Source organism: Oncorhynchus nerka, linkage group LG19, assembly GCF_034236695.1.
Source record: "Oncorhynchus nerka isolate Pitt River linkage group LG19, Oner_Uvic_2.0, whole genome shotgun sequence".
Classification (NCBI taxonomy): Eukaryota; Metazoa; Chordata; class Actinopteri; order Salmoniformes; family Salmonidae; genus Oncorhynchus; species Oncorhynchus nerka.
In genome coordinates this window covers 33,174,480-33,318,658 of record NC_088414.1, presented here as the reverse complement: position 1 = coordinate 33,318,658, position 144,179 = coordinate 33,174,480, and the positions used below count along the sequence as shown (strand labels likewise).

At 46.3% G+C, this 144,179-nt stretch overlaps 2 protein-coding genes and 1 pseudogene across 3 annotated transcripts; all 3 read left to right on the top strand.

The window, feature by feature from the left end:
* Positions 1-2,486: 2,486 nt before the first annotated feature.
* On the top strand, positions 2,487-11,834 carry LOC115118782 (transcriptional activator protein Pur-alpha-like). Its single transcript, XM_029647486.2, has 2 exons — positions 2,487-2,651; positions 8,777-11,834. Exon 2 carries the CDS (start codon positions 8,846-8,848, stop codon positions 9,701-9,703), a length of 858 nt encoding a protein of 285 aa, XP_029503346.1. The 5' UTR covers positions 2,487-2,651; positions 8,777-8,845; the 3' UTR covers positions 9,704-11,834.
* Positions 11,835-54,264: 42,430 nt separating this feature from the next.
* On the top strand, positions 54,265-112,853 carry LOC115125639 (mucin-2-like). Of its 2 annotated transcripts, none has more exons than XM_065004890.1 (8): positions 54,265-54,665; positions 55,516-55,805; positions 61,635-61,785; positions 61,950-62,067; positions 68,394-68,432; positions 68,511-68,552; positions 84,542-85,706; positions 109,826-112,853. In XM_065004890.1, exons 2-8 carry the CDS (start codon positions 55,640-55,642, stop codon positions 110,050-110,052), a joined length of 1,908 nt encoding a protein of 635 aa, XP_064860962.1. In that variant the 5' UTR covers positions 54,265-54,665; positions 55,516-55,639; the 3' UTR covers positions 110,053-112,853. The 2 variants fall into 2 exon arrangements, with proteins under 2 accessions (XP_064860962.1, XP_064860961.1); XM_065004889.1 differs by having other exon boundaries at positions 55,373-55,805.
* Positions 110,094-112,853, top strand: LOC115147060 (foot protein 1 variant 1-like; annotated as a pseudogene).
* Positions 112,854-144,179: the final 31,326 nt, after the last annotated feature.

Here is a 144,179-nt window from a genome sequence, read left to right as displayed (position 1 = left end):
TTCGTGGATTCTTCCCTTCAGAAGATGCCATATGCTGCCATAGAAGCCTATCCGCAAGACGACGCCAGTCTATCTTTGCCCAGAAATTGCAGTGGTCTGGTGGGCGCCTTGCTCAGCAGTGATGGTTTTCTGTATAATTTGCCACAGAGAAAATACGCCAAATGCTGCAGTCAACAATTAGTTTTGTAGTCCACTTGCAAAAAAATGCATACGATTCATCCCTCTAAATATTCTGTGTTTTGCTCCACGGGTAATAAACCGCCTTCTCCCACATCCCGTCTCTCTCCGCCTCCCCCACGTACCAGAGACGGAGAGAACATATGCTGATTGCCAAAGGCTCTACCACAAAAAAATAGACTTAAGATTGGAGCACTATGATATAGCCGAAGCCGATACAACCGCTTTCGGTCACCACACTCCCCCCAAAAGCCAACAAATGACTATCCCTTCATGCTCTTCCCCATCACCAAATGGTTTCACGTTCAAATGAAATCATGAAATAAATACTGAAATGCATCACGCGTCCGTTTTTAAAATAGCTTATTAGAGTAGACATATCCCTCCAAAGGAAAAAGGTAAAAGATCGATTGAAAAAGCAGCCGTAATCAGTGCACTAGATATACGGTGTTTCAGCTGAGATGACGCTGCGAAAGCAATTCAAAGCCTTGGATTCTTCATCAGACTGTTTTGAATGAGTTTTGCGTCTCATTCCATTATGAAGTCCTGCCCTGCATTCAGATCACATTCGCTGCTCTGCCTCTGAAAAAAACACTGATGCTGAGGCGCTGCATCAAATCCATACAAGTAAAACAGCTGCGAATGGGCTTTTAAAGACAGGAGAAAACCATATCTTTCAAAATATAACAATGCATGGACAGACACTTGGTGCATATTGTTTGATGTGTGTGGGCTGTCAATGAGACATGCGTAATGGCATGGAGAGAACATACAAATTGACATTTAATATAGGCCTATTACAACACATTCAGAAGCACACATCCTTCTTGTTTTTGTATAGTGAATTAGCTAAATAAGGCTATAATTTGAATTCGGAGAAAGTCACTGGATGTGAAGCTGAAAGCATTTACGAAGGGCGACATCTGCTGACCAACAAACACTTCCCAGAGCAGGTGAGGAACGTACGTCAGATTCTGAAATGCTCGCCTCGAATATGACGATTAGCAACATAGCATACTCAACCCCAAGGAAGCCTACATAGCAAGGTCAGACAAAGACAGACAGACCGACAGGAAGAAATTACATTGGCAACACTGAGCCTAAAACACGAAGGCTGACTAACAACGTAGAAGGAGAACTTATCCAGTCTTGTTACTATTTTGGCCCACTTTATCACATAAGATAGCGTGTATTGCCTCTTTGGTAACATAAGAAAGCTGACCCGCCCATTAACAAAATATGAAGACCGTATTTAAATATAGAAGTTAATGTATTAATATCCCCCCACCTCTCCACCAAACTTACTAAGAAACGCTCATGAACAGTACGCACAAAGTTTGTCATACGAAGAGATTCTCCAACAAATAGGCCTACCTACTAACGAAAGACTTTAGATGAGTATGTGAAATGGCCCAAGAGACGCAGCAGTGCTATCTCGCCCACTCCATGATCTTCCCATGGAACGCACGAGATCGGAGAGCTGTCCATGGTGCTAACCCCGTCACGCCCAACTGGAGAAGCAACTTGCGCCTTCTCTCGTGCGGCTATTTCAAGTGGTCTACTCAACTGTTGTATTATATTCTGTAAGTGCTTATAAAATTCTGTATATCCATGAGAAGACATTTGTTACTGAAATTTCAATTTAGCCACCAACCACAATAGGTCTAGATTAAACCGCACATTTAGGCTAATTAGCTCGTCATTTGATACATATTTTGGGGATAAGGACTATAATACGTCTCTGGCTTTCAGGATAAACAGGTTGGCCATATATAACGACCAAATAAAGAGAGAACCTACATACAACCTCACCTACGTTATATGACTAGGCCTGCCGCCTACTGTACAGGATTGGGCTATGCGGAATTAATATTTTATTTTACCCCAGAAGAGCAAATTTCAGATCTACTAGAAAGGGTTTTCAATAAATAAAAAATGTGTTCAATTAATTAAAAAGGTGTGCTCATTGAATTAAGACATTGCAACGGACGCATAGGTTAGTTACCCCTCGGCTGAACATTGAGACAGTGCACGTATCAAATAAGTATTCAATTCTCCGAATAAATTAAAGTAAGACAAGATGCCTCAATAGATTGAAGTAGAGGGATAGATTTAGTAAGAAGCAACAGCACAGGTTTTGGTTCTCTTCAAACAAAATATCCAGAAAGTACTAGTGGGTTGAGAAATCCTCCTCAAGCTGCAATTTCTAAAGAGCAACAGTGCGAGGCGCACGCGTTTTGCAGTTCACCCAGTAACTGAGCGTGCTGACATCAGAGGACACGCGCGCGGCGTTGAACTTGTAGGCTACGTGCGTCCCTCTCCATGCCACGACTCGCTGTTTCGTTCCATCTTGTGAAGCGGCGAATCACTGACAGTAGGCCTACAAGGAGTTATTCACCTTTGTCTTTTTAGTGTCTGTCTGCGACGAGACTACACCGAGGCTGTTCAGGCGCTCTGCCTGTAAACTAAGCGGGGTAAGATATGCCTATCCTTGTTGTAATAGGTCTGTGACTTTGGGAAGAGGACGACGGGTTTATTTACATGTCATTGGGTTAATCACTGCAAACCTCTTTCTCACTTAATCGGCGCTCTGGTATGCAAACGATTTCACTCAGTAGTGGACAGTAGGCAGACAGCCTTAACGTGATAGACGAGATTTCCGGTAATATCGAAAGTAGTTGCCAGTCAAGCAATGTTAACAACTGGCACTGCAGTGAATCGACAGGAGCCATATAAGACATGCCTGCAAAAGCCTATGGAGACAGCCTGCATCGCGCCCTCTGGTTTTATTCATAGCATACCTCAACACAAATCGTAGGCGTTTGTAAGTCAAGAAATATACCTTTCACACAATGACAATGTTGTCACATGCATTCACAGCCCAATCGGTGTTTTTCTGTTTTGCATCCTCCTTTGTCAACCACTTTACTGACATGACACCTCTTGAAGTCATTTATGAGATTGCTGGATATCTTGAGTGTTTGACCTTTGCTTTTAATGACTTTCACATTGCAGTGTTTTGGACCAAGCATCCTGGGCCAAAAGATCAAATAACGTCTATTATAACGTATAATATTGACCTATGATCCAAGACGAACACACAAAATACAAATCCAGCAGACAGCTCTGAAAATGCAACTGTAACTCCAGAGGAAGGTGGGACAAACGTGCATTTTCGAGATTTTACATAATTAAACGGTCATGTATATAGCATACAGACTTAATTAGCGTAATATTTGCAACTGAGTGAAAACATACCGAATATCCCCCCATTTTCAGAGGTGGATTAGTTTTCTTTGTATTATTCTGCTTCTTTGACCCTTGTGCCATGAAGATAAGTCGACCTGTTGTGGGGATAAGTCGACCTGTTGTGGGGATAAGTCGACCTGTTGTGGGGATAAGTCGACCTGTTGTGGGGATGATCAAAAGTATGAATCCAAATAATGACATCAAGGGACCATTGAACCAATGTTCTTATCCATTACAGTTCCCAATTCTTGGACTCATGAAGAAGACGAGAACATTATTATGATTAAATGGAAGCGAACACCAGCCTATACAACTGATAAATGGCCACATCTGCGCTCTGAGAACTTCTATAACACTAATATTTCAATAAGTGTGTGTGTGTGTGTGTGTGTGTGTGGGGGGGGGGGTTATTAAAAGCTGCCATGCCAAAGCAGGGTGCACAAAATAGTCACTTAAGGGGAAATTAAATAAGCGTTCTTAAACCTTTTTTTACTCTGACTGTACAAAATCAGCTATACAATTGTGAAAATGTATCTTACCTTACAATATAGTCTGATGTGTGAATCCAAAACGATGCAGTGAGATATTTTAGTGAGATATATAATCTTAATCAAAAGATATATAATCACATACGCTACAAGACAACATACATTTTGAGGCCTCTGCACTGATGGACGAGACGGAAAGACAAGCTAAATACTATCATATATCCATCAAATTCTATTGTCGTTGTTAAATCAAATGATTGCCTATAGGTAAATCTGTTGTCTGACGTTTTATGGGTCTCGTTCTTAGTTGCGAGTGAGACTGAAACAATATCATTGTTTTTCAGCAACATCATAACAGTTTCCTCTTCGATAAAAGTTTTCCTTCGGTCTATTTCTGAAACATTGACTTATACAATATCTCATTTGACTTACAGGTTGATTCTTAGTCTATTTGTAGCGTAACCTTGCAGTTTATTCTTAGTGAGGGTCTATTTTCGATATTTCCATGTTGATTAAAGACATTTGTAAACAATTTGTAGGCGATGAGAACGTTTTGTAAAATATGTTTCAACAAATGTCCCGTCATTCACTATTACTTTGCTCGAGAACTGCGAAATATATTTTTTATTTATTAGGCCCTTATATACGCCGCCCTTTTCCACCTTGAGGGATCGAGAAATGTCTTTTTTATTTATTAGGCCCTTATATACGCCGCCCTTTTCCACCTTGAGGGATCGAGAAATGTCTTTTTTATTTATTAGGCCCTTATATACGCCGCCCTTTTCCACCTTGAGGGATCGAGAAATGTCTTTTTTATTTATTAGGCCCTTATATACGCCGCCCTTTTCCACCTTGAGGGATCGAGAAATGTCTTTTTTATTTATTAGGCCCTTATATACGCCACCCTTTTCCACCTTGAGGGATCGAGAAATGTATTTTTTATTTATTAGGCCCTTATATACGCCGCCCTTTTCCACCTTGAGGGATCGAGAAATGTCTTTTTTATTTATTAGGCCCTTATATACGCCGCCCTTTTCCACCTTGAGGGATCGAGAAATGTCTTTTTTATTTATTAGGCCCTTATATACGCCGCCCTTTTCCACCTTGAGGGATCGAGAAATGTCTTTTTTATTTATTAGGCCCTTATATACGCCGCCCTTTTCCACCTTGAGGGATCGAAAATGTCTTTTTATTTATTAGGCCCTTATATACGCCGCCCTTTTCCACCTTGAGGGATCGAGAAATGTCTTTTTTATTTATTAGGCCCTTATATACGCCGCCCTTTTCCACCTTGAGGGATCGAGAAATGTCTTTTTTATTTATTAGGCCCTTATATACGCCGCCCTTTTCCACCTTGAGGGATCGAGAAATGTCTTTTTTATTTATTAGGCCCTTATATACGCCGCCCTTTTCCACCTTGAGGGATCGAGAAATGTCTTTTTTCAAAAGTATTATTGTCATAAAGAAATTAGAAGTTACACACAATGTGACCAGCGATGTGGAAATAAGCAACATTTGCTAGTTGAGATGTAATGAAGCCAAATGAAAAACACTTAAAACAAAGTCTATTCAGCAATAATATTAATTTAGCTGTGATAAGACCAGATACATAAAAATCAACTGCAATCATTTTCGCTATATAAACAAATACAAATATGATAGATATAGGTGCATCTGCCGCTGGTGTCAACGTCACTTTCAAAATTAAAATAAATACAATAGTTTATTTCATTAAGTTGACAATATGCCTGCAAAGCACAGGCACCCACGTTTCAGTGTCAGAGTAGGCTACAGGTCAACAAAGTCCCATTGGCATTCAGGTATACATAGCCTAAATGAATATTTCCAGAACGAAACAATGTATATCATTCGATGGCGTGCATGTGGGCTAGACTAGAGAATGGAAGTAATGCATCTGTTTTGTTTATTGATAGATATTAGTTCTTAGTCCTGAAAGAATTAATAAGCCAGCGCATGATGCACCATATTCGCAATTTCTTCCTTCCTCAAGAGAACATCAACATCATGCATATCAAACGAAGATGTTTGTGTCATACATCATACGATATATCATATATTAGCTTATTCAAGTACATCTGAATAACAAGGAACTTAATCAAATCAGCATCTAATAATCTAAATATTAGATGCATTTCATTTGGTCTACTTGTTTTTGTAACACAAGTATACACTTATTTGTATAGTTACATGCGTGTTCTTCTCTTCTAATAAAAAATCGAATGTCTTTTTTATTGCAACGCTTAAATCGTTGCTACTTTAGCATTTTCGATCAAATACACAGTTTCTAACACGTCCTTTACATCCTGATAATGGCAATAGCCTGTGCTATTTTTCACCAATGTTAAATCAATTAAAAAGGAACGTAAAATGACTTAAATGAAGTTTAAATACCATTTGTTTAAAGAAATTTCAGCAAATATAAATACGTAAGATAAATGCGTTATAGTCGATTACACACGAGATATAATGTTTTATTGAACAAAAGTTACAATTCTATTTCACAGGCTAACGATGGACTATAGCCTGCATCTCAGTACTAGAGGCGTCACTACAGACCCAGGTTCGTTTCCAGGCTGTATCACAACCGGCTGTGATTGGGAGTCCTTTATGGCAGCGCAAAATTGGCCCAGCCTCGTCCGGATTAGGGTTTGGCTGGGGTAGGCCGTCATTGTAAATAAGAATTTGTTCTTAACTGACTTGCCTTGTTAAATAAAGGTTAAATAAAATACCCAAATAATTGCTACTTCTTTAATTCACACAAGCCATAAGACAATAGTAATAGAAGCACTGTTTAGATAACATACCGTACGAAACATAATTCTGAAAGCTATCCAGTCGGGCGGATGGACTATGATAAAACGGAATTGTATGACTCATTAATAGACTATACATATCTAGTTCTTGGCTTACAGTTGAACATCTTCTATTTCAAATTAAACAATGTGTTAGTTATGTCAATTATCATATTTTAAATATGTAAAATTTAAGTTTAAAATGTTGTGCATTTGTCTTGAGGTTATTTGCGCAGTTTGTAACTCGTGAGAACAGGTTGCATATGACTGTATCACTAGGCCTACTATTTTCAGATTCAAATCAAAAGACTTGGCTTTCATAAAAATAAAAATAAACATCCGATCAACGTAGGCCTAAAATCTGAGAAACGAGTAGGTATCACAAAAGTGCAATTATGAAATGTTTGCCTACGGTCTATTCTAGTAGGCCTAACCATACTCTATTCTAGTAGGCCTAACCATACTCTATTCTAGTAGGCCTAACCATACTCTATTTGGTAGGCCTAACCATACTCTATTTGGTAGGCCTAAGGCTACTCTCTTTTTGGTAGGCCTAACCATACTCTATTTGGTAGGCCTAACCATACTCTATTCTAGTAGGCCTAACAATACTCTATTCTAGTAGGCCTAAGGCTACTCTCTTTTTGGTAGGCCTAACCATACTCTATTTGGTAGGCCTAACCATACTCTATTCTAGTAGGCCTAACCATACTCTATTTGGTAGGCCTAAGGCTACTCTCTTTTTGGTAGGCCTAACCATACTCTATTCTAGTAGGCCTAACCATACTCTATTTGGTAGGCCTAAGGCTACTCTCTTTTTGGTAGGCCTAACCATACTCTATTTGGTAGGCCTAACCATACTCTATTCTAGTAGGCCTAACCATACTCTATTTGGTAGGCCTAAGGCTACTCTCTTTTTGGTAGGCCTAACCATACTCTATTCTAGTAGGCCTAACCATACTCTATTTGGTAGGCCTAAGGCTACTCTCTTTTTGGTAGGCCTAACAAAACGAATGGTAACGGTTCTTTTAAGTAGACCACATTGACAGGGGATTGAAAAAAATCATGGTGAAAGGGTGAGTATTTTTGTCTGTCTGGGCCTAAATTGTGTCATATCATCCCAAGGTCGAAACAGGGAAGGTTGGTTCAGCAACTGTATGTAAACGACAAAAAAATAAGCCAAACAGAGACACTTAAATCAACAGACTTTCTTATTAAACCTGGTAGCAGACCTTCCAGTTGTTTCCGAATAGGGGTGTCACTTACAATACTTAATATAGAGACAGAACAGTTTCCAAATGTCACGAATCAAGGCTTTCAGATTGATTTGGTAACAGTGGCGGTTAATTGGTAGGCCTACATTGGATAGACTAACAGTGTATAAATAGATATGCGTAAAATGCACCTTTTGGCCTAGATATCCATTTGGGTTTAATACTTAGCCTACTACCAAAGTAGTAATAGATGGTAGGCCTGCATAGTATTTTCACGCAAGGGCAACCCTAACGTATGTAGCCTAATGTCACATGTTTCCTTGAAGGTGATGCTCTGCAATGTTTTGCGGCCACCGAAAGCTGTCGCTCATTCTATGCATGGCTTATTGGAAACATGGAGTTCTTCATTTTTATTTCACCTCTTTTCCCATTGCATTATTTATCATCATTAAAACATACACACAACAAATTCGCAAACATAACAGACAATAACCAACAGTGCAATAACCTAGTAATAACCCCCGTTAGAGGAATTAAGCCCTTTTTAGGCATAGACCTACGATTTTACGAACTTTATACACGATCCAAGTAAAATGCCACGATTATTGCACTTCAGAATTGCTCGTAGTCCAATTTGACAGTCAAAATAATAACTTCAATTTAAGCTTTGAAGTGGTACGATTGAATCAGAATAACCTGATAATTTAGACGCCGAGGAAAAACGGCAATTGATGTATGAATACGCAACGATTGTATGTAGGCCTAAATTATATTATAGAATTTCCACTTTGAGGCCCCCTCAATAGATGTTCTTCTTGTATTTCCCTCTGTGTAGATCTCGCGAGAGTGGTGGCGTGGCTGGCTGTGTGGTTGCAGTAGACAGAGGGAGAAGGCAGGCAGCATCATGGCGGACAGAGACAGTGGAAGTGAGCAGGGAGGAGCAGCCACGGGCCCGGGCGTCGGTTCCATGCACCCAGTGACAGGAGGGGCGGGCTCGGCTTCCGGGCTGCAACACGAGACGCAAGAGCTGGCGTCGAAACGAGTTGACATTCAAAATAAACGTTTCTATCTGGACGTGAAGCAGAACGCAAAAGGCCGCTTCTTAAAGATAGCTGAAGTCGGGGCCGGGGGTAACAAGAGCCGCCTCACTCTCTCCATGTCAGTGGCAGTCGAGTTCCGTGACTACTTAGGGGACTTCATCGAACATTATGCCCAATTAGGTCCTAGCAATCCGGACATCGCACAGGATGAGCCGAGGCGAGCACTTAAAAGCGAATTCTTGGTCCGGGAGAATCGGAAGTACTACATGGATCTGAAAGAGAACCAGAGAGGCCGGTTTCTGAGGATTCGACAGACCGTGAACCGGGGGCCCGGTTTGGGATCCACGCAAGGCCAGACAATTGCTCTGCCTGCACAGGGACTTATTGAGTTTCGTGACGCTTTGGCAAAACTCATTGACGACTACGGAGTAGATGACGAACCTGCCGAGTTGCCAGAGGGGACCTCCTTGACAGTGGACAACAAACGCTTTTTCTTCGACGTGGGCTCCAATAAGTACGGAGTGTTCATGCGGGTAAGCGAGGTGAAGCCAACATACCGCAACTCTATCACGGTGCCCTACAAAGTGTGGTCCAAATTTGGAAATACGTTCTGTAAATACGCGGAGGAGATGAAGAAGATCCAGGAGAAACAGCGGGAGAAAAGGGCATGTGAAATGCAGCAACAAGAGGAGATGCATGCTGATGATGCAGACGAGGATTGATATATAGAGCAAAAAACATGCAAGAAAATAATCGAAATAACAAAAAGAGAAATTATAATAACTTTACTGTAAAAAGAAAGAAATCTAAAGATTTAACTGTAACTGTTTAACTCCAAGGGAGCACCACCCACAAAAAAATAAACCTCCACAAACTGACAGTTATGACATGTCACCCGTCGCTGGATGTTACCCACTTACCCACCATTAATACAGTAAGCGGCTGCTAAACAAAGTAATAACATTATATATGAACCGTGTTTCCTACTTGATGATAAAGAACTGAGTGTTTATTTCTCTTATTAACCAATAACTTTTGTACACGTTAAAGATATTATTAGTGTTTGCAATGTTCAAATGGAATTATTGCCGAGTTATGAGAAACAAGTCCTTTTCATTTGACTTCAGCACAAAATCAGATATTTTAGTTTTTTTAACCAAAATTTAAAACCTTTTTAAGAGGTTGACATAGTGTAGGTCTACTTGCCACCCTATTTACTTGTACCTGTGAGTAGAGATTTGTTTACACATAAATCATATGAGGGCTAGGCCTGCTTTGGAATTTTGTTTAGATGTCATGCATTCTGTACTTTCAATGTCATGCAACGAAATACGTGCTCTCTCTCTCTCTCTCTCTCTCTCTCTCTCTCTCTCTCGTGCAATATGCATTGCATTGAACTCGGAACACATTGAACTGGTCAATGGAACTCGACATGAAAACTTTCAAAAGGAATATTACTCTTGTAACTTCTGTTTCAATTGAAAGTGTCGTCATGCAGATCGTTATACTATAGACTATCTTTGTGTCTCGTCATGCAATGTGTTAAAAAAAAAAAAGGTACCGTCTTAGATTAAGGAAGTGCAGTGACAACATGCAGCAAATGACATGAGAAGTGGTTGAGAACAGCATATTTGTCGTATAGACCACTCAACCCTGCTAGCACCACCTAATTGGCATCATGGTCTATTGATAGTGCTGATTTTTAAAAAATCAAAAAAAGTAAAGCATGGTTTTGAGAATCTGAAATGTATGTCAACATCAGCGCTTATGAATAAGAGGTTTTCTGTTGGACAATTTGACACACAAAGGACCAGGAAATATCATCCAACCAATAAGATGCCAATGTACCAATGAGTGCTGTTGCTGCATGTTTACCTGTACAAAGCCTGATATTGGTTTTCACACATTGTGGCTCAAGGACACCTCTCCAAGCTGCTTGTCATCCCTGTAAACAGTGTAAATGCTCAACTGATCTTTAGATTGAATGCTGGTCTGAATATCTGTTGTTTCCAAAGAAGCTGGAAACAATCAGATCATGTCAGATTTGTCCCAGTATTTAGTGAAAAGATGGCCTGGCATATTGGATGGAATATAAAGCAGCAGGCCTAACTGTCCTTGAGCCCCTCTGGTTAAAGCCACTGGTGTAAATGGTACACGGATGGGAGCGTCCTCGGCATATAAACAACATGGTGCCTTAAACACTCCGCATGATTACATGTTGGCCTGATGCTTTGGATCACAGTTTGGCTTTTTGGGTTTCCCCGTATTGCTTTTCCGTTTGCCGCAGCACAACTTGTGGTGCCAAGGGGTTCTTTAAGAACCCTTCCGAAAAGAAAAGGGGGCAGATTACAAAGCTTTTTCTGCCCCCTTTCCCAATCTCACTCTCATCCCCAAGCCATCCAGGTATCGGCCTACATGTAAATGTGGAAAGGGGTGGTCACCGAGAAGACAATGCATAGGAGGCTGCTCTTCACAGGCCCAGCCTGGCGAGGTGGAGCAGAGAGCAGTTGCTGACTGGGAACATCACTGTGGACTGGATTGAGGCTTGTTGGAGGCCCCCTTGTGACGCTCTCTGTGTGTAGTTCTATGGCTTGGGCAGTAATGTGTCATTTGTAAGTTGCTAAAGAACTCAATTAGGGGGAGTAGTAAGCATGTCTTATTTTGATTTGTGTTTAGTTTTTTAGTTTGAACTTTTCAGCGTTATTCCACATCGTTTGTCATTTTGAATGTTGTTTTTTTTTGCTCACAAAGGATGTTTTCTTTTCAGTGCAACATTTCATTACTGTGTGCAATATCCTATGTGCCGATTCATGGCAATATGTATATCAATTAAATATATGATTAATATTTGAACGCATGTGGCTGAATTCCATGTTTATTTCTCTTCAAGGTTTTAAATGCCTTTATCGGCACTTAAACAAGTCCAACCAGGGAGACAGTCAATCTAACAAAGCAAGCTTCATCCTTCCTGATGAGGACACACCCAACACCCTAACATTCACAATAACTAACATGCTGAGGATTAGTGTCGTCTGTTCCCTAGGCCTCTATTACCTCTCCCTATGGCTTGGGAAGTCTGTCTCCTAGGCCTCTATTACCTCTCCCTATGGCTTGGGAAGTCTGTCTCCTAGGCCTCTATTACCTCTCCCTATGGCTTGGGAAGTCTGTCTCCTAGGCCTCTATTACCTCTCCCTATGGCTTGGGAAGTCTGTCTCCTAGGCCTCTATTACCTCTCCCTATGGCTTGGGAAGTCGGTCTCCTAGGCCTCTATTACCTCTCCCTATGGCTTGGGAAGTCTGTCTCCTAGGCCTCTATTACCTCTCCCTATGGCTTGGGAAGTCTGTCTCCTAGGCCTCTATTACATCTCCCTATGGCTTGGGAAGTCTGTCTCCTAGGCCTCTATCTCTCCCTATGGCTTGGGAAGTCTGTCTCCTAGGCCTCTATTACCTCTCCCTATGGCTTGGGAAGTCTGTCTCCTAGGCCTCTATTACCTCCCCCTATGGCTTGGGAAGTCTGTCTCCTAGGCCTCTATTACCTCTCCCTATGGCTTGGGAAGTCTGTCTCCTAGGCCTCTATTACCTCTCCCTATGGCTTGGGAAGTCTGTCTCCTAGGCCTCTATTACCTCTCCCTATGGCTTGGGAAGTCTGTCTCCTAGGCCTCTACCTCTCCCTATGGCTTGGGAAGTCTGTCTCCTAGGCCTCTATCTCTCCCTATGGCTTGGGAAGTCTGTCTCCTAGGCCTCTATCTCTCCCTATGGCTTGGGAAGTCTGTCTCCTAGGCCTCTATCTCTCCCTATGGCTTGGGAAGTCTGTCTCCTAGGCCTCTATCTCTCCCTATGGCTTGGGAAGTCTGTCTCCTAGGCCTCTATCTCTCCCTATGGCTTGGGAAGTCTGTCTCCTAGGCCTCTATCTCTCCCTATGGCTTGGGAAGTCTGTCTCCTAGGCCTCTATCTCTCCCTATGGCTTGGGAAGAGTAAAGGGATTGGATGATTGTAGGGAATGAACATATGTTGAGTTTTGCTGCAAAGGAAAAGCAGGTTACAGCCTTGTTTCTTTATTTGGTACGATATTTATTAAGGTGTATGTTGTTCTCCTTCCTGTCTTCAGTGGTTTATGTTTGTAGCACATTGCTTTCCCAGGTGGATGAAATGTCAGACCAATAATAGTTTGAAATGATCTCAACCAGGAATGTATTTTTTCTCTCTTATGTTGCGACCCTTTACAAAGAGGATAATGGATTAACTCATTCGGTGTTGATGCATCGAATATAATTTATGTGCATTTTACAAATTGTAAAGAAAATAAATGTAATTTACCCACATCTGACATAAATGAATCTTCACTATGTATGTGCTTTTTTCTCTCTTCTGTAAGAAATGGCCATGTGAGATCGCCAAACTGGGTAGGGTTTCTGCTCCGTGTCTATTTTCGCTTATGAATATTGCTATGCTACAGAAACACTTCAGCTAATCTATCAGATACTAGAGCATCATGTCGCCCATTACATGTTTGTGATTGCTTTATTTTACTATGTTATAATGGATATGGTTTGCAGTGATTTGTGATATGCGCTTTGTATTTTTCTCCAGAAACTTGTAAACTAAACACTCACAGCTCAATGTTCTACCACCATCATGTGTAGCAGCTAATTGGTTCTAGGTTCCATACCACTGATTTACATTTGTTCACCTCCACATATGTGCAAATCCTCAAATGAAATCTGCACAACTTGTGTGTGCAGATCTCCCATTGACATCAATGGGCCATTCTTAAGTCAGGAGGGGGGACATATTTGGTGTGCTGGAATCTATAGATGTTAGAATATTATTGTCACTGCAGGACTACTAGAGAACCAGCAGCTGCACTGCCAGTAGAGACTAAAACATGATTTGTAGGGTTAACAGGAGCTTTAGGACGGACAGTGATATGTATTATAAAAACAATACCTCTGAAGAAGAGGCATCACATAGTCATGATGACTCTTTTACAATCTCCAGTGTTAAAGACTGCTGTTCAAGACCTTCACTGCTTGTGTAGATTCACATTTGTCCTAGGCTACCCATGGACACCCACGTGTGAAGGTCAAGCAAATTCCTGTCTGGCTGGTGTTAGAATGAGACCTGCTGTTTGTGACGTGAAGGCTATGTAAACATTGAAAAGAAATGTAAAAGGTATGTATTTATATATCCTGCCCCGTATATGTTTAGCCAAATGTATTATTCATGCACCCAAAATGGCCACGTGGGCAAACTCAGTACTGCTACGGTGGCAATATTTATCATTCTCATGATCACACCGGTCATGATATATGTAATGTTCACATTAACGTAAACATTCATTCAAGTCTGCTGCTGTATGCTACAGTGACGCATGTTTCATGTTGTGCTGGCACTAGTCATCTTATGCTTTTATCTAACCAATCCACAATCTTCATAGTAACATGGATGTCTGGTGACTCACTTTTAAGTGGGACGGCGTGCAAGGAGACCATGGAAAGTGTCAAAATAGAATCCCTTTTTATTTGTCACATACGCCGAATACAACGGGTGTAGATTTAAATGTGAAATTCTTCCTTATGAGCCTTTCTCAATGATGCAGAGTAAAAGTGACATCGGGATAGATAATAATCTGATGAATAAAGGAGAGTAGCAGCTGCATATGATGAGTTTAAAAGTGTGTGTGTGTACAGTGCATTCAGAAAGTATTCAGACTTTTACCACATTTTGTTATGCTACAGCCTTATACAAAAATGTACCCTTTTTATCAATCTACACACTATAGCCTGTAATGACTAAGCATTTTTGAATTTTATGCTAATTATATCAACAACAAAAAAACAACATTTACATAAGTATTCAGACCCTTTACTCATTACTTTGTTGAAGCACCTTTGGCAGCAATTACAGCCTGGAGTCTTCTTGGGTATGATGCTACAAGCTTGGCACAACTGTATTTGGGGAGTTTCTGGGCCCCTCAAGAACATTCAGAGAATTGTCCCGAAGCCACTCCTGCGTTGTCTTGGCTGTGTGCTTAGAGTCGTTGTCCTGTTGGAAGGTGAACCTTTGCACCAGTCTGAGGTCGTGAGCACTCTGGAGCAGGTTTTCATCAAGGATCTCTCTGTACTTTGCTACATTCATCTTTCCCTCGATCCTAACTAGTTTCCCAGTCCCTGCAGCTGAAAAACATCCCCACAGCATGATGCTGCTACCACCATGCTTCACCGTAGGGATGGTGCCAGGTTTCCTCCAGATGTGACGGTTGGCATTCAGGCCAAAGAGTTCAATCTTGGTTTCATCAGAGCAGAGAATCTTGTTTCTCATGGTCTGAGAGTCTTTAGGTGCCTTTTGACAAACTCTAAGCGGGCTGTCATGTGCCTTTTTCTGAGGAGTGTCTTCCGGCTGGCCTGATTGGTGGAGTGCTGCAGAGATGTTTGTCCTTCTGAAAGGTTCCCCCATCTCCACAGTGGAGTTCTGTCAGAGTGACCATCGAGTTCTTGGTCACCTCCCTGACCAATGCCCTTCTCGCCCGATTGCTCAGTTTGGCCGGGCAGCCAGGTCTAGGACGAGTTTTGGTGGTTCCAACTTCTTCCATTTAAGAATGATGGAGGCCACTGTGTTCTTGGGGACCTTCAATGCTGCAGAAATGTTTTGGTACTCTTCCCCAGATCTGTGCCTCAACACAATCCTGTCTCGGCGCACTACAGACAATTCCCTCGACCTCATGGCTTGGCTCTGACATGCACTGTCATCTGTGGGACGTTATATAGACAGGTGTGTGTCTTTCCAAATGATGTCCAATCAATTGAATTTACCACAGGTGGACTCCAATCAAGTTGGAGAAACAAGCAAAGGGTCTGAATACTTATGTAAATAAGGTATTTCTGTTTTCAATTGTTAATACATTTGCTAAAATGTTCTCTTCATCATTATGGGATATTGTGTGTAGATTGCGGAGGATTTTTTTAAATTTAGTGCAATTTAAAATAAGCCTGTAATGTATCAAAATGTGAGAGAAGTCTAGGGGTCTTAATAATTTACAAAGGCAAGTATTCAGACCAGTCAAATGCTTGGACACCTAATAATTCAAGGGTTTTTCTTTATTGTTACTATGTTCTACATTGTAGAATAATAGTGAAGACATACACAATGAAATGACATGTATGGAATCATTTAGTATCCAAAAAAGTGTTTAACAAATATATTTGAGATTCTTCAAAGCAGCCACTCTTTGCCTTGATGACAGCTTTTGCACCATCTTGGCATTCTCTCAACCAGCTTCATGAGGTAGTCACATGGAATGCTTTTTCAACAGTCTTAAATGAGTTCCCACATATGCTGAACACTTGTTGGCTGCTTTTTCTTCACTCTGCGGTCCAACTCATCCCAATCCATCTCAATTGGATTGAGGTCAGGGGATTGTGGAGGCCAGGTCATCTGAGGCAGCACTTCATCACTCTCCTTCTTGGTCAAATAGCCCTTACACAGCCTGGAGGTGTGTTGGGTCATTGTCCTGCTGAAAAACAAATGATAGTCCCACTAAACGCCAACCATGGTAGCCATGCTGGTTAAGTGTGCCCTGAATTCTAAATAAATCACTGACCGAGTCACCAGCAAAGCACCATCACACCACCTCCTCCATGCTTCACGGTGGGAACCACACATGCAGAGATCATCCGTTCTCCTACTCTGCGTCTCACAAAGACACAGCGGTTGGAACCAAAAATCTTAAATTTGGACTCATCAGACCAAAGGACAGATTTCCACCGGTCTAATGTCGATTACTCGTGCTTCTTGGCCCAAGCAAGTCTCTTCTTATTGGTGTCCTTTAGTAGTGGTTTCTTTGTAGCAATTTGACCTTGAAGGCCTGATTCACACAGTCTCCTCTGAACAGTTGATGTTGAGATGTGTCTGTTACTTGAACTCTGTGAAGCATTTATTTGGGCTGCAATTTCTGAGTCTGTTAACTCTAATGAAGTTATCCTCTGCAGCAGAGGTAACTCTGGGTCTTCCTTTCCTGTGGCGGTCCCCATGAGAGCCAGTTTCATCATAGCGCTTGATGGTTTTTGTGACTGCACTTGAAGAAACGTTCAAAGTTCTTAATGTTCTGTATTGACTGACCTTCATGTCTTAAAGTAATGATGGACTGTCATTTCTCTTTGCTTTTTGAGCTGTTCTTGCCATAATATGGACTTGGTGTTTTACCAAATAGGGCTATCTTCTTTATACCACCCCTACATTGTCACAACTGCTCAAATGCATTAAAGAAGGAAAGAAATTCCACAAATTAACTTTTTAAGAAGGCACACCTGTTAATTGAAAACATATGCTGGTTGCATCAACTGCTCGACCTCCGAACACAAGACACTACAGAGGGTAGTGCTTACGGCCCAGTACATCACTGGGGCCAAGCTTCCTGCCATCCAGGACCTCTATACCAGGCAGTGTCAGAGGAAGGCCCTAAAAATAGTCAGACTCCAGCCACCTTAGTCTCTGCTACCGCAAGCGGAACCGGAGCGCCAAGTGTAGGTCCAAGAGGCTTCTAAACAGATTCTCCCCCCAAGCTATAAGACTCCTGAACATCTAATCAAATGGCTACCCAGACTATTTACATTGCCCCCCTCCCCCTCTTTTACACCGCTGCTACTCTGTTATTTCATAGTCACTTTAACTCTACATGTACATATTACCTCAATTACCTCGACTAACCGGTGTCCTCGCACATTGACTCTGTACCGGTACCCCCTGTATATAGCCTCCACATTGACTCTGTACCGGTACCCCCTGTATATAGCCTCCACATTGACTCTGTACCGGTACCCCCTGTATATAGCCTCCACATTGACTCTGTACCGGTACCCCCTGTATATAGCCTCCACATTGACTCTGTACCGGTACACCCTGTATATAGCCTCCACATTGACTCTGTACCGGTACCCCCTGTATATAGCCTCCACATTGACTCTTTACCGGTACCCCCTGTATATAGCCTCCACATTGACTCTGTACCGGTACCCCCTGTATATAGCCTCCACATTGACCCTGTACCGGTACCCCCTGTATATAGCCTCCACATTGACTCTGTACCGGTACCCCCTGTATATAGCCTCCGCATTGACTCTGTACCGGTACCCCCTGTATATAGCCTCCGCATTGACTCTGTACCGGTACCCCCTGTATATAGCCTCCAGATTGACTCTGTACCGGTACCCCCTGTATATAGCCTCCACATTGACTCTGTACCGGTACCCCCTGTATATAGCCTCCACATTTACTCTATACCGGTACCCCCTGTATATAGCCTCCACATTGACTCTGTACCGGTACCCCCTGTATATAGCCTCCACATTTACTCTATACCGGTACCCCCTGTATATAGCCTCCACATTGACTCTGTACCGGTACCCCTGTATATAGCCTCCACATTGACTCTGTGCAGGTACCCCCTGTATATAGCCTCCACATTGACTCTGTACCGGTACCCCCTGTATATAGCCTCCACATTTACTCTATACCGGTACCCCCTGTATATAGCCTCCACATTGACTCTGTGCCGGTACCCCCTGTATATAGCCTCCACATTGACTCTGTACCGGTACCCCCTGTATATAGCCTCCACATTGACTCTGTACCGGTACCCCCTGTATATAGCCTCCACATTGACTCTGTACCGGTACCCCCTGTATATAGCCTCCACATTGACTCTGTACCGGTACCCCCTGTATATAGCCTCCACATTGACTCTGTACCGGTACCCCCTGTATATAGCCTCCACATTGACTCTGTACCGGTACCCCCTGTATATAGCCTCCACATTGACTCTGTACCGGTACCCCCTGTATATAGCCTCCGCATTGACTCTGTACTGTACCCCCTGTATATAGCCTCCACATTGACTCTGTGCCGGTACCCCCTGTATATAGCCTCCACATTGACTCTGTACCGGTACCCCCTGTATATAGCCTCCACATTGACTCTGTGCCGGTACCCCCTGTATATAGCCTCCACATTGACTCTGTACCGGTACCCCTGTATATAGCCTCCACATTTACTCTATACCGGTACCCCCTGTATATAGCCTCCACATTGACTCTGTGCGGTACCCCCTGTATATAGCCTCCACATTGACTCTGTACCGGTACCCCCTGTATATAGCCTCCACATTGACTCTGTACCGGTACCCCCTGTATATAGCCTCCACATTGACTCTGTACCGGTACCCCCTGTATATAGCCTCCACATTTACTCTATACCGGTACCCCCTGTATATAGTCTCCACATTGACTCTGTACCGGTACCCCCTGTATATAGTCTCCACATTGACTCTGTACCGGTACCCCCTGTATATAGCCTCCACATTGACTCTGTACCGGTACCCCTGTATATAGCCTCCACATTTACTCTGTACCGTAACTCCTGTATATAGTCTCCACATTGACTCTGTGCAGTACCCCCTGTATATAGCCTCCACATTGACTCTGTGCACGGTACCCCCTGTATATAGCCTCCACATTGACTCTGTACCGGTACCCCCTGTATATAGCCTCCACATTGACTCTGTACCGGTACCCCCTGTATATAGTCTCCACATTGACTCTGTACTGTAACACCCTGTATATAGCCTCCACATTGACTCTGTACCGGTACCCCCTGTATATAGCCTCCACATTGACTCTGTACCGGTACCCCCTGTATATAGCCTCCACATTGACTCTGTACCGGTACCCCCTGTATATAGCCTCCACATTGACTCTGTACCGGTACCCCCTGTATATAGCCTCCACATTGACTCTGTACCGGTACCCCCTGTATATAGCCTCCACATTGACTCTGTACAGTACCCCCTGTATATAGCCTCCACATTGACTCTGTACCGGTACCCCCTGTATATAGCCTCCACATTGACTCTGTACCGGTACCCCCTGTATATAGTCTCCACATTGACTCTGTACCGTAACACCCTGTATATAGCCTCCACATTGACTCTGTACCGTACCCCCTGTATATAGCCTCCACATTGACTCTGTACCGGTACCCCCTGTATATAGTCTCCACATTGACTCTGTACCGTAACACCCTGTATATAGCCTCATTGACTCTGTACCGGTACCCCCTGTATATAGCCTCCACATTGACTCTGTACCGTACCCCTGTATATAGCCTCCACATTGACTCTGTACCGGTACCCCTGTATATAGTCTCCACATTGACTCTGTACCGGTACCCCCTGTATATAGCCTCCACATTGACTCTGTGCCGGTACCCCCTGTATATAGCCTCCACATTGACTCTGTACCGGTACCCCCTGTATATAGCCTCCACATTGACTCTGTACCGGTACCCCCTGTATATAGTCTCCACATTGACTCTGTACCGTAACACCCTGTATATAGCCTCCACATTGACTCTGTACCGGTACCCCCTGTATATAGCCTCCACATTGACTCTGTACCGGTACCCCTGTATATAGCCTCCACATTTACTCTGTACCGGTACCCCCTGTATATAGCCTCCACATTGACTCTGTACCGGTACCCCCTGTATATAGCCTCCACATTGACTCTGTACCGGTACCCCCTGTATATAGCCTCCACATTGACTCTGTACCGGTACCCCCTGTATATAGCCTCCACATTGACTCTGTACCGGTACCCCCTGTATATAGCCTCCACATTGACTCTGTACTGGTACCCCCTGTATATAGTCTCCACATTGACTCTGTACCGTAACACCCTGTATATAGCCTCCACATTGACTCTGTACCGGTACCCCTGTATATAGCCTCCACATTGACTCTGTGCAGGTACCCCCTGTATATAGTCTCCACATTGACTCTGTACCGTAACACCCTGTATATAGCCTCCACATTGACTCTGTACTGGTACCCCCTGTATATAGCCTCCACATTGACTCTGTACCGGTACCCCCTGTATATAGTCTCCACATTGACTCTGTACCGTAACACCCTGTATATAGCCTCCACATTGACTCTGTACTGGTACCCCCTGTATATAGCCTCCACATTGACTCTGTACCGGTACCCCCTGTATATAGCCTCCACATTGACTCTGTACTGGTACCCCCTGTATATAGCCTCCACATTGACTCTGTGGTACCCCCTGTATATAGCCTCCACATTGACTCTGTACCGTACCCCCTGTATATAGCCTCCACATTGACTCTGTACTGGTACCCCCTGTATATAGCCTCCACATTGACTCTGTACCGGTACCCCCTGTATATAGCCTCCACATTGACTCTGTACCGTACCCCCTGTATATAGCCTCCACATTGACTCTGTACTGGTACCCCCTGTATATAGCCTCCACATTGACTCTGTACCGGTACCCCCTGTATATAGCCTCCACATTGACTCTGTACCGGTACCCCCTGTATATAGCCTCCACATTGACTCTGTACCGGTACCCCCTGTATATAGCCTCCACATTGACTCTGTACCGGTACCCCTGTATATAGCCTCCACATTGACTCTGTACTGGTACCCCCTGTATATAGCCTCCACATTGACTCTGTACCGGTACCCCCTGTATATAGCCTCCACATTGACTCTTTACCGGTACCCCCTGTATATAGCCTCCACATTGTCTCTGTACTGTTACCCCCTGTATATAGCCTCCACATTGACCCTGTACCGGTTCCCCTGTATATAGCCTTAACATTGACTCTGTACCGGTACCCCCTGTATATAGCCTCCACATTGACTCTGTACTGGTACCCCCTGTATATAGCCTCCACATTGACTCTGTACCGTACCCCCTGTATATAGCCTCCACATTGACTCTGTACCGTAACACCCTGTATATAGCCTCCACATTGACTCTGTACCGGTACCCCCTGTATATAGCCTCCACATTGACTCTGTACTGGTACCCCCTGTATATAGCCTCCACATTGACTCTGTACCGGTACCCCCTGTATATAGCCTCCACATTGACTCTGTACCGGTACCTCCTGTATATAGCCTCCACATTGACTCTGTACCGGTACCCCCTGTATATAGCCTCCACATTGACTCTGTACCGGTACCCCCTGTATATAGCCTCCACATTGACTCTGTACCGGTACCCCCTGTATATAGCCTCCACATTGACTCTGTACCGGTACCTCCTGTATATAGCCTCCACATTGACTCTGTACCGGTACCCCCTGTATATAGCCTCCACATTGACTCTGTACCGGTACCCCCTGTATATAGTCTCCACATTGACTCTGTACCGGTACCCCCTGTATATAGCCTCCACATTGACTCTGTACCGGTACCCCCTGTATATAGCCTCCACATTGACTCTGTACCGGTACCCCCTGTATATAGCCTCCACATTGACTCTGTACCGGTACCCCCTGTATATAGCCTCCACATTGACTCTGTACTGGTACCCCCTGTATATAGCCTCCACATTGACTCTGTACCGGTACCCCCTGTATATAGCCTCCACATTGACTCTGTACTGGTACCCCCTGTATATAGCCTCCACATTGACTCTGTGCCGGTACCCCCTGTATATAGCCTCCACATTGACTCTGTACTGGTACCCCCTGTATATAGCCTCCACATTGACTCTGTACCGGTACCCCCTGTATATAGCCTCCACATTGACTCTGTACCGGTACCCCCTGTATATAGCCTCCACATTGACTCTGTACCGGTACCCCTGTATATAGCCTCCACATTGACTCTGTACCGGTACCCCTGTATATAGCCTCCACATTGACTCTGTACCGGTACCCCCTGTATATAGCCTCCACATTGACTCTGTACTGGTACCCCCTGTATATAGCCTCCACATTGACTCTGTACCGGTACCCCCTGTATATAGCCTCCACATTGACTCTGTACTGTACCCCCTGTATATAGCCTCCACATTGACTCTGTACCGGTACCCCCTGTATATAGCCTCCACATTGACTCTGTACCGGTACCCCCTGTATATAGCCTCCACATTGACTCTGTACTGGTACCCCCTGTATATAGCCTCCACATTGACTCTGTACCGGTACCCCTGTATATAGCCTCCACATTGACTCTGTACCGGTACCCCCTGTATATAGCCTCCACATTGACTCTGTACTGGTACCCCCTGTATATAGCCTCCACATTGACCCTGTACCGGTACCCCCTGTATATAGCCTCCACATTGACTCTGTACCGGTACCCCCTGTATATAGCCTCCACATTGACTCTGTACTGGTACCCCCTGTATATAGCCTCCACATTGACTCTGTACCGGTACCCCCTGTATATAGCCTCCACATTGACTCTGTACCGTAACACCCTGTATATAGCCTCCACATTGACTCTGTACCGGTACCCCTGTATATAGCCTCCACATTGACTCTGTACTGGTACCCCCTGTATATAGCCTCCACATTGACTCTGTACCGGTACCCCCTGTATATAGCCTCCACATTGACTCTGTACCGGTACCTCCTGTATATAGCCTCCACATTGACTCTGTACCGGTACCCCCTGTATATAGCCTCCACATTGACTCTGTACCCGGTACCCCCTGTATATAGCCTCCACATTGACTCTGTGCCGGTACCCCCTGTATATAGCCTCCACATTGACTCTGTACCGGTACCTCCTGTATATAGCCTCCACATTGACTCTGTACCGGTACCCCCTGTATATAGCCTCCACATTGACTCTGTACCGGTACCCCCTGTATATAGTCTCCACATTGACTCTGTACCGGTACCCCCTGTATATAGCCTCCACATTGACTCTGTACCGGTACCCCCTGTATATAGCCTCCACATTGACTCTGTACCGGTACCCCTGTATATAGCCTCCACATTGACTCTGTACCGGTACCCCCTGTATATAGCCTCCACATTGACTCTGTACTGGTACCCCTGTATATAGCCTCCACATTGACTCTGTGCAGTGCCCCCTGTATATAGCCTCCACATTGACTCTGTACTGGTACCCCCTGTATATAGCCTCCACATTGACTCTGTACCGGTACCCCTGTATATAGCCTCCACATTGACTCTGTACTGGTACCCCCTGTATATAGCCTCCACATTGACTCTGTACCGGTACCCCCTGTATATAGCCTCCACATTGACTCTGTACCGGTACCCCCTGTATATAGCCTCCACATTGACTCTGTACCGGTACCCCTGTATATAGCCTCCACATTGACTCTGTACCGGTACCCCCTGTATATAGCCTCCACATTGACTCTGTACTGGTACCCCCTGTATATAGCCTCCACATTGACTCTGTACCGGTACCCCTGTATATAGCCTCCACATTGACTCTGTACCGGTACCCCCTGTATATAGCCTCCACATTGACTCTGTACTGGTACACCCTGTATATAGCCTCCACATTGACTCTGTACAGTACCCCCTGTATATAGCCTCCACATTGACTCTGTACTGGTACCCCCTGTATATAGTCTCCACATTGACTCTGTACTGGTACCCCTGTATATAGCCTCCGCATTGACTCTGTACCGGTACCCCCTGTATATAGCCTCCACATTGACTCTGTACTGGTACCCCTGTATATAGCCTCCACATTGACTCTGTACTGGTACCCCCTGTATATAGTCTCCACATTGACTCTGTACCGGTACCCCCTGTATATAGTCTCCACATTGACTCTGTACCGGTACCCCCTGTATATAGTCTCCACATTGACTCTGTACCGGTACCCCCTGTATATAGCCTCCACATTGACTCTGTACCGGTACCCCCTGTATATAGCCTCCACATTGACTCTGTACCGGTACCCCCTGTATATAGCCTCCACATTGACTCTGTACTGGTACCCCCTGTATATAGCCTCCACATTGACTCTGTACTGGTACCCCCTGTATATAGCCTCCACATTGACTCTGTACCGGTACCCCCTGTATATAGCCTCCACATTGACTCTGTACCGGTACCCCCTGTATATAGCCTCCACATTGACTCTGTACTGGTACCCCCTGTATATAGCCTCCACATTGACTCTGTACCGGTACCCCTGTATATAGCCTCCACATTGACTCTGTGCCGGTACCCCCTGTATATAGCCTCCACATTGACTCTGTACTGGTACCCCCTGTATATAGCCTCCGCATTGACTCTGTGCCGGTACCCCCTGTATATAGCCTCCGCATTGACTCTGTGCCGGTACCCCCTGTATATAGCCTCCACATTGACTCTGTACCGGTACCCCCTGTATATAGCCTCCACATTGACTCTGTGCCGGTACCCCCTGTATATAGTAGCCTCCACATTGACTCTGTACCGGTACCCCCTGTATATAGTCTCCACATTGACTCTGTGCCAGGTACCCCCTGTGTATAGCCTCCACATTGACTCTGTGCCGTAACACCCTGTATATAGCCTCCACATTGACTCTGTACCGGTACCCCTGTATATAGCCTCCACATTGACTCTGTACCGGTACCCCCTGTATATAGTCTCCACATTGACTCTGTACCGGTACCCCCTGTATATAGTCTCCACATTGACTCTGTACTGGTACCCCCTGTATATAGTCTCCACATTGACTCTGTACCGGTACCCCCTGTATATAGTCTCCACATTGACTCTGTACCAGGTACCCCCTGTATATAGCCTCCACATTGACTCTGTACCGGTACCCCCTGTATATAGCCTCCACATTGACTCTGTACCGGTACCCCCTGTATATAGCCTCCACATTGACTCTGTACCGGTACCCCCTGTATATAGCCTCCACATTGACTCTGTACTGGTACCCCTGTATATAGCCTCCACATTGACTCTGTACCGGTACCCCCTGTATATAGCCTCCACATTGACTCTGTACTGGTACCCCCTGTATATAGCCTCCACATTGACTCTGTACCGGTACCCCCTGTATATAGCCTCCACATTGACTCTGTACTGGTACCCCCTGTATATAGCCTCCACATTGACTCTGTACCGGTACCCCCTGTATATAGCCTCCACATTGACTCTGTACTGGTACCCCCTGTATATAGCCTCCACATTGACTCTGTACCGGTACCCCCTGTATATAGCCTCCACATTGACTCTGTACTGGTACCCCTGTATATAGCCTCCACATTGACTCTGTACCGGTACCCCCTGTATATAGCCTCCACATTGACTCTGTACCGGTACCCCCTGTATATAGCCTCCACATTGACTCTGTACCGGTACCCCCTGTATATAGCCTCCACATTGACTCTGTACTGGTACACCCTGTATATAGCCTCCACATTGACTCTGTACCGGTACCCCCTGTATATAGCCTCCACATTGACTCTGTACTGGTACCCCCTGTATATAGTCTCCACATTGACTCTGTACTGGTACCCCCTGTATATAGCCTCCGCATTGACTCTGTACCGGTACCCCCTGTATATAGCCTCCACATTGACTCTGTACCGGTACCCCCTGTATATAGCCTCCACATTGACTCTGTACTGGTACCCCCTGTATATAGTCTCCACATTGACTCTGTACCGGTACCCCCTGTATATAGTCTCCACATTGACTCTGTACCGGTACCCCCTGTATATAGTCTCCACATTGACTCTGTACCGGTACCCCCTGTATATAGCCTCCACATTGACTCTGTACCGGTACCCCCTGTATATAGCCTCCACATTGACTCTGTACCGGTACCCCCTGTATATAGCCTCCACATTGACTCTGTACTGGTACCCCCTGTATATAGCCTCCACATTGACTCTGTACTGGTACCCCTGTATATAGCCTCCACATTGACTCTGTACCGGTACCCCCTGTATATAGCCTCCGCATTGACTCTGTACCGGTACCCCCTGTATATAGCCTCCACATTGACTCTGTACTGGTACCCCTGTATATAGCCTCCACATTGACTCTGTACCGGTACCCCCTGTATATAGCCTCCACATTGACTCTGTACCGGTACCCCCTGTATATAGCCTCCACATTGACTCTGTACTGGTACCCCCTGTATATAGCCTCCGCATTGACTCTGTACCGGTACCCCCTGTATATAGCCTCCGCATTGACTCTGTACCGGTACCCCCTGTATATAGCCTCCACATTGACTCTGTACCGGTACCCCCTGTATATAGCCTCCACATTGACTCTGTACCGGTACCCCCTGTATATAGCCTCCACATTGACTCTGTACCGGTACCCCCTGTATATAGTCTCCACATTGACTCTGTACCGGTACCCCCTGTGTATAGCCTCCACATTGACTCTGTACCGTAACACCCTGTATATAGCCTCCACATTGACTCTGTACCGGTACCCCCTGTATATAGCCTCCACATTGACTCTGTACCGGTACCCCCTGTATATAGTCTCCACATTGACTCTGTACCGGTACCCCCTGTATATAGTCTCCACATTGACTCTGTACCGGTACCCCCTGTATATAGTCTCCACATTGACTCTGTACCGGTACCCCCTGTATATAGTCTCCACATTGACTCTGTACCAGGTACCCCCTGTATATAGTCTCCACATTGACTCTGTACCGGTACCCCCTGTATATAGTCTCCACATTGACTCTGTACCAGGTACCCCCTGTATATAGTCTCCACATTGACTCTGTACCAGGTACCCCCTGTATATAGTCTCCACATTGACTCTGTACCGGTACCCCCTGTATATAGTCTCCACATTGACTCTGTACCAGGTACCCCTGTATATAGTCTCCACATTGACTCTGTACCGGTACCCCTGTATATAGTCTCCACATTGACTCTGTACCAGGTACCCCCTGTATATAGTCTCCACATTGACTCTGTACCAGGTACCCCCTGTATATAGTCTCCACATTGACTCTGTACTGGTACCCCCTGTATATAGCCTCCACATTGACTCTGTACTGGTACCCCCTGTATATAGCCTCCACATTGACTCTGTACCGGTACCCCCTGTATATAGCCTCCACATTGACTCTGTACCGGTACCCCCTGTATATAGCCTCCACATTGACTCTGTACCGGTACCCCTGTATATAGCCTCCACATTGACTCTGTACCGGTACCCCTGTATATAGCCTCCACATTGACTCTGTACCGGTACCCCTGTATATAGCCTCCACATTGACTCTGTACTGGTACCCCTGTATATAGTCTCCACATTGACTCTGTACCAGGTACCCCCTGTATATAGCCTCCACATTGACTCTGTACCAGGTACCCCTGTATATAGTCTCCACATTGACTCTGTACCAGGTACCCCCTGTATATAGCCTCCACATTGACTCTGTACTTTGTAAGTACCCCTGTATATAGTCTCCACATTGACTCTGTACTGGTACCCCTGTATATAGCCTCCACATTGACTCTGTACTGGTACCCCCTGTATATAGTCTCCACATTGACTCTGTACCGGTACCCCCTGTATATAGTCTCCACATTGACTCTGTACCAGGTACCCCTGTATATAGCCTCCACATTGACTCTGTACCAGGTACCCCTGTATATAGTCTCCACATTGACTCTGTACCAGGTACCCCTGTATATAGCCTCCACATTGACTCTGTACCGGTACCCCCTGTATATAGTCTCCACATTGACTCTGTACTGGTACCCCTGTATATAGCCTCCACATTGACTCTGTACTGGTACCCCCTGTATATAGTCTCCACATTGACTCTGTACTGGTACCCCTGTATATAGCCTCCACATTGACTCTGTACTGGTACCCCTGTATATAGCCTCCACATTGACTCTGTACCAGGTACCCCCTGTATATAGTCTCCACATTGACTCTGTACCAGGTACCCCTGTATATAGCCTCCACATTGACTCTGTACCGGTACCCCTGTATATAGTCTCCACATTGACTCTGTACTGGTACCCCTGTATATAGCCTCCACATTGACTCTGTACTGGTACCCCCTGTATATAGTCTCCACATTGACTCTGTACCGGTACCCCCTGTATATAGTCTCCACATTGACTCTGTACCAGGTACCCCCTGTATATAGCCTCCACATTGACTCTGTACCAGGTACCCCCTGTATATAGTCTCCACATTGACTCTGTACCAGGTACCCCCTGTATATAGCCTCCACATTGACTCTGTACCGGTACCCCTGTATATAGTCTCCACATTGACTCTGTACTGGTACCCCCTGTATATAGCCTCCACATTGACTCTGTACTGGTACCCCCTGTATATAGTCTCCACATTGACTCTGTACTGGTACCCCCTGTATATAGCCTCCACATTGACTCTGTACTGGTACCCCCTGTATATAGCCTCCACATTGACTCTGTACCAGGTACCCCCTGTATATAGTCTCCACATTGACTCTGTACCAGGTACCCCCTGTATATAGCCTCCACATTGACTCTGTACCGGTACCCCCTGTATATAGTCTCCACATTGACTCTGTACTGGTACCCCCTGTATATAGCCTCCACATTGACTCTGTACTGGTACCCCCTGTATATAGTCTCCACATTGACTCTGTACCGGTACCCCCTGTATATAGTCTCCACATTGACTCTGTACCAGGTACCCCCTGTATATAGCCTCCACATTGACTCTGTACCAGGTACCCCCTGTATATAGTCTCCACATTGACTCTGTACCAGGTACCCCCTGTATATAGCCTCCACATTGACTCTGTACCGGTACCCCCTGTATATAGTCTCCACATTGACTCTGTACTGGTACCCCTGTATATAGCCTCCACATTGACTCTGTACTGGTACCCCTGTATATAGTCTCCACATTGACTCTGTACCGGTACCCCTGTATATAGTCTCCACATTGACTCTGTACCAGGTACCCCTGTATATAGCCTCCACATTGACTCTGTACCAGGTACCCCTGTATATAGTCTCCACATTGACTCTGTACCAGGTACCCCCTGTATATAGCCTCCACATTGACTCTGTACCGGTACCCCCTGTATATAGTCTCCACATTGACTCTGTACTGGTACCCCCTGTATATAGCCTCCACATTGACTCTGTACTGGTACCCCCTGTATATAGTCTCCACATTGACTCTGTACCGGTACCCCCTGTATATAGTCTCCACATTGACTCTGTACCAGGTACCCCCTGTATATAGCCTCCACATTGACTCTGTACCAGGTACCCCCTGTATATAGTCTCCACATTGACTCTGTACCAGGTACCCCCTGTATATAGCCTCCACATTGACTCTGTACCGGTACCCCCTGTATATAGTCTCCACATTGACTCTGTACTGGTACCCCCTGTATATAGCCTCCACATTGACTCTGTACTGGTACCCCCTGTATATAGTCTCCACATTGACTCTGTACCGGTACCCCCTGTATATAGTCTCCACATTGACTCTGTACCAGGTACCCCTGTATATAGCCTCCACATTGACTCTGTACCAGGTACCCCCTGTATATAGTCTCCACATTGACTCTGTACCAGGTACCCCTGTATATAGCCTCCACATTGACTCTGTACCGGTACCCCTGTATATAGTCTCCACATTGACTCTGTACTGGTACCCCTGTATATAGCCTCCACATTGACTCTGTACTGGTACCCCTGTATATAGTCTCCACATTGACTCTGTACTGGTACCCCCTGTATATAGCCTCCACATTGACTCTGTACTGGTACCCCTGTATATAGCCTCCACATTGACTCTGTACCAGGTACCCCTGTATATAGTCTCCACATTGACTCTGTACCAGGTACCCCTGTATATAGCCTCCACATTGACTCTGTACCGGTACCCCTGTATATAGTCTCCACATTGACTCTGTACTGGTACCCCCTGTATATAGCCTCCACATTGACTCTGTACTGGTACCCCTGTATATAGTCTCCACATTGACTCTGTACCGGTACCCCCTGTATATAGTCTCCACATTGACTCTGTACCAGGTACCCCTGTATATAGCCTCCACATTGACTCTGTACCAGGTACCCCTGTATATAGTCTCCACATTGACTCTGTACCAGGTACCCCTGTATATAGCCTCCACATTGACTCTGTACCGTACCCCTGTATATAGTCTCCACATTGACTCTGTACTGGTACCCCTGTATATAGCCTCCACATTGACTCTGTACTGGTACCCCCTGTATATAGTCTCCACATTGACTCTGTACTGGTACCCCCTGTATATAGCCTCCACATTGACTCTGTACTGGTACCCCTGTATATAGCCTCCACATTGACTCTGTACCAGGTACCCCTGTATATAGTCTCCACATTGACTCTGTACCAGGTACCCCCTGTATATAGCCTCCACATTGACTCTGTACCGGTACCCCTGTATATAGCCTCCACATTGACTCTGTACCGGTACCCCCTGTATATAGCCTCCACATTGACTCTGTACCAGGTACCCCTGTATATAGTCTCCACATTGACTCTGTACCAGGTACCCCTGTATATAGCCTCCACATTGACTCTGTACCAGGTACCCCTGTATATAGTCTCCACATTGACTCTGTACTGGTACCCCCTGTATATAGCCTCCACATTGACTCTGTACCGGTACCCCTGTATATAGCCTCCACATTGACTCTGTACCAGGTACCCCCTGTATATAGTCTCCACATTGACTCTGTACCAGGTACCCCCTGTATATAGCCTCCACATTGACTCTGTACCAGGTACCCCCTGTATATAGTCTCCACATTGACTCTGTACTGGTACCCCTGTATATAGCCTCCACATTGACTCTGTACCGGTACCCCCTGTATATAGTCTCCACATTGACTCTGTACCGGTACCCCCTGTATATAGTCTCCACATTGACTCTGTACTGGTACCCCCTGTATATAGCCTCCACATTGACTCTGTACCGGTACCCCCTGTATATAGCCTCCACATTGACTCTGTACTGGTACCCCCTGTATATAGCCTCCACATTGACTCTGTACCGGTACCCCCTGTATATAGCCTCCACATTGACTCTGTACCGGTACCCCCTGTATATAACCTCCACATTGACTCTGTACCGGTACCCTCTGTATATAGCCTCCACATTGACTCTGTACCGGTACCCCCTGTATATAGTCTCCACATTGACTCTGTACTGGTACCCCCTGTATATAGCCTCCACATTGACTCTGTACCAGGTACCCCCTGTATATAGCCTCCACATTGACTCTGTACCGGTACCCCCTGTATATAGCCTCCACATTGACTCTGTACCGGTACCCCCTGTATATAACCTCCACATTGACTCTGTACCGGTACCCTCTGTATATAGCCTCCACATTGACTCTGTACCGGTACCCCCTGTATATAGTCTCCACATTGACTCTGTACTGGTACCCCCTGTATATAGCCTCCACATTGACTCTGTACCAGGTACCCCCTGTATATAGCCTCCACATTGACTCTGTACCGGTACCCCCTGTATATAGCCTCCACATTGACTCTGTACTGGTACCCCCTGTATATAGCCTCCACATTGACTCTGTACCGGTACCCCCTGTATATAGCCTCCACATTGACTCTGTACTGGTACCCCCTGTATATAGTCTCCACATTGACTCTGTACCGGTACCCCCTGTATATAGTCTCGTTATTGTTATTTTACTGCTGCTGTTTAATTACTTGTTCCTTTTATTTATTATTCATATTTTTTTAACTGCATTGTTGGTTAGGGACTTGTAAGTAAGCATTTCACTAAGGTCTACAGCTGTTGTATTCAGGACACATGACGAATAACATCAAACCGGCAGGGTAGCCTAGTGGTTAGAGCGTTGGACTAGTAACCGAAAGGTTGCAAGTTCGAATCCCTGAGCTGACAAGGTACAAATCTGTCATTCTGCCCCTGAACAGGCAGTTAACCCACTGTTCCAAGGCTGTCATTGAAAATAAGAATTTGTTCTTAACTGACTTGCCTAGGAAAATAAAGGTTAAAAAAAATAAAAATCAAAACAAATGTATTTGTCGCATACACATGGTTAGCAGAGGTTAATGCAAGCGTCGCCAAATGCTTGTGCTTCTAGTTCCGACAATAACCAACGAGTAATCTAACCTAACAATTCCAAAAATACTACCTTATACACACAAGTGTAAAGGGATAAAGAATATGTACATAATGATATATGAATAAATTAATGGTACATTTGATATATGAATAAATAAATGGTACATTTGATTTGAATTGAAATGCTTGAGTTGGGTTCCTGGGGTCTTTCTGTACAGCACGAGGGACTTGTAGGGACACTTCTGATGGAAGGGGAGAGTAGCAACCTCTGTACAACAGAGACCTCTCGGTGTAATGGTTAATTGTTGGACTGATAGTCACAGGCAGGGGTCATTGCACCCCAAAAATCTGAGGGGGCACAAAGTGCGCGAGGATGGCTGTGGGGTGGATCAGAAGTTCCCCGTCCAGAAGTTGGAGAATTTAGCATTTTTCAAACACCTGAAACAGTTTTTCTCTGAAATCTAGAGCAATAATAATTATGCCTAATTCTATGTCAAAAATAAATAAATGTAAAAGTACATTTTTATGCAAATCTAAGCGTACCTCTTGAGGTGTCTGTATCCTCCTGACTGACTGGTAATTCTTTTTTTTAAAGAAACTAAATATGCTTCTCTGCGTCTCTACAAAAATCTGGGTAAAAGACAAAGGAATTAGAATCTTATTCAGTTCATTTAGTTGTTGCTTGCTTTCCTAAAGACTAACAACCTTGCCAGCAGGCATGTCAGCTACGATAGTTAGACAAGCTAGCTATCTCTAACTTGATTGATAGCCTGAAATGGCTTCTTCATAGCTAGTTATGAGGTTAGGTACCTATCTGGGCTAGCTAAAGCAACTTCATGAAATTGCTAGTTGGCTAGTAGTGTAGTATTTCGGAGAAACAATACCAAAAAAATAAATATATATATATTTCTTTTAAATTTTGGTGGTGTTTCTCTGAAATACTGTGTGTGTGTATATATATATATATATATATATATATATTTAACAGGTAAAAATCTGAGGGGGCACGCTCCCCTTATGGGCATGACGCAATTCCCAATAGGGCTACCTCTACATTTGCTACAATATCATAAGGACAAATAGAAAGGGAATGGAAAGGGGGATACCTAGTCAGTTGTACAACTGAATGCATTAAACTGAAATGTGTCTTCCACATTTAACCCAACTGATAGATGCATTGCAAAACCAAACTCATAAAATAACTGACTTTGGGCAAATTTGAGTAGCTTTTACCTATGGATAAACTGAAGAGACTTAAATGAAAAGGTTTCCAAGGTTTGAATATGTCCTAACCTGATTAAATTGTGACGGAAGGAAATGACTAGGCTGCATTCACACAGGCAGCCCAATTCAAATATTTTTTTCCACTAATTGGTCTTTTGACCATTCACATCAGATCTGATCTGATGCTGATCTGATTGGTCAAAAGACCAATTAGTGAAAAAAAATCAGAATCAGAATTTGGCTGCCTGTCTAAAGCAGCCATGTGACCATGCCACAACCTAAGTGATAGCCTACTGCAGGTGCATATCTCTCACTTTAATGACACCAGAAGATAAACAGTAAGCAGTTGCAATACCTTTATAAAAAGCTTCCATACCTGTAGACCTACCGGAGTTGCAGAACTTGCTATTTGTAAAGGACAGCATGGCTCTGGCTTTGGAATGCATCTTACTTCCTATTTGTAAAGGACAGCATGGCTCTGGCTTTGGAACGCATCTTACTTCCTATTTGTAAAGGACAGCATGGCTCTGGCTTTGGAACGCATCTTTCTTCCTATTTGTAAAGGACAGCATGGCTCTGGCTTTGGAATGCATCTTACTTCCTATTTGTAAAGGACAGCATGGCTCTGGCTTTGGAATGCATCTTTCTTCCTATTTGTAAAGGACAGCATGGCTCTGGCTTTGGAATGCATCTTTCTTCCTATTTGTAAAGGACAGCATGGCTCTGGCTTTGGAATGCATCTTACTTCCTATTTGTAAAGGACAGCATGGCTCTGGCTTTGGAATGCATCTTACTTCCTTTTTACCTGACAACCCCGCTTGTTGAAAGTAAATTAAACACTGATTCTAACCATAGATATCCTATTAAATTACTATCTATTCTAATTCTTAATTATATGATTCTAACAGCAGGCTTGGTAACAAAATAAACCAAGTTACCAAGATGCCCTGACCTACCCTGCTCCCACAAAGCATAGTTGGCTGAGTTATGACATTTGCAGCGCCATTGTCAAATAGACTAAGCTTAAACTTCTTAGATGCCTGATATTGTAACCTTTTGCAATTCTTTTAAATAGGCGTATATGGTAAATATATTTTATTGGAGTCATTTAGCAGACACTCTTATCCAGAGCGTCTTACAGTTAGTGCATTCATCCTTTGGAAATATATGCCACCTAGAAGTAATTATATCACCGTTACTTGTGAGAAATGTGATTGCTGCTGCTGCTGTGGATTTTATAACTGGCTGGCAACCAACTTTAAGGTGCATTACCGCCACCTACTGGACTGGAGTGTGGACCAGAGACATGGAATTCATTATTTTTGTCTTCTTAAGGAAACAAAATACATCATTAAATACTACATCCCCTGAAGATTTCTCCTGCAGTTAACTTATGCTTGGCTCCTCAATTACTCCATATATCTGATAATAATCTCTCCCTTTATCTCCCATATTCCTCACTGAATGACAGTGACCACACCTCCCAGTCAGATGTTTTCCTACCAATTTCAATGTACTGTTGAGCCTTGTGTGTCTAAGCCTTGTAATTTTTACTTTTTTTTTTACCCTTTTCTCCCCAATTTCGTGGTATCCAATTTGTAATTACAGTCTTGTCTCATTGCTGCAACTCCCGTACGGACTCAGGAGAGGCGAAGGTTGAGAGCCGTGCGTCCTCCGAAACACAACACAACACAACACAACCCAACCAAGCTGCGCTGCTTCTTGACACAAGGCCCACTTAACCCGAAAGCCAGCCGCACCAATGTGTTGGAGGAAACACCGTACACCTGGCAACCGTGTCAGCATGCACTGCGCCCGGCCCGCCACAGGAGTCGCTAGTGCGCGATGGGATGAGGACATGCCTGCCGGCCAAACCCTCCCCTAACCCGGACAACGCTGTGCAAATTGTGCGCCGCCCCGTGGGTCTCCCGGTTGTGGCCGGCTGCGACAGAGCCTGGGCTCGAACTCAGAATCTCTATTGGCCTTAGACCACTGCGCCACTCGGGAGGCCCTCAGCCTTGTAATCACACTTTCCTCCCTTCTCTCTCGACCTGATAACCTCCCTGCCCCCACTTTTTCCTGGATCTTATACAGGTGTCTTCCCTTTCCCTCCCTGTTGCACAACTGTTGCTATTTGTTTTTAAGCACAGTTTTTATCAACCTCTTGGCTTCTGCTTTTCTGATTGACATTTCCATTTCAACATTAGGATGTTTAAGAAACTGCTTGGCGATAACATCCGCCTCCTCATTCCCCTCTACTCCCACATGAGCTGGTACACAGAGGAACATCACAAATACCCCCATCTGTCTCACCCTACAAGCATTGCAAAATCTCATACAAAATGTCATGTCCGCTCCGATACACAAATGAATTTAAGCTCATCAGTACTGCACAGGAGTCAGAGCAGATGTCTGGCCTCACATCCTCCACCTACTCTGCAGCCAATAGTAAGGCCAGCAACTCCATTTTGTAAACAGATAAATGATCCGTGGCTCTTGTTGTCACTGCCACCTTAAACTCAGGAACACTAAAAGCTGCACCTGTCCTCCCTGTTTTAGGGTTCTTGGATCCATCAGTGAATATATTCCAGACAGCATAGTACTGAGTTCTTTAAATGTTTACTTACAATATTTACTGTATCTACTCCTTCTTCACCAGCTCTTACCCTGTCAAGCATGCAGCGTTGCCACTGGGAAGGTCCTGACTGTTCGACTACATATTCTTAGAGCTTGAGCCTGTATTACATCTAGCTTTTTAAAAAGATGTCGGAGCTGCTGATCCATATGCTACACTTCCATAGTCCAGTGATGACCTTGATAGCGCTATATAACGCTTTTAATGGCATTCTTCCCGCCACTCCATTCTTCCCGCCACTCCATTCTCCCCGCCACTCCATTCTCCCCGCCACTCCATTCTCCCCGCCACTCCATTCTCCCCGCCACTCCATTCTCCTCGCCACTCCATTCTCCTCGCCACTCCATTCTCCCCGCCACTCCATTCTCCCCGCCACTCCATTCTCCCCGCCACTCCATTCTCCTCGCCACTCCATTCTCCCCGCCACTCCATTCTCCTCGCCACTCCATTCTCCCCGCCACTCCATTCCTGACAGGCAATGCATTACATTCAATATGTTCTGTCCTTTGATAACTACTTTGTTAATATGTTCTGTCTATGTAATTTGATTGTCAAATCAGACCCCCCAGAACCTAAACACTCACACCCTCTCCAGATTCCTCCCCGTACAGCTTCAGGCATATTTCCTCCCCAAACCTACCTTTTAGTAAAAAACTTCTCTGGTCACTTCTTGAACTCTGCCGGCTGTATGGGGAATATTTCTATTGCTCTCTTTCACAGCGCCCCTTCATCCAAAAACAATGACCTCCCAATATCTGGTCAGTCATAATAGAGAATAACAAAGGCCTAATTACACTTCCCTGGAGGGTACCATTCTCTACCTCGTAGCGTTTTGACATGGAGCTCCTCACCCTCACTTGTATTTATTGTCCAAAAAGTCCTTCATCCAGTTAAAAAAAAACTTCCTCCAACCCCCATGCTTTCCAGTTTGATATGCAGGCCCTCTTTCCACATATCATAGGCCTTCTCTACATCAAAGAAAATGGCTACCACCACCTCCTTATTTGCCTGTGCCTCCCATATAACTGACTAGAGTACAGGATCTGTCGTTTCCCTGCCCAGGATCTGTCGTTTCCCTGCCCAGGAGCTGTCGTTCCCCTGCCCAGGATCTATCGTTCCTGAACCCATTTGATTTGGTGACATTAGGCCTCTGCTCTCCAGGAAGTATGTCAGCCTTTCTGTTATCATCCTTTCCATAAGTTTACAGACATGAGGTGTCAATGCTATTCGCTTATAACTTGATGGATTAGTAGGATTTTTCCCAGGTTTCCGTTTCGGCACCCCTACTGCATGCTTCCAACTGTCAGACAGCTTCCCTTCCTGCAACACCCTATTGTAAAAGCCTAATACTTTTGTCATTGCGGTGTCACTGAGATGAGCCATCATGATGTAACACATCTAATCCTTTCCAGTAAATGTTACCCCAGCTTTAGCTATCACTTTCTTTATCTGATCCAATGTAAAAGGGGCATTGAATGCATCCTCCACCACCTCTCTCTGAACCAGAATCCCTGGACGCTCCCCTCTCCCCTCTCTTGTGCACGCTGTCACTCTGTCAGATTATTTGAGCTGTCCATCTTCACAAATGCCTGGGGTAACGTCTTTGCCTTCTCCATGTCTCTCACTGCAACAGTCTCCGCACTTTTCAGCACAGGGATGGATATCCCAATCTCTTCTGACCCCACTCATCCTCTCAATCATCCCCCATACCTCTCCCACAAGAGTAATCCTGCCTGTTTCCACAGAATCGACACCAATACTCCCTCTTAGCTGTCCTAATGGTTCTCCTTAATTCTACTTGAGCTTTTTTATACTGTATCATTTGCTGGTAGCTATGGGACCTTTTCAACATCTTGAAAGCCCTGTTCCTACTCTTCACAGCTTCTCTGCACTTCAGTCCACTAGGGAACTGCCTTCCTACTCCTCCCCCTGTACCCATGGGTATCACCTGCCTTCCTCCTTCTCCCCCCTGTACCCATGGGTATCATCTTGCAGCCTTGCAGCCCCTACTATCGCTTCTTATTGCATCATTCACTGTTTCTATATCTGCACTGAGATCCACCTGCAGTAGCTCCTGTTCACTCAACTCCTGAAACTGACCCCATTCCGCTTTCCGTTTTCCCTTTATTAAGGTGAAAACTTCAAACTTCAAACAATAAACCAACAACGAAAACGTGACATCAGTGGTGCAACAAACAGAATATCCCACAAAGCAGGTGAGAGAAAGGGCTTCCTAAATATGATCCCCAATTAGAGGCAGCGATTACCAGCTGCCTCTAATTGGGAACCATACAACCCAGCCACATAGAAAATCAATGACTAGAACACCCCCTAGTCACGCTCTGACCTAAACACCATAGAGAGCCGAGGGCTATGGTCAGGGCGTGACAACATGATTGGTTAGTGATCCCTACCAGTAAATTCCTCCCAACTACAGTGCCTTGCAAAAGTATTAATCTCCCTTGGCGTTTTTCTTATTTTGTTGCATTACAACCTGTAATATAAATGGATTTTTATATGGATTTCATGTAATGGACATACACAAAATAGTCCAAATTGGTGAAGTTAAATGAAAAAATAAATCTTGTTTAAAAAAAAAATAATAATATAAAACGGAAAAGTGGTGCGTGGACAGTCCGGAAACCTCCTACGACGGTCCACAGTCCGGAAACCTCCTACGACGGTCCACAGTCCGGAAACCTCCTACGACGGTCCACAGTCCGGACACCTCCTACGACGGTCCACAGTCCGGAACCTCCTACGACGGTCCACAGTCCGGAAACCTCCTACGACGGTCCACAGTCCGGAACCTCCTACGACGGTCCACAGTCCGAAACCTCCTGACGACGGTCCACAGTCCGAACCTCCTACGACGGTCCACAGTCCGGAACCTCCTACGACGGTCCACAGTCCGAACCTCCTGACGGTCCACAGTCCGGAACCTCCTGAACCTCCCGACGGTCCACAGTCCTGAACCTCCTGACGGTCCACAGTCCGGAACCTCCTCCGGAACCTCTGACGGTCCACAGTCCGGAACCTCCTACGACGGTCCACAGTCCGGAACCTCCTACGACGGTCCACAGTCCGGAAACCTCCTACGACGGTCCACAGTCCGGAACCTCCTACGACGGTCCACAGTCCGGAACCTCCTACGACGGTCCACAGTCCGGAACCTCCTACGACGGTCCACAGTCCGGAAACCTCCTACGAAGGTCCACAGTCCGGAACCTCCTACGACGGTCCACAGTCCGGAAACCTCCTACGACGGTCCACAGTCCGAAACCTCCTCCGAACCTCCTACGACGGTCCACAGTCCGAAACCTCCTGGTCCACAGGTCCACAGTCCGGAACCTCCTACGACGGTCCACAGTCCGGAACCTCCTACGACGGTCCACGGTCCGGAACCTCCTGAGACGGTCCACGGTCCGGAACCTCCTGAGACGGTCCACGGTCCGGAACCTCCTGAGACGGTCCACGGTCCGGAACTTCCTGAGACTGTCCACGGTCCGGAACCTCCTGAGACGGTCCACGGTCCGGAACCTCCTGAGACGGTCCACGGTCCGGAACCACCAGCGACGGTCCACGGTCCGGAACCACCAGCGACGGTCCACGGTCCGGAACCACCAGCGACGGTCCACGGTCCGGAACCACCAGCGACGGTCCACGGTCCGGAACCACCAGCGACGGTCCACGGTCCGGAACCACCAGCGACGGTCCACGGTCCGGAACCACCAGCGACGGTCCACGGTCCGGAACCACCAGCGACGGTCCACGGTCCGGAACCACCAGCGACGGTCCACGGTCCGGAACCACCAGCGACGGTCGGCGGTCCGGAACCACCAGCGACGGTCGGCGGTCCGGAGCCTCCAGCGACGGTCTGCGGTCCAGAGCCTTCGGGGGGGGGGGGGAGTTCCCAGTCCAGAGCCTTCAGGGGGAAGTTCCCAGTCCAGAGCCTCTGGTGACGATCTACGGCCCGGGTCCTCCGGTGTTGATCCACGGTCCGGAGCCTCCGGCGACAATCCACGGTCCAGTGCCTCCGGCGACGATCCACGGTCTGGAGTCCCCAGCGACGATCTACGATCCGGTTCCTCCGGCAATGACCCAAGGTCCAGTTCCTCCGGCGACGATCCACGGTCCGGTTCCTCCGGCGACGAGCCACGGTCCGGAGCTTCCGGAGACGATCCCCGCACCAGAGCCGCCATGGACGTTGATGTATCTGCGAGCGGAGTGGGTACTTCGCCCCGCACCAGAGCTGCCCCCGACAGTAGATGCCCACCCGGACCCTCCTCTATTGAGTCAGGTTTTGCCGTCGGAGTCCGCACCTTTGGGGGGGTACTGTCACGCCCTGACTATAGAGAGCTTATTTTATTCTCTATGTTTGTTGGGGTGTGAAAGTGACGAGGGTGTGTTATCTAGGTGATTAATGATCTATGTTGGCCTGATATGGTTCCCAATCAGAGGCAGCTGTTTATCGTTGTCTCTGATTGGGGATCATATTTAGACAGCCATTTCCCCATTGTGCTTTGTGGGATCTTAACTATGTATAGTTGCCTGTGAGCACTATAGCAGCTTCACGTTTTGTTTTGCATTTATTGTTTTCAATGAGTTTCACTTCAAGATAAAGAGGATGGAATCACACCACGCTGCATCTTGGTCCACTCATTATAAAGATCGTTACAAAAGGTAACACTGCTCCCACTGCCACCCTATCTCTACGGACTGCAACGTAACCTTGTAATACAAAATCTAGAGTATGTTTAAGCCATGTGTCCTGGAGACATATCACATCAGGTTTAGCTGGTAAATCCTCAAGAAACTGTGTATTGTTTCTTTCAACAATGACAAGCCACCAGGGTCTGACAACTTGGATGAAAAAATTACTGAAGATAATAGTGGACAATATTGCTACTCCTATTTGCCATATCTTCAATCTAAGCCTACTAGAAAGTGTGTGCACTCAGACTTGGAAGGAAGCTAAAGTAATTCCGCTACCCAATGGTAGTACAGCCCCCTTTACAGGCTCAAATATCCAGCCTGTTACCAACCCTTAGTAAACTTTTGGAAAAAATGGTGTTTGACCAGATACATGCTATTTTACTGTAAACAAATTGACAACAGACTTTCAGCACGCTTATAAGGACAATTCAACAAGCACATCACTTACACAAATAACTGATGATTGTCGAGAAAATTATGATAAAAAGATTGTGGGAGCTGTTTCGTTAGATTTCAGTCCTGCTTTTTACATTATTTTGGGAAAAACGTATGTGTTATGGCTTTACGTCCCCTGCTATATTGCAGATAAAGCGTTACCTGTCTAACAGAACACATGGGGTGCTCTTAAATGAAAGCCTTTCCAAAAACAACTCCAGGTAGAATCAGGAATTCCCCCAGGCAGCTGTCTAGGCCCCTTACTTTCATCCATCCTTACTAATGACATGCCACTGACCTTGAGTAAAGCCAGTGTGGCTATGTATGCAGATAACTCAACACTATACACATCAGCTAGTGAAATCACTGCAACACTGAACAAAGAGCTGCAGTTAGTTTAAGAATGGGTGGCAAGGAATAAGTTAGTCCAAAAACATTTCAGAAACCCAAAGCATTGTATTTGGGACAAATCATTCACTAAACCATAAACCTCAACTAAAACTTGTAATCAATAATGTGGAAATTGAGCAAGTTGAGGTTACTAAAATGCTTGGAGTAACTATTGTTCAGTCGTGTGGTCAGCTGCCACAAAAAGGACCTCTGAAAATTACAACTGGCTCAGAAGAGGGCAGCACGGCTGGCCCTTAAATGTACACCGAGAGGTAACGTTAATCATATGTACATACATTTGTGGATCAAAGTGGAGGAGAGATTGACTTTATCATGAATTGTTTTTGTTAGAAGTGTTGACAAGCTGAATGTACCGAGGTGTCTGTTCAAACATGTAACTCTATTCCACATAAGGTAACTGATGCAAGCAGTGGAATCGGAATTTAAAAAACATATATAAAAATACACCTTCTGGAACAGCAGGGACTGTGAAGAGACACCCACAGGCACAGACACACATGCAAATGATAAGACACATACTCTACACACACGTACACATGGATGTTGTATTGTAAATATGTGGTGGTGGAGTGGTGGTCTGAGGGAACACACTGAATGTGCTGGATAAGGTGTTGTGGCATGTAATGCAAGTAGTATTTTAAACTGTATTTAACTGTCTTATGTTGCTGGACCCCGGGAAGAGTAGCTGTTGACAGTGTCGCGGTAGGGGATTTTGCTATAGGACCGTTAAGGTACTCCCGTCGAGAGTGATACTCAAGTTCTTATGTCACCCGGCTAACAGGTGACTCACAGGCCCGCCGGACTGGCCTGGTTATGTATCCTGCCCTTTTATTTGGAGATTAGCCTTATGTGGTGCCGTTAGGCGTGTTTCGGGATCTTAGATAATATCAATCAGACTTAGACTACCTCTTCCCTGTGGTACCTTTACCAGGCATCTTTAGTTCCCAAAGAGTAGGCTCTTTATCTCGCCGTTGCTCTTATAGGGTTCCCAAAGAGTAGGCTCTTTAACTCGCCGTTGCTCTATAGGGTTCCCAAAGAGTAGACTCTTTAACTCGCCGTTGCTCTATAGGGTTCCCAAAGAGTAGACTCTTTAACTCGCCGTTGCTCTTATAGGGTTCCCAAAGAGTAGGCTCTTTAACTCGCCGTTGCTCTTATAGGGTTCCCAAAGAGTAGGCTCTTTAACTCGCCGTTGCTCTATAGGGTTCCCAAAGAGTAGGCTCTTTAACTCGCCGTTGCTCTATAGGGTTCCCAAAGAGTAGGCTCTTTAACTCGCCGTTGCTCTATAGGGTTCCCAAAGAGTAGGCTCTTTAACTCACCGTTGCTCTATAGGGTTCCCAAAGAGTAGGCTCTTTAACTCACCGTTGCTCTATAGGGTTCCCAAAGAGTAGGCTCTTTAACTCGCCGTTGCTCTATAGGGTTCCCAAAGAGTAGGCTCTTTAACTCGCCGTTGCTCTTATAGGGTTCCCAAAGAGTAGGCTCTTTAACTCGCCGTTGCTCTTGTAGGGTTCCCAAAGAGTAGGCTCTTTAACTCGCCGTTGCTCTTATAGGGTTCCCAAAGAGTAGGCTCTTTAACTCGCCGTTGCTCTTGTAGGGTTCCCAAAGTGTAGGCTCTTTATCTCGCCTTTGCTCTTATAGGGTTCCCAATCACTCTAGTATCTAGACAAACGATTTACGATTTAATGCCTAAACCCGTCGGTTAGTACTGCTTGAATATTAATACAGAGTAACTTTGCTTTTTACAATATAAATGAGTTGGCTGTCCAATCCTTTAAATTGTCTTTTGTGTAGAAACTAGACTTGTTCCCCTAGAACGGGAGCATCAGAGGCGTTCTCTCCCCTAGGGTTTTGGGTCTAGTTTCTACTTTTTATTCAATGTTTGCAAGTCACACAGTTGTACATGTTATTACAGTTTTTCTTTGTCCCTAATCTATAACATCAACAATCATCAAAACAATTACTACTATTAATGTATTACAACAAGCGGTTAATTACCTTAGCGCAGGTTGACCTGGTTGGTCCCCAAAGAGTATGTTCTTCCACTCACAATTTCTCCAGAGGCTTATCCAATCACTTAGTATCTGTTTCTCCTACTAGAAGTTTGTACTATGATTTACTGATTAGTGAAGAGAACTGTTCTAGACAACAACAAAAAACTTATAACACCACTGTTGCTATTCATCCACTTTGGATAGGAGGTTGATTTATTCAGCACGAGGAGTGTGGAGGGTATTTGTCTCAGTATGTCTCGTTCAGAAATCAGAAGTCAAGAGATACAATTGTTCTAGAGCATGAAAGTCAGATATGACCTTTTAGGTTGATGATAGTTGCAGTATCACGAGCTGCTTGAGTTTGAGAGCCTTCTCATGCTGTTTAGCAGCATCACCACCACCAAACTTCCATCACGAAAACTCTTGGCAGACACAACTTCTCCTGCTTTACTCTTCAAATCACAAGCCAATGTCATCAGATTTACCGCTGTGACTCCACCATTGTCCTTAAACTTCACCAACACCTTGAACTCCACGTCTCTCCATACAATACTGTGAACCAAACCTCCCTGAACACTACTCTCCCCTCATCACTACTCTCCCTCATCACTACTCTCCCTAATCACTACTCTCCCCTCATCACTACTCTCCCCTCATCACTACTCTCCCCTCATCACTACTCTCCCCTCATCACTACTCTCCCCTCATCACTACTCTCCCCTGAACACTACTCTCCCCTCATCACTACTCTCCCCTCATCACTACTCTCCCCTCATCACTACTCTCCCCTCATCACTACTCTCCCCTGAACACTACTCTCCCCTCATCACTACTCTCCCCTCATCACTACTCTCCCCTCATCACTACTCTCCCTGAACACTACTCCCCTCATCACTACTCTCCCCTCATCACTACTCTCCCTCATCCCCTCATCACTACTCTCCCCTCATCACTACTCTCCCCTCATCACTACTCTCCCTCATCACTACTCTCCCCTCATCACTACTCTCCCCTCATCACTACTCTCCCCTCAACACTACTCTCCCCTCATCACTACTCTCCCTCATCACTACTCTCCCCTCATCACTACTCTCCCCTCATCACTACTCTCCCTCATCACTACTCTCCCTCATCACTACTCTCCCCTCATCACTACTCTCCCTCATCACTACTCTCCCTCATCACTACTCTCCTCATCACTACTCTCCCCCTCATCACTACTCTCCCATCACTACTCTCCTCATCACTACTCTCCTCATCACTACTCTCCCTCATCACTACTCTCCCCTCATCACTACTCTCCCCTCATCACTCTCTCCCCTCATCACTACTCTCCCCTCATCACTACTCTCCCTCATCACTACTCTCCCTCATCACTACTCTCCCCATCTACTCTGAACACTACTCTCCCCTCATCACTACTCTCCCCTCATCACTACTCTCCTCATCACTACTCTCCCTCATCACTACTCTCCCTCATCACTACTCTCCCTGAACACACTACTCTCCCCTCACTACTCTCCCCTCATCACTACTCTCCCCCTCATCACTACTCTCCCCTCATCACTACTCTCCCCTCATCACTACTCTCCCCTCATCACTACTCTCCCCTGAACAAAATATCCTCGGTCTTCCTCTTCTTCATATCTACTTGCCCTACTCTTCCTCCACCTTTTTCCCCTCCACTGCTACACTCCATCCAATCCTCCTCAACCCCTAACCCCTCCTAACTTTCCATCCATCTCTGCTACACTCCATCCAATTCTCCTCAACCCCTAACCCCTCCTAACTTTCCATCCATCTCTGCTACACTCCATCCAATTCTCCTCAACCCCTAACCCCTCCTAACTTTCCATCCATCTCTGCTACAGTCACAGCTCGGTGTTACTCAACCGGGTCAACATTTTAAAAACCTGTGGTTTTCCAATCCGAATCAGACACTGTTGATTCACAAACCTGACACCAATGTGATTTGTTGATTGCTTGCTTGCTAATAATCTTGTAGACCAGACACTTCCGGCCATGCAATTAGGGGAGAAGGGTGCAATTGCAGCCCGCAATTCGGGGCACGCCTGCATTCCGGCATCTGCAAGAACCTCTCTTTAAACTTCTATTGGTCGGGCCTCCTGGGTGGCGCTGTGGTTAAGGGCGCTGTACTGCAGCGCCAGCTGTGCCACCAGAGACTCTGGGTTCGCGACCGGGAGGTCTGTGGGGCGACGCACAATTGGCCTAGCGTCGTCTGGGTTGGGGAGGGTTTGGCCGGTAGGGATATCCTTGTCTCATCGCGCACCAGCGACTCCTGTAGCGGGCCGGGCACAGTGCACGCCAACCAAGGTTGCCAGGTGCACAGTGTTGCTTCTGTCTACTGTGTACCAGAGTAGCTAGCCGGAGGCGGTGGTGACTGGTAGACCGTGTCCTTCGCCCCCGCCTGTCGGGCACTGTTTTCCCGCAGTTCTGTTAACAGGTGAGAATGGCGCTGGAATGTATAGCGGATGTTTTAAGGGCATCTGACTAATTCAGCTATTTTGTGTATTTTTGTCCACCTTTCTGCCATCCTTTCCTATGACCAAAAATTGTTTTTGGACATCAGAGCATCACTAACCTCGATTTGGATGAAGATTTCTACTTCAATGAGTTGGCGGGACAGGACATACTCTCACCCCGGACCAGGCCTTATTCCCTGACACACGGAAGAGAAAGAGATGGTGATATAGAAGCCGACGTGAGGGTACCCTGATGAAACTACGGAGGCAAGTAAATAATTTGCCTCCACCCTATTCTATTGGCGAATGTACAATTACAGGAGAACAAACTGAATGAGCTCCTTTTGAGAATGTCCTATCAACGGGACCTGAAGAACCACAATATCCTGAACAAGGACATGGATATTATTCTAGCTGGTTTTTCTATGCATCAGAAAGACTGAACGGCAGCGTCAAGTAAGCTCAAGGGTGAAGGTGTGTGTCTCTTTGGAACAGCTGGAAGGTAGTATATGGGGCTTTGGTGACAAAACAGTGGCACAATTTCCTGTCTTAGGTCAGTTAGGGTCACCGCTTTATTTTAAGAATGTGAAATAATACTAGTAGAGAGTGATTTTATTTCAGCTTTTATTTCTTTCATCACATTCACAGTAGGTCAGAAGTTTACATACACTCAATTAGTATTTGGTAGCATTGCCTTTAAATTGGTTAACTTGGGTCAAACGTTTTGGGTAGTCTTCCACAAGCTTCCCATATTAAGTTGGGTGAATTTTGGCCCATTCCTCCTGACAAAGCTGGTGTAACCGAGTCAGGTTTGTAGGCCTCCTTGCTCGCACACTCTGTTTCAGTTCTGCCCACAAATTTTCTATAGGTTTGAGGTCACGGCTTTGTGATGGCCACTCCAATACCTTGACTTTGTTGTCCTTAAGCCATTTTGCCACAACTTTGGAAGTATGCTTGGGGTCATTGTCCATTTGGAAGACCCATTTGTGACCAAGCTTTAACTTCCTGACTGATGTCTTGGGATGTTGCTTCAATATATCCACATAATTGTCCACCCTCATGATGCCATCTATTTTCTGAAGTGCACCAGTCCCTCCTGCAGCAAAGCACCCCCACAACAAGATGCTGCCACCCCTGTGGTTCACGGTTGGGATGGTGTTCTTCGGCTTGCAAGCGTCCCCCTTTTTCATCCAAACATAACAATGGTCATTTTGGCCTAACAGTTCTATTTTTGTTCCAAAAAGTACGATCTTTGTCCCCATGTGCAGTTACAAACCGTAGTCTGGCTTTTTTATGTCGGTTTTGGAGCACTGGCTTCTTCCTTGCTGAGCGGCCTTTCAGGTTATGTCGATATTGGACTCGTTTTACTGTGGATATAGATCATTTTGTACCTGTTTCCTCCAGCATCTTCACAAGGTCATTTGCTGTTGTCCTGGGATTGATTTGCACTTTTCGCACCAAAGTACGTTCATCTCTAGGAAACAGAACACATCTCCTTCCTGAGCGGTGTGACGGCTGCGTGGTCCCAAGCTTCCAAAGCCATGACATCATTTTATAGAATTTTCCAAGTTTTTTAAAGGCACAGTCAACTTAGTGTATGTCAACTTCTGACCCACTGGAATTGTGATACAGTAAATTATAAGTGAAATAATCCATCTGTAAACAATTGTTGGAAAAATGTACTGGTCATGCACAAAGTAGATGTCCTAACCGACTTCCTAAATCTATAGTTTGATAACAGGAAATGTGTGCAGTGGTTGAAAAATGAGTTCTATGTGTATGTAAACTTCCGACTTCAACTGTACCTTTAAACAGGTTAACATTCACAAGGTCGCAAGGCCAGACGGATTACCAGGACAGGTACTTAGAGTATGCGCCGACCAGCTGGCAAGCTTCCAGACCACCATAGATCCACAGATGACACAATCTCTATTGCACGCCAAGCTGCCCTTTCCCACTTGGACAAAAGGAACACGACTTCAAAAGCATTATTAAGTTTGCAGATGACACGGCGGTGGTAGGCCTGATCACCGACAACGATGAGACAGCCTATAGGGATGCAGTCAGAGACCTGGTGGTGCGGCGCCAGGACAACAACCTCTCTCTCCCTCAACGCCAGCAAGGCTGTAGTGGAGCGGGTTGATAGCTTCAAGTTCCTCAGTGCCCACATCACTAAGGATCTATCATAGTCCTAAAACAGCAACACAGTCATGGAGAGGGCACGACAATGCCTCTTCCCCCTCACGAGACTGAAAAGATTTGGCCTGGGCCCTCAGATCCTCAAAGATCTACATCCGATTGAGAGCATCTTGACTGCTGCATCACTGCTTGGTATGGCAAGAGCTTGCCATGCGACCGCAAGGCACTACAGACGGTAGTGGGAACGAGTTCCCTGCCTACCGGGAACACTATACCCGGTGGTGTTTGAGGAAGGCCCGAAAAATTGTCAAAGACTCCTGTCACCCAAGTCATAGACTGTTCTCTCTGCTATCGCATGGCAAGCGGTACTGATGCACCAAGTCTGGAACCAACAAGACCTTGAATAGATTCTACCCCTCAAGCCATAAGACTGATAAATAGTTAGTCCGGGTAGCTATGTGTTTAACTATTTAACTAAACTCAGCAAAAAAAGAAACATCCCTTTTTCAGGACCCCATCTTTCAAAAATAATTTGTACAAATCCAAATAACTTTACAGATCTTCATTGTAAAGGGTTTAAACACTGTTTCCCATGTTTGTTCAATGAACCATAAACAATTAATGAACATGCACCTGTGGAATGGTCGTAAAGACACTAACAGCTTACAGACGGTAGGCAATTAAGGTCACAGTTATGAAAACTTAGGACACTAAAGAGGCCTTTCTACTGACTCAAAAGAAATATGCCCAGTGTTCCTGCTCATCTGTGTGTACGTGCCTTAGGCATGCTGCAAGGAGGCATGAGAACTGCAGATGTGACCAGGGCAATAAATTGTAATGTCTATGTTGTGAGACGCCTAAGACAGCGCTACAGGGAGACGGGACATACAGCTGATCGTCCTCGCAGAGGCAGACCACGTGTAACACCTGCACAGGATCGGTAAATCCGAACCTCACACCTGCGGGACAGGTACAGGATGGCAACAACAACCTCTCGGGTTACACCATGAATGCACAATCCCTCCATCAGTGCACAGACTGTCCGCAATAGTTTGAGAGAGGCTGGACTGAGGGCTTGTAGGCCTGTTGTAAGGCAGGTCCTCACCAGACATCACCGGCAACAACATCACCTATGGGCACAAACCCACCGTTGCTGGATCAGACAGGACTGGCAAAAAGTGCTCTTCACTGATGAGTCGTGGTTTTGTCTCACCAGGGGTGATGGTCGGATTCGCGTTTATCGTCGAAGGAATGAGCGTTACACCAAGGCCTGTACTCTGGAGCGGGATCGATTTGGAGGTGGAGGGTCCGTCATGGTCTGGGGCAGTGTGTCACAGCATCATCGGACTGAGCTTGTTGTCATTGCAGGCAATCTCAACACTGTGCGTTACAGGAAAGACATCCTCCTCCCTCATGTGGTACACTTCCTGCAGGCTCATCCTGACATGACCCTCCAGCATGACAATGCCACCAGCCATACTGCTTGTTCTGTGCGTGATTTCCTGCAAGACAGGAATGTCAGTGTTCTGCCATGGCCAGTGAAGAGCCCGGATCTCAATCCCATTGAGCCCATCTGGGACCTGTTGGATCGGAGGGTGAGGGCTAGGGCCATCCCCCCCAGAAATGTCCGGGAACTTGCAGGTGCCTTGTTGGAAGAGTGGGGTAACATCTCGCAGCAAGAACTGACAAATCTGGTGCAGTCCACGAGGAGGAGATGCACTGCAGTACTTAATGTAGCTGGTGGCCACACTGACTGTTACTTTTCATTTTGACCCCCCCCCCCCCCTTTGTTCAGGGACACATTATTCAATTTCTGTTAGTCACATGTCTGTGGCACTTGTTCAGTTTATGTCTCAGTTGTTGAATCTTATGTTCATACAAATATTTACACATGTTAAGTTTGCTGAAAATAAACTCAGTTGACAGTGAGAGGATGTTTCTTTTTTTTGCTGTGTTTATTTGCATTGACCCTTTTTGTACTAACTTCTTTTACTTTCACGTTCTGCTACTGTTTACTCTCTGTTACTAATACTGTGCATTCTGAAAGTATTCAGGACAATTTACTTTTTCATATTGGAGACCTGAAAATAACTGTACAGGGACGCTCCCCATCCAACCTGACAGAGCTTGAGAGGATCTGCAGAGAAGAATGGGAGAAACTCCCCAAATACATGTGTGCCAAGCATGTAGCGTCATACCCAAGATGACTCCAGGCTGTAATTGCTACCAAAGGTGCTTCAACAAAGTTCTGAGATATAAGTGTCTGAATATTTATGTAAATGTGATATTTCAGTTTTGGATATATTTTAAATTTGCAAAAATGTATGGGGTATTGTGTGTAGATTGATGAGGGATTTAATACATTTTAGAGTAAGGCTGTTGCGTAACAAAATGTGGAAAGAGTCAAGTGGTCTGAATCCTTTCCGAATGCCCTGTATCAATTACCTCGTATGTGCTCATCAAGTCGGACTGGTACCCTCTGTATATAGCTAAGTTAACGTTACACATGGTGTATCTATTACCTCGTATGTGCTCATCAAGTCGGACTGGTACCCTCTGTATATAGCTAAGTTAACGTTACACACGGTGTATCTATTACCTCGTATGTGCTCATCAAGTCGGACTGGTACCCTCTGTATATAGCTAAGTTAACGTTACACACGGTGTATCTATTACCTCGTATGTGCTCATCAAGTCGGACTGGTACCCTCTGTATATAGCTAAGTTAACGTTACACACGGTCTATCTATTACCTCGTATGTGCTCATCAAGTCGGACTGGTACCCTCTGTATATAGCTAAGTTAACGTTACACAAGGTGTATCTATTACCTCGTATGTGCTCATCAAGTCGGACTGGTACCCTCTGTATATAGCTAAGTTAACGTTACACATGGTGTATCTATTACCTCGTATGTGCTCATCAAGTCGGACTGGTACCCTCTGTATATAGCTAAGTTAACGTTACACACGGTGTATCTATTACCTCGTATGTGCTCATCAAGTCGGACTGGTACCCTCTGTATATAGCTAAGTTAACGTTACACACGGTGTATCTATTACCTCGTATGTGCTCATCAAGTCGGACTGGTACCCTCTGTATATAGCTAAGTTAACGTTACACACGGTGTATCTATTACCTCGTATGTGCTCATCAAGTCGGACTGGTACCCTCTGTATATAGCTAAGTTAACGTTACACACGGTGTATCTATTACCTCGTATGTGCTCATCAAGTCGGACTGGTACCCTCTGTATATAGCTAAGTTAACGTTACACACGGTGTATCTATTACCTCGTATGTGCTCATCAAGTCGGACTGGTACCCTCTGTATATAGCTAAGTTAACGTTACACATGGTGTATCTATTACCTCGTATGTGCTCATCAAGTCGGACTGGTACCTTCTGTATATAGCTAAGTTAACGTTACACACGGTGTATCTATTACCTCGTATGTGCTCATCAAGTCGGACTGGTACCCTCTGTATATAGCTAAGTTAACGTTACACATGGTGTATCTATTACCTCGTATGTGCTCATCAAGTCGGACTGGTACCCTCTATATAGCTAAGTTAACGTTACACACAGTGTATCTATTACCTCGTATGTGCTCATCAAGTCGGACTGGTACCCTCTGTATATAGCTAAGTTAACGTTACACATGGTGTATCTATTACCTCGTATGTGCTCATCAAGTCGGACTGGTACCCTCTGTATATAGCTAAGTTAACGTTACACATGGTGTATCTATTACCTCGTATGTGCTCATCAAGTCGGACTGGTACCCTCTGCATATAGCTAAGTTAACGTTACACACGGTGTATCTATTAATCCTTGTCATTATTACGTGTCATTGCTTTTACATTATCTCTCTCTGCGCTGTTGGGAACCTGTTTTTACGAAGTATATGACGAAGAAAATTGGATCAAATGTAGAGGCAGAGGGGAGCGAAGGACACTGTGCTGTCCCTGTTGAGGACACCGGTACATGGGAGGCGGGGGCGAAAAAGTCTGCTAATACTTTTATTGAATCTTTTGACCAACAGGAATCACCGCATGCAGGAATGCCCCGAATTGCAGGCCACAATCACACACTATTGGATTAGGGGGGGAAGAGACTTTAAGGACACTGCCGACCTGCAAAACAACTAACCAACATCGAGCTTTAGCCAAACCTTAACCAAGCTCCTAACCCGTGGCAGGTAGCCTAGCGGTTAAGAGCCCTGGGCCAGTAACTGAAAGGTCTCCCGTTTTAATCCCTGAGTGGACTAGTTGAACATAATAATATGTTGATGTGCCCTTGAGTAAATAATAATGAGTAAGGCCCTTAACCTTTATTGCCACTGTAAGCCGCTCTGGATAAGCACATCTGCTAAATAGCCTAAAATGGGACCACAATTCTCAAATGAAATATCGGTTTGCAGGTCACGAGTGTCCATATAACATTTTCCAATTAGGGGACCCGGTTAGTTTAACGATGATGATGCTACACCCGAAAACCATTTGGGGACGGTACAAGATGGCTGTGTGAGTGGTCGCGTTAAACAGAGCTCCTGAAAACCTTTTGTTTTTAAACAAGCCCTAATTTGATTTGATAACCTGGAAAAATAAAAAAATAAACTCCCTGTAATTTTTTCAAATACAACCAGCAGATGGTGCAATTGGTTAAAGTAATTGGTTACGCTGCGACGTAAGGGACCTTGAGGAGTGATGCCTCCATAAAGCTGCCTCTGCTGATTTCAGTACAGTGTATATTTGGGAAACATCAGGTGCCTACTTGCTATCAGAGTTTCCCACCAAAGTAAGTACAGGAAAGCTTTACCACATACAGAAGACTGAATAATCCTACTGCACAATAGTCCATGGTTTGTATTTCAAATGTACCATTATTGTTTTTTAAATGGAATAATTTTTGGGCTTAACCTATTGATATCATTTTTCTAATCTGATGTGACTAAATCAGATCAATTGCAAATATGATGAAAAAAAGCTTAATTTACAGGCCTAGGTGTTTGTCCACCAGAGTGTGCTATTTACTTAGATTTGGAAGTGGGGTATTGTATTGATATTGGCATTTCTGAAGACAACTGTAGACTTATCTTATTCTATGTGTTGTTGTGTTTTGGAGTCAAGTGTTTTTTGTTGGTTAGTTTGGTATTTAGAAAGCGATAGAGAGGTTATACAGGAGTAGTGGAGTGGAGGGGGACGAAGCGGACCAATGGTCTGAGGACTATAGTTTTATGGGAGGAGGAGCTGTGTAGTCGGGGGAGGAACTGTGTAGTCAGGGGAAGAGGAGTGGTAGAGCTTTAGGGAAAAAAAGAAAAGAGGCTGAGTTTGAGGAGGAAAATGTGAGGAGTAAAATCACAATGTGCAGTTACATTTTTTTTTAAATCTATATTTTTAATAACTATACAATTGGTTGGGCAATAGAAACATGGTTTTCAAACAGCAGCTTGTTTTCATTTCTCTCTGCCTAACAGGATGCTGTTACTACATTTACAGCTAGGGTAACTGAGCTCTGTTTCCTGACTTTCTTTTTTTTCACCAAGATAATTAGTGTGTGTGTGTGTGTGTGTGTGGTGTGTGTGTGAGTGTGTGTGTGTGTGTTACGGAGAGAGAGTGAGAGACAGTTCATGGAATGCTGTGATGTCATCAGCTCAGTCATACACAAAGGCAAGGAGGAGGACACACAAGCACACTCGCTCGAATAGTTACTCTGCTGTGGAGCATCTGCACCCCCACTGTGAGTACATCCTACTTAAATAACATATCCGTTCTCTCACACATTCTGCTGAATTGTCTATTACAGAATGCCTCTCCTTTTCTGTCCTTTTTTCCCCCCACTAAGCGTTGAGTAGAAAGAAACCAATGTGTTTGCCAGCAGTGACAGTTCTCAGTCTCCGGCTACCTTTGTCTCCCTCCAAATGTTGCTTATGCTGTTTCCATTGTTAATATGACCACCATGCTAGGCATACATTCAGCCCCTCTGCTACAACAGCGTTCTGCTCATGCTGTCCTGGGATGTGACCCTGTAGTTTGGTTACAGCCCAATAACGGCCATGTTGAAATGGAGCAGCTGTCTCTTGGGAGTTTGAAAAAAAGGAAGGGGGGTTGGAAAGGGATGTGTGTGAAGGAGGAGGAAAAAACCCACCCATTCCTTTGGAATCGGTTCCCATCCAGAGTCAGACACACTCTCAGAGCCCTGCCATGGCTTGAGTGAGGAAAACAGGGTTTGATGGAGGGGAAAATAGATTACTGAGATTACTAAGAAATGAAAAAGAAGACAGTAAGTAGTGACATCTTAAGAGGAGAACAGATAAAGAAAACCAAGGCAAGAAAAACTGTCTAGGATAACTAAAGATAGCAGTAGGATTAGCATACAGTAGGGACTAGGCAGTGCCAATCATCTGCAGTGCAGACAGATGTGATGTAGCATTTTCCCTGAAGCAGAGTCTCCCAGTGATGGCTGCCTGACGAGGGCTGATGACGAATGACGTGTGTGTGTCGAGGGAGGAGGAAGTGTCAGCTCAGAGGACGACAGAGGAAGCAGTCTTCAGCTTGTGTGTGTGTGTGTGTGTGTGTGTTTGTGACAGACGAGCCCCGATCTTCTTCTTCTCCTCATGAGGCTCGTTTAGAAACCAACTCATCTTCAGGAAACTGTTGGCTTAAGGAGTCAGGACAGTACCCCTCCACCTCCAGCCCACCACCGCCGCCACCATGCTGCAGCAGATCTTAAAGGACATGTACATTGACCCAGATGTGTTGGAGGCCCTAAATGAGGACCAGAAAAAGACCCTGTTCCTGAAGATGAGAGAGGAGCAGGTGCGGCGCTGGACAGAACGTGAGGAGAAAGAAGCGGACCATAGGCCAAAGTCAAAGACAGGTACCAACTCCTCTCACGCACTCCTCTCTACCTTTTCTACTACATCTTCACGTACTGGGGCTGACAGGAGCCATAGTACCTATGTGCCAGAAAGTATCATTACCTGCTTATGAAATAAGCCTACAAACATGTTCCATTGAAACCTACCCACCTGGTCTTTCTGAAGCCAGGTACATTAGACAAGTCTTAGATACAGTGGGGAGAACAAGTATTTGATACACTGCCGAATTTGCAGGTTTTTCTACTTACAAAGCATGTAGAGGTCTGTAATTTTTTACCATAGGTACACTTCAACTGTGAGAGACGGAATCTAAAACAAATATCCAGAACATCACATTGTGTGATTTTTAAGTAATTAATTAGCATTTTATTGCATGACATAAGTATTTGATCACCTACCAACCAATAAGAATTTCGGCTCTCACAGACCTCCACACACTCAATCAAACAGTCTCCAACCTCTCCACAATGGCCAAGACCAGAGAGCTGTGTAAGGACATCAGGGATAAAATTGCAGACCTGCACAAGGCTGGGATGGGCTACAGGACAATGGGCAAGCAGCTTGGTGAGAGGGCAACTGTTGGCGCCATTATTAGAAAATGGAAGAAGTTCAAGATGACGGTCAATCACCCTCGGTCTGGGGATCGCAAGGTCCCCCTGCTCAAGACAGCGCATGTCCAGGCCCTGTCTGAAGTTTGCCCGATGACCATCTGGATGATCCAGAGAAGGAATGGGAGAAGGTCATGTGGTCTGATGCTTTTTGGTCTAAACTCCACTCGCTGTGTTTGGAGGAAGAAGAAAGATGAGTACAACCCAAAGAACACCATCCCAACCGTGACGTATGGAGGTGGAAACATCATTCTTTGGGGATGCTTTTCTGCAAAGGGGACAGGACAACTGCACCGTATTGAGGGGAGGATGGATGGGGCCATGTATTGCGAGATCTTGGCCAACAACTCCTTCCCCCAGTAAGAGCATTGAAGATGGGTTGTGGCTGGGTCTTCCAGCATGGCAACGACCCGAAACACACAGCCAGGGCAACTAAGGAGTGGCTCCGTAAGAAGCATCTCAAGGTCCTGGAGTGGCCTAACCAGTCTCCAGACCTGAACCCAATAGAAAATCTTTGGAGGGAGCTGAAAATCTGTATTGCCCAGCGACAACCCCGAAACCTGAAGGATCTGGAGAAGGTCTATATGGAGAAGTGGGCCAAAATCCCTGCTGCAGTGTGTGCAAACCTGGTCAAGAACTACAGGAAACGTATGATCTCTGTAATTGCAAACAAAGGTTTCTGTACCAAATATTAAGTTCTGCTTTTCTGACGTATCAAATACTTGTCATGCAATAAAATGAAAATGAATTACTTAAAAATCATACAATGTGATTTTCTGGATTTTGGTTTTAGATTCCGTCTGTCACAGTTGAAGTGTACCTATGATCAAAATGACAGACCTCAAATACTTGTTCTCCCCACTGTATGTTGGTGTATTTTCTGCTGTGAGCTGCAAGCATGTGGTTTACCTCTGACAGACATCCTGTGATGATGCGTCTACTGAAAACGTTGTCAGTATCAACTGCTGCTTTTTGCAGGCCCTCTGTGTGGGTGTCTGCCTGCAAGGTTATGCACTTTGTTTCAATCAGATGGCATTACCTGTTTATATTATGCTAAGCTGAGAGTAGGTAATGGCTAAAAAGGCTACTTGTGTCTTTTGTCAAATGACTACCTGCAGTTACCAGGGTTACCATTTACTGTCATAATAGGAACACTGGAGGCTATGAGGAAGTAGCCCTGCCTTGTGTAGCATCACCGGGGTGAGAGAAAGGAGGAGGTCTTCAACTCTGGTTTCTAGTCATTTCCAGTAACTATTTCTGAAAGAGTAGTCCTACTGCCAGATCAGGATGTGGCCCTGCTATCTCGTTTGAGGAAATTACATACTTACAGCTGACTCGCCCACAATTGATTGAATCATTGGTTCAATAATCAATTGTTTTTAAAGGGGCCTTATCAGTGAACACAAAGCCCGTCTTAGTGTAAGACAACAAACATCTGAAACAGGTGCCATGCAGATCTGATACTCAACAACAACAACAACAGAGCAGAATGTCTAATCAGAATATGTCTGAGTGTGTGTGTGTGTGTGTGTGTGTGTGTGTGTGTGTGTGTGTGTGTGTGTATAGGGCTTTGCTTTAGATTATTTCGTTCCCAGTGAAGGGAGAGGCCTGATGTCTGGAATGTGTGTGTGTGTGTCGGGAAAAGAAAGATAACAGAACAGAGGAACATGCGATAGACAGAAATAGTGGCAGCTAGTGTTTCACAGAGAGTAGACTGTTATTTTCTATGTTAGAGAGGAACTCAACTGTTCTTCTATTGTGTATATCAGCTGCAATGAAAGGGTCATTACGCACACCGCTACAAACGTAGGCAGGCTGTAATTTTACCCTGAAACTGGTTTGGTGTAAGGCAAAATCTTGCCCGTCTGCATTTTCTCGCTTGCAAGTAGCCAGTCCCTGAGTGGGGAATTTGTGTGGTAATGACTACTCGGTTCACAATGTGCTTTACCTTGACATTCCACAGAAGGAATCTGAGATCACAAGACAAAGCTTATCATGAGAAGATTGAGAGAGAAAGAGAGAGAGAGACACGTAACAGTGGAGGAAAATGAGTCCATGATGGCTGGCTGTGGGTCACTGTAGCACATGTCAGTTTTTGCATTCATTCTGCTTGACGTGTGAATAGGATCAGGGGAAGTCTGGTTTTGGCGGCAATAGACATTTGACAACAAAGCACTGATTATCGAGCGTCTGAATGTCAGACAGGGAGGAGGGAGAACAGAGGCCTCTATATTGGCTAACAACCAGGGCAGCTATTACGACAAGTCAAAGGTCCCCCGATACACACTGGGTCGTTCCATGTCACCATCTCAGAATGTTCTGAAATCATTTCTATAGAAACAGATAAGATTAGCATTCCTGCATCTTAATATTTTTGAAATATAGTTTGATCACTGCTGTGTAAACACACACACACACCCTGATACACAGTGCAGTGTTACACACACCACTGGACCATAGAGTTAGAGACATGGAGGTCTGCAACAATTGTTGCAGACCTAGTTTGGTTGTTATTGGTGTGAAGCAGAAGAAAATATGGGCCTGTTAAAGCGCAGGACCCAGGTGTCTGTGCAAAGCAGGAAGTGGCTCCAGGCCCACTGGTCCATGCCTTCCAACAATGAAGTGTGAGCAGAGAAGGAAGCCTGCAGGAGGCATAAGGCCATGTGTGTTAATGGTTTAGTGTTATTCAGCTGTTCAGTTATATTTAGGTCATTTAGTTTGGGGTGTATGTAGTTAGTGTGTTGCTGAATGTTTGTCCCTACATTTCTGTAGCATGTGTACATGCGTAATTTGTAACATGTAGGCTTTACAACTGGTATGACAGCTTTGCAGTACATGTTTTGGTGTGTCAGTACCCCTATGTGTTAGTACCCCTATGTGTTCGTACCCCTATGTGTTCGTACCCCTATGTGTTAGTACCCCTATGTGTTAGTACCCCTATGTGTTAGTACCCCTATGTGTTAGTACCCCTATGTGTTAGTACCCCTATGTGTTCGTACCCCTATGTGTTAGTACCCCTATGTGTTAGTACCCCTATGTGTTAGTACCCCTATGTGTTAGTACCCCTATGTGTTAGTACCCCTATGTGTTAGTCCCCTATGTGTTAGTACCCCTATGTGTTAGTCCCCTATGTGTTAGTAACCCTATGTGTTAGTCCCCTATGTGTTAGTAACCCTATGTGTTAGTACCCCTATGTGTTAGTACCCCTATGTGTTAGTACCCCTATGTGTTAGTACCCCTATGTGTTAGTCCCCTATGTGTTAGTACCCCTATGTGTTAGTACACCTATGTGTTAGTACCCCTATGTGTTAGTACCCCTATGTGTTAGTACCCCTATGTGTTAGTCCCCTATGTGTTAGTACCCCTATGTGTTAGTACCCCTATGTGTTAGTACCCCTATGTGTTAGTACCCCTATGTGTTAGTCCCCTATGTGTTAGTCCCCTATGTGTTAGTACCCCTATGTGTTAGTACCCCTATGTGTTAGTACCCTATGTGTTAGTACCCCTATGTGTTAGTCCCCTATGTGTTAGTCCCCTATGTGTTAGTCCCCTATGTGTTAGTACCCCTATGTGTTAGTACCCCTATGTGTTAGTACCCCTATGTGTTAGTCCCCTATGTGTTAGTCCCCTATGTGTTAGTACCCCTATGTGTTAGTCCCCCTATGTGTTAGTCCCCCTATGTGTTAGTCCCCCTATGTGTTAGTCCCCCTATGTGTTAGTCCCCCTATGTGTTAGTCCCCCTATGTGTTAGTACCCCTATGTGTTAGTACCCCTATGTGTTAGTACCCCTATGTGTTAGTCCCCTATGTGTTAGTCCCCTATGTGTTAGTACCCCTATGTGTTAGTACCCCTATGTGTTAGTACCCCTATGTGTTAGTACCCCTATGTGTTAGTACCCCTATGTGTTAGTCCCCTATGTGTTAGTCCCCTATGTGTTAGTAACCCTATGTGTTAGTACCCCTATGTGTTAGTACCCCTATGTGTTCGTACCCCTATGTGTTCCATTCTGTGTTGTCCATTCCGAGCACAGAACGTGACAGACAGGTGACGTTTGCTAATGGCAGATGATACCTAAACCTGTCCTTCCATGAAGGTGCCACAGTATACCGGTTACTGTGCTGTATGTACTACATCGGAAATGGCACTGTTCGCTTTCAATCTGTTCAATATGTGGAGGAATATGATTGAGGCCTGGCGTTTATGAGGGTGTGGTCAGAGTCAAGGGGTGAAGTAGCAGGAGTATTGTGACAAGGACATGGTTCCAAGAGTCAAGAGGGACACACCTCTTACCAGTTTGACAAGTGTGAAGTCCCACATGCCATTCATGTAAATTTCTTGCGTGTTGAGAAAATTGTCTGGTTTCAAATAAAATACAATTAAATAAAATGTAATGGTATTTGTCACATGCACCGAATACAACAAGTGTAGACTTTACTGTGAAATACTTACTTAAGAGCCCCTTCCCAACAATGCTGAGTTAAGAAGTATGAACAAGAAATGTCAAATGAAATAGTAAACCAATAAAATAATGGAACTATATACAAGGAGTACGGGTACTGAGTCAATGCGCAGGGGTACGAGGAAGTAGAGGTAATTGAAGTAACATGTACATGTAGTTCAGGGCTTGTCTTCTGGGTTTGCCCTAGGTGGAATGCGGTGCCGTTGCCACAGGATGGGCTGGCAGAACCAGTTAACTGGTCTGCTCTGGAAGGGTGCCTCTCCTTGTTTTCAACCCAAACCCTCAGTTCAGATTCAGAAAACGTTTGTCAATGAGCCAATACATTTTTGCAGCAATCACAATACATACAGTACATAGGAAAAACACATCTTTATAAACAAAATGAGAACAGCGAAGGGTATTTACAGTCAAGTAGGCTGTGTGTGTTTGTGTGTGTGTGTGTGTGTGTGTATGTATGTGTGTGTGTGTGTGTGTGTGTGTGTGTGTGTGTGTGTGTGTGTGTGTGTGTGCTGCTTTATTCCCATGAAGGAACATTTCTCAGCCTTTACCCAAAATGTTGCCATGTCATGCTATTTAAGGATGTGGTGACTTTTCTATTTTTTCCCCATCTCTTCCACTGCTGTCCATAAAAGGAGCCCAGCACTGTCTGTTTACCACAGAAACATAAATATTACAAATCATTGATTTTACTAGTTTGGCAAGAATGTCTCTTCTCTGTTGCTTCCAGTAATATAACTCCAGTGTGTTTTCGTCTCCTGTAGCCAACAGTAAGAAAGTGAGCTGGTTGCTGGGCAGGGACGGAGATGTGGCGGTCATGGCGATTGGAGAGGTGGACGAGCTGAAGACCTCCAAACTCATCTGCACTGGGCCTGTGGAAAGAAGAGCACCACCAAGCCTGCACAATAACACACTGTACGGACACCTCAGCACCACAAGCAGGGATTTTACCTACAATTCTGTGGAGCTGTGATAATGGTATCAAATTGAGTGAGAGGTTCGTTTTTGAGTTTGACATTTTCGATCATTCCTCTTTGTTTTTCCTGTCTGGTCCTGCCTGGTCCTGTCTGTCTCTGCAGCCACCAGACAACTTCCCTGAAGAGCAACCTGGTAAACAGTCCAGCCTCAGAACCTGTCAGAACTCGGAGAGAGGATCTGCCTCCCAAAACACAGTCAGGGATACAACTCAATTTAAAGGTGAGAATGTGTGTGTGTGTGTGTGTGTGTGTGTGTGGAGGTGACCTTCCTGTTGCTGTCATTAATCTCGGGCACAGGCAAGGGCCAGTGAGATGCACGTTCTCCATGGAGAGTCATCGCTCAGTGGCCAAATAAATCACACCTAGCTCTCCCTCTCCGGACTCTGATATCCCTTCATCTCTTTTTCCTTTTACTCTTCCTTATTGCCTTCAACAACAGCAAAGACCCTCTTCCTTGATCTTCTCTTTCCAACTCAACCACATCCTATCCATCCTTTCAATCACAACCTCCTCTCTTCCCTCCCTCTATCCCGTCTTTTCAATCACACCCTCCTCTCTTCTCTCCCTCTATCCTGTCCTTTCAATCACACCCTCCTCTCTTCTCTCACTCTATCCTGTCCTTTCAATCACATCCTCTCTTCTCTCCCTCTATCCCGTCCTTTCAATCACATCCTCTCTTCTCTCCCTCTATCCCGTCCTTTCAATCACATCCTCTCTTCCCTCCCTCTATCCCGTCCTTTCAATCACATCCTCTCTTCTCTCCCTCTATCCTGTCCTTTCAATCATATTCTCCTCACTTCTCTCCCTCTATCCTGTCCTTTCAATCATATTCTTCTCTCCCTCTATCCTGTCCTTTCAATCATATTCTCCTCTCTTCTCTCCCTCTATCCTGTCCTTTCAATCACATCCTCTCTTCTCTCCCTCTATCCCGTCCTTTCAATCACATCCTCTCTTCTCTCCCTCTATCCTGTCCTTTCAATCATATTCTCCTCTCTTCTCTCCCTCTATCCTGTCCTTTCAATCACATCCTCTCTTCTCTCCCTCTATCCCGTCCTTTCAATCACATCCTCTCTTCTCTCCCTCTATCCCGTCCTTTCAATCATATTCTCCTCTCTTCTCTCCCTCTATCCTGTCCTTTCAATCATATTCTCCTCTCTTCTCTCCCTCTATCCTGTCCTTTCAATCACACCCTCCTCTCTTCTCTCCCTCTATCCTGTCCTTTCAATCATATTCTCCTCTCTTTTCTCCCTCTATCCCGTCCTTTCAATCATATTCTCCTCTCTTCTCTCCCTCTGTCCTTTCAATCATATTCTCCTCTCTTCTCTCCCTCTATCCCGTCCTTTCAATCATATTCTCCTCTCTTCTCTCCCTCTATCCTGTCCTTTCAATCATATTCTCCTCTCTTCTTTCCCTCTATCCCGTCCTTTCAATCATATTCTCTCTTCCCTCCCTCTATCCTGTCCTTTCAATCATATTCTCCTCTCTTCTCTCCCTCTATCCCGTCCTTTCAATCACAACCTCTCTTCTCTCCCTCTATCCCGTCCTTTCAATCATATTCTCCTCTCTTCTCTCCCTCTATCCTGTCCTTTCAATCATATTCTCCTCTCTTCTCTCCCTCTATCCTGTCCTTTTAATCACATCCTCTCTTCTCTCCCTCTATCCTGTCCTTTCAATCATATTCTCCTCTCTTCTCTCCCTCTATCCCGTCCTTTCAATCATATTCTCCTCTCTTCCCTCCCTCTATCCTGTCCTTTCAATCATATTCTCCTCTCTTCTCTCCCTCTATCCTGTCCTTTCAATCACATCCTCTCTTCTCTCCCTCTATCCCGTCCTTTCAATCATATTCTCCTCTCTTCTCTCCCTCTATCCTGTCCTTTCAATCATATTCTCCTCTCTTCTCTCCCTCTATCCCGTCCATTCAATCACATCCTCTCTTCTCTCCCTCTATCCCGGCCTTTCAATCATATTCTCCTCTCTTCTCTCCCTCTATCCCGTCCATTCAATCACATCCTCTCTTCTCTCCCTCTATCCCGTCCTTTCAATCACATCCTCTCTTCTCTCCCTCTATCCTGTCCTTTCAATCATATTCTCCTCTCTTCTCTCCCTCTATCCTGTCATTTCAATCATATTCTCCTCTCTTCTCTCCCTCTATCCTGTCCTTTCAATCATATTCTCCTCTCTTCTCTCCCTCTATCCTGTCCTTTCAATCATATTCTCCTCTCTTCTCTCCCTCTATCCTGTCCTTTCAATCATATTCTCCTCTCTTCTCTCCCTCTGTCCTTTCAATAATATTCTCCTCTCTTCTCTCCCTCTGTCCTTTCAATCACATCCTCTCTTCTCTCCCTCTATCCCGTCCTTTCAATCACACCCTCCTCTCTTCTCTCCCTCTATCCTGTCCTTTCAATCATATTCTCCTCTCTTCGCTCCCTCTATCCTGTCCTTTCAATCACATCCTCTCTTCTCTCCCTCTATCCCGTCCTTTCAATCACATCCTCTCTTCTCTCCCTCTATCCCGTCCTTTCAATCACATCCTCTCTTCTCTCCCTCTATCCCGTCCTTTCAATCACATCCTCTCTTCTCTCCCTCTATCCCGTCCTTTCAATCACATCCTCTCTTCTCTCCCTCTATCCTGTCCTTTCAATCACATCTTCTCTTCTATCCCGTCCTTTCAATCACATCCTCTCTTCTCTCCCTCTATCCCGTCCTTTCAATCACATCCTCTCTTCTCTCCCTCTATCCCGTCCTTTCAATCACATCCTCTCTTCTCTCCCTCTATCCTGTCCTTTCAATCACATCTTCTCTTCTATCCCGTCCTTTCAATCACATCCTCTCTTCTCTCCCTCTATCCTGTCCTTTCAATCATATTCTCCTCTCTTCTCTCCCTCTATCCTGTCCTTTCAATCATATTCTCCTCTCTTCTCTCCCTCTATCCTGTCCTTTCAATCACATCTTCTCTTCTCTCCCTTTATCCCGTCCTTTCAATCATATTCTCCTCTCTTCTCTCCCTCTATCCTGTCCTTTCAATCATATTCTCCTCTCTTCTCTCACTCTATCCCGTCCTTTCAATCACACCCTCCTCTCTTCTCTCCCTCTATCCTGTCCTTTCAATCATATTCTCCTCTCTTCTCTCCCTCTATCCTGTCCTTTCAATCATATTCTCCTCTCTTCTCTCCCTCTATCCCGTCCTTTCAATCACACCCTCCTCTCTTCTCTCTCTCTATCCTGTCCTTTCAATCATATTCTCCTCTCTTCTCTCCCTCTATCCTGTCCTTTCAATCACATCTTCTCTTCTCTCCCTTTATCCCGTCCTTTCAATCATATTCTCCTCTCTTCTCTCCCTCTATCCCGTCCTTTCAATCACACCCTCCTCTCTTCTCTCCCTCTATCCTGTCCTTTCAATCATATTCTCCTCTATTTCTCCCTCTATCCCGTCCTTTCAATCACATCCTCTCTTCTCTCCCTCTATCCCGTCCTTTCAATCATATTCTCCTCTCTTCTCTCCCTCTATCCTGTCCTTTCAATCATATTCTCCTTTCTTCTCTCCCTCTATCCTGTCCTTTCAATAATATTCTCCTCTCTTCTCTCCCTCTATCCTTTCCTTTCAATCACACCCTCTCTTCTCTCCCTCTATCCTGTCCTTTCAATCATATTCTCCTCTCTTTTCTCCCTCTATCCTGTCCTTTCAATCATATTCTCCTTTCTTTTCTCCCTCTATCCCGTCCTTTCAATCATATTCTCCTCTCTTCTCTCCCTCTATCCCGTCCTTTCAATCACATCCTCTCTTCTCTCCCTCTATCCTGTCCTTTCAATCATATTCTCCTCTCTTTTCTCCCTCTATCCTGTCCTTTCAATCACATCCTCCTCTCTTCTCTCCCTCTATCCTGTCCATTCAATAATATTCTCCTCTCTTCTCTCCCTCTATCCTGTCCTTTCAATCACATCCTCCTCTCTTCTCTCCCTCTATCCTGTCCTTTCAATCATATTCTCCTCTCTTTTCTCCCTCTGTCCTTTCAATAATATTCTCCTCTCTTCTCTCCCTCTATCCCGTCCTTTCAATCACACCCTCCTCTCTTCTCTCCCTCTGTCCTTTCAATCACACCCTCCTCTCTTCTCTCCCTCTGTCCCGTCCTTTCAATCACACCCTCCTCTCTTCTCTCCCTCTGTCCTTTCAATCACACCCTCCTCTCTTCTCTCCCTCTGTCCCGTCCTTTCAATCACACCCTCCTCTCTTCTCTCCTTCTGTCCTTTCAATCACACCCTCCTCTCTTCTCTCCCTCTATCCTGTCCTTTCAATCACACCCTCCTCTCTTCTCTCCCTCTGTCCTGTCCTTTCAATCACATCCTCCTCTCTTCTCTCCCTCTGTCCCGTCCTTTCAATCACACCCTCCTCTCTTCTCTCCCTCTATCCTGTCCTTTCAATCATATTCTCCTCTCTTTTCTCCTTCTGTCCTTTCAATCACACCCTCCTCTCTTCTCTCCCTCTGTCCTTTCAATCACACCCTCCTCTCTTCTCTCCCTCTGTCCTGTCCTTTCAATCACACCCTCCTCTCTTCCCTCCGTCTATCCCGTCCTTTCAATCACACCCTCCTCTCTTCTCTCCCTCTATCCTGTCCTTTCAATCACACCCTCTTCTCTTCTCTCCCTCTATCCTGTCCTTTCAATCACACCCTCCTCTCTTCTCTCCCTCTGTCCCGTCCTTTCAATCACACCCTCCTCTCTTCTCTCCCTCTGTCCCGTCCTTTCCATTCTCTCCACTTTTTTGGTCCAATTCCTGTTAATCTCTTTCTCGCGCTGTCTCGCTCTGTCACGCTCTGTCTGTGTGTGTGTGTGTGTGTGTTCTTGTCTGTCTGTCGGTCTGTCTGTCTGTCTCTGTGAGTCATTAATGTGTGTATGTGCCAATTTATATGTATAAATGAGCTGTTTTAATTAAGTGTGTAGGAGGTAGAGTGATTTAGTTCATTTTGTGTTATAGTGAACCCTGCATATTTTAAATTGAGAAGTGTGGTTGTCACATGTTTTGTGCATAAGTGTGTGTGAAGGAGGGGTTGTTGTTGTGGATGTGGGGGGGTTATAACTACGTTTTCACGCTATCTTAAAAAGAGGGAGAAGAGTTTCTGCATTGTCATGGCAACCCTGTGCACATAGCAAGTGCGAGCCAGGGTGGATACTGTCTCACCTGCCCCTGATCCTCCACTCTGTAGAGGACAGTATTGACCATGATCCTCCACTCTGTAGAGCGCAGGATTGACCATGATCCTCCACTCTGTAGAGCACAGTATTGACCATGATCCTCCACTCTGTAGAGCACAGGATTGACCATGATCCTCCACTCTGTAGAGCACAGGATTGACCATGATCCTCCACTCTGTAGAGCACAGTATTGACCATGATCCTCCACTCTGTAGAGCACAGTATTGACCCTGATCCTCCACTCTGTAGAGGACAGTATTGACCCTGATCCTCCACTCTGTAGAGGACAGTATTGACCCTGATCCTCCACTCTGTAGAGGACAGTATTGACCCTGATCCTCCACTCTGTAGAGGACAGTATTGACCCTGATCCTCCACTCTGTAGAGGACAGTATTGACCATGATCCTCCACTCTGTAGAGGACAGTATTGACCATGATCCTCCACTCTGTAGAGGACAGTATTGACCCTGATCCTCCACTCTGTAGAGCACAGGATTGACCATGATCCTCCACTCTGTAGAGCACAGGATTGACCATGATCCTCCACTCTGTAGAGCACAGGATTGACCATGATCCTCCACTCTGTAGAGCACAGTATTGACCCTGATCCTCCACTCTGTAGAGCACAGGATTGACCATGCCTGCCCATGCCATAACCCCACCCCCACCATGGGGCACTCTGTTCACAACGTTGACACCAACAAACCACTCGCCCACAAGACGCCATACACATGGTCTGCGGTTGTGAGGCTGGTTGGATGTCCTGACAAATTCTCCAAAACGATGTTGGTGGTGGCTTATGGTAGAGAAATAACATTTATATTCTGTGGCACCAGCTCTGGTGGACATTTGTGCAATCAGTATGCCAACTGCACACTCCCTCAAAACTTGAGACATCTGTGGCATTGTGTTTTGTGACAAAACGGAACATTTTTGAATGGCCTTTTATTGTCACAGCACAAGGTGCACTTGTGTAATGATCATGCTGTTTTAATGATTATCCTGGCAAAGGAGAAATGCTCGCTAACAGGGATGTAAACAAATTTGTGCACATTTTTGAGAATGTTTTGGGGCATACGTACAATTTCTGGGATCTGTTATTACAGTGAAACATGGGACCAACACTTTACATGTTGCGTATATACGTATTTTTGTTCTGTGTAGAATAGTCTGAATAAGCACATAAGAAATTAATCTAAATTAAATATGCCTATGTGGTCTTCAGCGTGCTTACATTTTTCTAAGTAAGAATACTGATTCAAAAAATGTCAAACACCTAGCAGGTTCTTGTCAGAAAATGTAAAGTGTGTTTTGAATCTGGCAGCTCAACTGACATGTTCCTGCTTTTTCAACAGGAGAACAGTGAGGAAGTGAGGACATTGCCCCCTCTACAGGTATGTTTGTGTACTGCACGTTACTGTCTGTGTCTTGGCTGTCTCTGTAATGCCTGCGTTTGTGTGTTCAACCCACAGGGGGCAGTGAGAGAGCAGCAGCCACCTGCAGCAGTGGAAAAAGTAAGTATTAGAACGGATTTCTGAGTTTGGGTTCTGTAAAGGGTTTGTCTTATACTATTACATTATGAGGGCATTTGTTTTTATGATTCACTTTCTTTTAAAAGTTAGATATACTAGTGTGGTACCTCTTATGTTGATTGCATACACATACATGCTACATTCATTTAACACAGAGTTAATGGGCCTATCCGGAGTCCAAAAACAAGGTGGTCATTCCAGGACTTGTTTTAGTAAACAGCGGAGTGATGGGGCTTGAGACATATAACCACAAATTCATAGACAGAGCTATGGATAGAAGGACTGACCATCCATGATATCAAAATGATAGTTTTAGTCATGTTTTGAGTCTATAAAGTGTTTGTTTACAATATATTTACTTTGTTTACAAACATTGGAGTAAAATAAGCTAATATTCTGGGTTCCGACAGTTAAATTATTTTGTTGTTATTGTCACACACCGGATAGGTGCAGTGAAATGTGTTGTTTTTACAGGGTCAGCCGTAGTAGGCATTTACAGTGGGGCAAAAAAGTATTTAGTCAGCCACCAATTGTGCAAGTTCTCCCACTTAAAAAGATGAGAGAGGCCTGTTATTTTCATCATAGGTACACTTCAACTATGACAGACAAAATGAGAAAAAAAATCCAGAAAATCACATTGTAGGATTTTTAATGAATTTATTTGCAAATTATGGTGGAAAATAAGTATTTGGTGAATAACAAAAGTTCATCTCAATACTTTGTTATATACCCTTTGTTGGCAATGACAGAGGTCTAATGTTTTCTGTAAGTCTTCACAAGGTTTTCACACACTGTTGCTGGTATTTTGGCCCATTCCTCCATGCAGATCTCCTCTAGAGCAGTGATGTTTTGGGGCTGTTGCTGGGCAACACAGACTTTCAACTCCCTCCAAAGATTTTCTATGGGGTTGAGATCTGGAGACTGGCTAGGCCACTCCAGGACCTTGAAATGCTTCTTACGAAGCCATTCCTTCGTTGCCCGGGCGGTGTGTTTTGGATCATTGTCATGCTGAAAGACCCAGCCACGTTTCATCTTCAATGCCCTTCCTGATGGAAGGAGGTTTTCACTCAAAATCTCATGATACATGGCCCCATTCATTCTTTCCTTTACACGGATCAGTCGCCCTGATCCCTTTGCAGAAAAACAGCCCCAAAGCATGATGTTTCCATTTTTGGAGTGGGACTGTTTGAGGTTGTGGACAGGTGTCTTTTATACTGATAACAAGTTCAAACAGGTGCCATTAATACAGGTAATGAGTGGAGGACAGAGGAGCCTCTTAAAGAAGAAGTTACAGGTCTGTGAGAGCCAGAAATCTTGCTTGTTTGTAGGTGACCAAATAATTAACTGTATATGTTATATTCTTCAAGAATATCATTCATTTAGAATTCATTCAAGTCCAAAAATGTATGTTGCAACTGCAGATTGCCCCTTTAAGGTATAACGCTATGCACAGTTTCTGAGTAAGGTTGAGTTAGTGCCTGGAAAGGTATTTTATTGTCACTTCCTGAACAGTGATAATCATATCATCTGTGGCATACAATCAATTGTCATGTAAACAGGAAAGCACAATGTTAAACTCCTAGTATTTCTGGCCAGATATGGGGTTGAGAAAGTGACACATTATGGGCTACAGGTAGCCTAGTGGTTAGAGCATTGGGCCAGTAACCAAACGGTTGCTGGTTCAATTCCCCAAGCCGACAAGCTGAAACATCTGTTGAAGTGCCCTTGAGCAAAGCACTTTAATGTAATTTGCTCCAGGGGTGAGGTACTGCTATGGCCGACCCTGTAAAACTGCACATGAACAGTATGTGACAACAAATAAAAAGTAGTGGCAGCTTTTCAAGCTGTAACCTATCAGGCATTGCTTCTGGACAGTGGCACCTAACCTCTCTCTGCCTTTTGTACTGCCTCTCTCTAACCTCTCTCTGCATTTTGTACTGCCTCTCTCTAACCTCTCTCTGCCTTTTGTACTGCCTCTCTCTAACCTCTCTCTGCCTTTTGTACTACCTCTCTCTGCCTTTTGTACTACCTCTCTCTGCCTTTTGTACTGCCTCTCTCTAACCTCTCTCTGCCTTTTGTACTGCCTCTCTCTGCCTTTTGTACTGCCTCTCTCTAACCTCTCTCTGCCTTTTGTACTGCCTCTCTCTAACCTCTCTCTGCCTTTTGTACTACCTCTCTCTGCCTTTTGTACTACCTCTCTGCCTTTTGTACTGCCTCTCTCTGCCTTTTGTACTGCCTCTCTCTAACCTCTCTCTGCCTTTTGTACTGCCTCTCTCTGCCTTTTGTACTGCCTCTCTCTAACCTCTCTCTGCCTTTTGTACTGCCTCTCTCTAACCTCTCTCTGCCTTTTGTACTACCTCTCTCTGCCTTTTGTACTACCTCTCTCTGCCTTTTGTACTGCCTCTCTCTAACCTCTCTCTGCCTTTTGTACTGCCTCTCTCTAACCTCTCTCTGCCTTTTGTACTGCCTCTCTCTAACCTCTCTCTGCCTTTTGTACTACCTCTCTCTAACCTCTCTCTGCCTTTTGTACTGCCTCTCTCTAACCTCTCTCTGCCTTTTGTACTGCCTCTCTCTGCCTTTTGTACTGCCTCTCTCTAACCTCTCTCTGCCTTTTGTACTGCCTCTCTCTAACCTCTCTCTGCCTTTTTTGTACTGCCTCTCTCTAACCTCTCTCTGCCTTTTGTACTGCCTCTCTCTGCCTTTTGTACTGCCTCTCTCTGCCTTTTGTACTGCCTCTCTCTAACCTCTCTCTGCCTTTTGTACTGCCTCTCTCTGCCTTTTGTACTGCCTCTCTCTAACCTCTCTCTGCCTTTTGTACTGCCTCTCTCTAACCTCTCTGCCTTTTGTACTGCCTCTCTCTAACCTCTCTCTGCCTTTTGTACTGCCTCTCTCTAACCTCTCTCTGCCTTTTGTACTACCTCTCTCTGCCTTTTGTACTGCCTCTCTCTAACCTCTCTCTGCCTTTTGTACTACCTCTCTCTGCCTTTTGTACTGCCTCTCTCTAACCTCTCTCTGCCTTTTGTACTGCCTCTCTCTAACCTCTCTCTGCCTTTTGTATTGCCTCTCTCTAACCTCTCTCTGCCTTTTGTACTGCCTCTCTCTGCCTTTTGTACTGCCTCTCTCTAACCTCTCTCTGCCTTTTGTACTGCCTCTCTCTAACCTCTCTCTGCCTTTTGTACTACCTCTCTCTGCCTTTTGTACTGCCTCTCTCTAACCTCTCTCTGCCTTTTGTACTGCCTCTCTCTGCCTTTTGTACTGCCTCTCTCTAACCTCTCTCTGCCTTTTGTACTGCCTCTCTCTGCCTTTTGTACTGCCTCTCTCTAACCTCTCTCTGCCTTTTGTACTACCTCTCTCTGCCTTTTGTACTGCCTCTCTCTAACCTCTCTCTGCCTTTTGTACTGCCTCTCTCTGCCTTTTGTACTGCCTCTCTCTAACCTCTCTCTGCCTTTTGTACTACCTCTCTCTGCCTTTTGTACTGCCTCTCTCTAACCTCTCTCTGCCTTTTGTACTGCCTCTTTCTGCCTTTTGTACTGCCTCTCTCTAACCTCTCTCTGCCTTTTGTACTGCCTCTATCTGCCTTTTGTACTGCCTCTCTCTGCCTTTTGTACTGCCTCTCTCTAACCTCTCTCTGCCTTTTGTACTGCCTCTCTCTAATCTCTCTCTGCCTTTTGTACTGCCTCTCTCTAACCTCTCTCTGCCTTTTGTACTGCCTCTCTCTAACCTCTCTCTGCCTTTTGTACTACCTCTCTCTGCCTTTTGTACTGCCTCTCTCTAACCTCTGCCTTTTGTACTGCCTCTCTCTGCCTTTTGTACTGCCTCTCTCTAACCTCTCTCTGCCTTTTGTACTACCTCTCTCTGCCTTTTGTACTGCCTCTCTCTAACCTCTCTCTGCCTTTTGTACTGCCTCTCTCTAACCTCTCTCTGCCTTTTGTACTGCCTCTCTCTAACCTCTCTCTGCCTTTTGTACTACCTCTCTCTGCCTTTTGTACTGCCTCTCTCTAACCTCTCTCTGCCTTTTGTACTGCCTCTCTCTAACTCTCTCTGCCTTTTTTACTACCTCTCTCTGCCTTTTGTACTGCCTCTCTCTAACCTCTCTCTGCCTTTTGTACTACCTCTCTCTGCCTTTTGTACTGCCTCTCTCTGCCTTTTATTGTAACCTCTCTCTGCCTTTTGTACTGCCTCTCTCTGCCTTTTGCCTTTTGTACTGCCTCTCTCTAACCTCTCTCTGCCTTTTGTACTACCTCTCTCTGCCTTTTGTACTGCCTCTCTCTAACCTCTCTCTGCCTTTTGTACTGCCTCTCTCTGCCTTTTGTACTGCCTCTCTCTGCCTTTTGTACTGCCTCTCTCTAACCTCTCTCTGCCTTTTGTACTGCCTCTCTCTAATCTCTCTCTCTGCTTTTGTACTGCCTCTCTCTAACCTCTCTCTGCCTTTTGTACTGCCTCTCTCTAACCTCTCTCTGCCTTTTTGTACTGCCTCTCTCTAACCTCTCTCTGCCTTTTGTACTACCTCTCTCTGCCTTTTGTACTGCCTCTCTCTAACCTCTCTCTGCCTTTTGTACTGCCTCTCTCTGCCTTTTGTACTGCCTCTCTCTAACCTCTCTCTGCCTTTTGTACTGCCTCTCTCTAACCTCTCTCTGCCTTTTGTACTGCCTCTCTCTAACCTCTCTCTGCCTTTTGTACTGCCTCTCTCTAACCTCTCTCTGCCTTTTGTACTACCTCTCTCTGCCTTTTGTACTGCCTCTCTCTAACCTCTCTCTGCCTTTTGTACTGCCTCTCTCTAACCTCTCTCTGCCTTTTGTACTACCTCTCTCTGCCTTTTGTACTGCCTCTCTCTAACCTCTCTCTGCCTTTTGTACTGCCTCTCTCTGCCTTTTGTACTGCCTCTCTCTAACCTCTCTCTGCCTTTTGTACTGCCTCTCTCTGCCTTTTGTACTGCCTCTCTCTAACCTCTCTCTGCCTTTTGTACTGCCTCTCTCTAACCTCTCTCTGCCTTTTGTACTGCCTCTCTCTAACCTCTCTCTGCCTTTTGTACTGCCTCTCTCTAACCTCTCTCTGCCTTTTGTACTGCCTCTCTCTGCCTTTTGTACTGCCTCTCTCTAACCTCTCTCTGCCTTTTGTACTGCCTCTCTCTAACCTCTCTCTGCCTTTTGTACTGCCTCTCTCTAACCTCTCTCTGCCTTTTGTACTGCCTCTCTCTGCCTTTTGTACTGCCTCTCTCTCTAATCTCTCTCTGCCTTTTGTACTGCCTCTCTCTAACCTCTCTCTGCCTTTTGTACTGCCTCTCTCTAACCTCTCTCTGCCTTTTGTACTGCCTCTCTCTAACCTCTCTCTGCCTTTTGTACTGCCTCTCTCTAACCTCTCTCTGCCTTTTGTACTACCTCTCTCTGCCTTTTGTACTGCCTCTCTCTAACCTCTCTCTGCCTTTTGTACTGCCTCTCTCTAACCTCTCTCTGCCTTTTGTACTACCTCTCTCTAACCTCTCTCTGCCTTTTGTACTGCCTCTCTCTAACCTCTCTCTGCCTTTTGTACTGCCTCTCTCTAACCTCTCTCTGCCTTTTGTACTGCTTCTCTCTGCCTTTTGTACTGCCTCTCTCTAACCTCTCTCTGCCTTTTGTACTGCCTCTCTCTGCCTTTTGTACTGCCTCTCTCTAACCTCTCTCTGCCTTTTGTACTGCCTCTCTCTGCCTTTTGTACTGCCTCTCTCTAACCTCTCTCTGCCTTTTGTACTACCTCTCTCTGCCTTTTGTACTGCCTCTCTCTAACCTCTCTCTGCCTTTTGTACTGCCTCTCTCTGCCTTTTGTACTGCCTCTCTCTAACCTCTCTCTGCCTTTTGTACTGCCTCTCTCTAACCTCTCTCTGCCTTTTGTACTGCCTCTCTCTCTGCCTTTTGTACTGCCTCTCTCTAACCTCTCTCTGCCTTTTGTACTGCCTCTCTCTGACCTCTCTCTGCCTTTTGTACTGCCTCTCTCTAACCTCTCTCTGCCTTTTGTACTGCCTCTCTCTAACCTCTCTCTGCCTTTTGTACTGCCTCTCTCTAACCTCTCTCTGCCTTTTGTACTGCCTCTCTCTAACCTCTCTCTGCCTTTTGTACCTCTCTCTGCCTTTTGTACTGCCTCTCTCTAACCTCTCTCTGCCTTTTGTACTGCCTCTCTCTAACCTCTCTCTGCCTTTTGTACTGCCTCTCTCTGCCTTTTGTACTGCCTCTCTCTAACCTCTCTCTGCCTTTTGTACTGCCTCTCTCTGCCTTTTGTACTTTGTACTGCCTCTCTCTAACCTCTCTCTGCCTTTTGTACTGCCTCTCTCTAACCTCTCTCTGCCTTTTGTACTGCCTCTCTCTAACCTCTCTCTGCCTTTTGTACTGCCTCTCTCTAACCTCTCTCTGCCTTTTGTACTGCCTCTCTCTAACCTCTCTCTGCCTTTTGTACTGCCTCTCTCTGCCTTTTGTACTGCCTCTCTCTAACCTCTCTCTGCCTTTTGTACTACCTCTCTCTGCCTTTTGTACTGCCTCTCTCTACCTCTCTCTGCCTTTTTGTACTGCCTCTCTCTAACCTCTCTGCCTTTTGTACTGCCTCTCTCTAACCTCTCTCTGCCTTTTGTACTGCCTCTCTCTAACCTCTTTTGTACTGCCTTTTGTACTGCCTCTAACCTCTCTCTGCCTTTTGTACTGCCTCTCTCTAACCTCTCTCTGCCTTTTGTACTGCCTCTCTCTGCCTTTTGTACTGCCTCTCTCTAACCTCTCTCTGCCTTTTGTACTGCCTCTCTCTAACCTCTCTCTGCCTTTTGTACTGCCTCTCTCTGCCTTTTGTACTGCCTCTCTCTAACCTCTCTCTGCCTTTTGTACTGCCTCTCTAACCTTTTTTGTACTGCCTCTCTCTAACCTCTCTCTGCCTTTTGTACTGCCTCTCTCTAATCTCTCTCTCTGCCTTTTGTACTGCCTCTCTCTAACCTCTCTCTGCCTTTTGTACTGCCTCTCTCTAACCTCTCTCTGCCTTTTGTACTGCCTCTCTCTAACTCTCTCTGCCTTTTGTACTGCCTCTCTAACCTCTCTCTGCCTTTTGTACTGCCTCTCTCTAACCTCTCTCTGCCTTTTGTACTGCCTCTCTGCCTTTTGTACCTCTCTCTCTGCCTTTTGTACTGCCTCTCTCTAACCTCTCTCTGCCTTTTGTACTGCCTCTCTCTAACCTCTCTCTGCCTTTTGTACTGCCTCTCTCTGCCTTTTTGTACTGCCTCTCTCTAACCTCTCTCTGCCTTTGTACTACCTCTCTGCCTTTTGTACTGCCTCTCTAACCTCTAACCTCCTTTTTGTACTGCTCTCTCTGCCTTTTGTACTGCCTCTCTCTAACCTCTCTCTGCTTTTGTACTGCCTCTCTCTGCCTTTTGTACTGCCTCTCTCTAACCTCTCTCTGCCTTTTGTACTGCCTCTCTGCCTTTTGTACTGCCTCTCTCTAACCTCTCTCTGCCTTTTTTGTACTGCCTCTCTCTAACCTCTCTCTGCCTTTTGTACTGCTCTCTCTCCTCTAACTGCTCTCTCTGCCTTTTGTACTGCCTCTCTCTGCCTTTTTGTACTGCCTCTCTCTAACCTCTTCTGCCTTTTGTACTGCCTCTCTCTAACCTCTCTCTGCCTTTTGTACTGCCTCTCTCTAACCTCTCTCTGCCTTTTGTACTGCCTCTCTCTCTGCCTTTTGTACTGCCTCTCTCTAACCTCTCTCTGCCTTTTGTACTGCCTCTCTAACCTCTGCCTTTTGTACTGCCTCTCTAACCTCTCTCTGCCTTTTGTACCTCTCTCTGCCTTTTTGTACTGCCTCTCTCTAACCTCTCTCTGCCTTTTGTACTGCCTCTCTCTAACCTCTCTCTGCCTTTTGTACTGCCTCTCTCTAACCTCTCTCTGCCTTTTGTACTGCCTCTCTCTAACCTCTCTCTGCCTTTTGTACTGCCTCTCTCTGCCTTTTGTACTGCCTCTCTCTAACCTCTGCCTCTTTTTTTTGTACTGCCTCTCTCTAACCTCTCTGCTGCCTCTCTCTAACCTCTCTCTGCCTTTTGTACTACCTCTCTCTGCCTTTTGTTTTGTACTGCCTCTCTCTAACCTCTCTCTGCCTTTTGTACTGCCTCTCTAACTCTGCCTCTCTCTGCCTCTCTGCCTTTTGTACTGCCTCTCTCTGCCTTTTGTACTGCCTCTCTCTAACCTCTCTCTGCCTTTTGTACTGCCTCTCTCTCTCTCTCTGCCTTTTGTACTGCCTCTCTCTGCCTTTTTGTACTCTCTCTGCCTCTTCTAACCTCTCTCTGCCTTTTGTACTGCCTCTCTGCCTTTGTACTGCCTCTCTCTGCCTTTTGTACTGCCTCTCTCTAACCTCTCTGCTCTGCCTTTTGTACTGCCTCTCTCTAACCTCTCTCTTTTTGTACTGCCTCTCTCTAACCTCTCTCTGCCTTTTGTACTGCCTCTCTCTAACCTTTTTGTACTGCCTCTCTCTAACTCTCTCTGCCTTTTGTACTGCCTCTCTCTAACCTCTGCCTTTTGTACTGCCTCTCTAACCTCTCTCTGCCTTTTGTACTGCCTAACCTCTGCTCTGCCTTTTGTACTGCCTCTCTCTGCCTCTCTCTGCCTTTTGTACTGCCTCTCTAACCTCTCTCTGCCTTTTGTACTGCCTCTCTCTAACCTCTCTCTGCCTTTTGTACTGTAACTCTCTCTGCCTTTTGTACTGCCTCTCTCTCTCTGCCTTTTGTACTGCCTCTCTCTGCCTTTTGTACTGCCTCTCTCTAACCTCTCTCTGCCTTTTGTACTGCCTCTCTAACTACTCTCTCTCTGCCTTTTGTACTGCCTCTCTCTGCCTTTTGTACTGCCTCTCTCTAACCTCTCTCTGCCTTTTGTACTGCCTCTCTCTAACCTCTCTCTGCCTTTTGTACTGCCTCTCTCTGCCTTTTGTACTGCTCTCTAACCTCTCTCTGCCTTTTGTACTGCCTCTCTCTGCCTTTTTTTGTACTGCCTCTCTCTAACCTCTCTCTGCCTTTTGTACTGCCTCTCTCTGCTCTGCCTTTTGTACTGCCTCTCTCTAACCTCTCTCTGCTGCCTTTTGTACTGTACTGCCTCTCTCTAACCTCTCTCTGCCTTTTGTACTACTCTTCTGCCTTTTGTACTGCCTCTCTCTAACCTCTCTCTGCCTTTTGTACTGCCTCTCTCTAACCTCTCTCTGCCTTGTACTGCCTCTCTCCTCTCTGCCTTTTGTACTGCTCTCTAACCTCTCTGCCTTTTGTACTGCCTCTCTCTGCCTTTTGTACTGCCTCTCTAACCTCTAACCTCTCTCTGCCTTTTGTACTGCCTCTCTCTAACCTCTCTCTGCCTTTTGTACTGCCTCTCTCCTTTGCCTTTGTACTGCCTAACTCTCTGCCTTTTGTACTGCCTCTCTCTAACCTCTCTCTGCCTTTTGTACTGCCTCTCTCTAACCTCTCTCTGCCTTTTGTACTGCCTTTTGTAACCTCTCTCTGCCTTTTGTACTGCCTCTCTCTCTGCCTTTTGTACTGCCTCTCTAACTCTCTCTGCCTTTTGTACTACCTCTCTCTGCCTTTTGTACTAACCTCTCTCTGCCTTTTGTACTGCTCTCTCTAACCTCTCTCTGCCTTTTGTACTGCCTCTCTGCCTTTTGTACCTCTCTCTGCCTTTTGTACTGCCTCTCTCTAACCTCTCTCTGCCTTTTGTACTGCCTCTCTCTGCCTTTTGTACTGCCTCTCTCTAACTCTCTCTGCCTTTTGTACTGCCTCTCTCTAACCTCTCTGCCTTTTGTACTGCCTCTCTCTCTGCCTTTTGTACTGCCTCTCTCTAACCTCTCTCTGCCTTTTGTACTGCTCTGCCTTTTGTACTGCCTCTCTCTGCCTTTGTTTTGTACTGCCTCTCTCTAACCTCTCTCTGCCTTTTGTACTACCTCTCTCTGCCTTTTGTACTGCCTCTCTAACCTCTCTGCCTTTTGTACTGCCTCTCTAACTGCTCTCTGCCTTTTGTACTGCCTCTCTCTAACCTCTCTCTGCCTTTTGTACTACTGCCTCTCTCTGCCTTTTGTACTGCCTCTCTCTAACCTCTCTCTGCCTTTTGTACTACCTCTCTCTGCCTTTTGTACTGCCTCTCTCTAACCTCTCTCTGCCTTTTGTACTGCCTCTCTTTTGTACTGCCTTTTGTACTGCCTCTCTCTCTCTGCCTTTTGTACTGCCTCTCTCTAACCTCTCTCTGCCTTTTGTACTGCCTCTCTCTCTCTCTGCCTTTTGTAACCTCTCTCTGCCTTTTGTACTGCTCTCTCTGCCTTTTGTACTGCCTCTCTAACCTCTCTCTGCCTTTTGCCTACTGCCTCTCTCTGCCTTTTGTACCTCTCTCTGCCTTTTGTACTACCTCTCTGCCTTTTGTACTGCCTCTCTCTGCCTTTTGTACTGCCTCTCTCTAACCTCTCTCTGCCTTTTGTACTGCCCTCTCTCTGCCTTTTGTACTGCTCTCTCTAACCTCTCTCTGCCTTTTGTACTAACCTCTCTCTGCCTTTTGTACTGCCTCTCTCTAACCTCTCTCTGCCTTTTGTACTGCCTCTCTCTGCCTTTTGTACTGCCTTTTGTACTAACCTCTCTGCCTTTTTGTACTGCCTCTCTCTAACCTCTCTCTGCCTTTTGTACTGCCTCTCTCTGCCTTTTGTACTGCCTCTCTTTTTGTAACCTCTGCCTTTTGTACTGCCTCTTGTCTAACCTCTCTCTGCCTTTTGTACTCCTCTCTCTCTCTGCCTTTTGTACTGCCTCTCTGCCTTTGCTGCCTTTGTACTGCCTCTCTCCTAACCTCTGCCTTTTGTACTGCCTCTCTGCCTCTCTCTGCCTTTTGTACTGCCTCTCTCTGCCTTTTGTACTGCCTCTCTAACCTCTCTCTGCCTTTTGTACTGCCTCTCTCCTCTGCCTTTTGTACTGCCTCTCTAACCTCTCTCTGCCTTTTGTACTGCCTCTCTCTGCCTTTTGTACTGCCTCTCTCTAACCTGCTCTCTGCCTTTTGTACTGCCTCTCTCTGCCTTTTGTACTGCCTCTCTCTAACCTCTCTCTGCCTTTTGTACTGCCTCTCTAACTGCCTCTTGTACTGCCTTTTGTACTGCCTCTCTCTAACCTCTCTCTCTGCCTTTTGTACTACCTCTCTCTGCCTTTTGTACTGCCTCTCTCCTTTTGTACTGCTCTCCTCTCTGCCTTTTGTACTGCCTCTCTAACCTCTCTCTGCCTTTTGTACTGCCTCTCTCTCTCTCTGCCTTTTTGTACTGCCTCTCTCTCTCTCTCTGCCTTTTGTACTGCCTCTCCTCTCTCTGCCTTTTTGTACTGCCTCTCTAACCTCTCTCTGCCTTTTGTACTGCCTCTCTCTAACCTCTGCCTTTTGTACTGCCTCTCTCTAACCTCTCTCTGCCTTTTGTACTGCCTCTCTCTAACCTCTGCCTTTTGTACTGCCTCTCTCTAACCTCTCTCTGCCTTTTGTACTGCCTTCTGCCTTTTGTTTTGTTACCTCTCTCTGCCTTTTGTACTGCCTCTCTCTAACCTCTCTCTGCCTTTTGTACTGCCTCTCTCTAACCTCTCTCTGCCTTTTTGTACTGCCTCTCTCTCTCTGCCTTTTGTACTGCCTCTCTCTAACCTCTCTCTGCCTTTTGTACTGCCTCTCTCTGCCTTTGTACTGCCTCTCTCTAACCTCTCTCTGCCTTTTGTACTGCCTCTCTCTCTCTGCCTTTTGTACTGCCTCTCTAACCTCTCTGCCTTTTGTACTGCCTCTCTCTGCCTTTTTTTTGTACTGCCTCTCTCTCTCTCTGCCTTTTGTACTGCCTCTCCTCTCTAACCTCTCTCTGCCTTTTGTACTGCCTCTCTCTAACCTCTCTCTGCCTTTTGTACTGCCTCTCTCTAACCTCTCTCTCTGCCTTTGTACTACCTCTCTCTGCTCTTTTGTACTGCTCCTAACCTCTCTGCCTTTTGTACTACCTCTCTCTGCCTTTTGTACTGCCTCTCTCTAACCTCTCTCTGCCTTTTGTACTGCCTCTCTCTGCCTTTTGTACTGCCTCTCTCTAACCTCTCTCTGCCTTTTGTACTGCCTCTCTCTAACCTCTCTCTGCCTTTTGTACTGCCTCTCTCTAACCTCTCTCTGCCTTTTGTACTGCCTCTCTCTAACCTCTCTGCCTTTTGTACTGCCTCTCTAACCTCTCTCTGCCTTTTGTACTACCTCTCTCTGCCTTTTGTACTGCCTCTCTCTAACCTCTCTCCTTTTGTACTGCCTCTTTTTGTACTGCCTCTCTCTAACCTCTCTCTGCCTTTTGTACTGCCTCTCTCTAACCTCTCTCTGCCTTTTGCTGCCTCTCTCTAACCTCTCTGCCTTTTGTTTGTACTGCCTCTCTCTAACCTCTCTCTGCCTTTTGTACTACTCTCTGCCTTTTGTACTGCCTCTCTCTAACCTCTCTCTGCCTTTTGTACTGCCTCTCTCTGCCTTTTGTACTGCCTCTCTCTAACCTCTCTCTGCCTTTTGTACTGCCTCTCTCTGCCTTTTGTACTGCCTCTCTCTAACCTCTCTCTGCCTTTTGTACTGCCTTTTGTACTGCCTCTCTCTAACCTCTCTCTGCCTTTTGTACTACCTCTCTCTGCCTTTTGTACTGCCTCTCCTCTCTCCTTTTGTACTGCCTCTCTGCCTTTTTGTACTGCCTTTTGTACTGCCTCTCTCTAACCTCTCTGCCTTTTGTACTGCCTCTCTAACCTCTCTCTGCCTTTTGTACTGCCTCTCTAACCTCTCTCTGCCTTTTTGTACTGCCTCTCTCTAACCTCTCTCTGCCTTTTGTACTGCCTCTCTCTAACCTCTCTCTGCCTTTTGTACTGCCTCTCTCTGCCTTTTGTACTGCCTCTCTCTAACCTGCCTTTTGTACTCCTCTGCCTTTTGTACTGCCTCTCTCTAACCTCTCTCTGCCTTTTGTACTGCCTCTCTCTAACCTCTCTCTGCCTTTTGTACTGCCTCTCTCTAACCTCTCTCTGCCTTTTGTACTGCCTCTCTCTGCCTTTTGTACTGCCTCTCTCTCTCTGCCTTTTGTACTGCCTCTCTCTAACCTCTCCCTGCCTTTTGTACCCTATCTCTGCCTTTTGTACTGCCTCTCTCTAACCTCTCTCTGCCTTTTGTACTGCCTCTCTCTAAGCTCTCTCTGCCTTTTGTACTGCCTCTCTCTAACCTCTCTCTGCCTTTTGTACTGCCTCTCTAACCTCTCTGCCTTTTGTACTACCTCTCTCTGCCTTTTGTACTACCTCTCTGCCTTTTGTACTGCCTCTCTAACCTCTCTGCCTTTTGTACTGCCTCTGCCTTTTGTACTGCCTCTAACCTCTCTCTGCCTTTTGTACTGCCTCTCTCTAACCTCTCTCTGCCTTTTGTACTGCCTCTCTCTAACCTCTCTCTGCCTTTTGTACTACCTCTCTCTGCCTTTTGTACTACCTCTCTCTGCCTTTTGTACTGCCTCTCTCTAACCTCTCTCTGCCTTTTGTACTGCCTCTCTCTAACCTCTCTCTGCCTTTTGTACTGCCTCTCTCTAACCTCTCTCTGCCTTTTGTACTACCTCTCTCTAACCTCTCTCTGCCTTTTGTACTGCCTCTCTCTGTCTTTTGTACTGCCTCTCTCTAACCTCTCTCTGCCTTTTGTACTACCTCTCTCTGCCTTTTGTACTGCCTCTCTCTAACCCCTCTCTGCTTTTTGTACTACCTCTCTCTGCCTTTTGTACTGCCTCTCTCTAACCTCTCTCTGCCTTTTGTACTACCTCTCTCTGCCTTTTGTACTGCCTCTCTCTAACCTCTCTCTGCCTTTTGTACTACCTCTCTCTGCCTTTTGTACTGCCTCTCTCTAACCTCTCTCTGCCTTTTGTACTACCTCTCTTTGTCTTTTGTACTGCCTCTCTCTGCCTTTTGTACTACCTCTCTCTGCCTTTTGTACTCTCTCTCTCTGCCTTTTGTACTGCCTCTCTCTAACCTCTCTCTGCCTTTTGTACTGCCTCTCTCTAACCTCTCTCTGCCTTTTGTACTACCTCTCTTTGTCTTTTGTACTGCCTCTCTCTAACCTCTCTCTGCCTTTTGTACTACCCCTCTCTGCCTTTTGTACTGCCTCTCTCTAACCTCTCTCTGCCTTTTGTACTACCCCTCTCTGCCTTTTGTACTGCCTCTCTCTAACCTCTCTCTGCCTTTTGTACTGCCTCTCTCTAACCTCTCTCTGCCTTTTGTACTACCTCTCTGCCTTTTGTACTGCCTCTCTCTAACCTCTCACTGCCTTTTGTACTGCCTCTCTCTAACCTCTCTCTCCCTTTTGTACTGCCTCTCTCTAACCTCTCTCCTGTCTCTCTAACCTGTCTCTCTAACCTCTCTCTCCTGTCTCTCTAACCTCTCTAACCCCTCTCTAACCTCTCTTTCCTGTCTCTCTAACCTCTCTCTCCTGTCTCTCTAACCTCTCTCTCCTGTCTCTCTAACCTCTCTCTCCTGTCTCTCTATCCTGTATCTCTAACCTCTCTCTCCTGTCTCTCTAACCTCTCTCTCCTGTCTCTCTAACCTCTCTCTACTGTCTCTCTAACCTCTCTCTCCTGTCTCTCTAACCTCTGTAACCTCTCTCCCCTGTCTCTCTAACCTCTCTCTCCTGTGTCTCTAACCTCTCTAACCTCTCTCTCCTGTCTCTCTAACCTCTCTCTCCTGTGTCTCTAACCTCTCTAACCTCTCTCTCCTGTCTCTCTAACCTCTCTCTCCTGTCTCTCTAACCTCTCTCTCCTGTCTCTCTAACCTCTCTAACCCCTCTCTCCTGTCTCTATAACCTCTCTCCTGTCTCTCTAACCCTCTCTCCTGTCTCTCTAACCTCTCTCTCATTTCTCTCTAACCTCTCTCCCCTGTCTCTCTAACCTCTCTCTCATCTCTCTCTCCTTTCTCTCTAACCTCTCACTCATGTCTCTCTAACCTCTCTCTCCTGTCTCTCTAACCTCTCTCTCCTGTCTCTCTAACCTCTCTCTCCTTGCTCTCTAACCTCTCTAACGTCTCTCTAACCCCTCTCTCCTGTCTCTTTAACCTCTCTCTCCTGTCTCTCTAACGTCTCCCTAACCCCTCTCTGCTGTCTCTCTAACCTCTCTAACGTCTCTCTAACCCCTCTCCCCTGTCTCTCTGTTCCAGCCGTGCCTGGCCTTGCCGTCTCATCCCTCTTTCTTTGTCTGTTTGGGGGAGCAGCTGAACTGTAGCGGCCCTCCAGTATGTCCGTCATCACTCTCTACCACAGACTGCAATGGGACTGGGGTGGGACTGGGGAAAGGGGTTATTTTTAGTGTGTGTGTGGTGTGTGGTGTGTGTGTGTGTAAGAGGAACTTACACACACTCCCCTGGAGCAGATGGTTATTAAACTTGATCAGGGAACTGAAACACCAGGGACGAGGAGTGCGTCAGTCACAGATGGATGGGATTGTGGGATTGTCTCCTGAGGTTTGGGCAGGGGAGCTCTCCTTTCCTCTCTTCTCCTAATGCAGCCAAGCTGAACCGCAGGACAAAACTCTCCCTCTATCACTTCATCCTTACCCAAGACTCATCGCAAACCTGCCACTGCACGTCTCTGCCCAACCCATGTCAATGTCCCAATGCACAACCCCACACTTTTATTTCATCTGGTTGGACCAAGAGACAGAGACTCTATGTTTTAACAGATGATTTGTTTTGTAGAATTCAGGTTTTGTCTTAACCGTACAAATAGCTCAGTGACTCAGACGTCTGGCAGTGGTTATTTATGGTTGATATTTGTTTGTGAGATCAGGAGATGGGACTGATTAGGTACTGCTGATGTAGTTGTATTTGGGGGGGATGGGGGGGTGTTGATGTCACTGTATATGTCCTGGAAGCGTCCCATCAAACCTTCCAGTAACATAAAGACATTTGGTTCAGGTAGAAGAAGTGTTATGTATAAAATGATGCATATGAATCTGACTGTTCTTTCCTGTTCCCCCAGCAGGCTGAGTTGGAGCAGGATGTAGAAGTAGGTGGTCCACAGGAAAACCCAGTCCTCCTGTCCTACAGACCTCACCCCAGAGCTGGCCCTTCCAACCTGAGGCTGGATATCCCCAAGACCATCACACCGTCCTCTGTAGCAAGCTCCACTCCATCCCCTGTCCCCACTGACACACCGTCTCATGTCCCCAAGACCATAACCCCTGTCCCTACCATCACACCGTTTTCTGTCCTCAAAACCATCACACCGCCTGCTTTCCCTAGCATCATAACACCATCCCCTGTAACCAACAGTGTCATACCATCTCCTGTCCCCAGCAGCAGTATCACACCGTCTCCTGTCCCCAGCAGCAGTGTCACACCGTCTCCTGTCCCCAGCAGCAGTGTCATACCATCTCCTGTCCCCAGCAGCAGTGTCACACCATCTCCTGTCCCCAGCAGCAGAGTCATACCGTTTCCTGTCCCCAGCAGTAATGCCATCAGAGCTGCTCTAGAAAAGAGCACTGCCAAATCACACGCTTCAGAGAAGACCGTCACACTGTCCCCTGTCCCTAGTCCCATCACACTGTCCCCTGTCCCTAGTCCCATCACACTGTCCCCTGTCCCTAGCCCCATCACACTGTCCCCTGTCCCTAGTCCCATCACACTGTCCCCTGTCCCTAGCCCCATCACACTGTCCTCTGTCCCAAGCAGTGTCAAAACATCTCCTGTCCCCAGTGTCTCACCCTCCCCTGTCCCCAGTGTCTCACCCTCCCCTGTCCCCAGTACCACTTGGTCCCCTGTCCCCAGTACCACTTGGTCCCCTGTCCCCAGTACCACTCGGTCCCCCCCTGTCCCCAGTACCACTCGGTCCCCCCCTGTCCCCAGTACCACTCGGTCCCCTGTCCCCAGTACCACTCGGTCCCCTGTCCCCAGTACCACTCGGTCCCCTGTCCCCAGTACCACTCGGTCCCCTGTCCCCAGTACCACTCGGTCCCCTGTCCCTAGCATCTATACACCATCCCCTTTCCACAGGACCGTCACTCCATCCCCTGTGGCTAGCAGCACGGCCATAAGAGAAGCTCTAAAGAAGAGCACCACCAAAACACATGCTCCAGAGAAGACCACTGTCACACCGCTGTCCGCTTCAACCAGACTCCACCCCCAGGATACGCCCAGCAGCAGAGGTAAGATAGTAGAGCAGCATGGGGGATTGAGTCCCCTCACATTACAACACTGAGCTGAATATATTGAGATTGTTGTGAATGATTATGGTGGGAGAAACAGATTCTGGCCTCAGAATCCGGAAGCATGTAGACACCAGGGCACCTGCACAGTTTTACTTCACACTTTCACACAATGTTAATGAAGTCATGACAGGCAGTTCTCTTCCCTGCCACCTGGGGGCTATGTGAGAATGATTATCTGTCTTTGAAGCACTTTCACCTGGTGTGTTGTATAATGGACAGTTCATGGTTCAGCTGCAGACCCTTTCAGTGTAGGTTCTTACTGTGGTTAGTGAGGTGGGTTTATTTCCCAGCCCAGTGTCCTAGCCAACCATTGCCTCAGCCCACTGGAGTCTTTATGAACTGGCAGACTAAAAGCAGGCCAGCCTTAGGGGGAGGAAACCAGTGTGATTGTGTCATGGTCACACATCCCCTCCTCTTTCTCCCTCTCCAACATCTCTCTCTCTCTCTCTCTCTCTCTCTCTCTCTCTCTCTCTCTCTCTCTCTTCCCCCCCATGTCTAGTTTTCCACAGTCCCTATAACATGACTTGTATCAGTGTATGATTGTGATAAGATATCTAATGTCTCTGACCCTCACATATAGTTTTCATGGCTTTGCCCTTGTAGCTTAACTATGTTTCTTGTTGCAAGAAATGAGTTCATCTGATCAGGAAAAGGCTCGTAGTTTTGATAAGCTGCCCGCATCCCTGGCCCAGTTCACAAACCAGACCGACAGGCAGGGGAGCTAGACCAGCACCACCCAGTGGAAGACTGATCACACTGCAGCCAGTCCTCCATCGGACATAGTAGGGAAAAAAAGTCAGCATCTATAGTCTCCCCGGGCTGGATATATACTAACCTTACAACGAGGTGAATGATTGTGTTTATTTGTCTTGGCTGAGGTACCTGTAATTCAGTACTTACCAGCATTTGTAACTTGAGTATGGCTCGCCATGAAGTGCTTTTGAAAGGCTGGTCATGGCTCAAATCAACACCATTATCTTAGAAACCTTAGACCCACTCCAATCTGCATACCGCCCCAACAGATCCACAAATTATGCAATCTTTATTGCACTCCACACTGCCCTTTCACACCTGGACAAAAGGAACACTTATGTGAGAATGCTATTAATTGACTACAGCTCAGCGTTCAATACCATAGTGCCCTCAAAGCTCATCAATAAACTAAGGACCCTGGGACTAAACACCTCCCTCTGCAACTGGATCCTGAACTTCCTGACAACATATACGCCACGCAGATCCTCAACACAGGGGCCCCTCAGGGGTGCGTGCTCAGCCCCCTCCAGTACTCTCTGTTCACTCATGACTGCACGGCCAGGCACGACTCCAACAACATCATTAAATTTGCCGATGACACAACAGTGGTTGGCCTGATCACCGACAACAACGAGACAGCCTATAGGGAGCAGGTCAGAGACCTCCCTCAACGTGATCAAGACAAAGGAGATGATTGTGGACTACAGGAAAAAGAGGACTGAGCATGCACCCATTCTCATCGATGGAGCTGAAGTGGAGCAGGTTGAGAGCTTCAAGTTCCTTGGTGTCCACATCACCAACAAACTAACATGGTCCAAGCACACCAAGACAGTTGTGAAGCGGGCACGACAAAACCTATTCCCCCTCAGGACAATAAAAATATTTGGCATGGGTCCTCAGAAGGTTCTACAGCTGCACCATCGAGAGCATCTGTTTGCATCACTGCCTGGTATGGCAACTGCTCGGCCTCCGACCACAAGGCACTACAGAGGGTAGTGCGAATGGCCCAGTACATCACTGGGGCCATTCGAGCTTCCTGCCATCCAGGACCTCTATACCAGGCGGTGTCAGAGGAAGGACCTAAAAATTGTCAGACTTCTGCCACCCTAGTCTTAGACTATTCTCTCTGCTACCGCACAGCAAGCGGTACTGGAGTGCCAAGTCCAGGTCCAAGAGGCTTCTAAACAGCTTCTAACCCCAAGCCATAAGACTCCTGAACATCTAGTAAAATGGCTACACAGACTATTAGCATTGCCCCCCCCCCTCTCCACATCACTCTCTCTTGTCATCTATGCATACTCACTTTAATAACTCCACCTACCTTTACAGCTGAAGTCAGAAGTTTACATGCACCTTAGCCAAATACATTTAAACTAAGTTTTCACAATTCCTGACATTTCATCCTAGTAAAAATACCCTGTCTTAGGTCAGTTAGGATCACCACTTTATTTTAAGAATGTGAAATGTCAGAATAATAGTAGAGAGAATGATTTATTTCAGCTTTAATTTCTTCCATCACATTCCCAGCGAGTTAGAAGTTTACATACACTCAATTAGTATTTGGGTGCATTGCCTTTTAAATTGTTTAACTTGGGTCAAACATTTCGGGTAGCCTTCCACAAGCTTCCCACAATAAGTTTGGTGAATTTTGGCCCACTCCTCCTGACAGTGCTGGTGTAACTGAGTCAGGTTTGTAGGCCTCCTTGCTCACACACACCTTCTCACACACACCTTCTCAGTTCTGACCACACATTTTCTATAGGATTGAGGTCAGGGCTTTATCATGGCCACTCCAATACCTTGACTTTGTTGACCTTAAGCCATTTTGCAACAACTTTGGAAGTATGCTTGGGGACATTGTCCATTTGGAAGACCCATTTGCGACCAAGTTTAACTTCCTGACTGATGTCTTGAGATGTTGCTTCAATATATCCACATAATTGTCCACCCTCATGATGCTATCTATTTTCTGAAATGAAGGGAACAAGCATGGCTTTTTGATCGGTGGTGTGGTTCTCAAGAGGTCATGGACCTTGAGGATTTAAAGACACTCATAATTCTCAAGCAGTTAAGAAATTCCCTTCGCGAAAGGGTGCAACCTACATTTATGTGCACAAGGATCTCACTCTTGAGAAAGCTGCAGTTCTTGCAGATTAGTTAGTGTTCAAACTACCTTCACATACAACACATCCAGTAGTTATCCTTACGCACAAACCAATCCAGAGAAGTCACCCCCTACTGCGAGGTTTCAGTCCATTTCTACAGCGCCCAAAGATAAAGATCGGAAGAGAACTGGGTTTTCGTATCCGCCAGTTAGTCATTACAACCATGAGAAAGGACACATTGTCTCTGTGTCCTAAGTTGAAGCCAAAAAATGAGAGCGAAAAAGCAGTTTCTTCTTGTGGGAGCAGTCCAGCCCATTAAGTCTCTGGTTGGGAGCAATGTATCTCCTCAACAAGATTTTAGATCAGATGAACCCTTTGTTTCAAACGGGTTTGTGTCTCTTGCAGAGTGGCGATGCTGTTAAGCAGCCAGTGAGAATCCTTCGTTTTGGAGGGTGTTTTGCCTTTGTCTGACACTTCAGCAAATGGCTACAGTGTGTTAGTACAAGCATGGAGATAAGTTGCATGGAAGTTCCTTTGTATAATATGGAACTCAAGTCTGATCTTTTTTCTGGTTCTTTTTCTGGTTCCGTTGAAGCCTAGCCTACCGATGAAGGGGTCTCATTCATTTTGGGAAACATTTTGGCCGGAGGGAAGGTCGTGCAAAATCCTGTCGTTTTGTAAGGAACCCAAAGAAGAGGAATTAGGTTATCAGTAAAGTACCCTAGAGTGTTGTTACACGTGCTTTGTCTAAGAAAGTCGCCAGGATCAAGTCTATTGTTGAGGAGGATGTCAGCAATCTCACCATGGTCGAGCTGTCTAAGATATTTATGGGCCATCCTGATTTTGCTAAACCTGGGTGACCTTTCCTTTGAGAACCCAAAAGATGTGTGAGTTTGTAGTACCGCTGAAGGAAGAGAGGGTGCCTAAAGTGGAAACTTCCATGTCTAGGATGCAGCTGATTGCGGAACAGTTAAAAGATGTTTCCCTCTCCCCTGTATTTGCTGAGATGCTCCCAGAGGAGGTGTTTGATGAAGTTTGTGTGGGTTAGTTTGACAGAGATGGCGTTCTCGCGCCACTTCTGGGCAAGACGATTGGCCCAGTATATCTCAAATTGTCGTTCCAGTTACGCTCCAACTAGAGATACTGATGTTGGCTCACGATAGTAGTATGGCAGGAGAACCCCACCTGTTTTCTTTGGTTGTTGTCAGTGACTCTTTGTTAATTCCGCCTTCTGTTTGAGTTCCATTTTTTCTGGGGAACATAAAAAAAACTGAAATAGTCTATTCATTCCTTTTCCAATTTAGTTTATTACATTTATCCAGAGCAACTTACAGAAGTTTGCATTCATTTGTAATACTTTTTTGAACTGGTCCCCTGTGGGAATTGAACCCACAACCCTAGCATTGCAAGCACCATGCTCTACCAACTGGGCTACATCATCACAAACCACTTGATGTCTCAATTAACTCAGTTACTGTGTTGTGCATTGTTTTTCTCCATGACCAGCCTATGTACAATACAGCAATGTACATTTACAGTGGCTTGCGAAAGTATTCACCCCCTTGGCATTTTTCTTATTTAATTTCCTTACAACCTGGAATTAAAATAGATTTTTGGGGTGGTTGTATCATTTGATTTACACAACATGCCTACCACTTTGAATATGCAAAATATTTTTTATTGTGAAACAAACAAGAAATTAGACAATAAAACAGAACTTGAGCGTGCATTACTATTCACCACCCCCCCCAAAGTCAATACTTTGTAGAGCCACCTTTTGCAGAATTTACAGCTGCAAGTCTCTTGGGGTATGTCTCTATAAGCTTGGCACATCTAGCCACTGGGATTCTTGCCCATTCTTGAAGGCGAAACTGCTCCAGATCCTTCAAGTTGGATGGGTTCCTCTGGTGTACAGCAATCATTAAGTCATACCACATATTCTCAATTGGATTGAGGTCTGGGCTTTGACTAGGTCAATCCAAGACATGTAAATGTTTCCCCTTAAAACACTCAAGTGTTACTTTAGCAGTATGCTTAGGGTCATTGTCCTGCTGGAAGGTGAACCTCCATCCCAGTCTCAAATATCTGGAAGACTGAAACAGGTTTCCCTCAAGGATTTCCCTGAATTTAGCACCATCCATCATTCCTTCAATTCTGACCAGTTTCCCAGTCCCTGCTGATGGAAAAACATCCCCACCGCATGATGCTGCCACCACCAAGCTTCACTGTGGGGATGGTGTTCTCAGAGTGATGAGCGGTGTTGGGTTTGCGCCAGACATAGTATTTTCTTGATGGCCAAATAGCAACATTTTAGTCTCATTTGACCAGAGTACCTTCTTCCATATGTTTGGGGAGTCTCCCACATGCCTTTTGGCGAACACCAAACGTTTTTCCTGGCCACTCTTCCGTAAAGCCCAGCTTTGTGGAGTGTACGGCTTAAAGTAGTCCTATGGACAGATACTCCAATCTCCGCTGTGGAGCTTTTCAGCTCCTTCAGGGTTATCTTTGGTCTCTTTGTTGCCTCTCTGATTAATGCCCTCTTTGCTTGGTCCATGAGTTTTGGTGGGCGGCCCTCTCTTGGCAGGTTTGTTGTGGTACCATATTCTTTCCATTTTTTAATCATGGATTTAATAGTGCTCCGGGTGCTGTTCAAAGTTTCAGATATTTTTTTATAACCCAACCCTGATCTGTACTTCTCCATATCTTTCTCCCTGACCTGTTTGGAGAGCTCCTTGGTCTTCATGGTGCCACTTGCTTTGTGGTGCCCCTTGCTTAGAGGTGTTGCAGAATCTGGGACCTTTCAGAACAGGTGTGTGTATATATACTGAGATCATGTGACACTTAAATTGCACACAGGTGGATTTTATTTAACTAATTATGTGACTTCTGAAAGTAATTGGTTGCACCAGATCTTATTTAGTGTCACAGCCGTCAAAATAACTGGACCAAAGCGCAGCGTGGTGAGGGTACATATTCCTTCTTTTTTTTAAATGACGCCGACAAAACAAACAATACAAAACAACCGTGAAGCTTAAGGGCTATGTGCCACAAACAAAGACAACTTCCCACACAGAAAGGATGGAAAAGGGCTACCTACGTATGGTTCCCAATCAGAGATAACGATAGACAGCTGTCCCTGATTGAGAACCATACCCGGCCAAAACATAGAAACACAAAATCATAGAAAACAAAACATAGAATGCCCACCCCAAATCACACCCTGACCAAACCAAATAGAGACATAAAAAGGCTCTCATTTAGGGGCTTCATAGAAAAGGGGTTGAATACATATGCACGCACCACTTTTCCTTTTAATATTTTTTAGAATTTTTTGAAACAAGTTATTTTTTCATTTCACTTCACCCCTTTGCTATTTTGTGTATGTCCATTACATGAAATCCAAATAAAAATCCATTTAAATTACAGGTTGTAATGCAACAAAATAGGAAAAAATGCCAAAGGGGTGAATACTTTTGCAAGGCACTAAGTGGTTTGTAAGGATGGTAAATTAATACTGCACATAAAGTGGTTGTTTTCCATGTTATTTGTGCAAGAAAAGTATTGAATTTGATGTTGGCTTGTCTTTGCCCATAACCTTGCATCTTTTGATGTAAATATTTGAGGACAGGGTTTTGTTCTTTCTGGAATCCATTAGAATGACAATCACAGAGAAAAGGAACAGCGTAACTCTAACAATTCCAGCTATTGAATCCTGCCAGATACTGTTCTTAACCCTTTAGAACCCAATAGAATTGTAGAATGCTGCTGTATATAACTGAGCATTTTCAAATATAAAGCTAATTTTCTCACACATTTCAAACCCCAAATAACTTGCAATAGTAATTTGTTCTTGAGCTAACTTAGTTTTAAAGAGCACAATCTCTTCTTTAATATGACACCACATCCATGTCAACAGGAATAACCCTCATTGTGTCTTCCGTTGTGTGAAGACACTGACAAAAACTATTCAAACTCAACTAAAAGTATTTAAATTGTAGTAAATTTCACTAAATTACTCACTTAAAATGTACAAACATATTATTATTTACATATAAATACAATTATCCAAAATGTGACCAGAAGACAATATTCAGAAAGTATTTCAAGTCCCACACAAGGTAAGCTATTTGACGAACAACGATTCTTACTTCTGTAAAAATGCAAACAAATATTCAGAGACTATTTTTTTTTTTTTTTTTAAATTGTAAGACAATTGGAACTTCTAGAAGCACGGCCCCATCTTGAAAAGTGGCACAGAACATGTCTGAGCACCCAAAGGAGGTTTCTACACATCTCCCACCCTTTCCCTGCGTCCACTCCAGATGCACACCACCCACCCTCTCTTGCACCCTTCAAACTTCACCTGCTTTCAAATGAGTTCAAACTTGGTCCACATGCCCTGGTGCCACACTCTTGGGAAGGGGCATCTGCAGGGTCCCCCACACAATGTACACATTTATGATGACAATGTTGAGCATCCCCCAAAACACACACTTCCACCATTTTCTGCCTGTGCGTCCAACATTGTAATTGCTCCTCAGTTGGTCAAGATGGTCAACCCCGACCCTTTACTTGGTGTAATCCATTACAAGTTCTGGAAAGGGTATAAGTTCCTACCACTTTTAAAAACAACCCCAAAACCCCTGCCATTGTCACTTTAGGCCCAGGTTGTGTGGTACAATGGTGAATGATGGTACTTAGGGCAGACACAAGCCATGGAAACATAGGCTCCCCTGTCGGGTGGGCTCTCCCTCTTCCCTCCCTCTTCCTCCTCTCCCTCTGCTTTCTCCTCTCTCTCTCTATTCTCCCTCCTCTTTCTCTCTCCCTCCTGTCTCCTCTCTCCACTCCACATCTCTTTCCCTCCAATCATCTCTAACTCCTTTTCCTCTCTGCCTTTTGCTGCTGAGCCCTGATTCTCCACATCACTTCCTTTTCTTTCACTGACCTAGAGTAACAGAGGGAGAGGAGAGGAAAAACACATAGGATACAATTGTAGTCAGGAACATTCTCTCTCTCACGGTCTCTCTCACGGTCTCTCCCTCTCACTGTCTCTCTCCCACTGTCTCTCTTCCTTCCTCTCTTTCTTTTTCTCAACCATACACATACTCTCTTCCTAATGAGTGGTTTCCATAATGAATTGTGTGATAGTTACACGCCTCCCAATTACACGCACGCACACACTCACTCTCTCTCTCTCTCTCTCTCCTCCAATAAACTCTTGCTTTCTTGCCTGACAGACTAACTAAAGAGTTTGCCAATGTAAGCTGATTAGTTACGAAGCTGGGACAGATTAATTGCATCGGTAGAAACAGGACAAACAAGTAACTTGTTAGCTGGCTATGTAAACAAATATCCAACTCATCATATGAGCTACATTGCACGGGCCTCTACTACCCTAACACGACAGCTAAGCTGTCAAACAAGAAGAAAACACGAGCTCTCGCCAAATTTGCTGCTAAACACAACTTTTTCTTGCCTGTCAGACTGACTAGTTAACTAACTAGCTATAGCACGCAGCCTGGGCCAATTCCATAGGAATGACATCAGTATAAACAAGACTAAACAACCAACCAGTTAGCTGCATATATACAGCTAAACACTACAACTATTTCCCTGAGACAGAGAACAATCATTCTAATTCCTCCGTTGATGTGCCTGCCTGTACCAAGCAAGTAATCATGACAGGACTTGCTAATCTGTGAGCTATTCCCCAAGTGTTACAGCATCAAACATTGACAACAACAAACATATATCTGTTGTTTACTTATTTCACTCGTGTGTGAATCCGTATCACCAACCAACATAGATAAAGCCTCTTTCACAGTGAAGTGATGTCTTCGGTGGTGTTATTTTTAGTAATGAATTGAAAAAAAAAGTAATTCATTATACTACTTTTCCTGCCGAAGCAGAGATGCTGAAACATTTTTTTGCCTGCGCTAAGTACAGTACATCTACAATGCATTTAGAAAGACCCCTTGACTTTCTCCATTTTGTTACGTTACAGCCTTATTCTAAAATGGACTAAATATTTTTTTCCCTCATCAATCTACACACAATACCCCATAATGATGAAGTAAAAACAGGTTTTTCTTAACTTTAAAACCACATTTACATAAGTATTCAGACCCTTTACTCAGTACTTTGAGGCATCTTTGGAAGCAGTTACAGCTTCGAGCCTTCTTGGGTATGACGCTACAAGCTTGGCACAGCTATATTTGGGGAGTTTCTCACATTCTTCTGTGCAGATCCTCTCAAGCTCTGTCAGGTTGGATGGGGAGCGTCGCTGCACAGCTATTTTCAGGTCTCTCCAGAGATGTTGGATCTGGTTAAAACATCTTCGGGATCGTTATCCCTTCCATGGGACTGTTGAGCTAACGAAGACCAATGCGATTAGCATGCAAGAACATTTCCCAGGACATAGACATATCTGATATGGGCAGAAAGCTTAAATTCTTGTTAATCTCCCTGCACTGTCCAATTTACAGTAGCTATTTTTGTGAAATAATACCATGCTATTGTTTGAGGAGAGTGCACAATTTTAAACATGAAGAGTTATTAATAAACAAAATAGGCACATTTGGGCAGTCTTAATACAACATTTTGAACAGAAATGCAATGGTTAATTTGGTCTAAAACTTTGCACATACACTACTTTGTACATCCATCTAAATTGCACCTGGGCTGGAATAATACAATATGGCATTTCTCTTGCATTTCAAAGATGATGGTACAAAAAAATATACAAAAGAACGTTGTTGTTTTTTTCTTCTTTTGTATTATCTTTTACCAGATCTATTGTGTTATATTCTCCTACATTCCTTTCACATTTCCACAAACGTCAAAGTGTTTCCTTTCAAATGGTACCAAGAATATGCATATCCTTGCTTCAGGGCCTGAGCTACAGGCATTTCAATTTGGGTATGTCATTTTAGAGTGGCTGGGCCACTCAAGGAAATTCAGAGACTTGTCCAGATGCCACTCCTGCATTGTGTTGGCTGTGTGCTTAGGTTCATTGTCCTGTTCGAAGGTGAACCTTCACCCCAGTCTGAGGTCCTGAGCGCTCTGGAGCAGGTTTTCATCAAGGATCTCTCTGTACTTTGCTCCAATCATCTTTCTATCGATTCTGACTAGTCTCTCAGTCCCTGCCCCTGAGAATCATCCCCACAGCGTGATGCTGCCACCACCATGCTTCACCGTAGTGATGGTGCCAGGATTCCTCCAGACATGACGCTTGGCATTCAGGCCAAAGAGTTCAATCTTGGTTTCATCAGACCAGAGAATCTTGTTTCTCAAGGTCTGAGAGTCCTTTAGGTGCCTTTCAGCAAACTCCAAGCGGGCTGTCATGTGCCTTTACTGAGGAGTGGCTTTCGTCTGGCCATTGGTGGAGTGCTGCAGACATGGTTGTCCTTCTGGAAGGTTCTCCCATCGCCACAGAGGAACTCTAGAGCTCTAACAGAGTGATCATTGGGTTCTTTGTCACCTCTCTAACCAAGGCCCTTCTCCCCTGAATGCTCAGTTTGGTCAGGTGGCCAGCTCTAGGAAGAGTCTTGGTGGTTCTACACTTCTTCCATTTAAGAATGATGGAGGCCACTGTGTTCTTGGGGACCTTCAATGCTTCCCTTCAGTGTACCCTTCCCCAGATCTGTGACTCGACACAATCATGTCTTCGGAGCGCTACGGACAATTCCTTCGACCTCAGGGGTTGGATTTTGCTCTGACATTTACATTCAACTGTGGGACCTTATATAGACAGGTGTGCCTTACCAAGTCATGTCCAATCATTTGAATTTACCACAGGTGGACTCCAATCAAGTTGTAGAAACAACTCAATGATCAATGGAAACAAGATGCACCTGAGCTCAATTTCAAGTCTCATAGCAAAGGGTCTGAATACTTTTAAGTAGTTATTACTTTTAAATACTTATGAATACTTTTAAATACTTGTTAATTATTTTCAATATATTTGCAAAAATGTCTAATCCTGTTTTCACTTTTCTTAATTTTACAATTTTCTATATTGTAGATTAATAGTGAAGGCATAACCTATGAAATAACACACATGGAATCAAATAGTAACCACAAAAGTGTTAAAAAAATAAATATATATTTGAGATTCTTCAAAGTAGCCACCATTTGCCTTGATGACAGCTTTGCGCATTCTCTCAAACCAGCTTCATGAGATAGTCACAGTCTTCCACAGAGTTCCCACATATGCTGAGCACTTGTTGGCTGCTTTTCCTTCACTCTGCGGTCCGACTCATCCCAAACCATCTCAATTGGCTTGAAGTCAAGAGATTGTGGAGGCCAGGTCATCTGATGCAGCAATCCATCACTCTCCGTCTTGGTAAAATAGTCCTTACACAGCCTGGAGGTGTGTTGGGTCATTGTCCCGTTGAAAAACAAATTATAGTCCCACTAAGTGCAGACCAGATGTAATGGCGTATCGCTGCAGATTGCTGTGGTAGCCATGCTGGTTAAGTGTGCCTTGAATTCTAAATAAATCACTGACGGTGTCACCAGCAAAGCACCATCACACCACCTCCTCCATGCTTCACGGTGGGAACCAGACATGTGGAGATCATCCGTTCACCTACTCTGCAATTCACAAAGACACGGCGGTTGGAACCAAAAATCTCAAATTTGGACTCATCAGACCAAAGGACAGATTTCCACTGGTCTAATGTCCATTTCTCTGTAGCAGAGGTAATTTGGGGACTTCCTTTCCTGTGGCGATCCTCATGAGAGCTAGTGTTATCATAGCGCTTGATGGTTTTTGCGACTGCATTGGAAGAAACGTTCATAGTTCTTCAAATTGTCCAGATTGACTGACCTTCATGTCTTAAAGTAATGATGGACTGTCCTTTCTCTTTGCTTATTTGAGCTGTTCTGTCCATAGTATGGACTTGGTCTTTTACCAAATAGGGCTATCTTCTGTATACCATCCCTACCTTGGCACAACACAACTGATTAGCTCAAACGCATTAAGAAGGAAAGAAATTCCACAAATTAACTTTAACAAAGCACACCTGTTAATTGAAATGCATTCCAGGTGACTACCCTATGAAGCTGGTTGAGAGAATGCCAAGCGTGCGCAAAGCTGTCATCAAGGCAAAGGGTGGCTACTTTGAAGAATCTGACATTTAAAATATGTTGATTTTAACATTTTTGGGGGGTTACTACATGATTCCATGTGTTATTTCATAGTTATGTCTTCACTACATTGTAGAATAATAGTGACAATGTCAAAACTATGAAATAACACATATGGAATCATGTAGTAACCAAAAAAGCATATATTCAACTGTTCTCCAATGAGAGCTGGGCAAACAGAGAGAGACAGCTATGGTTTAGTCTCTGTGTACATGCTGTGTTTATTTGGGGTTGTACTTACTATGACTGTGATATGTGGTTGTCCCACCTAGCTATCTTCAGATGAATGCACTAATTGTAAGTCAGTCTTGATAAGAGCGTCTGCTAAATTACTAAAATGTCAAATGCTGTACATGTAGGTGCCCATATTTTATGTATGGGATTTTACTATATGTGTTTCCACAGGTTTTATTTGTGGGTTTAATATGTGTTGATGTATAAGATATGAGTGTGTTAATGAGTATATTGACCTAGAGTCATGCCCGTCAATGGTGGGGGGTTGGGGTAGTGAGTATTGTTTATACGTGTGCATGCTAGTGTATCAGTCTCCTGCAGCTGCTGGCTCGTGGAGTGTGGCTTTTTGTGCTCTTCTCCCTCGGCTTTCCTCTCCTCTCTTCACCTTCAGAGGGAAGGACACACATTCCAGTGCTACTTCCCGATTCTGGCCCTGGGCGACTGGGCCTGGGTGACGTTCGGCCGGAGCTGATAAGTTATGGGGCCCCCAGCCTCCACACAGCGCCATGCCATACACCCCCTCCTTCCCCCTCCTCCTCCTGACCCTGCCCCCCCCCCCGCGGCCTGGCTCATTGCACAGACGAGCCACTCCGGAATTCTACCCTGTGCCCCACTTCTGCCCCGTCCCTCCCTGCCAGAAAGGAGGAGGTATTTAAAGAGATAGGCCTGCTTGTATTTTGGTGCTGATGGGTGACAACGCAGCCCCCCTTCTCCTCCTACTCTTTGTATTGGTTGGGGTGGGCTGGGGTGTGAAGTGGCAGCGACCTGTCTCAGTGTTCTCAGTGAGACAGTCACCGTTGAATTGACCAGTTGCTTGAGAGCAGAAGGAAAGTCATGCAACTGTGATCAGGTGTTGCCAAGGTTTTGTACAAATGGCTGCACAGTTAGTTAACCCGCGGAGAGGACTGCTTTCTTCCACTCCGTTTGCATTGACAGAGCTGAGAGTTCATCGGCTTGATGTTTGGCTTTGGGTTTCAGGCAGAGTATTCGGCCTGGGTTGGGGCAGTTTTTGGTTTGTTAAGACAGGTTAGTCTGGTGTCTAATTTCTACCTCCAGAGAGGTATCAGGTTAACCTTCCTCACATGGATATATACACAGAGGGATGAAAATATAAATGAAAAAATAAAACATTTCAACTCATTGAACACTGGCACTCTCAAACACGTGCAAGTACACACACACGCACGCACTCACGCACGCACACACACGCATATACTGTACATGTACTCCTTGCATTAAGCTTTCCACTCAGAACCAGTACCAAAACCCCAAGCGCAAAAAAGCCTCTGACCATGAATGTGTGTGTTACCCTGTGCCTGTGTGTGTATGCGAGCGTGTTTGTGTGTGCGTGCGTGTATGTGTGTCCGCCTCAATTGCTGGAGCCTATCCAGGGTTTCCGTGGCGACCACACAACACAGCGAGACAATCAGAAGCAGGCCCACGCAGCGCGGCGAGAGGACATTAACACAGGAACCGCGGGTCAGGGGGCTGAGGGAGAGGGGGAGAGATGGAGAGAAGGGAGGGCGGCAGAGGAAGGCTGAGGGAGGGGGAGAGACGGAGAGGGGGAGAGATGGAGAGGAAGGGAGAGACTGAGAGGAAGGGAGGGCGGCAGAGGAAGGCTGAGGGAGGGGGAGAGACTGGGAGGGGGAGAGACGGAGAGGAAGGGAGGGCGGCAGAGGAAGGCTGAGGGAGGGGGGAGAGACGGAGAGGAAGGAGGGAGGCAGAGGAAGGCTGAGGGAGGGGGGAGACTGGGAGGGGGGAGAGATGGAGAGGAAGGGAGGGCGGCAGAGGAAGGCTGAGGGAGGGGGAGAGACTGGGAGGGGGGAGAGACGGAGAGGAAGGGAGGGCGGCAGAGGAAGGCTGAGGGAGGGGGGAGAGACGGAGAGGAAGGGAGGGCGGCAGAGGAAGGCTGAGGGAGGGGGAGACGGAGAGGAAGAGAGGGCGGCAGAGGAAGGCTGAGGGAGGGGGAGACGGAGAGGAAGGGAGGGCGGCAGAGGAAGGCTGAGGGAGGGGGGGAGAGACTGGGAGGGGGGGAGAGACGGAGAGGAAGGGAGGGCGGCAGAGGGAGGGGGGAGAGACGGAGAGGAAGGGAGGGAGGCAGAGGAAGGCTGAGGGAGGGGGGAGACAGGGAGGGGGAGATACGGAGAGGAAGGGAGGGCGGCAGAGGAAGGCTGAGGGAGGGGGAGACGGAGAGGAAGGGAGGGCGGCAGAGGAAGGCTGAGGGAGGGGGAGAGACGGAGAGGAAGGGAGGGCGGCAGAGGGAGGGGGAGAGACGGAGAGGAAGGGAGGGCGGCAGAGGAAGGCTGAGGGAGGGGGAGAGACGGGGAGGGGGAGAGACGGAGAGGAAGGGAGGGCGGCAGAGGAAGGCTGAGGGAGGGGGAGAGATGGAGAGGAAGGGAGGGCGGCAAAGGAAGGCTGAGGGAGGGGGAGAGACAGGGAGGGGGAGAGACGGAGAGGAAGGGAGGGCGGCAGAGGGGGGAGAGACGGAGAGGAAGGGAGGGCGGCAGAGGAAGGCTGAGGGAGGGGGAGAGACAGGGAGGGGGAGAGACGGAGAGGAAGGGAGGGGCGGCAGAGGAAGGCTGAGGGAGGGGGAGAGACGGGGAGGGGGGGAGAGACGGAGAGGAAGGGAGGGCGGCAGAGGGAGGGGGAGAGACAGGGAGGGGGAGAGACGGAGAGGAAGGGAGGGCGGCAGAGGAAGGCTGAGGGAGGGGGGGAGACGGGGAGGGGGAGAGACGGAGAGGAAGGGAGGGCGGCAGAGGAAGGCTGAGGGAGGGGGGGAGAGACTGAGAGGAAGGGAGGGCGGCAGAGGAAGGCTGAGGGAGGGGGGGAGCGAGAGAGGGCAAGCGAAGGAAAGTAGAAAAAACAACAAACGAAAAGGAAAACCTTTAAAGCTAGTTCAGGCCTCTCTCTTTCATGCCACACCGCTATCAAGTGTTCACTTCAACTCTTCTTTGGCCATAGAACTGAATGGCTGGGCTGCATACAGAACTTCTACACATGTGTCTGACTTTTATGAGGTGGGGTTAGTCAGAGATGGGCGCATGCGTGACTGAGTCTGTGTGTGTGTGTGGTTATGCGTGTGTTGGAGAGAAGGTGGTGTGAGTGACCATGTGTCTGACCAATCTATATGTGTTGTAAAATGAACGTGTGTGTGTGTATATGCGTGAGTGTGTATGCGTGAGTGTGTATGCGTGAGTGTGTATGCGTGAGTGTGTATGCGTGAGTGTGTATGCGTGAGTGTGTATGCGTGAGTGTGTTTGTGTGAGTGTGTATGTGTGTATGTGTGTGTGTATATGTGTGAGTGTGTATGTGTGTACACATCTGTGTTCCCCGGGGACGGCTCTAAAAATAGTCTGCTCCTCAAGCCTTGTGGTGTCTGTCTGCTCTCCATCGTTGTCCCTGCAGACCTCCTCCTCTCCTCTGCTCCTCAAGCCTTGTGGTGTCTGTCTGCTCTCCATCGTTGTCCCTGCAGCCCTCCTCCTCTCCTCTGCTCCTCAAGCCTTGTGGTGTCTGTCTGCTCTCCATCGTTGTCCCTGCAGCCCTCCTCCTCTCCTCTGCTCCTCAAGCCTTGTGGTGTCTGTCTGCTCTCCATCGTTGTCCCTGCAGCCCTCCTCCTCTCCTCTGCTCCTCAAGCCTTGTGGTGTCTGTCTGCTCTCCATCGTTGTCCCTGCAGCCCTCCTCCTCTCCTCTGCTCCTCAAGCCTTGTGGTGTCTGTCTGCTCTCCATCGTTGTCCCTGCAGCCCTCCTCCTCTCCTCTGCTCCTCAGCTCCCATCCCGCCATCCCTCAATTACACCCCCTCACAAACACTGTGGCCTCTCTCTCACAAACGCACACACTACACCCAGCTGCGTCCCTGCTCCACTTCCTCTGAGGATGGCCTCCAGTCTGGCAGACCACAGCCCAGAAAGAACGAGTTGGAGAGAAAGGGAGAGTAGGAAAAGAGGGAGGAAGAGGGGTAGAGAGAACGGGAGAAAGGGAAAGCACAGAAATAGGTGGAGATGGAATCAGGGATAATGTTCTGTGAATAATAGGTGAGGAGATGGAATCAGGGACAATATCCTGTGAATAATAGGTGAGGAGATGGAATCAAGGATAATGTTCTGTGAATAATAGGTGAGGAGATGGAATCAGGGAGAATATTCTGTGAATAATAGGTGAGGAGATGGAATCAGGGACAATATTCTGTGAATAATAGGTGAGGAGATGGAATCAGGGACAATATTCTGTGAATAATAGGTGAGGAGATGGAATCAGGGACAATATTCTGTGAATAATAGGTGAGGATATGGAATCAGGGACAATGTTCTGTGAATAATAGGTGAGGAGATGGAATCAGGGACAATATTCTGTGAATAATAGGTGAGGAGATGGAATCAGGGACAATATTCTGTGAATAATAGGTGAGGAGATGGAATCAGGGACAATGTTCTGTGAATAATAGGTGAGGAGATGGAATCAGGGACAATATTCTGTGAATAATAGGTGAGGAGATGGAATCAGGGACAATGTGAATAATAGGTGAGGAGATGGAATCAGGGACAATATTCTGTGAATAATAGGTGAGGAGATGGAATCAGGGACAATGTGAATAATAGGTGAGGAGATGGAATCAGGGAGAATATTCTGTGAATAATAGGTGAGGAGATGAAATCAGGGAGAATATTCTGTGAATAATAGGTGAGGAGATGGAATCAGGGAGAATATTCTGTGAATAATAGGTGAGGAGATGGAATCAGGGAGAATATTCTGTGAATAATAGGTGAGGAGATGGAATCAGGGAGAATATTCTGTGAATAATAGGTGAGGAGATGGAATCAGGGAGAATATTCTGTGAATAATAGGTGAGGAGATGGAATCAGGGACAATGTTCTGTGAATAATAGGTGAGGAGATGGAATCAGGGACAATGTTTTGTGAATAATAGGTGAGGAGATGGAATCAGGGAGAATATCCTGTGAATAATAGGTGAGGAGATGGAATCAGGGAGAATATCCCATGAATAATAGGTGAGGAGATGGAATCAGGGACAATGTTCTGTGAATAATAGGTGAGGAGATGGAATCAGGGACAATGTTCTGTGAATAATAGGTGAGGAGATGGAATCAGGGACAATATTCTGTGAATAATAGGTGAGGAGATGGAATCAGGGACAATGTTCTGTGAATAATAGGTGAGGAGATGGAATCAGGGACAATGTTCTGTGAATAATAGGTGAGGAGATGGAATCAGGGACAATATTCTATGAATAATAGGTGAGGAGATGGAATCAGGGAGAATATCCCGTGAATAATAGGTGAGGAGATGGAATCAGGGAGAATATTTTGTGAAAAATAGGTGAGGAGATGGAATCAGGGACAATATGCTGTGAATAATAGGTGGGGAGATGGAATCAGGGACAATATTCTGTGAAAAATAGGTGAGGAGAGAGAATCAGGGAGAATTTTCCATGAATAATCAAGACTTCTATCATTAGCATTCCCAGTTACAGGGAGGCTTTGCAACTGACCAAGTCATAGTAACTAACACACCAAGACATAGTAACCAAGACATAGTAACCAACACACCCAGACATAGTAACTAACACACCAAGACATAGTAACCAACACACCAAGACATAGTAACCAACACACCAAGACATAGTAACCAACACACCAAGACATAGTAACCAACACACCAAGACGTAGTAACTAACACACCAAGACGTAGTAACTAACACACCAAGACATAGTAACCAACACACCAAGACATAGTAACCAAGACATAGTAACCAACGCACCCAGACTTAGTAACCAACACACCAAGACATAGTAACCAACACACCAAGACGTAGTAACCAACACACCAAGACGTAGTAACCAACACACCAAGACGTAGTAACTAACACACCCAAACGTAGTAAATAACACACCAAGACGTAGTAACCAACACACCAAGACGTAGTAACTAACACACCAAGACGTAGTAACTAACACACCAAGACGTAGTAACTAACACACCAAGACGTAGTAACTAACACACCAAGACGTAGTAACCAACACACCAAGACGTAGTAACTAACACACCCAAACGTAGTAACTAACACACCCAGACGTAGTAAATAACACACCAAGACGTAGTAACCAACACACCAAGACGTAGTAACTAACACACCAAGACGTAGTAACTAACACACCAAGATGTAGTAACCAACACCCCAAAATGTAGTAACAAACACACCAAGAAGTAGTAACCAACACACCAAGAAGTAGTAACCAACACACCAAGACGTAGTAACCAACACACCAAGATATAGTAACCAACACACCCATACATATAAACCAAGACGTAGTAACCAACACACCAAGACGTAGTAACCAACACACCAAGACGTAGTAACCAACACACCAAGACGTAGTAACCAACACACCAAGACGTAGTAACCAACACACCAAGACGTAGTAACCAACACACCAAGATATAGTAACCAACACACCAATACATATAAACCAAGACATAGTAACCAACACACCAAGACGTAGTAACCAACACACCAAGATATAGTAACCAACACACCAATACATATAAACCAAGACATAGTAACCAAGACGTAGTAACCAACACACCAAGATATCGTAACCAACACACCAAGACATAGTAACCAAGACATAGTAACCAACACACCAAGACATAGTAACCAACACACCAAGACGTAGTAACCAACACCCCAAAATGTAGTAACAAACACACCAAGAAGTAGTAACCAACACACCAAGACGTAGTAACCAACACACCAAGATATAGTAACCAACACACCAATACATATAAACCAAGACATAGTAACCAACACACCAAGATGTAGTAACCAACACACCAAGATATCGTAAACAACACACCAAGACATAGTAACCAAGACATAGTAACCAACACACCAAGACGTAGTAACCAACACACCAAGACGTAGTAACCAACACACCAAGATATAGTAACCAACACACCAATACATATAAACCAAGACATAGTAACCAACACACCAAGACGTAGTAACCAACACACCAAGATATCGTGACCAACACACCAAGACATAGTAACCAAGACATAGTAACCAACACACCAAGACGTAGTAACCAACACACCAAGACGTAGTAACCAACACACCAAGACGTAGTAACCAACACACCAAGACGTAGTAACCAACACACCAAGACGTAGTAACCAACACACCAAGACGTAGTAACCAACACACCAAGACAGAGTAACCAACACACCAAGACGTAGTAACCAACACACCAAGACGTTATAATCAACACACCAAGACGTTATAATCAACACACCAAGACGTTATAATCAACACACCAAGACGTAGTAACCAACACACCAAGACGTAGTAACCAACACACCAAGACGTAGTAACCAACACACCAAGACGTAGTAACCAACACACCAAGACGTAGTAACCAACACACCAAGACGTAGTAACCAACACACCAAGACGTAGTAACCAACACCAAGACGTAGTAACCAACACACCAAGACGTAGTAACCAACACACCAAGACGTAGTAACCAACACACCAAGACGTAGTAACCAACACACCAAGACGTAGTAACCAACACACCAAGATGTAGTAACCAACACACCAATACATATAAACCAAGACATAGTAACCAACACACCAAGACGTAGTAACCAACACACCAAGATATCGTAACCAACACACCAAGACATAGTAACCAAGACATAGTAACCAACACACCAAGACGTAGTAACCAACACACCAAGACGTAGTAACCAACACACCAAGACGTAGTAACCAACACACCAAGACGTAGTAACCAAGACATAGTAACCAACACACCAAGACGTAGTAACCAACACCAAGACGTAGTAACCAACACACCAAGACGTAGTAACCAACACACCAAGACGTAGTAACCAACACACCAAGACGTTATAATCAACACACCAAGACGTAGTAACCAACACACCAAGACGTAGTAACCAACACACCAAGACAGAGTAACCAACACACCAAGACGTAGTAACCAACACACCAAGACGTTATAATCAACACACCAAGACGTTATAATCAACACACCAAGACGTTATAATCAACACACCAAGACGTAGTAACCAACACACCAAGACGTAGTAACCAACACACCAAGACGTAGTAACCAACACACCAAGACGTAGTAACCAACACACCAAGACGTAGTAACCAACACACCAAGACGTAGTAACCAACACACCAAGACGTAGTAACCAACACACCAAGACGTAGTAACCAACACACCAAGACGTAGTAACCAACACACACAAAGACGTTATAATCAACACACCAAGACGTTATAATCAACACACCAAGACGTTATAATCAACACACCAAGACGTAGTAACCAACACACCAAGACGTAGTAACCAACACACCAAGACGTAGTAACCAACACACCAAGACGTAGTAACCAACACACCAAGACGTAGTAACCAACACACCAAGACGTAGTAACCAACACACCAAGACGTAGTAACCAACACCAAGACGTAGTAACCAACACACCAAGACGTAGTAACCAACACACCAAGACGTAGTAACCAACACACCAAGACGTAGTAACCAACACACCAAGACGTAGTAACCAACACACCAATACATATAAACCAAGACATAGTAACCAACACACCAAGACGTAGTAACCAACACACCAAGATATAGTAACCAACACACCAAGACATAGTAACCAAGACATAGTAACCAACACACCAAGACGTAGTAACCAACACACCAAGACGTAGTAACCAACACACCAAGACGTAGTAACCAACACACCAAGACGTAGTAACCAAGACATAGTAACCAACACACCAAGACGTAGTAACCAACACCAAGACGTAGTAACCAACACACCAAGACGTAGTAACCAACACACCAAGACGTTATAATCAACACACCAAGACGTAGTAACCAACACACCAAGACAGAGTAACCAACACACCAAGACGTAGTAACCAACACACCAAGACGTAGTAACCAACACACCAAGACGTAGTAACCAACACACCAAGACGTAGTAACCAACACACCTAGACGTAGTAACCAAGACAGAGTAACCAACACACCAAGACGTAGTAACCAACACCAAGACGTAGTAACCAACACACCAAGACAGAGTAACCAACACACCAAGACGTAGTAACCAACACCAAGACGTAGTAACCAACACACCAAGACGTAGTAACCAACACACCAAGACGTAGTAACCAACACACCAAGACGTAGTAACCAACACACCAAGACTTAGTAACCAACACACCAAGACGTAGTAACCAACACACCAAGACAGAGTAACCAACACACCAAGACGTAGTAACCAACACACCAAGACGTTATAATCAACACACCAAGACGTTATAATCAACACACCAAGACGTTATAATCAACACACCAAGACGTAGTAACCAACACACCAAGACGTAGTAACCAACACACCAAGACGTAGTAACCAACACACCAAGACGTAGTAACCAACACACCAAGACGTAGTAACCAACACACCAAGACGTAGTAACCAACACACCAAGACGTAGTAACCAACACCAAGACGTAGTAACCAACACACCAAGACGTAGTAACCAACACACCAAGACGTAGTAACCAACACACCAAGACGTAGTAACCAACACACCAAGACGTAGTAACCAACACACCAATACATATAAACCAAGACATAGTAACCAACACACCAAGACGTAGTAACCAACACACCAAGATATAGTAACCAACACACCAAGACATAGTAACCAAGACATAGTAACCAACACACCAAGACGTAGTAACCAACACACCAAGACGTAGTAACCAACACACCAAGACGTAGTAACCAACACACCAAGACGTAGTAACCAAGACATAGTAACCAACACACCAAGACGTAGTAACCAACACCAAGACGTAGTAACCAACACACCAAGACGTAGTAACCAACACACCAAGACGTTATAATCAACACACCAAGACGTAGTAACCAACACACCAAGACAGAGTAACCAACACACCAAGACGTAGTAACCAACACACCAAGACGTAGTAACCAACACACCAAGACGTAGTAACCAACACACCAAGACGTAGTAACCAACACACCTAGACGTAGTAACCAAGACAGAGTAACCAACACACCAAGACGTAGTAACCAACACCAAGACGTAGTAACCAACACACCAAGACAGAGTAACCAACACACCAAGACGTAGTAACCAACACCAAGACGTAGTAACCAACACACCAAGACGTAGTAACCAACACACCAAGACGTTATAATCAACACACCAAGACGTTATAATCAACACACCAAGACGTAGTAACCAACACACCAAGACGTAGTAACCAACACACCAAGACGTAGTAACCAACACACCAAGACGTAGTAACCAACACACCAAGACGTAGTAACCAACACACCAAGACGTAGTAACCAACACACCAAGACGTAGTAACCAACACCAAGACGTAGTAACCAACACACCAAGACGTAGTAACCAACACACCAAGACGTAGTAACCAACACACCAAGACGTAGTAACCAACACACCAAGACGTAGTAACCAACACACCAATACATATAAACCAAGACATAGTAACCAACACACCAAGACGTAGTAACCAACACACCAAGATATAGTAACCAACACACCAAGACATAGTAACCAAGACATAGTAACCAACACACCAAGACGTAGTAACCAACACACCAAGACGTAGTAACCAACACACCAAGACGTAGTAACCAACACACCAAGACGTAGTAACCAAGACATAGTAACCAACACACCAAGACGTAGTAACCAACACCAAGACGTAGTAACCAACACACCAAGACGTAGTAACCAACACACCAAGACGTTATAATCAACACACCAAGACGTAGTAACCAACACACCAAGACAGAGTAACCAACACACCAAGACGTAGTAACCAACACACCAAGACGTAGTAACCAACACACCAAGACGTAGTAACCAACACACCAAGACGTAGTAACCAACACACCTAGACGTAGTAACCAAGACAGAGTAACCAACACACCAAGACGTAGTAACCAACACCAAGACGTAGTAACCAACACACCAAGACAGAGTAACCAACACACCAAGACGTAGTAACCAACACCAAGACGTAGTAACCAACACACCAAGACGTAGTAACCAACACACCAAGACGTAGTAACCAACACACCAAGACGTAGTAACCAACACACCAAGACGTAGTAACCAACACACCAAAACGTAGTAACCAACACACCAAGACGTAGTAACCAACACACCAAGACGTAGTAACCAACACACCAAAACGTAGTAACCATAGTCCGCTTCAGCTCTATTAGTTGATGCAAGACACCTCTAACCGTTCATCTGTTTCTCTCTCTTTTTCTGTTTATCTCTTTCCCTCTCTGTCTCCCCCCTGTCTCCCCACCTGTCTGTCTGTCTCCCCCCCATGTCTGTCTGTCTGTCTGCCCCCCTGTCTGTCTGTCTGTCTGTCTGTCTGTCTGTCTGTCTGTCTGTCTGTCTGTCTGTCTCCCCCCTGTCTCCCCACCTGTCTGTCTGTCTCCCCCATGTCTGTCTGCCCCCCTGTCTGTCTGTCTGTCTGTCTGTCTTTCTGTCTGTCTGTCTGTCTGTCTGTCTGTCTGTCTGTCTGTCTGTCTGTCTGTCTGTCTGTCTGTCTGTCTGTCTGTCTGTCTGTCTGTGTCTTTCTCTCTTTCTTTCTGTCAATCTCTGTCTATTTCTTTATTTTTTATTTTTTTATTCCTCTCTCTTTCTGTCTCTGTCTACCTCTCCCAGATATCCGTGTGATGGCAGCCTCTCGCAGGACCATGTCTGAGGATGTGGTGTCTGATGGGGGCGGGGACACCTGTACAGGGCGTGGCCGGGTGGCTCAGCTCATGAAGACCTTCAGTGTGACATGCCCCACCCCCTCCACACAGACCCCTCTCCCCCACGGCAACAAGCCCTCCATCCCCACCAAACCCAGCCACCTGCGTCTCGTTGCCAGCCCCTCACTCAGGTAATCCACAGGACAGGACCAGACAACCAGGCCCACCCCCTGTCCCCCATTCCCTCCCCACCCAGGCCCCACTGGACATTGCTGGACATCCAGCCTGGGGCCTCAGCCACTGGGGACAGGCATGCAGGCCACATGAGTCTCTCAGGAACACAACCAAACGTTTGACTCGATTGCTATTACTCCAAAAGCAATGCAATGGTATAGAGATTTTAAAATGTTTACTTTTGTTTACTTTTTAAAAATGTTTACCATGTTTTATTTTAAATTGTACAGTACTGTAAATTCTCTCTGTGGGAAAGGCGAACCAATAGCGTTGATCGTAAACAGCATCTTCCTTTGTATCCTGCTTTTGCCTTTTTATATTCACAAAGGTATTGGGTGGTTCCACTAATTAGATGCCTTTTGAGTAGTGTAACTGAGTTTTATTTCACCTCATTTTAACATTCCGTCAATGTTCAACTTAATAAAAAACATGTTTTCCCGTCTCAAGAGGTAAAAGAAAATGACTATAGTAAGGCCCATTAAGTGCTGAATAAAGTAACTGGATTGACGACTTCATCCTAAATCAGCCATAACTCCCCTCGTGACAGAGGGAATGGAAGCTTTTTGTGTGCAACAGGGACGGGCAATTGAATGCAAGCTTCACAATTTTATATTTTTGTTACCGTCCAATGCAGCTGTTTTTAATCTCAATATCAAATCATTTCTGGGTAACAGTGAAGTACCTTAATGTGATTTCAATTGAAATGGTCAACAAGAAAACAAAAATAGCTTCTTAGCAAAGAACAATTTCTCAAGCAAGAATTTTGCTGCAGGACTGTCTGGGAGTGGTCTGAGTAGGCTGGGGAGAATGTAAACCTAGCTGCAGAGAGGTTTGGAACTCTCTTTCTTATTGGTCTATTAACAAATTTACCGGTGATGTCACCAGGCAGGCCAGAACGCCATTCCACCAAAACAGGCCGACATTTCAGGTCTTTTTTTTTTCTTCAAACATTTCTTACACTAAAATGGCATTATCATCTTTTTCACAGTTTCACAGTATTATTCCAACCTCAAAGTGTGGAAATATAAATAACATCATGTTTTGGACCAGGCCTCTAAAATATGTATAGCCTGTCTGTCTATAGGTAACAGGGTTGATGCTCGACCTGCTCAGTTCTCCACCACAAAACACCAGAAAATGGCCAATGACTATTAGATGTTCAATGTTTCTTCAAAAAAGTGTTTTTTAAATGAATAGTTTTAGCATATTAAAATGCGATTTCTGTTCATGTAACAGACTTGACCTTAAAATGGACAGTTTTTTTTAACCTTTTTTAAAATGAATAACTAATCACATGAAATAAATAATCATCTTTAGAAATGACTTTATCAAAGCAACAAAATAACTAGGGCTTCACAAGGAAGGTGGAAATGTGGATACATCTTGGTTAAGTGGGTTAAAGTCTAGAAGTTACAATCAATCAAAGCAAGCAATGCCGGCGTAGAAGCACAGTGGCTAGAGGGTGCACAGAGAGACGTCAGAATGCAGAGAGCAATTTAGCAAGTCTTTATTCACATTGGATTTATTGAATTGTCCATGTGGTCTATATTAAAAGGCACTTCATTTAATATAACCGGCTTTTAAAGTTAATTATTTGTGCACAATTCCTTAAAATATCCCTTATTTCATGGAACAACCCTATCATTGACCATGTCATACCATGTATTCACCTGTTGATAAAATGTTTCTGAAATATTATCATGTACAAATCCTACTTCATTGATACACGTATCATAAAATACATTCACAAAGCCTGTACAATGCTATCAAGGTCATAACCTGTACTTGTGATCTCCAAAAGGTATGACAAATGTAAACTTGAATGACATAGTACATGCAGTGATATGTGTTTCGTCATTATGAGGTGTTGGCTACTATATAGAGAGAAACTGTGCTAATGTTGACAGGGCCAAATAGTTCATACATAGCTGTCATGACTAAGGAGATGGGTGGATTACAGTATGGACAGACTGGTAGAACAGGATCAGTGAGGTGGTTCCTCCTTGATCCCTGGGAACAGCACTCTCCGCTCGTTTACTGCCACTTCTCCCATGACTTTAACCTGGCCAAAGCAGCACGGTGTGTGACTTACCTACCTGAGATGGAACAATGACTGTGTCAAATGCCTCCTCTCTGTGTCCCAGTGGACCAAACCCTGGCAAGCCACACGGGCCATGCTAAATAATACTCAGCTCTGGCAAGCCACACTGTCCATGCTAACTAAGACTCAGCTCTGGCAAGCCACACGGTCCATGCTAACTAATACTCAGCTCTGGCAAGCCACACGGTCCATGCTAACTAATACTCAGCCCTGGCAAGCCACACGGTCCATGCTAACTAATACTCAGCTCTGGCAAGCCACACGGTCCATGCTAACTAATACTCAGCTCTGGCAAGCCACACGGTCCATGCCAAATAATACTCCTCAGCTCTGGCAAGCCACACGGTCCATGCCAAATAATACTCCTCAGCTCTGGCAAGCCACACGGTCCATGCCAAATAATACTCCTCAGCTCTGGCAAGCCACACGGTCCATGCCAAATAATACTCCTCAGCTCTGGCAAGCCACACGGTCCATGCCAAATAATACTCCTCAGATCTTTGTTATTATTCTCTCAGTTTTCTGATTGGTTGCACTCTTTGTTGTTTTTTACTGTCTTGTGTGATGAGTGCTGTCCTACAAGGTGTGTGCTGCACTTTGTGTGTGATCTCAGGCCTGTGTGGCACAATCACAGTGGAACAATAAAAAATCATTTGACTCATCCAGGCGCAGGTCGTGTCTGTTTTCTCAGAAAATGTGTGTGTGTGTGTGTGGTGTGTGTGTGTGTGTGTACTACAGAATTATCTCTCTTCATCCACTTTATAACCACCATTTTTTTGTGGCACAGAAATATATAGGAAATATCCACCCAGTTAACTTTTGTTCCTTTTAGATTCCAAAAGTGAAATTCAGAGCCAGAGTAGAGGAGAAACTCCCTATAGGCTTTCCCTCACAGCTCCCTATTTTGGTAGTTAATATAAAACATCACTTGCCTCATTTAACCTCTCTTGGCTGCCCCCTGCTTGCCAGTCAAAGCAAAGCATTATACCTCTGAGGAGACGCAGTGCCCGCCAGAGAGGAAAAGAGTAGCTTTAGGACAGAGAGGAGGAGAGTAGGTTTAGGACAGAGAGGAGGAGAGTAGCTTTAGGAGAGAGAGGAGGAGAGGGACACGGGCAGAGAGGAGAATATGGACATGGACATAGAGGAGAGGGACACGGACAGAGAGGAGGAGAGGGACACGCACAGAGAGGAGGAGAGGGACACGGACAGAGAGGAGGAGAGGGACACGGACAGGGTGGAGGAGAGTAGCTTTAGGACAGAGCGAAGGAGAGCAGCTTTAGGACAGAGAGGAGGAGAGGGACACGGACAGGGTGGAGGAGAGTAGCTTTAGGACAGAGCGAAGGAGAGCAGCTTTAGGACAGAGAGGAGGAGAGGGACACGGACAGAGTGGAGGAGAGGGACACGGACAGGGTGGAGGAGAGTAGCTTTAGGACAGAGAGGAGGAGAGCAGCTTTAGGACAGAGAGGAGGAGAGGGACACGGACAGAGTGGAGGAGAGGGACACAGACAGGGTGGAGGAGAGGGACACGGACAGAGTGGAGGAGAGGGACACGGACAGAGAGGAGAGGAGAGGGACACGGACCGAGAAGAGGAGAGGAGAGGGACACGAACTGAGAGGGACACGGAGAGAGAGGAGGAGAGTAAAATGAGCCTGTAACCTCAGTGTGGTAAATGAGCCTGTAACCTCAGTGTGGTAAATGAGTCTGTAACCTCAGTGTGGTAAATGAGCCTGTAACCTCAGTGTGGTAAATGAGCCTGTAACCTCAGTGTGGTAAATGAGCCTGTAACCTCAGTGTGGTAAATGAGCCTGTAACCTCAGTGTGGTAAATGAGCCTGTAACCTCAGTGTGGTCCTTCTTCTTCAGACCCACGTGTTTGATTACTCATCCAGACAGAGTGGAGGTAGTTCTATTGTTAGGGAGGATGAGGAGGAGTGATGTCAATTTTTACGAGGAGGCAGCACGGCCTTGTGATGTCACGCAAGGTTTTATCTCGACACAGTCAGGGGGATGAGACTCTTTGGAAGTCCACACATCAGCCTTGTGGAGAATGTTCACACATCCCACGCACACACATTCACATAGCAAAACACGCTTGTGCACACACGGACACTCACACTAAAACACACACACACACATACTGACACAGCCATGCATGCAGACACTCACACACAGAGAGACACACAACTATGAGACGGCGCCTAACTAGATCTCTCTCCCTGTGAGCGCAACAATGGCTGTTCTCTGACGCACAGAGACGTCGCTGAGCAATTTCCAGGCGAGTGCAGGAGCCCCCCACACACACAATTCTCATCCCACCCCCCACCATCAGGGCCCTCGATGAGAGATAAAAAAAGGGACTGTTGTTGTTGACAGCAGAGAGGGACGCCTCTGTTTTCCTCCTCCTCTGCCTCTATCTCCTGATGCCCACAGAATGAGAAGTTAAAGATTAAAAGGTGAGGAAGAAAAGCACTGCGTTATGAGAAGTTTCACTGACCTCTTCCCCTACCAGCCCCTCCACCACCCCCCTCTTCCCCTACCAGCCCCTCCACCACCCCCTCTTCCCCTACCAGAACCTCCACCACCCCCTCTTCCCCTACCAGCCCCTCCACCACCCCCTCTTCCCCTACCAGCCCCTCCACCACCCCCTCTTCCCCTACCAGCCCCTCCACCACCCCCTCTTCCCCTACCAGCCCACCCACCACCTCCCTCTTCCCCTACCAGCCCCTCCACCACCCCCTCTTCCCCTACCAGCCCCTCCACCACCCCCTCTTCCCCTACCAGCCCCTCCACCACCCCCTCTTCCCCTACCAGCCCCTCCACCACCCCTCTTCCCCTACCAGCCCCTCCACCACCCCCCATCCCCTACCAGCCCCTCTACCACCACCTCTCTTCCCCTACCAGCCCCTCCACCACCCCCACTTCCCCTACCAGCCCCTCTACCACCACCTCTCTTCCCCTACCAGCCCCTCCACCACCCCCTCTTCCCCTACCAGCCCACCCACCACCCCCTCTTCCCCTACCAGCCCCTCCACCACCCCCTCTTCCCCTACCAGCCCCTCCACCACCCCCTCTTCCCCTACCAGAACCTCCACCACCCCCTCTTCCCCTACCAGCCCCTCCACCACCCCCTCTTCCCCTACCAGCCCCTCCACCACCCCCTCTTCCCCTACCAGCCCACCCACCACCTCCCTCTTCCCCTACCAGCCCCTCCACCACCCCCTCTTCCCCTACCAGCCCCTCCACCACCCCCTCTTCCCCTACCAGCCCCTCCACCACCCCCTCTTCCCCTACCAGCCCCTCCACCACCCCCATCCCCTACCAGCCCCTCTACCACCCCCCATCCCCTACCAGCCCCTCTACCACCACCTCTCTTCCCCTACCAGCCCCTCCACCACCCCCTCTTCCCCTACCAGCCCCTCCACCACCCCCTCTTCCCCTACCAGCCCCTCCACCACCCCCTCTTCCCCTACCAGCCCCTCCACCACCCCCTCTTCCCCTACCAGCCCCTCCACCACCACCTCTCTTCCCCTACCAGCCCCTCCACCACCCCCTCTTCCTCTACCAGCCCGTCTCCCCCACCATCACCCCCGCACACACACCATCTCCCCCCCAACCACCCTCTCTTCCCCCACCAGCCCCATTCCCAGCACCCCAGCCCTGAGGAGTGGAGCATAGCAAGGAAAGAGTGGGGGTCCGGGGCCATGTGATACGGCTTCACCCCCAGGCAGAGTGAGCAGGGGCCTGCTATGTCTCTCTTGCATGATTAATCTGTCTGAGGGGCAGGAGGACTGCCACAGCCCTGCCTGACTGGTTTAACTCCCTGCTAACCATGTCTTCACACTCACTCACACTAGCACACTAGCACACAGCACACACTGGCACAGACGTGAAGATGTGCACCTAAACAATCACAGGATCTCACACCTCGGAGTATAGTTGGAGACTACTGTAGGTGGATTCACCTGTATAGAGTCTCACATTCAGCAACTCTGATGTCCTACTGTACTGTAGCTTTTCTTAAGCCAGCCTAAAGGCACAAGTCCTCCAAAGTCATTCATGGCGCAACATACAGTATATCCAATGACACTGGTACTGTTGTTTCTACCTACAGAATAGGCTCCCACGCATGGCCTTAGACATGCCTGGGAGAATAAAGAATAGAATTAAGAAGCTAATGAAAGTCTATCTATGGGCTGGATAGGACTATATACTGATACTATGACGTGGATAGGAACCTCAGAGGGACCATGTGATTGGCCTCCAGCTCTGTGACCATCATCTCCTCGTGAGGGTGTTTTTCTGTCTAATTCACCTGAGGCAGACAGAGAGATGTGTCATACTGCTCCTTATCTCTCAGACAGGGGGCTCCAGTTATGTCATGGTCAAGTCCCAATGACAGAAACCCAGCACCGAGGCAACATAATGTTGTCTTAAAAAGTGACTCAGATATTCACCAACTGGACATGACACATACACACATACACACGATACAAACACAATACAAATAATCACATTCTTACATACAGTGTCCTATATTTGGCCACTGGTTCATTATGGTGATGTCCAGCCCTGGTGTTAAGGTGTCTTCAGGTTGGTTGAGGTGCTTAGCACAGCACGAGGCCAGTGACCAGGCAGCCAGCCAGCCAGCCAGGCAGGCAGGGAGGCAGGCAGGGAGGTAGGCAGGGAGGTAGGCAGGGAGGCAGGCAGGGAGGCAGGCAGGGAGGTAGGTAGGCAGGGAGGTAGGCAGGGAGGCAGGCAGGGAGGCAGGCAGGGAGGTAGGCAGGGAGGCAGCCAGCCAGGCAGGCAGGGAGGCAGGCAGGGAGGTAGGCAGGGAGGTAGGCAGGGAGGTAGGCAGGGAGGCAGGCAGGGAGGCAGGCAGGGAGGCAGGCAGGGAGGCAGGCAGGGAGGTAGGCAGGGAGGCAGGCAGGGAGGCAGGCAGGGATAGGGTTAACATCCTGCAGTCCGCTCCGCATTAACTGGAAAGGAATGAAGTGTCAAGCGTGTTCTCACCGCAGTGAGACGGTCTAAACCCCGCCTCCTCCCAGCCGTCCCTCCACCAACCTCACCCCCCACCCTGCCCGCCTGCCCCCAGCAACCTCCCACAGCCGTGACCAAATTATTTTCTAGCCTCCCGAGATTCGCCTCGCCAGACAAAAATCTTCAGCACAGTCCTGATTCAGTGCACAAGCACGCAGCCTCCCTCTTCTGACAACGCCTCTCTGCCGCCACTTTGAAGAAAATAGGCGTCCTTTAAAAAAAAAATGTATAAAGGGCCTCCACACAAAACAACTCCCCTCTCATAAGGTCCATACTCTCTCTCCCCCCTCACTTTTTCTCTCACTCTCTCACACCGTGTTTTAGGTTACCATGATTTTTAGAATGTTGTGTCAAAAAGTTGGTAGTGTCACGGTTAGTGTCTCGGTCTAAAAAGTGTAAGAGGAGAGTCAAGTGTAAAAGGGAGAATAAGGGAAACTGATGGACACCTCATGATCAAGAGGAGAGAAGGGGGGAGAGAGTAGACAGAGAGAGGTGGTGAGGGAGGGAGAGAGTAGACAGAGAGAGGTGGAGAGGGAGGGAGGGAGAGAGAAAATAAGCCCCACCAGCGAGCAGGCCATACAGCCCTGCCAAACTGCTAGAGGGAAAAAAAAATGGTTTTATTTATAGTGCGCTGTATCCATGGCAACCGGAGAGGTCAGGCAAGCTGGGCCTGCGCTTCACCCCGCTCTGGGGATTAGGATTTCACAGAGGTTCTCAGATGTGCGGAAGGTGGGCTTGAGCGGCTCGCCAACGCAGGCAGCCCTTCTGCCTAGTGGGAAAGCTGGGCCCTCCGAGGGAAGAGGGGGGGAGCAGCCAAGAGTCCAGGGAATTCTCTGGGAATAGCGATTTGGTGGTGGGGGGGGTAGACTCACATGCATGGAGAGAGGTGTGGAGACAGCTTTAATGAGCTAGCCCCTGTTAGAAGGGGGGCTCGCTGGAGTTTATCTGTTTGGCTTTGTTTTTCACTCTCCTTTTCACCCAAATATAAGAACAACAAAGGGTCAGGCAGGGTCAGGGAACACATTTTCTCTTTTTACATTATCAAACCCTCAAAATCACCTTATAAATAATGAACACAGACCTTAATGTACCCCTGGAAGGATACCAATCCTGGCACTCTTTACAATGCATGGGCACAAAACACAGCAGAAATGAAAAGGAAGACAAAACAGTCCTGAATCGGAGTGAAATAATATTCTTCCTCATTGTGATCTAATATAGGATTGAAAATTGGAAGACTAAACTGATATTGTGATTCTCAGCAGAGTCATCTGGGAGGGTCATTATCCAGTGATCCTGAGAGACCAACTGTGTTGGAGAGACGGTGCATCATCGTTACTGCATGTCCAACCAGAAGAAGGCTCTGTGAGGCTCTGTGAGGCCCTCTGAGGCTCTGTGAGGCTCTGTGAGGCAGGGAGGGACATTGTTTTGGCCTTGTTATTTTCATGCAGAGGACTGTGTGAGAGAGTCCTTCCAAATCCTGGCGTGGGAGCCAGTTGGAGTAGACCAGCGTGAGGGAGAGGGGGAGAGAGAGTAGCAGAGAGAAAGAGTCACGGAGAGAGAGGGGGGTGAGAGAAGGGGAGGGGGATGTGGGTGACAGGGGGTGAGGGTTTGACTTGCCCTCCAAGAACTGCACCATGTGAGCGGTAGTGTACAGACCACCAGATTCCTCCTGGGGCAGGGGACGCAGCCAGGGGACGCGATCATCGTTGCTAGGAGACAGGCATTGGGGCTAGTGTTGCCATGCTGAGGGTCTAATGTGGAACAGGGATGTGACTCTACTACACACTGTCTAGGAGCCCATGTGACAGGAAAACAAGCAGCTCAAGATATATGGGTGGTTTCCCAGACAGTGTTGGAGGGTGTAGTGTCTCTAGGGGGCACCATCAGCACCAGCAACACCTGCGGCTGCGTCAATTGGCTGGCTCAGCCAACATGGCCTCTGTGAGCTGTGACCACTCCAATCATTGTGGTTGCCAGGATACCGTAGATGTTGCAAGCACATGATGGCTGTTATTGCCTGTGGGGTGGTCGGTATGGCTTTCTGGGATGGTCACAGTTACAGGGGGGGAGGGGGAAGAGGTGGAGTAAGAGAGAGTGTCCATGTTGCTAGGAGATGAGCTCTGCCAGTGATGGCTGCGTGTTAGGTTGTTAGAGTGAGTGAGAGCGAGTGTAGATTGCCAATCAAGTTCATTAGGCACGTCAGTCCAGAGCATGGCGCTCAGGTCAGGGTTGTGCTGATTTCAGTCCTCACCAACGCTGGCTCAGGTTACAGTGAGATTGACTGACAGGGAACAGTGAAATATGTGAGGACCTCAGAGGGTTTGTGTAACTGTGGCCCATCCCCAGGCGACAGAGAGAGAGCCCGGCCACGCCAGTGCAGGCCATTCTATCCTCTTTATGGAAGAGGACACAGCAGGAAGACATTTATCTGTATCCTGGGAACAAAGACCACACACAACCAGATCACACATGCACACACATGTACGGTACACACACATATACACACACATGTACACATACAGTGGGGCAAAAAAATATTTAGTCAGCCACCAATTGTGCAAGTTCTCCCACTTAAAAAGATGAGAGAGGCCTGTAATTTTCATCATAGGTACACTTCAACTATGACAGACAAAATGAGAAAGAAAATCCAGAAAATCACATTGTAGGATTTTTAACTAATTTATTTGCAAATTATGGTGGAAAATAAGTATTTGGTCAATAACAAAAGTTTCTCTCAATACTTTGTTATATACCCTTTGTTGGCAATGACAGAGGTCAAACGTTTTCTGTAAGTCTTCACAAGGTTTTCACACACTGTTGCTGGTATTTTGGCCCATTCCTCCATGCAGATCTCCTCTAGAGCTGTACATGCTCCTCCCACCTTCCTCTTCTGACACACACGCCTACACACAGAGTCCATTAGCCATTCAGACTACTCTGAGCACACAATGATACATACTGTACAAACACGCGTGCACAATAGACACACACACAGATTCTCCGAGATGTGTCTTTCAGTTTAGACATACGATAATGAAGTCATTTTCAAATGTGACCCGATTCAGGAAACTAGGCGTATGTCGCAAGTCACGACTTCACAGGAGAGCTGTTTGAACGGGAAAAAATATTTTGATATAAAAAGGTGTATTTTGGCAGAAATGCCTTCAGGAACATATGAACTGTCATGTGCCTTATTAATATCAAACCTGTATGCAAATTACAGTAAACCAGTTTAAAATCGGAATGTTGTAATAATTACAGATTCCTTAGTTTGACCAAAGATGATCCATTATTTTGACAAGATAGCCGAGTGACCGCTCTAACAATGGACATACATGTCCTCAATGATTGAAGGCATGCGAGATCAGGTGGGACCATTCTAGACAATGAGAGGGCAGATAAACTTGTGAACAACAGGCACAACTAAGTATTTCTTCTCAAAGTTGCCGGAATGCCACGTGCATCCACTTATATCAGTACATTTGTAACAGCCTAAACATTGCGAAACTTCTATTCGATCAAATAAACCTGACGTATTTCGACACTCTCTCATAGTGGAGATCCTCTTGTTTTGCCTTTTATTTGACAGAGTGCTTTCAATTGTAATACTATTTCCTGTTTCCGGTCATCTGCTCTCTGCCAGTGGTTGGAGGGTATAAATGCTTAGGAATTTAGGTTTATGGTAGGTTGAGATTTAAAATGACTGCCTGTCCCTTCAAGGGGTAATTACATTTGTTGTGAGTCCTAGTCAGGCTGATCTTCAGTCTTAATATTAATTTGAATAGTTTTTAACAGTTCAACAATTTACCTTGAGCCTTGTCCAGTATCTTGTTGGATTATTTGTACATTTTGTAAATACTAGCACTTGTTTCGAGAGACATGAAATAAAAACCATGCACTGGATATTCTGCTTCCTGCCTCTCCTTGCCTATTCTTGCTCACCAACACCAGCCAGACAGCTCCAACCATCCAGGGCAACTAAGGGATATACCAACCATCTGTCTGGTCATGTTGGGGTGTCTGTCTGATAGTGTTGGGGTGTCTGTCTGATAGTGTTGGGGTATCTGTCTGGTAGTGTTGGGGTATCTGTCTGGTAGTGTTGGGGTATCTGTCTGATAGTGTTGGGGTGTCTGTCTGATAGTGTTGGGGTGTCTGTCTGGTAATGTTGGGGTGTCTGTCTGGTACTGTTGGGGTATCTGTCTGATAGTGTTGGGGTGTCTGTCTGATAGTGTTGGGGTGTCTGTCTGGTAGTGTTGGGGTGTCTGTCTGATAGTGTTGGGGTGTCTGTCTGGTAGTGTTGGGGTATCTGTCTGGTATTGTTGGGGTGTCTGTCTGATAGTGTTGGGGTGTCTGTCTGATAGTGTTGGGGTGTCTGTCTGATAGTGTTGGGGTATCTGTCTGGTAGTGTTGGGGTGTCTGTCTGGTAGTGTTGGGGTATCTGTCTGGTAGTGTTGGGGTGTCTGATAGTGTTGGGGTGTCTGTCTGGTAGTGCTGGGGTGTCTGTCTGGTAGTGTTGGGGTGTCTGTATGGTAATGTTGTGGTGTCTGTCTGGTAGTGTTGGGGTGTCTGTCTGATAGTGTTGGGGTGTCTGTCTGGTAGTGTTGGGGTGTCTGTCTGGTAGTGTTGGGGTGTCTGTCTGGTAGTGTTGGGGTGTCTGTATGGTAATGTTGTGGTGTCTGTCTGGTAGTGCTGGGGTGTCTGTCTGGTAGTGTTGGGGTGTCTGTCTGGTAGTGTTGGGGTATCTGTCTGGTAATGTTGTGGTGTCTGTCTGGTAGTGCTGGGGTGTCTGTCTGGTAGTGTTGGGGTGTCTGTCTGGTAGTGTTGGGGTATCTGTCTGGTAGTGTTGGGGTGTCTGATAGTGCTGGGGTGTCTGTATGGTAGTGCTGGGGTGTCTGTCTGGTAGTGTTGGGGTGTCTGATAGTGCTGGGGTGTCTGTCTGATAGTGCTGGGGTGTCTGTCTGGTAATGTTGGGGTGTCTGTCTGGTAGTGCTGGGGTGTCTGTCTGGTAGTGCTGGGGTGTCTGTCTGATAGTGTTGGGGTATCTGTCTGGTAGTGTTGGGGTGTCTGTCTGATAGTGTTGGGGTATCTGTCTGATAGTGTTGGGGTATCTGTCTGGTAGTGTTGGGGTATCTGTCTGATAGTGTTGGGGTATCTGTCTGGTAGTGTTGGGGTGTCTGATAGTGTTGGGATGTCTGTCTGGTAGTGCTGGGGTGTCTGTCTGGTAGTGTTGGGGTGTCTGATAGTGTTGGGGTGTCTGTCTGGTAGTGCTGGGGTGTCTGTCTGGTAGTGTTGGGGTGTCTGTATGGTAATGTTGTGGTGTCTGTCTGGTAGTGTTGTGGTGTCTGTCTGGTAGTGTTGTGGTGTCTGTCTGATAGTGTTGGGGTATCTGTCTGATAGTGTTGGGGTATCTGTCTTATAGTGCTGGGGTGTCTGTCTGGTAGTGTTGGGGTGTCTGATAGTGTTGGGGTGTCTGTATGGTAGTGCTGGGGTGTCTGTCTGGTAGTGTTGGGGTGTCTGTATGGTAGTGTTGTGGTGTCTGTCTGGTAGTGTTGGGGTATCTGTCTGGTAGTGTTGTGGTGTCTGTCTGGTAGTGTTGGGGTGTCTGTCTGATAGTGTTGGGGTGTCTGTCTGGTAGTGCTGGGGTGTCTGTCTGGTAGTGTTGGGGTGTCTGTCTGGTAGTGTTGTGGTGTCTGTCTGATAGTGTTGGGGTATCTGTCTGGTAGTGTTGGGGTATCTGTCTGGTAGTGTTGGGGTGTCTGATAGTGTTGGGGTGTCTGTCTGGTAGTGTTGGGGTGTCTGATAGTGTTGGGGTGTCTGTCTGGTAGTGCTGGGGTGTCTGTCTGGTAGTGTTGGGGTGTCTGTATGGTAGTGTTGGGGTGTCTGTCTGGTAGTGTTGGGGTGTCTGTATGGTAGTGTTGGGGTGTCTGTCTGGTAGTGTTGGGGTATCTGTCTGGTAGTGTTGTGGTGTCTGTCTGGTAGTGTTGGGGTATCTGTCTGGTAGTGTTGTGGTGTCTGTCTGGTAGTGTTGGGGTGTCTGTCTGATAGTGTTGTGGTGTCTGTCTGGTAGTGTTGGGGTGTCTGTCTGGTAGTGTTGGGGTGTCTGTCTGGTAGTGTTGTGGTGTCTGTCTGATAGTGTTGGGGTATCTGTCTGGTAGTGTTGGGGTATCTGTCTGGTAGTGTTGGGGTGTCTGATAGTGTTGGAGTGTCTGTCTGGTAGTGCTGGGGTGTCTGTCTGGTAGTGTTGGGGTGTCTGTATGGTAGTGTTGGGGTGTCTGTCTGGTAGTGTTGGGGTGTCTGTCTGGTAGTGTTGGGGTGTCTGGTAGTGTTGGGGTGTCTGTCTGGTAGTGTTGGGGTATCTGTCTGGTAGTGTTGGGGTGTCTGTCTGGTAGTGCTGGGGTGTCTGTATGGTAATGTTGTGGTGTCTGTCTGGTAGTGCTGGGGTGTCTGTCTGGTAGTGTTGGGGTGTCTGTCTGGTAGTGCTGGGGTGTCTGTCTGGTAGTGTTGGGGTATCTGTCTGGTAGTGTTGTGGTGTCTGTCTGATAGTGTTGGGGTGTCTGTCTGATAGTGCTGGGGTGTCTGTCTGGTAATGTTGGGGTGTCTGTCTGGTAGTGCTGGGGTGTCTGTCTGGTAGTGCTGGGGTGTCTGTCTGGTAGTGTTGGGGTATCTGTCTGGTAGTGTTGTGGTGTCTGTCTGATAGTGTTGGGGTATCTGTCTGGTAGTGTTGGGGTATCTGTCTGGTAGTGTTGGGGTGTCTGATAGTGTTGGGGTGTCTGTCTGGTAGTGCTGGGGTGTCTGTCTGGTAGTGTTGGGGTATCTGTCTGGTAGTGTTGTGGTGTCTGTCTGATAGTGTTGTGGTGTCTGTCTGATAGTGTTGGGGTGTCTGTCTGGTAGTGTTGGGGTGTCTGTCTGATAGTGTTGTGGTGTCTGTCTGATAGCGTTGGGGTGTCTGTCTGGTAGTGTTGGGGTATCTGTCTGATAGTGTTGGGGTGTCTGTCTGGTAATGTTGGGGTATCTGTCTGGTAGTGTTGGGGTATCTGTCTGGTAGTGTTGGGGTATCTGTCTGGTAGTGTTGGGGTGTCTGATAGTGTTGGGGTGTCTGTCTGGTAGTGCTGGGGTGTCTGTCTGGTAGTGTTGGGGTGTCTGTATGATAGTGTTGGGGTGTCTGTATGGTAATGTTGTGGTGTCTGTCTGGTAGTGCTGGGGTGTCTGTCTGGTAGTGTTGTGGTGTCTGTCTGGTAGTGTTGGGGTGTCTGTCTGGTAGTGCTGGGGTGTCTGTCTGGTAGTGTTGGGGTGTCTGTCTGGTAGTGTTGTGGTGTCTGTCTGATAGTGTTGGGGTGTCTGTCTGATAGTGCTGGGGTGTCTGTCTGGTAATGTTGGGGTGTCTGTCTGGTAGTGCTGGGGTGTCTGTCTGGTAGTGCTGGGGTGTCTGTCTGGTAGTGTTGGGGTATCTGTCTGGTAGTGTTGTGGTGTCTGTCTGATACTGTTGGGGTATCTGTCTGGTAGTGTTGGGGTATCTGTCTGGTAGTGTTGGGGTGTCTGATAGTGTTGGGGTGTCTGTCTGGTAGTGCTGGGGTGTCTGTCTGGTAGTGCTGGGGTGTCTGTCTGGTAGTGCTGGGGTGTCTGTCTGGTAGTGTTGGGGTATCTGTCTGGTAGTGTTGTGGTGTCTGTCTGATAGTGTTGTGGTGTCTGTCTGATAGTGTTGGGGTGTCTGTCTGGTAGTGCTGGGGTGTCTGTATGATAGTGTTGGGGTGTCTGTATGGTAATGTTGTGGTGTCTGTCTGGTAGTGCTGGGGTGTCTGTCTGATAGTGTTGGGGTGTCTGTCTGGTAGTGTTGGGGTATCTGTCTGATAGTGTTGGGGTGTCTGTCTGGTAATGTTGGGGTATCTGTCTGGTAGTGTTGGGGTATCTGTCTGGTATTGTTGGGGTATCTGTCTGGTAGTGTTGGGGTGTCTGATAGTGTTGGGGTGTCTGTCTGGTAGTGCTGGGGTATCTGTATGGTAGTGTAGGGGTATCTGTCTGGTAGTGTTGGGGTATCTGTCTGGTAGTGTTGGGGTATCTGTCTGGTAGTGTTGGGGTATCTGTCTGGTAGTGTTGGGGTATCTGTCTGGTAGTGTTGGGGTGTCTGATAGTGTTGGGGTGTCTGTCTGGTAGTGCTGGGGTGTCTGTCTGGTAGTGTTGGGGTATCTGTCTGGTAGTGTTGGGGTATCTGTCTGGTAGTGTTGGGGTATCTGTCTGGTAGTGTTGGGGTATATGTCTGGTAGTGTTGGGGTGTCTGTCTGGTAGTGCTGGGGTGTCTGTCTGGTAGTGCTGGGGTGTCTGTCTGGTAGTGTTGGGGTATCTGTCTGGTAGTGCTGGGGTGTCTGTCTGGTAGTGTTGGGGTGTCTGTATGGTAGTGCTGGGGTGTCTGTATGGTAGTGTTGGGGTGTCTGTCTGGTAGTGTTGGGGTATCTGTCTGGTAGTGTTGGGGTATCTGTCTGGTAGTGTTGGGGTGTCTGATAGTGTTGGGGTGTCTGTCTGGTAGTGCTGGGGTGTCTGTCTGGTAGTGTTGGGGTATCTGTCTGGTAGTGTTGGGGTATCTGTCTGGTAGTGTTGGGGTATCTGTCTGGTAGTGTTGGGGTATCTGTCTGGTAGTGTTGGGGTGTCTGATAGTGTTGGGGTGTCTGTCTGGTAGTGCTGGGGTGTCTGTCTGGTAGTGCTGGGGTGTCTGTCTGGTAGTGTTGGGGTATCTGTCTGGTAGTGTTGGGGTGTCTGATAGTGTTGGGGTGTCTGTCTGGTAGTGCTGGGGTGTCTGTCTGGTAGTGTTGGGGTGTCTGTATGGTAGTGCTGGGGTGTCTGTATGGTAGTGTTGGGGTGTCTGTCTGGTAGTGTTGGGGTATCTGTCTGGTAGTGTTGGGGTATCTGTCTGGTAGTGCTGGGGTGTCTGTCTGGTAGTGTTGGGGTGTCTGTCTGGTAGTGTTGGGGTGTCTGTCTGGTAGTGTTGGGGTATCTGTCTGGTAGTGTTGGGGTATCTGTCTGGTAGTGTTGGGGTGTCTGTATGGTAGTGTTGGGGTGTCTGTCTGGTAGTGTTGGGGTATCTGTCTGGTAGTGTTGGGGTATCTGTCTGGTAGTGTTGGGGTATCTGTCTGGTAGTGTTGGGGTATCTGTCTGGTAGTGTTGGGGTGTCTGATAGTGTTGGGGTGTCTGTCTGGTAGTGCTGGGGTATCTGTATGGTAGTGTTGGGGTATCTGTCTGGTAGTGTTGGGGTATCTGTCTGGTAGTGTTGGGGTATCTGTCTGGTAGTGTTGGGGTATCTGTCTGGTAGTTTTGGGGTATCTGTCTGGTAGTGTTGGGGTGTCTGATAGTGTTGGGGTGTCTGTCTGGTAGTGCTGGGGTGTCTGTCTGGTAGTGTTGGGGTATCTGTCTGGTAGTGTTGGGGTATCTGTCTGGTAGTGTTGGGGTATCTGTCTGGTAGTGTTGGGGTATCTGTCTGGTAGTGTTGGGGTGTCTGATAGTGTTGGGGTGTCTGTCTGGTAGTGCTGGGGTGTCTGTCTGGTAGTGCTGGGGTGTCTGTCTGGTAGTGTTGGGGTATCTGTCTGGTAGTGCTGGGGTGTCTGTCTGGTAGTGTTGGGGTGTCTGTATGGTAGTGCTGGGGTGTCTGTATGGTAGTGTTGGGGTGTCTGTCTGGTAGTGTTGGGGTATCTGTCTGGTAGTGTTGGGGTATCTGTCTGGTAGTGTTGGGGTGTCTGATAGTGTTGGGGTGTCTGTCTGGTAGTGCTGGGGTGTCTGTCTGGTAGTGTTGGGGTATCTGTCTGGTAGTGTTGGGGTATCTGTCTGGTAGTGTTGGGGTATCTGTCTGGTAGTGTTGGGGTATCTGTCTGGTAGTGTTGGGGTGTCTGATAGTGTTGGGGTGTCTGTCTGGTAGTGCTGGGGTGTCTGTCTGGTAGTGCTGGGGTGTCTGTCTGGTAGTGTTGGGGTATCTGTCTGGTAGTGTTGGGGTGTCTGATAGTGTTGGGGTGTCTGTCTGGTAGTGCTGGGGTGTCTGTCTGGTAGTGTTGGGGTGTCTGTATGGTAGTGCTGGGGTGTCTGTATGGTAGTGTTGGGGTGTCTGTCTGGTAGTGTTGGGGTATCTGTCTGGTAGTGTTGGGGTATCTGTCTGGTAGTGCTGGGGTGTCTGTCTGGTAGTGTTGGGGTGTCTGTCTGGTAGTGTTGGGGTGTCTGTCTGGTAGTGTTGGGGTATCTGTCTGGTAGTGTTGGGGTATCTGTCTGGTAGTGTTGGGGTGTCTGTATGGTAGTGTTGGGGTGTCTGTCTGGTAGTGTTGGGGTATCTGTCTGGTAGTGTTGGGGTATCTGTCTGGTAGTGTTGGGGTGTCTGTATGGTAGTGTTGGGGTGTCTGTCTGGTAGTGTTGGGGTATCTGTCTGGTAGTGCTGGGGTGTCTGTCTGGTAGTGTTGGGGTGTCTGTCTGGTAGTGTTGTGGTGTCTGTCTGGTAGTGCTGGGGTGTCTGTCTGGTAGTGTTGGGGTATCTGTCTGGTAGTGCTGGGGTGTCTGTCTGGTAGTGTTGGGGTGTCTGTCTGGTAGTGTTGGGGTGTCTGTCTGATAGTGTTGGGGTATCTGTCTGGTAGTGTTGGGGTATCTGTCTGGTAGTGTTGGGGTGTCTGTATGGTAGTGTTGGGGTGTCTGTCTGGTAGTGTTGGGGTATCTGTCTGGTAGTGTTGGGGTGTCTGTCTGGTAGTGTTGGGGTGTCTGTCTGGTAGTGTTGGGGTATCTGTCTGGTAGTGCTGGGGTGTCTGTCTGGTAGTGTTGGGGTGTCTGTCTGGTAGTGTTGGGGTGTCTGTATGGTAGTGTTGGGGTGTCTGTCTGGTAGTGTTGGGGTGTCTGTCTGGTAGTGTTGGGGTATCTGTCTGGTAGTGCTGGGGTGTCTGTCTGGTAGTGTTGGGGTATCTGTCTGGTAGTGTTGGGGTATCTGTCTGGTAGTGTTGGGGTGTCTGATAGTGTTGGGGTGTCTGTCTGGTAGTGCTGGGGTGTCTGTCTGGTAGTGTTGGGGTATCTGTCTGGTAGTGTTGGAGTATCTGTCTGGTAGTGTTGGGGTATCTGTCTGGTAGTGTTGGGGTGTCTGATAGTGTTGGGGTGTCTGTCTGGTAGTGCTGGAGTGTCTGTCTGGTAGTGCTGGGGTGTCTGTCTGGTAGTGTTGGGGTATTTGTCTGGTAGTGTTGGGGTGTCTGATAGTGTTGGGGTGTCTGTCTGGTAGTGCTGGGGTGTCTGTCTGGTAGTGTTGGGGTGTCTGTATGGTAGTGCTGGGGTGTCTGTATGGTAGTGTTGGGGTGTCTGTCTGGTAGTGTTGGGGTATCTGTCTGGTAGTGTTGGGGTATCTGTCTGGTAGTGTTGGGGTGTCTGTATGGTAGTGTTGGGGTGTCTGTCTGGTAGTGTTGGGGTATCTGTCTGGTAGTGTTGGGGTATCTGTCTGGTAGTGTTGTGGTGTCTGTCTGGTAGTGCTGGGGTGTCTGTCTGGTAGTGTTGGGGTGTCTATATGGTAGTGTTGGGGTGTCTGTCTGGTAGTGTTGGGGTATCTGTCTGGTAGTGTTGGGGTGTCTGTCTGGTAGTGTTGGGGTGTCTGTCTGGTAGTGTTGTGGTGTCTGTCTGGTAGTGCTGGGGTGTCTGTCTGGTAGTGTTGGGGTATCTGTCTGGTAGTGCTGGGGTGTCTGTCTGGTAGTGTTGGGGTGTCTGTCTGGTAGTGTTGGGGTGTCTGTCTGGTAGTGTTGGGGTATCTGTCTGGTAGTGTTGGGGTATCTGTCTGGTAGTGTTGGGGTGTCTGTATGGTAGTGTTGGGGTGTCTGTCTGGTAGTGTTGGGGTATCTGTCTGGTAGTGTTGGGGTGTCTGTCTGGTAGTGTTGGGGTGTCTGTCTGGTAGTGTTGGGGTATCTGTCTGGTAGTGCTGGGGTGTCTGTCTGGTAGTGTTGGGGTGTCTGTCTGGTAGTGTTGGGGTGTCTGTATGGTAGTGTTGGGGTGTCTGTCTGGTAGTGTTGGGGTGTCTGTCTGGTAGTGTTGGGGTATCTGTCTGGTAGTGCTGGGGTGTCTGTCTGGTAGTGTTGGGGTATCTGTCTGGTAGTGTTGGGGTATCTGTCTGGTAGTGTTGGGGTGTCTGATAGTGTTGGGGTGTCTGTCTGGTAGTGCTGGGGTGTCTGTCTGGTAGTGTTGGGGTATCTGTCTGGTAGTGTTGGAGTATCTGTCTGGTAGTGTTGGGGTATCTGTCTGGTAGTGTTGGGGTGTCTGATAGTGTTGGGGTGTCTGTCTGGTAGTGCTGGAGTGTCTGTCTGGTAGTGCTGGGGTGTCTGTCTGGTAGTGTTGGGGTATTTGTCTGGTAGTGTTGGGGTGTCTGTCTGGTAGTGTTGGGGTATCTGTCTGGTAGTGCTGGGGTGTCTGTCTGGTAGTGTTGGGGTGTCTGTCTGGTAGTGTTGGGGTGTCTGTATGGTAGTGTTGGGGTGTCTGTCTGGTAGTGTTGGGGTGTCTGTCTGGTAGTGTTGGGGTATCTGTCTGGTAGTGCTGGGGTGTCTGTCTGGTAGTGTTGGGGTATCTGTCTGGTAGTGTTGGGGTATCTGTCTGGTAGTGTTGGGGTGTCTGATAGTGTTGGGGTGTCTGTCTGGTAGTGCTGGGGTGTCTGTCTGGTAGTGTTGGGGTATCTGTCTGGTAGTGTTGGAGTATCTGTCTGGTAGTGTTGGGGTATCTGTCTGGTAGTGTTGGGGTGTCTGATAGTGTTGGGGTGTCTGTCTGGTAGTGCTGGAGTGTCTGTCTGGTAGTGCTGGGGTGTCTGTCTGGTAGTGTTGGGGTATTTGTCTGGTAGTGTTGGGGTGTCTGATAGTGTTGGGGTGTCTGTCTGGTAGTGCTGGGGTGTCTGTCTGGTAGTGTTGGGGTGTCTGTATGGTAGTGCTGGGGTGTCTGTATGGTAGTGTTGGGGTGTCTGTCTGGTAGTGTTGGGGTATCTGTCTGGTAGTGTTGGGGTATCTGTCTGGTAGTGTTGGGGTGTCTGTATGGTAGTGTTGGGGTGTCTGTCTGGTAGTGTTGGGGTATCTGTCTGGTAGTGTTGGGGTATCTGTCTGGTAGTGTTGTGGTGTCTGTCTGGTAGTGCTGGGGTGTCTGTCTGGTAGTGTTGGGGTGTCTATATGGTAGTGTTGGGGTGTCTGTCTGGTAGTGTTGGGGTATCTGTCTGGTAGTGTTGGGGTATCTGTCTGGTAGTGTTGGGGTGTCTATATGGTAGTGTTGGGGTGTCTGTCTGGTAGTGTTGGGGTATCTGTCTGGTAGTGCTGGGGTGTCTGTCTGGTAGTGTTGGGGTGTCTGTCTGGTAGTGTTGTGGTGTCTGTCTGGTAGTGCTGGGGTGTCTGTCTGGTAGTGTTGGGGTATCTGTCTGGTAGTGCTGGGGTGTCTGTCTGGTAGTGTTGGGGTGTCTGTCTGGTAGTGTTGGGGTGTCTGTCTGGTAGTGTTGGGGTATCTGTCTGGTAGTGTTGGGGTATCTGTCTGGTAGTGTTGGGGTGTCTGTATGGTAGTGTTGGGGTGTCTGTCTGGTAGTGTTGGGGTATCTGTCTGGTAGTGTTGGGGTGTCTGTCTGGTAGTGTTGGGGTGTCTGTCTGGTAGTGTTGGGGTATCTGTCTGGTAGTGCTGGGGTGTCTGTCTGGTAGTGTTGGGGTGTCTGTCTGGTAGTGTTGGGGTGTCTGTATGGTAGTGTTGGGGTGTCTGTCTGGTAGTGTTGGGGTGTCTGTCTGGTAGTGTTGGGGTATCTGTCTGGTAGTGCTGGGGTGTCTGTCTGGTAGTGTTGGGGTGTCTGTCTGATAGTGCTGGGGTGTCTGTATGGTAATGTTGTGGTGTCTGTCTGGTAGTGCTGGGGTGTCTGTCTGGTAGTGTTGGGGTATCTGTCTGGTAGTGTTGGGGTATCTGTCTGGTAGTGCTGGGGTGTCTGTCTGGTAGTGTTGGGGTGTCTGTCTGGTAGTGTTGGGGTATCTGTCTGGTAGTGTTGGGGTATCTGTCTGGTAGTGTTGGGGTGTCTGTATGGTAGTGTTGGGGTGTCTGTCTGGTAGTGTTGGGGTATCTGTCTGGTAGTGTTGGGGTGTCTGTCTGGTAGTGTTGGGGTGTCTGTCTGGTAGTGTTGGGGTATCTGTCTGGTAGTGTTGGGGTATCTGTCTGGTAGTGCTGGGGTGTCTGTCTGGTAGTGTTGGGGTGTCTGTATGGTAGTGTTGGGGTGTCTGTCTGGTAGTGTTGGGGTGTCTGTCTGGTAGTGTTGGGGTGTCTGTCTGGTAGTGTTGGGGTGTCTGTATGGTAATGTTGTGGTGTCTGTCTGGTAGTGCTGGGGTGTCTGTCTGGTAGTGTTGTGGTGTCTGTCTGGTAGTGCTGGGGTGTCTGTCTGGTAGTGTTGTGGTGTCTGTCTGGTAGTGCTGGGGTGTCTGTCTGGTAGTGTTGTGGTGTCTGTCTGGTAGTGCTGGGGTGTCTGTCTGGTAGTGTTGGGGTGTCTGTCTGGTAGTGTTGGGGTGTCTGTATGGTAATGTTGTGGTGTCTGTCTGGTAGTGCTGGGGTGTCTGTCTGGTAGTGTTGGGGTATCTGTCTGATAGTGCTGGGGTGTCTGTCTGGTAGTGTTGGGGTATCTGTCTGGTAGTGTTGGGGTGTCTGTATGGTAATGTTGTGGTGTCTGTCTGGTAGTGCTGGGGTGTCTGTCTGGTAGTGTTGTGGTGTCTGTCTGATAGTGTTGGGGTATCTGTCTGGTAGTGTTGGGGTATCTGTCTGGTAGTGTTGGGGTGTCTGATAGTGTTGGGGTGTCTGTCTGGTAGTGCTGGGGTGTCTGTCTGGTAGTGTTGGGGTGTCTGTATGATAGTGTTGGGGTGTCTGTATGGTAATGTTGTGGTGTCTGTCTGGTAGTGCTGGGGTGTCTGTCTGGTAGTGTTGGGGTATCTGTCTGGTAGTGTTGTGGTGTCTGTCTGATAGTGTTGGGGTGTCTGTCTGATAGTGCTGGGGTGTCTGTCTGGTAATGTTGGGGTGTCTGTTTGGTAGTGTTGGGATATCTGTCTGGTAGTGTTGGGGTGTCTGTCTGGTAGTGTTGTGTTGTCTGTCTGGTAGTGTTGGGGTGTCTGTCTGGTAGTGTTGGGGTGTCTGTCTGGTAGTGTTGGGGTGTCTGTCTGGTCGTGTTCAGTTTTTTGTCTGTTGAGTTGTTGATCTAGTATTGTTGGGGTCATTGGCGGTCGGTGACGTTTAAGATCAGGGAGGACAATACACATGTTTTATGAGCATGGCTTTATTTCTATTACAGCATATTGGATGACTGTCATTCATATTCAATTCTGTAACGATGTGCGCTGAGAGTTGGGAAGCAAGTTCAGGAGGTGAGTGTTTAAATCAAATAAACGGAACACAATACCAAAAAAGAAACACTAACAGACCACAGACATGAAACTGAAACAGACACAATGACGCCTAGAGAAGGAACCAAAGAGAGTGACACATATAGGGAAGGTAATCAGGAAGTGACACCTATAGGGAAGGTAATCAGGAAGTGACACCTATAGGGAAGGTAATCAGGGAGTGACACATATAGGGAAGGTAATCAGGGAGTGACACGTATAGGGAAGGTAATCAGGGAGTGACACATATAGGGAAGGTAATCAGGGAGTGACACATATAGGGAAGGTAATCAGGGAGTGACATATATAGGGAAGGTAATCAGGGAGTGACACATATAGGGAAGGTAATCAGGGAGTGACACCTATAGGGAAGGTAATCAGGGAGTGACACGTATAGGGAAGGTAATCAGGGAGTGACACATATAGGGAAGGTAATCAGGGAGTGACACATATAGGGAAGGTAATCAGGGAGTGACACATATAGGGAAGGTAATCAGGGAGTGACATATATAGGGAAGGTATTCAGGGAGTGACTCATATAGGGAAGGTAATCAGGGAGTGACACATATAGGGAAGGTAATCAGGGAGTGACTCATATAGGGAAGGTACTCAGGGAGTGACACATATAGGGAAGGTAATCAGGGAGTGACATACAGTGCCTTGCGAAAGTATTCGGCCCCCTTGAACTTTGCGACCTTTTGCCACATTTCAGGCTTCAAACATAAAGATATAAAACTGTATTTTTTTGTGAAGAATCAACAACAAGTGGGACACAATCATGAAGTGGAACGACATTTATTGGATATTTCAAACTTTTTTAACAAATCAAAAACTGAAAAATTGGGCGTGCAAAATTATTCAGCCCCTTTACTTTCAGTGCAGCAAACTCTCTCCAGAAGTTCAGTGAGGATCTCTGAATGATCCAATGTTGACCTAAATGACTAATGATGATAAATACAATCCACCTGTGTGTAATCAAGTCTCCGTATAAATGCACCTGCACTGTGATAGTCTCAGAGGTCCGTTAAAAGCGCAGAGAGCGTCATGAAGAACAAGGAACACACCAGGCAGGTCCGAGATACTGTTGTGAAGAAGTTTAAAGCCGGATTTGGATACAAAAAGATTTCCCAAGCTTTAAACATCCCAAGGAGCACTGTGCAAGCGATAATATTGAAATGGAAGGAGTATCAGACCATTGCAAATCTACCAAGACCTGGCCGTCCCTCTAAACTTTCAGCTCATACAAGGAGAAGACTGATCAGAGATGCAGCCAAGAGGCCCATGATCACTCTGGATGAACTGCAGAGATCTACAGCTGAGGTGGGAGACTCTGTCCATAGGACAACAATCAGTCGTATATTGCACAAATCTGGCCTTTATGGAAGAGTGGCAAGAAGAAAGCCATTTCTTAAAGATATCCATAAAAAGTGTTGTTTAAAGTTTGCCACAAGCCACCTGGGAGACACACCAAACATGTGGAAGAAGGTGCTCTGGTCAGATGAAACCAAAATTGAACTTTTTGGCAACAATGCAAAACGTTATGTTTGGCGTAAAAGCAACACAGCTCATCACCCTGAACACACTATCCCCACTGCCAAACATGGTGGTGGCAGCATCATGGTTTGGGCCTGCTTTTCTTCAGCAGGGACAGGGAAGATGGTTAAAATTGATGGGAAGATGGAGGGAGCCAAATACAGGACCATTCTGGAAGAAAACCTGATGGAGTCTGCAAAAGACCTGAGACTGGGACGGAGATTTGTCTTCCAACAAGACAATGATCCAAAACATAAAGCAAAATCTACAATGGAATGGTTCAAAAATAAACATATCCAGGTGTTAGAATGGCCAAGTCAAAGTCCAGACCTGAATCCAATCGAGAATATGTGGAAAGAACTGAAAACTGCTGTTCACAAATGCTCTCCAGCCAACCTCACTGAGCTCGAGCTGTTTTGCAAGGAGGAATGGGAAAAAATGTCAGTCTCTCGATGTGCAAAACTGATAGAGACATACCCCAAGCGACTTACAGCTGTAATCGCAGCAAAAGGTGGCGCTACAAAGTATTAACTTAAGGGGGCTGAATAATTTTGCACGCCCAATTTTTCAGTTTTTTAATTGTTAAAAAAAGTTTGAAATATCCAATAAATGTCGTTCCACTTCATGATTGTGTCCCACTTGTTGTTGATTCTTCACAAAAAATTTTTTTATGTTTGAAGCCTGAAATGTGGCAAAAGGTCGCAAAGTTCAAGGGGGCAGAATACTTTCGCAAGGCACTGTATATAGGGAAGGTAATCAGGGAGTGACACATATAGGGAAGGTAATCAGGGAATGACACATATAGGGAAGGTAATCAGGGAGTGACACATATAGGGAAGGTAATCAGGGAGTGACATATATAGGGAAGGTAATCAGGGAGTGACATATATAGGGAAGGTAATCAGGGAAGTAATGGAGTCCAGGTGAGTCTGACAACACGCAGGTGCACGTAACGATGGTGACAGGTGTGTGCCATAGTGAGCAGTCTGTTGACCTAGAGGCCGGAGAGGGAGCACACGTGACACATTCACCCAGTTCAATGTGACATTTAGGCTACTATATGATACTCTAATCTTCCGTGTACCCATCATGAGGTTGTTACAACCTAGCCTATGAATGAAAGTTTACAACATAGGTGCACAGATCGAGAGAAAAGTTTGAGTAATCAATGTGACAGACAGTGAACCATTCAGTACCACTTTGCACACTCTTGACTGCATCTAGCTGATCTAGGGTGTAATCATTAGTCCAACAGTTACAAACAAGAGTTTCTATTGGACAAATTCAGCTATGTTCATCCCCATTTTGTTCCATTTGCTTCCGTTTAAGAAAGGTCATTCAACAGAATCGGCAGAATGAATACACCCCTGATCACAAGCAAACACAGTTGACTTTCATAGCAGCCACATATAAATAGCATGATCATTTTGCTCGCAGTAGAATTCCTTCATCCATCAATGAAACATGGTGAAGCCCCAAAATTGCCCTCTCGCTAGAAGCATGTGTTTCAGACATAAGGAAGTGGATGGCTGCAAACTGTCTACTTTTAAACTCGGACAAAACAGAGATGCTTGTTCTAGGTCCCAAGAAACAAAGAGATCTTCTGTTGAATCTGACAATTAATCTTAATGGTTGTACAGTCGTCTCAAATAAAACTGTGAAGGACCCCGGCGTTACTCTGGACCCTGATCTCTCTTTTGAAGAACATATCAAGACCATTTCAAGGACAGTTAAAATCAGAAACTTTCTGTCCAAAAATGATGCAGAAAAATGTATCCATGCTTTTGTCACTTCTAGGTTAGACTACTGCAATGCTCTACTTTCCGGATACCCGAAATAAAGCACTAAATAAACTTCAGTTAGTGCTAAATACGGCTGCTAGAATCCTGACTAGAACCAAAAAATGTGATCATATTACTCCAGTGCTAGCCTCCCTACACTGGCTTCCTGTCAAAGCAAGGGCTACTTTCAAGGTTTTACTGCTAACCTACAAAGCATTACATGGGCTTGCTCCTACCTATCTCTCTGATTTGGTCCTGCCGTACATACTTACACGTACGCTACGGTCACAAGACGCAGGCCTCCTAATTGTCCCTAGAATTTCTAAGCAAACAGCTGGAGGCAGGGCTTTCTCCTATAGAGTTCCATTTTTATGGAACGGTCTGCCTACCCATGTCAGAGACGCAAACTCGGTCTCAACCTTTAAGTCTTTACTGAAGACTCATCTCTTCAGTGGGTCATATGATTGAGTGTAGTCTGGCCCAGGAGTGGGAAGGTGAACGGAAAGGCTCTGGAGCAACGAACCGCCCTTGCTGTCTCTGCCTGGCCGGTTCCCCTCTTTCCACTGGGATTCTCTGCCTCTAACCCTTTTACAGGGGCTGAGTCACTGGCTTACTGGGGCTCTTTCATAACGTCCCTGGGAGGGGTGCGTCACCTGAGTGGGTTGAGTCACTGATGTGATCTTCCTGTCTGGGTTGGCGCCCCCCCCTTGGGTTGTGCCGTGGCGGAGATCTTTGTGGGCTATACTCAGCCTTGTCTCAGGATGGTAAGTTGGTGGTTGAAGATATCCCTCTAGTGGTGTGGGGGCTGTGCTTTGGCAAAGTGGGTGGGGTTATATCCTTCCTGTTTGGCCCTGTCCGGGGGTGTCCTCGGATTGGGCCACAGTGTCTCCTGACCCCTCCTGTCTCAGCCTCCAGTATTTATGCTGCAGTAGTTTATGTGTCAGGGGGCTAGGGTCAGTTTGTTATATCTGGAGTACTTTTGCTGTCCTATTCGGTGTCCTGTGTGAATTTAAGTGTGCTCTCTCTAATTCTCTCTTTCTCTCTTTCTTTCTCTCTCTCGGAGGACCTGAGCCCTAGGACCATGCCTCAGGACTACCTGACATGATGACTCCTTGCTGTCCCCAGTCCACCTGACCGTGCTGCTGCTCCAGTTTCAACTGTTCTGCCTTATTATTATTGGACCATGCTGGTCATTTATGAACATTTGAACATCTTGGCCATGTTCTGTTATAATCTCCACCCGGCACAGCCAGAAGAGGACTCTGCCACCCCACATAGCCTGGTTCCTCTCTAGGTTTCTTCCTAGGTTTTGGCCTTTCTAGGGAGTTTTTCCTAGCCACCGTGCTTCTACACCTGCATTGCTTGCTGTTTGGGGTTTTAGGCTGGGTTTCTGTACAGCACTTTGAGATATCAGCTGATGTACGAAGGGCTATATAAATACATTTGATTTGATTTGATTTCTATTTGATCTACTCCTCTCACCTTTTCCCTTCGCTTGTGGACTTCAGTGCACAACACATCAGCTGTCTGTGACCAGGCAAATAAAATGTTCCAAGCCAAACCTTAATTTCATAACCGCTAACCTCTACACACAGCCTACATAGTTGTCACCATATTAGCTAATGTCATAGTCCACATAATTACTAGAACTAATGCATTAGTAAACCCACTACAATCATGCAGTACAGTCTACAATCAGCTGTTTAGCAGTTACACCAACAGGCCCCGGTTGCAATAAATGAATAAAACCAAAAGCTTACCTTGACTTGGAAGAGGTCCAGTGTTCGATAGTCATAGCCAGCTAGCTAACATAACATGCCTCAATCTGTTTGAGCTGGGTGTTTGAGTAGGCTAAACTATCTAGCTGCATTCGCTAGCTAAGTGAAAGTGAGAAAAAATGTAGCAAAATATAGCTAGCTCTCTCGCGTCTTCTTCATTTTTAAAGAAATGAATTTGTTCAAAACTTTTGAACTGTTGTCTTTCTCTCTCTTTGAGTTAACTACTCACCACATTTTATGCACTGCAGCGCTAGCTAGCTGTAGCTCATGCTTTCAGTACTAGATTTGTTCTCTGATCCTTTGATTGCAGTTCATGCTGCAAGAGCTCTGATAGGTTGGAGGACCTCATAATTACTGTGCAAGTCTATGGAAGAGTGTGAGAACCATGAGCCTCAAGTTCTGTATTGAAAGCAATGTATGCAGAGAAAGACAGAAACTAGCTCTCCTCCGGCTACACCATGGTGCTACCCTAGCTGTTGAGGCTACTGTAGACCTACATTGCAAAACAGTGTGTTTTAATCAATTATTTGGTGATATGAATATATTTAGTATAGTTATCTAAAACTGGACGGGAGATTCCGGCAGCACCGGACAGGCGGGAGACTCCGGCAGCTCCAGAGTGAAGGGCGATTCCGGCAGCGCCGGAGTGACGTGCGATTCCGGCAGCACCGGAGTAACGGACGTCTCTGGCAGCTCCTGACTGCCCAACGGCTCTGGCAGCTCCTGACTGACCAGCGGCTCTGGCAGCTCCAGACAGACGGGAGACTCTGGCAGCTCAAGACAGACGAGCGACTCTGGCAGCTCAGGACAGACGGGAGACTCTGGCAGCTCAGGACAGACGAGCGACTCTGGCAGCTCAAGACAGACGAGCGACTCTGGCAGCTCAGGACAGACAGGCGACTCTGGCAGCTCAGGACAGACGAGCGACTCTGGCAGCTCAGGACAGACAGGCAACTCTGGCAGCTCAGGACAGACGAGCGACTCTGGCAGCTCTGGACAGGCACGAGCACCTGGAGGAAGGAGACGGAGAGACAGCCTGGTGCGTGGGGCTGCCACCGGAGGCCTGGTGCATGGAGGAGGCACCGGATAGACCAGACCGTGGAGGCGCACTGGAGGTCTCGAGCACCGAGCCTGCACAACCCTACCTGCCTGGATACTCCCCGTAGCCAGGCCAGTGCGGCGTGGTGGAACAGACCGCACTGGGCTGTGCTGGTGAACCGGGGCCACCGTGCGTAGGGCTGGTGCCATGTACCCCGGCTCGATGCCCACTCTAGCCCGGCCGATACGAGGCGCTGCGATGTAACGCACCGGGCTATGCCTGCGCACCGGGGACACTGTGCGCCTCACGGCATAACAGGGTGCCTGCCTGGTCCACCTCTCTCCACGGTAAGCACAGGGAGTTGGCTCAGGTCTCCTGCCTGACTTAGCCACACTCCCCGTGTGCCTCCCCCCCCAACACATTCCTCTCATCCCAGCCGTGCTGCCGTGCTGCCTCCTCATACCACCGCCGCTCAGCTTTCGCTGCCTCCAGCTCTGCTTTGGGGTGGCGATATTCCCCAGCCTGTGCCCAGGGTCCTTCTCCGTCCAGAATCTCCTCCCATGTCCATGAGTCCAGAGATTTCTTCTGCTGCCCGATACCACGCTGCTTGGTCCTTTTTTGGTGGGTGATTCTGTCACGTTCGTTATAGCGATGAGACCAAGGCGCAGCGTGATGTGAATACAGGAGTACTTCTCCTGTCCTATTCAGTGTCCTGTGTGAATTTAAGTGTGCTCTCTCTAATTCTCTCTTTCTCTCTTTCTTTCTCTCTCTCGGAGGACCTGAGCCCTAGGACCATGCCTCAGGACTACCTGACATGATGACTCCTTGCTGTCCCCAGTCCACCTGGCTGTGCTGCTGCTCCAGTTTCAACTGTTCTGCCTTATTATTATTTGACCATGCTGGTCATTTATGAACATTTGAACATCTTGGCCATGTTCTGTTATAATCTCCACCCGGCACAGCCAGAAGAGGACTGGCCACCCCACATTGTCATGTATTGTCATGTTATGTCTTGTTCCTGTTCCTTCTCTTCCTTTCCTTCCCCCAGCTGTTCCTCATCTCCTCTAACTACCTCGTTTACCCTCTCCCACCTGTTCCCTTTTTCCCCTCTGATTAGGTCTCTATTTCTCTCTCTGTTTCTGCTTCTGTCTTTGTCAGATTCTCGTTTGCTTCACCCTTGTCCTGTCCTGTCGTAATCTGCCTCTTCATCAGATGCTACGTGTGATCAGGTACCTCTGTCCTCTACAACCCGCGCCTACCCGGAGAGACCAGCAATCTGTCGCCGCTAACCCTGCTATTCTCCTCTGCTGCTAGAAGGGGACTCTCCTGTTAAGATCAGAGGACTTTACGATTTATTTGTCGCCCTCTCTGCGGGTTGTCTATGTTGTCAATCGATACATCTGAAGAGGATCTATGTCTTCCCTGTGTTTTGACATTAAAAGACTCTGTTTCTGTTAAAGCGCTTTTGGGTCCTCACTCACCTGCATAACACACATAGCCTGGTTCCTCTCTAGGTTTCTTCCTAGGTTTTGGCCTTTCTAGGGTGTTTTTCCTAGCCACCGTGCTTCTACACCTGCATTGCTTGCTGTTTGGGGTTTTAGGCTGGGTTTCTGTACAGCACTTTGAGATATCAGCTGATGTACGAAGGGCTATATGAATACATTTGAATTGATTTGATTTTCTATTTTAAAGAAACGAAGAACACTTCAACAAACTTACAAAACAACAAAACGAACGTGAAGCTATATAGAATAAGTGCAGACACAGGGAACTAATACATAGACAATCACCCACCCTATCTCACACCCTGACCATACTAAAACAAAGACAAAACAAAGGAACTAAGGTCAGAATGTGACAAAAACGTAAAACTTTTTTAATGTTTCACTATTTTTATTTGTATGAAATTCATTGAGGAGGATGGTCATCCGCTTCCTCCTCCGAGGAGCCTCCACTCATTGTGGTACATGTTGGGGTTGGGGTATCTACTTGGTGTTGATGGGGTGTGGTAGTGTTGTTGTGTGTCTAGTGGAGTTGAGCTGTGCGTCTGCTATAGTGTTTAGCATCTTAGAGGCTGTTGTCCTACATACTGTACGTAGACTTGAAATCACTGGGCACTAATGGAACACTGGTCACTTTAATAATGTTTACATATTTTGCATTACTCATCTCATATGTATATACTGTATTCTATTCTATTCTACTGTATTTTAGTTTATGCCACTCCGACATTGCTTGTCCAAATATTTATTTATTCTTAATTCCATTCCTTTAGTGTGGATGTATGTGTATTGTGTGTCCTATTGTGAAATAGTTAGATATTCCTAGTTAGATATTGCTGCACTGTTGAAGCTAGAAACACAAGCATTTCGCTACACTCGCAATAACATCTGCTTAACATGTGTATGTGACCAATACAATTTGATTTGATATAGCTGTGTGTCTAGTGGAGTTGACCTGTGTGTCTAGTGGAGTTGAGCTGTGTGTCTAGTGGAGTTGAGCTGTGTGTCTAGTGGAGTTGAGCTTTGTGTCTAGTGGAGTTGAGCTTTGTGTCTAGTGGAGTTGAGCTTTGTGTCTAGTGGAGTTGAGCTGAGCTGTGCGTCTAGTGGAGTTGAGCTGTGTGTCTAGTGGAGTTGAGCTGTTTGTCTAGTGGAGTTGAGCTGTGTGTCTAGTGGAGTTGAGCTGTGTGTCTAGTGGAGTTGAGCTGTGAGTCTAGTGGAGTTGAGCTGTGCGTCTAGTGAGTTATGTGTCTAGTCTTAAGAAGCCAGAGCAGATAGGAGGCTTGGGGCTCTGGTTATCAGGAGGTACAGACACAAAGGCCTGTGTGTTCCTCAGTAATTGGATCTGCTCCACCCTGGTGCCCCCAAGACCCTAACCCACCCCTCCTCCTCCTCCTCCTCCTCCTCCTCTGTTTCCTCCTCCTCCCCTTCCTCCTCCTCGCCTCCCTCCTCCTCCTCTTCCTCTGTTTCCTCCTCCTCTGTTTCCTCCTCCTCCCCCTCCCCTCCATCCTCCTCCTCCTCCTCCTCCTCATCTGTTTCCTCCTATTCCTCCTCCTCCCCTTCCTCCTCCTATTCCTCCACCTCCCTACACACAACCCCTTCATACGCAACACCACACCAATCACATCACACACACAATAGATCTGAGGGGTTGTGCATCATGAGTTCAGTATTAACACCCTCTAACTAATTTTGTGCATCAGTGTTTTCCTTATTTGTTTTGATCCGCATCGTCATTGGAAATGTGTTTGTGTCATGCTTATTCCTGGCTTTAGGGGTACTTTATTAGGTTTAACTTCAAACTTAACCGGAGACTCTTTAGTTGAAAAAGAATTTGAGAAATATAATTTATACTTATATATATTGTTTTACCTTTATTGAAGGCAGGGAGTCATACTGAGATCACGGTCTCTTCTGCAAATGAGCCTTGCATGAACACATCAATAAACAACAATTATACAATATATATCTATATATACATCAAATACACAATAGATATCTATATATACATCAAATGCACAATACATATCTATATATACATCAAATACACTATACATATCTATGTAAACATTAAATACACAACACATATCTATATATACATCAAATACACTATACATATCTATGTAAACATTAAATGCACAATACATATCTATATATACATCAAATACACTATACATATCTATGTAAACATTAAATGCACAATACATATCTATATATACATCAAATACACTATACATATCTATGTAAACATTAAATACACAACACATATCTATATATACATCAAATACACAATACACATCTATATATACATCAAATACACAATACATATCTATATATACATCAAATACACTATACATGAAAAGCAAAACACAATCATATGAAGAAAACACATTTTTCAGTCAAAAGGCCCTCTTGAATGCCCTAGAGGCACCAACTCCACCAACTTTAAAGAATTTTGGAGATCATTCCACATGAGAGGCGCAAAAAAACTAAAAACACATTTACATAACACGGTGGCGCTTGAAGAGACTCCCAGGGTTAGTCTTCCCTGAGTCCGGGTATGGTAATTTATACGTCTGAAGGTTAACAATGAGGTAAAGTATGGCAGTAGTTTATGCAAGAGGGCTTTATAGACAGAAACATTGAAACACATCAAACTACGAGACTTCAAGAAAGGCCAACCTACTTTCTGATACAAAATGCAAAGATGTGTACTGAACCTATCGCCGTAATAAAGTGCAATGTGCTATGATGATAACCTGCTTCCATGGCTTCAATAGAGTGGCAACTGCATAGAGGATATCGCCATAGTCAATAACTGAATGTTGACAATGATTTGCTATTTAACGAAAGACCGGACCTGTTCCTATAGAAGAAGCATATTTTAATTCTTAATTTGTTAACAAACTCATCAAAATGTTTTTTGAAAGATAGTTTTTTGTCAATCCATATGCCCAGATATCAACAGTTGAAGTTGGAAGTTCTCATACACTAACGTTTGATTCATTGAAACTCGTTTTTCAACCACTCCACAAATTTCTTGTTAACAAATTATAGTTTTGACAAGTCGGTTAGGACATCTACTTTGTGCATGACACAAATTTTTTCACTTATAATTCACTGTATCCCAATTCCAGTGGGTCAGAAGTTTACATACACTAAGTTGACTGTGCCTTTAATGAGCTTGAAAAAAATCCAGAAAATTATGTCATGACTTTAGAAGATTCTGATTGACATCATTTGAGTCAATTGGAGGTGTACCTGTGGATGTATTCAAGGCCTACCTTCAAACTCAGTGCCTCTTTGCTTGACATCATGGGAAAATCTAAAGAAATCAGCCAAGACCTCAAAAAAAATATTGACCTCCACAAGTCTGGTTCATCCTTGGGAGCATTTTCCCAACACCTGAATGTACCACGTTCATCTGTATAAACAATAATACGCAAGTAAAAATACCGTGGGACAACGCAGCCGTCATACCTCTCAGGAAGGAGACGCGTTCTGTCTCCTAGAGATGAATATACTTTGGTGCGAAAAGTGCAAATCAATCCCAGAACAACAGCAAAGGACCTTGCAAAGGACCCAGCAAATGACCCTGCTGGAGGAAATAGGTACAAAGTATCTATATCCACAGTAAAACGAGTCCTATATCAACATAACCTGAAAGGTTGCTCAGCAAGGAAGAAGCCACTGCTCCAAAACTGTCATAAAAAAGCCAGACTACGGTTTGTAACTGCACTTTTGGAGAAATGTCCTCTGGTCTGATGAAACAAAAATAGAACTGTTTGGCCATAATGACCATCGTTATGTTTGGAGGAAAAGGGAGAGGCTTGCAAGCCGAAGAACACCATCCTAACCGTGAAGCACGGGGGTGGCAGCATCATGCTGTGGGGGTGCTTTGCTGCAGGAGGGGCTGGTGCACTTCAGAAAATAGATGGCGTCATGAGGCAGTAAAATTATG

Coding starts and splice junctions, on each gene's coding strand:
- LOC115118782 (XM_029647486.2), top strand. CDS start 8,846: ATGGCGGACAGAGACAGTGGAAGTGAGCAGGGAGGAGCAGCCACGGGC.
- LOC115125639 (XM_065004890.1), top strand. CDS start 55,640: ATGCTGCAGCAGATCTTAAAGGACATGTACATTGACCCAGATGTGTTG. Junction 68,553..84,541: donor CACCTGCAGCAGTGGAAAAA/GTAAGTATTAGA, acceptor CTGTTCCCCCAG/CAGGCTGAGTTGGAGCAGGA. Junction 85,707..109,825: donor GGATACGCCCAGCAGCAGAG/GTAAGATAGTAG, acceptor TACCTCTCCCAG/ATATCCGTGTGATGGCAGCC.